Consider the following 121,896-nt stretch of genomic DNA (forward strand, 5'->3'; position numbering starts at 1 on the left):
GCCCATTTGGGCACTTTTTTTTTCCCTCTTCCTGCACTTCAATTCCCACTCTCATGTTTTAAGTTCAGCAATAAACAGAGAACCCAAGAAACTCTAGGACCCGCTCTTGACCCCCCAAAAGGAGAAACTCTCTCTCATTCCCCAAACCTCCTCTCCCTTGACCCACCCTCCCCCTCACTTTGTGGCCAATAACGTTACTATGGAAAGGCTGAGACCATACAAATACAGCCCAGCCAGAGAGGCTTTGGACCCAGAGACTCCGGGAATCTATATCCAACATGAATACCGGAGAACCTCAGACCAGCTCTGTTAAATGGGCTCATGTCTTTAGGCGTCTGCCATAAAAAACCCCTCATGTGTAAAGAAAGGCTTCTGTAAAAATTCCATTAAAACGTGGGAAGTAGTCAATGTCCATTACGCAAAATGATTTGCAGAAGGCTCGAATATTTTCATCTTCGCCAAACTGCCTTTATGAAAAAGAGCCATAGAAGGATAGACTTCAGCAACCTCCCAGGGGTTATGAACGCGGGGATATTGCAATCAGTGTTGCTCTTAGCCTCGGGCAACTCGATTTTCTTTGCTGTTAAAATTGCCTGCGATATTCTCCTTAGGTGTTCAAAATTCAGTCAGATGTGCATTCCTCCATACAAAGAAAAAGTAACAAATAAAAAAAATTAGAACGCCAGGCTGTGGGGAGTGAAATCAGGAGATAGCGGTTGTTGCTGTGAGAGGGTGCGCCGCTTACTTTCCCTCCTTCAGGGTCTGGGTTCCTCACCTGAAGAAACAGGGAACTGAAAAGCTAATGGTCTCTGAGCACCTGCCATCTGCACCTCCTACACACATGCACGCATGCCACACATGCACATGTGCACTCTCACACACATGCACGTGCGCACACATGTACACATGCACTCGTGTGCGCACTCGTGTGCGCACGCGCATGCACGCACGTGCACACATGCATAGCATATACATACAACCACATGCACACATGCACTTATGCACAGGTACACATGTGCACACCCACACTCACACATGCACTCACATGCACCCACATGCGCACATGCATGCACACATACATGTACCCACACACGTGTCCACACACACATGCACTCACATGCGTGCACTCATGTGCGCACATAAACGCACACATGCACGCACGCACACATGCAGTCTAACGGGACAAACCTGCTCCTTCCTCTCACTAGGTCCTCCCCAACCTCATCCCTAGGCGGAGGTGAGCCAGCTCAGTTACCCAGACTCCAAACTTGAGCCTCCTAAGCTCTTTATCTCCTTCATCACACACATCCAAGTATCATACCAAATCTTGCTGGCTCTCATGTTGTTATTTTCTTTGGCTTATTTATACAATGCCTATTACTGTCCAGAAAAAAAAATGGGTTCAGTGTACTACAAGCATTATATCCTTAAGTCCTTACAACCTAGGGGTGTCTGGGTGACTCAGTGGGTTAAGTGTCTGACTTTGGCTGGGGTCATGATCTCAAGATCCTGGGATCAAGCCCCGACTCTGGCTCCCCACTGGGTGAGGAGTCTCCTTCTCCCTCTGCCCCTTCCTCCGCTCACTCATACTGTCTCTCTCAAATAAATAAATAAATAAATCTTTAAAAAAAAAATCCTTGCAACCTCAGTAATTAGCAACTTTTATTTTGCCACCCAGCACCCAGTCCTTTTCTTCTGATAACAGTACCCTGCTTCCTTTTGGGACTGCACTTCCCCAACTCTCAATCCAAAAGGTTTGGGAAAGGCCAAGGCACACCCCCTTCCAAAGAGCAGTCACATGACTCAAGCCTGACCAATGAGCGTATTCCATCCCCCTGGCCATAATAATTGGCTCAACAATGGGCGTGTGACCAGTGGTAATCTAATTAAAACCAACGCCATCTTTTTTATAAGAACTCTTAGAGGAGAGGTAATCTCTCTTCTTAAGAGCTTGCTGAAGGGGTAGGAGTTGAGCCTGGAAATGTATTAGCAGCCATCTTGCCACTGTGAAAGAAAGTCAGTGTTGGCCTAAAAAAGCCAATGCTGACTCAAGAGACAAATCTTTAGTAACTTTTTTGGAGCTTCTGGGTGTAGCCATACCCAAAATTAGAGCTGTCTTTAATGACCCTACCACCCTAGTAGTTACCTCAGTAGAACAAAGGAAGAATGTTTCAGGTACAAGAATGGTGACACATACGCAAATGTTCTGAGGCAGAAGCATTTTTATCAAACAGAAAGAAAGCCATCGTGGCTGGGGCTCAGAGACTAATGCCAGGCAAGAGTGGAAGAAAATGAGGTCCAAGAGAAAGATAAGGACCAGACCATCCAAGGTAGATAATACACTAAGGATTTTTATCCAAAGAACAATAGGCAAAGTTTCAAGAAGGAGAGGGTTAGTGACCGGATTTGAATTTTGTAAGATGCACAGGAGGCTGCTTTAAGGAGAATGGAATGGGGTAAGGAAGCGAGCAAGGTAGATGTTGGAGGGACCATTAGGGGACTATTGTAATGGTCAGGTGAGAGAAATGGTGGCCTGGATCACAGTGGCACATGTCTGCATTGCTGCCCTTGGAAAGGCGATGTAGAGGAGGGGAGGCTGGCCACCGCCGGTCTTTGTAGCTACACAATTTGAAAACTAATGCAACCACCGAGGAAGATTTGCTGCACCCAGCAGCCCCCCTGAACCACCGAATCATGGAGAGTTAACACAATCAATAAATCTACAGTTGCTGAGTAAGCACGCTGCTTTGCATACATATAGCCAGGAAGCAAGGAGCCATAAGCTATTTCCGCCGCTGAATTCAGTCACCCTTAAGCTTGTAAGAACCTGGAAGCCAGAAGACTGCTCCTGTCAGACAGGTGCCTCTATCTGCCTGTCTTTTCCTGCTAACACCCTCCAATGGTTCTTCTCCTGGCTGGCATTTCCTTTGAGTTAAGAAATGGCAGATATTAACTGTGGAGGCAAAAGACTCCTTTGCAGGGGAAAAATTAGATCTATTACCTTGACCATGTGAACAAGGTTAACGTCATCATTGATGGGACACAAGACACGTTGCACCTCGGGTTGGTACCCACTGGGGACACAACATCACCCACATGGCATTTTTGCCAAAAAAGTTGAACCTGAAATTAATCATAAGAAGCAATCAAACAAATCCAAATTGACAGACATTGTACAAAACAAATGGCCTGTGGTTTTCAAATACAAATGCCATGAAAGACCAAAAGGCAAGGGAACTATTCTGAAATCCAAGAGACCGAATAAAAAAGAGAGCTAAGTGCCAAGTATGATCTTTGATCGGTTCCTGGTTCAAAAAAAAAGAAAAAAGAAAAAAAAAGGCCGTAAAAGACATTTTGGGGACCAGTGGGGAAATGAAAATATTGCCTGTATGGTAGACAAGAGTGTTGTATCAATGTTCAATTTCCTGAGTGTGAATATTGCATCGTGGTTATGAGAGAGGATGTCCATGCTCTGAGGATCTGCACACTGCCATACTGAAGGTAAAGGGTCATGGCGTCTGAACCTGGTTCTTAGATAAACAATGATAGATGACAGATCGACAGATCCATCGATCGATAGATAACAGAGAGGTAGAGAGATACATAGTATAAACAGTGCACAATGTCAGAAATGGCCCCGTCAGGGTGACCAGTAGATGACTACTGATTGCACTAATCTATTATTCTTGCAAGTCTTTTGCAGGTTTGAATGATTTCAAATTAAAAATTGTGGGGGAAACTCAGTAGCGGTTTAATATCCACACACAACCATGTGCGAATACAGACACACACAGGTCACTGACCTGCTGTCACGATGGTGCAGAACCATCTCCCCAGTGGGGAACATTGGGATAACCAAGCATCCCAGTTTGTCTAGGACAGACATTGTTAATAGAGCCCCCTAAAAAGTGCTCCCCCTAGTTATATCAGGGGCGGTTGCCAAAAATGGAAAGAAAACATCACCATCGTCTGACTTCTGTTGTATCAACTTCTATTCATTCATTTCTCAAACATGTACTGAGTCCCTAATGTTGTACCAGCAGCTCAGTCAGTATACAATACTGAGTAAAGTCAACAGGGTTCCTGCCCTCATGGAACTGATCATCAAAAAAGTCATGCCTGGCCAACTATAACCCACGAGCCAGATCCAGCCTGCTTTTTGATAACTCGTGGGCTAATAGAAAGAAAGGAAGAAAGAAAGAAGGAAAGAAAGAAAAAGAAAGAGGGAAAAAAGTTATATTTTTAAATGGTTGGAAAAAATCAAAAGGAAAATGTAATCCTGGGACTTATAAAAATCACACGAAATTCAAACTTCAGTGTCCATCAATAAAGTTTTATTGGCACACTGCAGGACTCATTCATACACTGTCTCTGGCTGCTGTCCTGCTCCAACAGCATAATTGAATGGTCATTAACAGACATCATATGGCCCACAAAGCCTAAGATATTTAGTATCTGGCCCTTTGCTGAAAAAGCTTGCCAACCCCTGGTGGAAAGCCGTGTTTTCAGTGTGGTGCCCCTGGTTGCTGGAAGATGAAATAAGGTGATATAAGCATAACGGCACCGGTGGTGCCTCGCACTTAACAACATGCTCCACCGATGTGTGTGGGCTATCTGCCTCAGTTCACTCATCTGTAAAATGAAGACAATAAGAGCACCTCCCTGGAGTGGTGGTTGTGTGGCTGTAATAAGAAAATGCAGGTCAAACACTTGGCACAGTACCTGCATATAGTAATCACTCAATAAACAGTAACAACTGGCTATTAATGGAGCTGATTGCATCACTGAACTTTCTACTGACAAGCTGATGGTCTCATTTATTATCTCAATTAACCTGCTTCGTGTTTCATGTGGAAATATTTCGAATGTTCAACAGAATACATGGAACATTTAATCTTACAAACATATGATCTTCTATAATCGGCTATAAAAATTAATAACATGGAAACATTTAATGAAAAGAGACATTTTTAAAGCCTCTGGCACCCCACTTGGCCCCTCTCTGACCCCATTATCCTCCTCCCTTCCTCAGGCCAAAGCGACAACTATCCAGAGACTGGGGCTTATCTTTCCCATATTTTCCTCTCTAGTTTCAGTACAAATAATTTTGTTTTCTCCACACATCACATTATTGCTTTCCTATGTTGCCAAAGAGGCAAAATGAATGGTCTCATTCTGCTCATGTTCTTCCATGATTTGCTTGTCCCTTGGTTTGTATGGTTGGTCCACCCTGATGTGATCTACCCTCTCTTCTGCTATTATCAGACACCAGCGTATGGGAAACCCCCTACTGAGTCCGTCATCCATTCTTCTGCCAAAGTGGCCATTTGGGGCATCTTCCATTGCTTCGCTCCTATAAATGAATGGCTGTTCTTGTTTGTGTATGTCTACTAACTCGCTGATTCTGCACAGCTGCATGGGAGGTACACTGTGATGGTCAGCCCCTTTCTCAGGGAGGCTCTGAAATCTTAAGTTACTTGTCGAAGTCACACAGTCAGGACTCAGGACTGGGTCTTTGTTCTCTGCCTTCCCCCAATCTCACCTTTCAAAACACCCTCTTAACAGATTGAAGCAATTTCCCTCTTTTCCAAAGCGGAGGACATGATCGACCCATTTCTGTTCCCAAGATTAAAAGCCATTAGCAGGGACGCCTGAGGGGCTCAGTCGGTTGAGCATCTGCCTTCGGCTCAGGTCATGATCCCAGGATCCTGGGATCAAGTCCCACATCAGGTTTCTTGCTTGGTAGGGAGCCTGCTTCTCCCTCTGCCTGTCTCTGTCTGTCTCTCTCTCTCTGACAAATAAATAAATAAAATCTTTCCAAAATATAAAAAATAAAAGCCATTAGCAAAAAAACAAAAGCATGTTGGCACTTCCAAGGTGTGTCTGAATTAAGTTTTGCATTCTGTGCCAAGGAGGAAGGCTAGTGAAGGATTTGCAGTACTAATTGACGATAAAAGTAAAAGATTTTTGCTCAACAATGACCTTTTCTAAGGGCTGTGTAAACCCAAATGTAACCCATGAATTTTATTCACATCTTCCCTGCTATGTGCCATCAACAGGTAAATCTGTATAACACAGGAACAGGCTATGTTAAGGGCTGGCAAGACCTTCCCAAGCCCTACAGGAAGATCACAGATGTTTACTGAGCATGTACTAAGTGCTAGGGAGAGCATTTATTGCCATAAAGTTCTCAACCGTCCTTCACAGGAACTACCGTGATTTCCATTTTCCTAAGGAGGAATCAGAATCAAAGCCTTAACTGACTTGTCCAACATCACACAGCTAGTTAAGTGGCAAAACCAGGAAATAAATTCAAGCCTGTGCTGTCCCAAAGCCCTGATTTTCCAAGAAAATCCACACACCTAGGACTGAAATGTCCTATCTCCACTGGACCCCAGGTGTATTTAGTATCTTAAACCAAAATGTTTATCCTAACTTACCCTTAGTGGAAACCTGATGACTTATTCTAAATATAAAGATAAGAATCATATGGTCCCAGCCAAGGATTTTAGTCCATTTTCAAATACAGAAAAGGAATTAAACACAATAAATCAGTTCTCAATAGGGCACGGCTAGAGGATCATTCGTGTGCTTGAAGTTCGGGGGTTTTTTCTGTCCGTAACTCAAACCCTTGTTAAGCATTTTCTAACAACTTCACACAAAGCAACCCTTGGGGGAATCAACCCTTTAAAAAGACAGAGATTGATTTTAATGTGAGGGGGGTGGGAAACACATGGTAATATGGAAATCAGCAATCAAACATGTATGAATGATGATGGGGAAAAAATTGCTTTTACAAGTCTAGAAATCTATCAGGACCCAGACATCTGTCACCTCCTGAACAGACTTTAATTTTAGAGTTTGCTTCCTTTAAAATTCTTCCCCTTCTCTTCCCATAGTTAGACGGATTTCACATATGCTTGGGATTTCACAAACTCGGTCTTGGTAGATGTGTTATCTAAGAATATCTGAAGCCGTTTCCAAGTTGCTGTGGGATAACGCTTGTCTTAGTCTCTGAAATCAAGCCTTTGGGTTTTTCTTACTCCTCGTGGCTACACTTGTGACGTCAGGTGATTCTCAACTGGATGTCTGCAGACACGAACTGACCCAAGCCTGAGTATCATTTCCAGTGGCATTTAGCGGCTCAAAAATCCTCCAGTGCATCACATTTCAAACTACAAATGTGCCTATGCATCCGCTGGTGATCTTGTAAAAATGCAGGTTGTGACTCAGTAGGGCTGAAGTCGGACCTGAGATGGCATTGCACCCCAGGTGATGATGGTGTCGGTTGCAGACTGCACCTTTTTACTCTCTTTTTATTCTTTTTATTCTCTCTTTACCCCCTTTCTTAAATTTTTTTTTTTTATTCTCTCTTTACTCTCTCACCCCACCCCAGATCCATTCTCTGCCCTACACACTCCAGCACCTGGACACCTTGGCTCTCTGGTTTACAGGTGAGTTGGCCAATGGAAGGTAAGGTCAATGGATTGAGCCAATGGGAAGCAACAACAGGAGATCAGAGTGCCAAGTACTTACCATGGAAGAGGACTATGTATGGTGATTAAATTAAGAATCTTGAGGTGGGGAGATTATCCTGGTTTATCTGGGTAGGCCCAATATAATCATTTGGGTCCTTATAAGTGAAATAAGGAGTCGGGAATGTCAGCATTAGATGTGACCAGCTGTTCTGGCTTTGAAGATGGAGGAAGGGGCCAGGAGGCAAAGAGTGTAGGAAGCCTCTAGAAGGTAGAAAAGGCAAGGGAGTGAATTTTCCTTTACAGTCTCCAGAAGAAATGCACCCCTCCAAAAACCTCAGCTGTACTCCAGTGAAACCCATTTCAGATTTCTGACCTCCAGAACCGTAAGATAGTAAGTTTGTGGTTTTTTAAGATTTTAAGTAATTTCTGCACCCAATGTGGGGCTCAAACTTGCAACCCTGAGATCAAGTGTCGCATGCTCTACCAACTGAACCAGCCAGGTGCCCCAAGTTCGTGTTGTTTTAAGCCACTATGTTTGTGTTAAATTGTTAATGCAGCAATCAGGGATCCGGCAAAGAACAAGACGAAGTCCCTGTCCTCTCGGAACTGACATCTAGTGGAGAAGACAATGAACCAACAAATAAACAGAGCAGGTAACTGGAGGTAGTGACATGTGCTGTGGCGAACACAAGACACAGGGACATAACAGAGAGTGTCTTGGGAGGTCTCCACTTTGCTTAGGGCGGCACAGAAGGGTATTTTTGGGAAGATGACATTTGAACTGAAATAGAAACGACTAGAAGTCAGCCATGTGAAGATCCGGAGGGAGAGCATTTCAGCAAAGAGGATCAGCACATGCAAATGTCCTGTTGCTGAAATCCACTTGGCGGATGTCGTGAGTACATGACTGTAGGGAGCTCCCAGCATGGACAGAGGCTAGAGAATCACACAGAGCTTCACAGCCAGGGGAGGTACTAAACCCCTCCAGGGGAATTTGGTAATGCATGGGGGTGCTTGTGATTGCCACAGGGACTGTGGGCACCACTGATATTTACCAGGTCAGGACCAGGGATGCAAAATACTCTAAAACATTGAGGAGAGGAGCAACTTGCGTGGCTCAGCCCTTAAGCGTCTGCCTTCAGCTCAAGTCATGATCCCAGGGTCCTGGGATGGAGCCCCACATCAGGTTCCCTGCTCGAGGCCCCAGAAGGAATCTGCTTCTCCCTCTCCCCCTGCTTGCACGCTCTTGCTCTCTCTCACTTGCTCACTCTCAAATAAAATCTTAAAAAATAAATAAATAAAATAAGATATGGAAGACAGTCCCAGGCAGGGAAGTTCTGTCCACTCCAGAAGCCCAGTAAGGAACTGGGATTTTATTCTGAGCATGATACAAAGCCACTGGAGAGCACAGGACTATTGGAATCCAAAGTGTGTGTTTAACAGACCCCTCTATGGGTCTGACTTGAGCTGAGGGGGTTAGAAAAAGAAAGAAAATCTGAAGCCATTCTCAACCCAGCTGCTGGGACAATTAAGACCAGTCCCATGTGGCGGCTGATGTAGAGACCCGATGCTAAGAACGCGCTTCCCGAGCTGGTCTCCTCTTTCCCCCACCCTGAGAATTATAATCACAGCAAGGCCAAAACCACAACTCCCAGCCCAGATGGGTTTTTCCCGCACACACCTACAGAAGAATAGTTAACAGAAAGGGATCCTGGTGACTCGGTAATTCCAGCCACCTCAGTCAGTTGTAGAGAATTCATTATCTTTATTCCCCTGGAGGCGGGGGGAAAATAAAATAAAATAAATTAGAAAAATAGAGCTTTATGCCTAAACTCAAAACAAGACAGATCCAGAACTAAATAGAAAAAATGTCGGGGCGCCTGGGTGGCTCAGTGGGTTAAGTCTCTGCCTTCAGCTCAGGTCATGGTCTCAAGGTCCTGGGATCGAGCCCCGAGTAGGGCTCTCTGCTCAGCGGGGAGCCTGCTTCCCCGCCTCTCTCTGCCTTTCTCTCTGCCTACCTGTGATCTCTACAAATAAAAAAATAAATAAAATCTTAAAAAAAAAAAAGTCAAGCAAAATGAAGAGTTCACAGAAAGGCATAAAAACGTTCAGCCTCATTTTCGTGAGAAACGCAAACAAAATTACATCGAGCTATGATTTTTTTACACACCGGGCAGACAAGGTGCAGGTCTGACAAATGCCAAGCAGATGAAAGTATGAGGCAACGGGCTGCTAGGGATAAAGCAGGTTCAGCCTCACTAGAGGACAATTCAGCATTACCTATCCTAGTAAGAAGTGTAAGACCCGCTGGAACCAGCACTTATATGGTGGGACATGTGTTCAAAGTTGCTCACAGTCCTTGGGGTATGATGGGAAACTCTCTGTGGGAGAAAGGTGTGGAGGGATTTTTTCCTGTGTGTTCTACGGAACCTTTCACGTTTTGTTCTAAGTGAATGTTATTACCGATTCAAAAAATACACAAAATTCCAAAATTCAGAAGAGCCCTAAGCCTCAGGAGGGGAACCCTATAAAAACAAAGCCATGTTGGTGAATGGGTGCAGAGTTTCGGTTGGGACAATGATATGCCTCTGGACATGGACGGTGGTCACTGTCATACAACAGTGTGAATGCATGTGAGGCCACTGCACTGTCCACTTAAAGATGGTTAAAATGGTCAATTTTATGTTTTGTATTTTACTACAATAGAATTAGTTTGTAAACAAAACAAGCACAGGAGACTGAATCATGAGGCCACATTCAAATGCCATCATTTCCAAGACTCAGCCACACTGATGAAACTCAGGGGCTCAGACCACCTGAATTCTCCATGAATAGTCCTGCTTGAATATAATGTTATCACTTTTTAAATATTTTATTTATTTGACAGAGAGAGAGATCACAAGTAGGCAGAGAGGCAGGCAGAGCAAGCAGGTGGCAGGGGAGGGGGGGAAGCAGGCTCCCCGCTGAGCAGAGAACCGATGCGGGGTTCGATCCCAGGACCCTGAAATCATGACCCGAGCCGAAGGCAGAGGCCTAACCCACTGAGCCACTCAGGTGCCCCTAATGTTATCATTCTTATTAAAGGAACTTTGTTTATTGTAAAGCTAAACTGCAATTTTTAAAAGTGTTTTATTTATTTAAGTAATCTCCACACCCAACATGGGGCTCAAGCTCACGACCCCGAAATCAAGAGTCACATGCTCCTTGGACTGAGCCAGCCAGGCGCCCTAACTAAATTACAATTTAACTTGGCTTTGTGAGAGTCTATGAAAACGCAATGCAGGAAAAAAAAAAAATCCTTTGCCCCTACGACATGAATTTGATTTCTCCCTTAAAAAAATGTGATGTTGGTGATGATTACAGAGTGAAATAGCTCATTCCAAACCATAACGTACACTCTCAATTATACGAGGAAGTCCCAGCAAAACTGGCCTAGATTACCAAAAATAGTGAATTTAGACAACAAGAACTGAACAGTTAAAAATGCGGTGGATAGATACGCAGAGAATGGAAACACTAAAACGTGTAAATATGTACTCCATTTTGTTGCAAAAATGTGTCCCAAAAGTGCTAGAAAGGCCATCCATATGGATCACAATACAGAGAATTATTCTCCTTTGTTCAGTGGAGATGCAAGAGTTGAACAGAGAAACAGCTATTGCTTGCAAGTTCATTTTTAGAAAGAGATACACACACACACACACACACACACAAACACAGGTTTCCCCACTGGTTAGGAGGAAGCTCAAGCGACCTCCACCCCTGAATTCTAATTCCCCTCTAATTCACTCCTCTGTAACTCACTTGACATTAACAACCTGAATACTGTCTACTCCAGTCCAATCAGAACTATCTGCCTCCCTCCAATTAAACCCAGCACCTCAAAAGCAGGAACAGTTCTGTTCATCCATTCCTCGGTGACTAGCCCCTTGGGGTGTGGATTTCATCTTTGCTGAATGGAAGAGAATCTGAAGCCCAAATCCCTGCCAGTCCAGTATAACCATACAGTCTTATCAGGTAGCGAGGACTTAAAGTCCGCAATCCCTTTGTGCATACGCTGCTGGCAGGCTTTATCGGGCAGTATCACTTTCTTACAACCTTCATTTTAGAAGCGGTATTTTATATCATGATGTCACTTCAGGATTTCAATTGTCTGACCTCAAATGACATGAGTATCAACTCGTCGGTAACTGCTGCTATTGACAAAACAGCAAATCTCTATTTCGGACTCATTATCATTTTGCAAATTCAGTTATTTGGAAGCATCGCCAGCTCCTGGGCGGGAAATGGCACCTGCAGTGAAGCCATTCACTGGAGGTCCTGACGGTCCCTTTGTGTGGCCTCTCCCAGAGCCAAAGCAAATGGCTGCATGCAAAGCATACATGCAGCGGGGCCCAACAAGTAGAGACTTTCTTCAGAAGCTTTTTCACTGACAAGATGACCGAGTCCATCCAACCCTCAGTTCTCCATCCACAATTGATTTGTTATGGGAATTCCCACTTTGTCTCTAATCTGCCATTTTCTTGGGGCTTTCCTTGTGCGTAGGAACGAAGAACGTTCCTTGTGCGTAGAACTGGAAGGCTCTTTCACAAAACGTAAAGACAAGATATTGCCGATGCCTTCTCAAGCATGTACGGCCCAGGATCTCAGGAAGGATTATGCAGAATGAGGCGTCTCCAGGCTGGCGGTGCACCCAGTACCGTCTCTGGAACCCCAGAAGGTCACCAGCACAGCAGCACAGAGGCCCTCCGTCTGTGGAAGGTTACGTGCCCCTGGGAGAGACAACGGAGCCCCTCCTCATAATCCTCATCGTTTGGAAGTGGTTATCTGATCTCTGCCTTTCCTGCTGTGTCTGAGCAGCACTTTCTGCATCCCAGTGGGAATCTCTGCCTTCTGACCTGTGAAAGGCCCAGCTCCCACTAGGACGTTACCCCTGGGAGGGTGGCCACCATGTCTGTGCCAGTCACCGCTCGGCCCGAGTCTAGCACAGGGGCAGCGTCTGGCATTGCCCAGGGGCTCCCTATTTTGAATGGCTAGAGGACTGGTCTCACGGGTGAAACCAGCTAAACCTGACAGATATGCGTTGAGTAACTCGGCTGAGACCGAGAGGACAATAATATTTCACAGTGTAAATAAGCAATATGAATCTCTTCTTAGATTTACAACAGAGAACTGAGAACTACCTGTTACATTACTTATAAAACGATTTCTTTCTGCCAATGTTCATGTGGCGCTGTCAGAAGCAGCAAATGACCTTGTTTGCTTGTGGCCTAAATCTAAAGGGACGAGACAGTGTCCTGTGGTACACAGTTTACTCCTACGAGCCTTCTCTATCATCGGCACTCCATAGCCCCATCGGGTACCATTTACATTGCTTGTATGTTTCCTGATCGTTTCCTGTATGTTTTATAGACATACTTTCTATTCGTTACTTACTCCTAAGTTCTTGCAAATAGCATCCCCTGCCTGTCTCCTGAAGCTAGTCAGAGTGGGCACTGAATGAATGCTTGAGGAACTGACTCATGTATTCCGTATTCCCAGTTACCTTCCAGATAAGAGCTGCTAAACGTCAGCATTTGGCTAGTGTAAGATGTTGAGTGACCTATCATCCCGGTTTTTCCTGGACATTTCCAATGAAGTAAATGACTAATACCATAAAATAAGAAAATGGTTTTATTCCTAATTTTTAGTTCCCATACAGTTTACAAATACATGTTTACTCTGATAATACGGCTTTGCAACTAGCAATGCAATTGAACTAACACCCATAAATACAGGTGGGGAGACAATTAACATCCACTAATGTTTCTCTACATAAACTATTCTTTTCATGTCTTTAAAAAAAAAAATTGCAAACAGACTACATAATACATGGGCAAAAAGGCAATTAAGTGAATCTCTCGAAACACTAAATGTATAATAAACAGTGCATATTATCAACATTTACATGATTCACATCAAAATGATGACATCCTAAAACGTATTCCTTTTAAAGGATAGATTTATCAATAAAATATTACATATCTTTTAATACTCTGGTACAATACTTCATATACTGCAGGAAAATTAAATGTAGGTCTAGTCATCAGCTTAATAAAGGATCCTTTTCCATTAGCTTTTATTAATAAAAGAATCACAATTATGTCATAAATAAACAGGCAAATTATTAATTACATGATTTGAGGTTTAGGATGAAAACTTGTAAAAATTAGTTTGATATACAGTAAAGTTATACAACACACTAAAACCAATTGTTTAATATTTTTGCCTTGTGTGAACTGCCCATAGTGAAAAAAGAACAAACTTTTCAATGATAGAAGAAACAATAAACTGTATTTTCAGGAGGAAGAGGGAGAAAGGTTTCAACAACATTAAGGGCTAATACAGATTCTAATAAAGGCATTCTGAAATCAGGGAGGCCATGTGCTTGCTATATAAAACTTTATTCCCCCAACAACATACAGAAAACAGAAACTGCACTGGGTGTGTCCTTATGTCTACAGTCTAAGTTCCCCTCATGGATTAATAAGCTACAACAAAACACTTCACAATTGCATACCTTTCCACATTCCCCCAAACTAGAAATAACCCAGGATGTTATATTAGTTCTTCAGATCCCCAGTAAAGGTACCCCTAAAAATAATCTTGATAAGCTTCTTGGCTGTTCCAAAGCAACTGGGCTCCATAAAGAATGTACACACACCAAGAAAGTCCGACAGCAATTTTCTCACGCCCATTCTGCCACCTCTGAAGAGTCACTGATTCAATGGGAGAGACGACCATGATTTTCAGGAGGGTCACCCACTGGAGGTGAGGTGTCTTTATATATATATATATTTTTTAAAAGCTCTTAGGACTCTGAAATTTGGCTTTTTTTAAAAAGAAACCCCAATACCATGTGTCAGATAATTTCTTCACCCCAAATATAAAACCCTATGCTTATCATTTTAAAATACTCAACCAGCTATGGGATATTGTGCAAATTTAATGTCTACCAGCAACCCAGGAGCAGACTTCATCCCTGTATCTATCACACCTACTTGCCAGGTAACCTGATCAACCTACTCAAGTTCTGACTGCGCGGGCCCCGCGCCCTGGGACCTCCTCACAAACCACCTCTTTGGAACTTCCATTTCTACAACTTTTTAACACCTGCACCTCCAGCTCCCCATATCCTCACCGCCCCTCTTCCGGATTCCATCTCGTGGAGAGTTATCTCATCTGAGAACCTGCAATCCCCTTTTCACCAGACACATGACAAACCTGAGCAACCTAGGGGCTACGACAATCTTGTCTTGGCAGAGGTTTACATAACATGATAGTTGGCTGACTTCGTGGAGGGAAATCTAAATGAAATCAATGTCGTGTAACAAGCAAAGCTAGCCCAGATCAGGCGATTCTGTTCCGAGCACGGAACAACTCCGTCTTAAGCTACAGGCGGAGACATTAATGTAGCAGATAAATTTGTACAATCGAACCCTTGTATGCTGGTGAAAGACTTTGCCCTCAAAGTCCAGAGTCTCAACTATAGCACAAAATCAAGGCAAAGGAGGAGAATTCAATGCGACAATGCAATAAAAGGAGCAGGATTCAAGACCCTTGTTGCAAATACTGAACTGGAATCTCTTGCTTTACAGGCTTGACAAGAAGACAGTAGTCACTGACATTCCCCTTAGAAGGTGATTACCTCTGGGCCACACCAGTGTTCTAAAGCCATTCTAGGTTCACTGGGTTGTGGGGGGGGTGTGGGGAGGGGGGGCGTCAGTGTGCATTTTGTCTGTGAAAATGGCGGCGGAGGCAGTTCCCAAACTACCTCAAGACTTCACGGGATGTAAAGACCTCAGAACCGAAGCACTTGCGGGGCTGGACCGGTCGGGAGCCAAAGCAAGAAGACTGCGCAGGGAGACCGTAACCTAATGGCCAAGCCGCCATGGCACTTTATCGTCTTTACAAAGTCAACCAGTGATTCTTTCACTGAAACACACTCACCGAAGGATGATTCCACATACGGGGCAAAGAGGATGTCTTTGGAGAAGGCACTTCAGGTAGAACGGTAGCAAATCCTACTGCTTGATTAGAACAAAAATGAGCCACTGCTAATTCAGTCAGAGCGGGGCCGGCGTTAGCACCGCCCCTTCCTGGCGGCGCCGGACTGAACCGGCGCGCACGGAGGAAGCGCCGCCTGCGCCGCCCTCCGCGCCGGAGCCGCGGGACGGGGTGGTTCTGCGTTCAGATGCTCTGCCCCTCAACACAGCCCTCCTTAGAGACCAGTTTCTCCAAGTGCTGGTTCAGAAAATGTGCTCAGAGCCAGCAGAAGTGGCTCAGGAAGCTTCTAGAAGGCCCTCTATTTGTCAGTTTGACTTCCAGCTTACACCAGCAATCGCAAACAGCTTCCACTTCCCAAGGTCACGAGCAGCTTCTACTTCTAACCATTGCTGTTCGCGTGTGGCACTGCTTCTGACAGCCCATTACTCTGGGGGCCCCCCGTGGATCACACCTCTCCGCTCCACGCCCTGGTGCCATCCCCCTTCCCGAATCTGGGCTGCCCCTGGGATGCTTTAATCACGAGAGGGCAGTGGAAGTTCTGGGTTTAAGTCTTAAGCAGGCCTGGCCATTACTGCTTAATACCCTTGGGAGCTCTGAGCGGCCGTAGGCGGTCCGGCTACGCTGCTGGCGGGGCCCCTTGGAGCCATCGCACGCAGAAGGAAAGGCCGGGGACCTGCAGAGAGAAGCCCACCCACCCCTGACCACACGGGCAACACCAGCGAGAAGACAGGAACAGCTCAGCGGAGCCCAGCCCGGACTGAACAGGGAGGAGGCAAACAAGACAAGTATTGTTTCAGCCGCTGCGTTTTGGGGTGGTTTGTCACCAACAATCGATAACCATGACACTGGTTGGTTATCCACACATGCGCTTTTTCCCCCCCTAAATACGAGACAATGACTCAAATGAAAAGAAAACGTGACATTTTCCCACCACATCCTTCTCAGCCTGGTCATCTGCTAAGAAGAAAACACATCTTTTCTCCCAAGTTTCCATGATTCTTTTTTCCCATGATTTTTTAATGGCAATGCAAAGGGAGAGAGTCGACTTCTGACAGTCTGGGGCCACTGGCTTAATTATCATTTAGCCAAAAAAAGAGGCCATCAAATAAATTATCCACTACTGGATAAGCAATGATAAATGAAACTGTTCTCACTCCCACGGGATGTTGTCACCCTTTCCAAAACGTTTTTCCTCTTATAAAAGCCCTGTCATCCCTCACAAAGAGAAAAATAATTGAATTTTTAAGGTCATAAAAAGAAAAGAAAATGCCAATAAGTAGAATTTGAATCACCATCATCATTAAAATATAGAGCACAATTAACTGCTTCCTCAATTTAAAATAAAATTCTATAAAATATAACACTGTCTACATTGTAGAGATGATTTCTTCTTATCTGAGGAAATGAGTAATTGGTAATCAGGTATTGTCGAGTTAGAATATAGTGGTCTTTAAATGGTTCTGAATTTTGCTTATCCAAAGGTAGTCAACCATAACACAAGCCTTCCAAATTCAAATTCATTCTTCACATGTACTTTCTTGCATCTGTTCTTGATCTTTTCAGGGAGAGGGTAAAGGTCCACATCTGGGGAAGAAATAAGCTAGAATTTTTAAGGAGCACACATCTAAAAGTTTCTCAAGGCATTAAACCATTTTCAAGTGTACTGAAATCTTTTAAACGTACTACCCATTGAGATGGGAATTTCAACTTGCAATATTGAAACTATGAGCTTCCAACATCCCTCACAACCTGGGTCACTGTCTATAGATGTGACTGAGGGAGAAGACGTACAAGGGAGAGGAGTTCCCAGAGACAGTGCTGGAAGGGATGTGGAGGTGAGAGGAGTGCAGGCCCGGGGAGGCCAAAGCCCGGTCACACAGCCAGTCAGGGGCCAAAGGGGATGAGAACTCAGGCATCCTGACGCCGACCCTCCAGAGCTGTCCCCCTGCTTCCCGGGCTGTCCCCCTGCTTCCCGGGCGCCCAAAGACTGTCTCCCCACACAGCTTGGGTCAACCAACTCTAATACAAATGGAAGGTACAGTGACCCCTGCCCTTCCTCACCCACATCAACCGTCTCTCCGTAGTAAGTACCAGCTCTGCCCCTCACAGAATTAATTCCGAATTTGGTTTCAATCCTTAATGAACCCGAAAATAAATCCAGCTTAGGAAAAAGGAGCTTAGGAAGAGAAAAAAGAGGCTGGTTTGTAAAACTTCGTTGTGGTGCCCCTCGCAAGAACACTCATAAATTATCTGCCTGTTAAAAACCCCACCAATGACATAAACCACTGGGAGCACGTCCATGTAAATACCTGTGTCTGTGCTGAAGTCTTGCTGGGTGTTCTCATCTGAAACTTTTCTGCTGCTGCATCAGACCCACATTTTCATAGACTCTAGCATTATCTTCTCTCATTCTGAAAAGAAAAAAAAAAAGAAAGAAAACATGAATAAAAGCACTGACTACGCTAAGCGCACACGTATTTATATAGCACATAATCCATTCTTTGGGGGATCCGAGACGGTACAGACACAGGCCCCAGGAGCTAACGCTCTAGGACAGGCTGTGAGACACGAACATACAGCAAAAGCAAACTAACAGTAGAGTAAGAGTCTTGAGCCCCTGTGCTCTCTGGGGTTGGAGGAAAGCGAGCCGTTTTTCTGGCAGGCAGAGCAAAGGAGGCCTATACGATGAGGTCTTTGAGTAAGGCCTTCAAGCAGGGTAAAATGTGAGCACACAGAAAGGACCGCTATTCATTTCAAGCACAGGGATCCTAACAGGCAAGAGGCCCAAGGAAGGAAAGAGCAGGGGCAGTGAGGCCCACAGACCCACGGAACCCTGAATCCAGCTACATAAAGGGAACAGTGAGGGTGAAGCTCATGGTGGTGTAGGGCCCTGGGATGGAGGGCCAATGCATCAGAAGCCAGACTCCATTCTGCTGAGCAGAATGGAGATCAGAGCAGTCCTTGGGGGACAGAGGACCCAGCAGCCATAGATGCCAACCTGAGAGGGACAAGAAGGGGCTTGGGGTCCGAGGTATCCTGGGTTACAGCCTATAAGGAACACAATGCGAGCAGAGAGGCAGAGAATGTGTCATGTGGAGAGGCCACTGGCAGTAAGGGAGTGGTCATAGTTCCTGCACTGTGCCAATATTCAGGGAAAGCTCTCTGGCCAGGACTCAGAGCCCAGATGAGCTTGGCGCCATGGCACATGACAGCAGACAGCAATTTAAAATATCAACTTTCCCGATCAGTCCACCGGGAAAGCAAAAAGCAGGCAGAAGGAAGAGGCAACTTGGAGGAGAGAATACTTTTGCTGTATAATTTCATTTCAATGTTAACTAGAAGCCAAATGTAAATACAAGCCTCATATTTGCTATCTAAAATGTGTATATAGAGTATTAAAGTCAGCAGGGGTTTAAAAATCCACATCAGAAGCAAACAGAGATAAGACTCTTGGGCAAAAATAAAAAGTAAATGTTATACCACAGACTACCTTAAAATATATAGAAAAATAATAATTTAAGACTGTCGTTCACATAATCGATTTAACAAATGTTTTCCTAACATATATTTTCACTTAAACAAGGGGTTGGCAAAGTTTTTCTGTCTCAGTCTCTGGCATATAATATTCTCTGTGCTGCCTTTTTTTTTTTTTTCTTTTTAAATATAACACCTTAAAAACCATTCGTGAGCTGTACAAAAACAGACATGGCCAGAATTTGGCCTGAGGCCTCCAGTTCGTGGACTCTTGGTTTAAAGGCTCAAAGCAGATTTCTGTTCTCTGCTGACAGGAAAATTAGCAGATCATGATGGTGTTGAGACATTAATGGTCAACTTACTTACTTGTATTTAGCAAAGAGTCTTAAAACAACCAAAGGGACGTTACCTACCTTTGTTGTCTATCATTAACAAGAGAAATCATCCCCACCCCGTAAAAAGGAAAACTAGATTCTTCTTAGAGAACCACCACTGCATAGACTGATAACCTCACATAATCACATAATCATAGTTAGTGTACCAATCAGCCTTTGGTTTAGGTAAATTAAAATTTAGTTTAGAAAGCCACTGACACACTTGTTAATCAGCAGGGTAACAATAATGACAGGCATGTGCTGCAAAGACCTGCTGGTTTTTAAGCTTTTCTATAGGACTGTGTTCAGATAGAAAGAATTTCCTTCATTACTACTTACTCTGCACAAGATGGTGTTGGGGTACAAGGCGGGAGGGGACTCTGATCTCCACTTGTCTGGTCCGTTAGAGAATACTTAATATTTGTATATTCATGCCCTTTCCTCTTGCTTTTCTGAAAGGTGAAGATTGCATACATGAGGAAATGGACTTTTTTAAAGGGAAAAAGAAGCAAAGAGGCATTGTACCAAAGACAGACAGACAGACAGGCAGACAGAAAGGTTGGACCCTGAATAATGACACATCGATCAAATGTTAGGGAATTCACCTCAATGTAAGTAACACCATACAAGTGAAAAGTACTTTTGAACCATATAATTCAAAAGCACAGAGTCATGCATTAACAACTTACTATATTAAACCAAATGCTTCTATTTCTGAGCTAAGAGAGAATTCTCACTTTCTTTGCCACATTAACATCTAATCATTTCATAGTTCACTTGCAACACATTTAATGATTCTCAGATAAACAGTTGGGAAAAGAGTTCCAGAAGTAAGTTCACCCCGTGTAAAAATGGCCTACAGGTACAGAAGATGGTAGCGCTTTACTGTATCCGCCCCACCTCCCACCTCCATCCCAGAAAAGACCCTAGCATCTTTAAAACTTCATTTTTGGCTCTAATGATACTCTTGGGGGAAAAAAAAATTGGCAAGGAAAACCAGTAGAATGTAATCTCATTACAGATGCAGAGTGAACTATATTTGGTAGGAGTCCTGGTTACACGATTTATCACTCTTCACTCCTAAGTTCACCTAAAAACAACCAATTCTGAAAACTGAACCCACCAATCATCATTATATAATGTTGCCTTCATTCAATGATTATTCAAGAAAACCAGCAAATATCAGAAAGGGTATCCACATCAGATACTGACACAGAGCAGGGACTTCCACTCGCCGCTGGAGAGAGGCTAAATTGGTGCACTATTGGTCCGAACTCGCGGGACTGACCAGTTGGTATCCAGTAATAACAAAACTATATTCGACAACCTTGAACATTTGCTTCTTGAGAAACTCATACACAGAAGCTTAAAAGGGCTATAAAAGGATGTCCAGTGACATGTTATTCTTCATAATGTCTACACCAAGAGAATAAATCGATGTGATGCATTCATACCATGAAATAATATGCAACAGTGAAGAGAAACAACAAAAAGAGAGACTGTGTGGGGCGCCTGGGTGGCTCAGTGGGTTAAGCCTCTGCCTTCGGCTCAAGTCATGATCTCAGGGTCCTGGGATCGAGCCCCGCATCAGGCTCTCTGCTCAGCAGGGAGCCTGCTTCCCCTCTCTCTCTGCCGGCTGCCCTGCCTACTTGTGATATCTCTCTGTCTGTGTCAAATAAAGTCTTTAAAAAAAAGAGAGAGAGAGAGACTGTGTTTATCAAAACAGTTTTCATAATCAATGTTAAGTGGAAAAACACAAATTACAAAACAATAAAACAGTATGATACCATCTGGCTGAACATTCTAAACATATAAAACAGTGTTATCTATTGTGTGTAGATTATTGGTATTTGTATTTTAAAAAGAGACTGGAAGCAGGGGTACCTGGGTGGCTCAGTTGGTTGAGCGTCTGACTGCAAACCTAGCTATTGCCCTGTATTTCCAGGGGTAGAAATGAGGGGTGCACTTGGGCTGACAGCTGTGCCTGCCACATTTGATTGCTGTTATAAAGGGAAAAAGAGGGGTACCTGGCTGGCTCACTCAGAAGTGTGTGTGACTCTTGATCTTGGGGTTGTGAGTTGGAGTCCCATGTGGGGTGTAGAGATTACTTTAATAATAAAAAACAAATGGGAAAAAACTTGGAAGAAATGTGACAAAACAAAATGTTCAATTACAGGTATAAGTACTATTATTTTAAGGTTTTTTTGTTTTTTTTTGTTTTTTTTTTTTCAAAATGAAACATAAGGGGTGCCGGGGTGGCTCAGTCGGCTAAGCATCTGTCTTTGGCTCAGGTCATGATCCCAGGATCCTGGGTTTGAGCCCTGAATCAGGCTCCCTGCTCAGCGGGGAATCTGTGTCTCCCTCTGCCTACCGGGCCTGCCGTTCCCCCTGCTTGTGCTCTCTCTCTCTCTGACAAATAAATAAATAAAATCCTCAAAAATAAAAAATAAAAATAAACAAATAAACAAAATGAAACATAAAACAAATTTAAATCCACTGGTGAAGGTTCTTCTTCCTCTCCTTCCTCAAAACTCACCCCAAAACATCAAATAAAAAGCAGAAAATCTTATTTTGCATACAACAAGAATTGTTACGACTCCAACCTATAAACTATAAAGCAACCATATGTGAACATGGGACCAAAATAAAAAGGAAGCCACACAGCCTAAGAGATTTGCTGTCTGACTCTTCACAGAAAAAGCTTGACATTAACAGGCCCCTAGCTGCTTGCTGTCTGTCCGCTCCCTCGTGCGGTCTGCAACTGTGTGGAAAAGGAAACGTCCTAAAGGACAACTGGGTGACAAGATGCAAAGTGCTGGGGACCTTGGATGACACTGTGGAGCTGAGATGCCCACTTCCTTCCCAAATGGACTGCCAACTTGGATTTTTATGTTAGAAGAGAAATGAGCTTCTGTCCTGTTGAAGCCACTATTAATTAGAATGTTAAAGCAGCCCAACCTGTTTGTTACCTGACCAAGCAGCCGTCACAGAACTTACAGTCTAGGAAAGAAGTTACAAAAAGAAATCCGAGGAGAAAATGTTTTGTTTACACGGTATTTTAATGTTTTGAAAAACTGAGGGTTGTTGGGGTTTTTTTTTAAGATTTTATTTATTTATTTATTTATTTATTTGATAAACAGAGATCACAGTTAGGCAGAGAGGCAGGCAGAGAGAGAGAGAGGAAGGGAAGCAGGCTCCCCGTTGAGCAGAGAGCCCGATGTGGGGCTCGATCCCAGGACCCTGTACATCAGATCTCTAGAACTTATTCATCTTAGATCACTGAAAGTCTATACCCACTGAACAGCAACCTCTGTTTCTCCCTCCCTACTAAATACTTTCTTGAAAAAAATCAGTATTTTTACATATAGTGATTACAAAAGAATTTTCTAATGGGGAATACTCAATACAAATGGGACAGGAATTATTTCAGTCAATTAAGTTGCTCAAGGAAAAGCATAAAAATACTGGAGTTTCTCTGCTTATTTAGAAAGAACAAGAAATAAAACTGATCCACATATCAGACTGTCCGTATAGAACAAGAAAAAATCTCAGGGGATAGAGATTGTTTTGATTTAGGGGAGGGCTGTAGAGGGAGATTTGTTACGGAGCCCTAAAAAAATGGTCTGAAATTGATCTATCCTTCCCCTGAATTCAAGGACATAGCAGAGTTACCAAACCTATTGTAATATTTATACTAAATCTTCCAGCCTTGCCAGCTGACACACAGTCAAGGTTGAGAGGAGGGTCCAACCACAAGTCTCGAAAATCATCTGGCATTAAATGTCTTGCCATGTGAAATTAACTGTAGTCCATTCTTACACTTTAATTTACAAAAAAAGCTTGAGGTGCCTGACTGGCTCCGTCAGTAGAGCATGCAACTCTTGATCTCAGGGTCATGAGTTCGAGCCCCATGTTGAGCAGAGAGATTACTTAAAAAAAAAAAAAATTAAGACTACAAAATAAAGCATATATTAATTTTTTTAAAAAGCCTAAAATCCAAGAGCAGGAGGAAAAGGGACAAATGAAAATCCTCTTGGGGCATCTGGGTGGCTCAATCTGTTAAGTGCCCAACTCTTGATTTTGGCTCAGGTCATGATCTCAGGGTTGTCAGATAGAGCCCCACATCAGGTTCCATGCCAGAGGCGGGGGGAGGCGGCGGGGGGGCAAGAAGCTGGCTTAAGATTCTCTCTCCCACTCCCTCTGCTCCTCCCTTCCCCTGCTTGTGTGCACGTTCACTCTCTCTCTCTCAAAAAAAAAAATATAAAGAAAGAAAGAAATGGGATAAATAAATAGAAGAGACAAATCTTCCTCACAAAGGAATTCTAAATAAGTTATATAGAAACTACCCATTCCATGGGGTGTCTGGGTGGCTCAGTGGGTTAAGGCCTCTGCCTTCGGCTCGGGTCATGATACCGGAGTCCTGGGATCGAGCCCCGCATCGGGCTCTCTGCTCAGCGGGGAGCCTGCTTCCTCCTCCCTCTCTCTCTGCCTACTTGTGATCTCTGTCTGTCAAATAAATAAAATAAAATCTTAAAAAAAAAAGAAAGAAAGAAAGAAACTACACATTCCAGAAGCTGGAGCTTGCTTCCTCCCCTTCCTTTGGGTATGGTTTGCACTAAATGACTCACTTCCAAAGAAAAGAGTAAGGACAAGGAAAAAGCATCATTGTTACAGTGAGAGAAATCTGGCAGACACCACCTAAGCCAAGTGATGAAGGTTAATATCCCCAGGCCGTGCTATTATCGGGTACCCCTTGAGCGATGAGAAGGGCACCTCGCAACTCACCTTGTTGGTACTCGGCCCCAAAATCCATTACTCCAATCAAATCACAAGAAAACATCAGACAAACCCACACTGAGGGCCATTCTATGAGACACCTGACTAGCACTCTTCAGAAGTATCACAGTCAAGAAAAACAAAGACTAAAAAAAAAAAAAAAAGAAAGAAAGAAAGAAAAACAAAGACTAAGAAACTAATATAGATCAGAGGGGCACTAAATTCAATGTGGGATCCTGGACAGGATCCTAGAACAAAAAGGAACACTCATGGGAAAACTGGTGAAATTCAAATTAATTGTAAAGCTTAGTTACTAGCAATATATTGGGGTTAATTATTTAGTTTTGATAAAGGTACGATGGTTATACAAGACGTTAACATTGCGGGAAACTGAATGACGCACATATATTATCTTTGCAACTTTTCTAGAAGTCTAAAGACTATTCCAAAATAAAAAGTCAATTTAAAAAAACTACTGGATGGAAAAGGAGAGTTATATATACAATAGAATATATAAACCCACATTAATATGAGGTTGTATAGCGAAAGTTCAACTGGAGCAGTAATTAATTAGCTAATTAGCAACACAACTACTGCTATACAGTACCAGTAAGCATAGCCAGATCTTGGCTTCAAAATACCACTCTACAATAAAGAGAATCAGGGCTCCTGGGAAAAATAGCTGGGAGAGTACAGGACACGTCTTCATATTCTGGTGTCAGAAAGTGTAAGGAAGCAAGATGGGGCACCTGTGTGGCTCAGGTCATGATCCCAGGGTCCTGGGATCAAGCCCCGCATCAGACTCGCTGTCTGCTCCTCCCCCTCCCCCTCTGACCCTTCAACCTGTTCTTGCTCTCGCTCATTCTCGCTCTCTCTCAAATAAATAAATTAAAAATCTAAGAAATATGTATAAGGAAGTAAGAAACTAAACAAATGAACAGGGGGGTGGGGGGGAAGTAGCAAACCAAGAAACAGACTCTTAACTACAGAGAACACACTGATGGTTACCAGAGAGGAGGGGGTAGGGGAATGGGTGAACTAGGTGAGGGGATTAAGGAGGGCGCTTGTGACGACCACAGGGTGTTGTACATAAGTGTTAAATTAATAAATTCTACACCTGGAACCAATATCACACTGTACGGTAGCTGGAATTTAAATAAAAACTTCAAGTGTAAGGGGGATGCCCGGGAGGTGCAGCGGGTTAAAGCCTCTGCCTTCGGATCAAGTCATGATCCCAGGGTCCTAGGATCGAGCCCCGCATAGGGCTCTCTGCTCAGCAGGGAGCCTGCTTCTCCCTCTCTCTCTCTCTGCCTGCCTCTCTGCCTACTTGTGATCTCTGTCTGTCAAATAAATAAATAAAATCTTTAAAAAAAAAAAAAAGGGTAAGGACGTACTCCATAATGGGAACTATCAAAAGGACAGAAGAACCAATTTGAACAAGTGTCCACTAGCCAAATTTGAGACAATCTAAGCAACAAAATAAATAGTAGTAATGGATTATCACCCATTCTGACATGAATGAATGAATGAATGAATGAATAAGAAGGGAAAGCTCTTCCTTAGAGAAGGCTCCCAACTAATAAATGAAAAGGGACTTATGGAAGTAGGAAACCACCACTGGGCAGATATCGCAGGAGTAATTTTTCCAGCCAATAGTGAGTACATGTAAAATTACTGGGCAAAAAGAATGATGGAAAGCAGGTTATTTATATCGTCTCAAACATCTTCCTATAAGATACTAAGTAAAAAGGGGGAAATCAGGGCACCTGGGTGGCTCAGTTGTTAAGCATCTGCCTTCAGCTCAGGTCATGATCCCAGAGTCCTGGGATCAAGCCCTGCATCGGGCTCTCTGTTCCGAGGGGAGCCTGCTTCTCCCTCTCCCCACAGCCTGCCACTCCCCTGCTTGCTGTCCATCAAGTAAATAAATCTTTAAAAAAATAAATAAATGAAATAAAGTAAAATAAAAAGGGGGAAATCGTCACTGTACAGTGGAGAAACCTGACAGACAACACCTTCAACAAGCTATCAAAGAGAACACCGCCAGCCGTGAAACACGTCCACAGAGATGCTCCTGACGGGAGGTATCAGGACGGAACACGGCTTCTATGACAGGCCTGTCAAAAACGCATGACCTGAATCTAATCAAGAGTGCACATCAGACAAATCCAAATTGAGGGGCATTCCATCAAATAACTGGCCTGAACTGTTCAAAAAAGGCAAGGTCGAGGAAGATGAAGACCGAGAAACTGTCCCAGAGGAAAGTAAAGCTATGTGACAAGCAAATGCACCAGGGGACCCTGGACCACAGAAAGACAGGAGGACGACAAACTGGAAAATTTGATATGGTCTGCAGACTAGAAAACAGTGCTGTGTCAATGCTAACTCCCTGGTTCTGATCACTTCACAATGGTTAGGTGGAAGAATGCCTTCATTTCCAGGACACACACATCAGAGCATTAAGAGGCAGGGGCGCAAAAAGGTTGACAGCTTAAGAGCATTTCATTTTTAAAAGTACACATTGTAGATATAGAGAGAAAATACAAATGAATGATAAAGTGTGTTGAAATGTTAACAGGGTGAAGGGAATTCCATGCACTGTTTTTGCAAATTAAAAAAAAAAAAAAAATTGAATACTGTAAGTGGAAGTTAATAAAGAAATCTACTTTCAAGTAAATGGCAGAGTGTGGGAAGAACCCTTTATAAAAACTTGAGAATTTTCTCAAACTCGCCTTACTTGCACCTTCCCTTGGACGCCCACCTGTTTCTGCTTCGCCTCCTCCCAGTGCTGGTGCTACTTCCTGCTTCCTTCCCCAGGCTCACCGCCCCTGATGCTGGTGGTTTTTCATCTACCCTCTTTCACAAATTCCTTCAGTCCCGAAGGTCCTTAACTCTTCAGAAATGGTGGTATTTAAAAGAATAATCAGTTTCATTCCTTTGTTTACTTTAAAACTCAGGCTGCCTCACTGTTTCTTAAGGCTACCGCTCAAGCTTTCTACCAGATGACGGTACCTCTTTACCAAAACGGCAGCGATAAAGATACTCTTAAAGGAGCTCCTAAATCCGAATTACAGCTTGAGATTTAGGGTCAGAGAGACTGTATATGGTAATGACAACACGTGAACTGCTATCAAGGAAGGGAGGAGTAGGCCCTTAAGTCACCAAAACAAGGATAAATGAAGCTTCTGAATGAAATAAAAGGAGCTTTTTTCAAATAAATAAATAAATAGATAAATAGATAAATAAATAAATAAATAAAAGAGCTTTTCCCCAGCTTTTCTAAACAAGATTACATAATATGCTTCAAGATATTCCTGAATTTGGGGCGCCCGGGTGGCTCAGTGGGTTAAAGCCTCTGCCTTCGGCTCAGGTCATAATCTCAGGGTCCTGGGATCGAGCCCTGAGTCGGGCTGTCTGCTTAGCGGGGAGCCTGCGTCCCTTCCTCTCTCTCTCTGCCTGCCTCTCTGCCTACTTGTGATCTCTGTCTGTCAAATAAATAAATAAAAATTTTAAAAACTTTGTTTAAAAAAAAGATATTCCTGAATTTGTATCAACTGTGTTTATACTATGTTTATAAATACTCTTTGTATTGATGAGGACCTAAGTCCTTCTCTTCAGGCAACTTTATGCTTTAACTATTCCTGGCCCAAATTCACTATAACCGGGAGACAAACAGAAAATACCCTATAGTGGGGCGCCTGGGTGGCTCAGTCATTGAGCATCTGCCTTCGGCTCAGGTCGTGATCCCAGGGTCCTGGAATCGAGTCCTGCATCAGGCTCCCTGCTCAGTGGGGAGTCTGCTTCTCCCTCTGCCCCTTCCCCTGCTTGTCCTCTCTCTCTCTCAAATAAATGAAATCTTTAAAAAAAAAGAGAGAGAGGGACGCCTGGGTGGCTCAGTTGGTTGGACGACTGCCTTCGGCTCAGGTCATGATCCTGGAGTCCCGGGATCGAGTCCCGCATCGGGCTGCCAGCTCCACAGGGAGTCTGCTTCTCCCTCTGACCTTCTCCTCGCTCATGCTCTCTCTCATTGCCTCTCTCTCAAATAAATAAATAAAATGTTTAAAAAAAAAAAAGAGAGAGAGAGAGAGAAAGAAAATAGCCTATAGTAGCCATCTAAATATTTCGCAAAACTTACAATGACACCAAGTCAGACTTAAGGTACTAAAGGTCAAAACCAGTACTTTGTTGATTATTTGACCTTACATATCTATACCAAACTGTTGTTGCTGAAGATGTTTTTGTACAATGAAGCAATCTAGTGTTTGGGGTTTAAGATTTTATTTATTTGAGAGAGAGCGTGTGGGGAAAGGAGCAGAGGGAGAGGGACAAGCAGACTCTGCACTGAGTGTGGAGCCCGACACCAGGGCTCGATCTCACAAACCTGAGAGCATGACCTGAGCCGAAATCAAGAGTCGGATGCTTAATCGACTGAGCCACCCAAGAGCCCCTCTAGTGTTTTGACGTGAACTGAGAACGTACTAAGCTAACTAACAGGTATCTTACTTTGGCTAGCCAAGCTCTGATAACGTGGCTGCTGTTCTGCTAGGCTGGAAGTCTCACAATTTGCCGACAGGTAGCATCCCGAGAAGCCGGGTCCTCTGGAAGGCAATACACAGGGTAAAGCAGGCAGGTATCAGTGCTGTTTAGACACTTCCCATCTGCAGCAGAGCGGCGGGGCTGAGAGGGGAGTGGGGGAGACGCCCAGATCCCCAAAGGAGCAGTCTCCTCATTTCCCTCCTCTCAGCGTCTTCCTAATTAACTCAGCTTTGTGTCTGTTATGAATAGCTTCAAATGGAAACACTCCAACTCCACATTCTTCTTCATTATGCATGGCTTATTAAAATGGAAATTTCACTGTTTCCAACTCAACCAAGTTGATGGTTCAAACTGCTGTGTGCTCTGAAGAGTGAAGCGTCCGTTTAAGAGATGAGATCCAGATAAAGACAGCCCGGATCTAAACCGGAACAGGCTGGAAACTTCGAGGCTTTCAGTTCCAAACTTGCCCTGTCAAGCTCCTGGGGTCTGTCTAAGAAAATCCCAACCTTTCCACGGGGCAGTTCCCCAAACTGCCAGGCCAGGACTATAGCAGCTAATCCCCTACGCTAACCCGTCCTGAAATATCAGAGTTATAAAGAGAGGCCCTTCCTAGGTGGGAATGAGATTCCCATTCCCAAACAGTGACAGGTATCTCTTAGAGGCCCATCCTGCTCAAAAGAAAAGCGCATCTGGCGAAGCCACCCAGAAAAGAAAATGAAAACCTGCCCACCAGCCCCTCCGGCACCGGTACCTGTTCTTCTTCAATCCTGCGCTGTAGTGTTTCGATGTAATGCTGGACAGCCATATAGATGAACCTATACTGTGCTTCTGTCTGGACCATCCCTGACCTCTGAGACCGCACCATCTGAATGGTTTTGGGAACATCAATGTCACAGTCAACGCCTGCAAAGCAAGCACCATGAGGCATTAGGAGAAACCGCAGGGCCGGGATGAAATGGTTTAAGGCACAACTTTCAGCAGACTCAGAGAGAGAGCAAATTTAGTCTTTAATGTTCTAACTGAACGTGTTCCAAGGGCTACACTGGCCTTCTGACTGATACAAATGATTCCAGAAAATTACCCGAGAAAGTGTTGGAGGTCGGGACCCCCTCGCTTTCCAACCCCATAACGTCAGCCTGGATGAGGTGGGTGGGCAGAGACCACCGCCACACCGTCAACAAAAGACCATGGCAGTGGGACCCACAGCTCCTAAGCTGCGTTTCATGTCAAAAGCTCAAATAGAATCACTTTTGTTCTCCCGCAAAGATAATGAAAGTCAAAGCCTTCATCCCAGGTTTTGTGAAAATGTTTTAACACTCAAATTCTCTCCCCCAGGCTATTTTCACTAGCACGTTCCTCCCATAAACTAAAAATGGGAACTATCGCTTCTTGCCGTCCAGATGACCTACCTTTCTCTCTGATGATGTCAATAAGGATATCAATCACAATGAACGTCCCTGTCCGGCCGATTCCAGCACTGTGGGCAGAAGGACAGAGAGCAGTGACAATGGAGTCGTTCATGGGGGTTTCAGACTCAAAACCAACTATTAATATTAACAGAAACAATGTCTGCTCTTGGGAGTACTTATAAGACTGTCTATTTGTATTTGAGAATAGATTAGCTAAGAGCACAGGGTTTTGGAGTTAGTCCAAACTGTACTTGGAGCCCAGCTTCTCCAGTACAATGTGCCTGAGCCAAGTCTCATACCTCTCTGACCCTCAGTTTCCTCGTCTGTGAAATGGGGATAATGGTACATACTTTACAAGGTTGTTGTGTGGATCAAACGTCAGTCATGTGTGGGAAGCACTAAGCTCAGAGGCTGGAACAGAACAAGTGCTCAATAAACAGCAGCTTTTAAAAAAGTGACGTTCCAGTCAGGTGGCTCAGTTGGATAAGCGTCTGCCTTTGGCTCAGGTTATGATCCCAAGGTCCTGGGACCGAGTCCCGCATCAGGATCCTTGCTAAATTGGGAGCCTGCTTCTCCCACTGCCTGCTGCTCCCTCTGCTTGTGCTCTCTCTCTCTGTGTGACAAATAAATAAAATCTTTAAAAGAAAAAAGAAAAGGGGAAGTTTCAAACACAGCTATTTGCCCAGTGTACGGATGAGCTTTGGGAAACTAAACTTTCCCCAGTATGACCATGAAGCCCAGCCTTAGGTGCCAGCAGGCTATAAACCGTGGTGAGGGGCCATGGGCGGGGCTTCCGGAGCCTGGGTGGGGAGTGGTCCAAATCTTTTGAAGCAAACAAGTGTCTTATGGGGACTGGGGGGGGGGTGGGGAATGTATCTTATTTCTGTGGCAGAAGAGAACAGGATCACAATCAAAGTGATGAATTCTAAATCACCGTGTTTTTTTTAAAAAGCAAAAAACACAAGCGGACATTACTAGACTACGTAAGGGCTCCCTGAGAATAAGGATTAAGTCCACCACCCTCTGCCCGGCCACCACCAATACCTGGCAGTCCCGCAGGACCTATGAGAAAAACACTCTGGGGTCAGTGTCCCTTAATGCAGTTTACGCATGCCTCAAACAGAGATTAGATTTTTCTCACAGTTCAAGAGCTGAGGTGGGTGGGTAAAAGCCAGCCCTAGTGGCACGGAGAGCAGCAGGGCCAGGCTGCAGCCCAGAGAGGGGGCAGGGGCCGGTCACCTGCAGTGAACTACCACAGGCCCTGCGTCCATAATGCTTTCTTGCTTATGGTGGACCTCCTCCAAGAAGTCCAGCACGCCCCCAGGGTCACTAGGCACTCCGTGGTCCGGCCAGGTCCGAAAGTGGTATTGCCACACGGTTCTCTCTGTATTCCCCTGGAGTAGAGCCAAGAAAAACCAGAAAAGAATTAAATAAATCAAGGGGTTGAGGAATCACCCAGTGCTGATCTTCCCCAGACCTGATGTGAGCCAACGGAACAGGCAGGCACCAAGTCTCCTCATGCTCCATGTAAAGGTCAGATGAGTTTCCCAATCACGTCTCCTTTTGGATCTAGCTGAGAAATCCTGAAGGCAACTCTTTGCCTCCGTCCTAAGAACCAAAATGTCCAAGACAGCAATTAGCTCCTCAGAAAGCTACAACCGGAGTCACCTTTCTGAATCCTCAGGGGCAAGCAATGTCCCCGTTCCTCCTCGTGCACGGGTAGCCCAACTCAGGAGGCAAATGAAGCTTCGGGGACCTGGGGCTCTCCTCCCAGCAGATGAGAAAACAGCTATCTTCTCAAGACATGTATTCCTCTTTGCCTTTTTACACCCAGCCCCCCTCCTCCCCTCTCCCAGAACAGCCACTTTTATTATTCCATTGTAGTATTCTAACCTTCTGTTTAATACAAAATAGGTAAGAAGTCAAGCTTTGTGATCAGAAGGCTGGGTTTAGGCCCGAACCCCACACTCATAATCACTGTGGTCTCCAGACCTCTCTAAGCCTCAATTTCTTCATGTGCAAAGAGGAATGATAATCTCCCTCACCATGCTACTGAGAGGGACTTAACAAGACCAAGTAAACACAAAGCCATTCCTTGGCAGCACCGTCACCAGTGCCCTTCTGAGGACAGGGGTTATTAACAAAGGTCAAGTCTAGAGAAGACCAAAAGCACCACATTCTGGGTCTACCCAGATGAGGCCACTGTAGCAGCCCTGCTGACTGCTCCCTCTCTGTCCTCTGTATCTGAAGGAAATCCAAGCTACTGATGTTTTTAAAGGAGATTTTAAAAAGAAAGAAAAATGAAGCCAGTGTCCGCCACCAGTGACCTTCAGAACATTCAAGTTAGCTGAACCACAATTAAGATCTTTTTGTGAATTACACACATTTAATTTACTGATGTCACGATAAAATTTTTCTTGATGATACGAGTCAGCTCAAACTCAGGGGCTACACAGGAACGACAGGGAAGGAACCCAGATGCCCGGCGTATCCCTATTCCTCCTCCTTGGTATATTTCTGTCCCAAAAGATCTCTGACCCAACTCCTCCCTGCTAGAAAATGTAATGAGATCATGTCACAGCACTTTAGAAAAAAATATAATGAGTTCTATAAAAAGCAGGGAACATGCAACCAGGAATTCTGGAGAAATCACCTGTCCTCTGATGGCACCTGAACCCATGGGTATAAAACACAAACCCAAATGCCAACATTTCCTGTACCTGCTGCTCAAAAATCTCTGTTAGCAAGAAGATGGATGGTTTATCACTAAAACTGAAGAAACGTCCACCTGCTACTCAGAAACACCTGATAACAAGAAGATGGGTGGTTGAGCCTAAAACTCAACGAACCTATATGGTATCTCTGGCCAGTGTCCTCTAAATCTCTTCCACTTCTGCTTGACAGCTATGTTTTTCCAGCTTCTCTCTCCGTTTCTGCAGCAGAGTAAACCTCCCCCACCCCACCATCAGCAGAACGGCAGCCCCACTAACATCAGAAGTCCCAGCATCCCATCCCAGACCACAACCGCCCAGGCTTCCAGCTCGCTTTGGTCCCCAACCACCTCATGGAGCTCAGGAGACCACTGAGCCCTCTTCCACTCTCCACCCGCCTCTCCTGCCCCCACTGTCCCCTTGTTGGGCTTGGGTTCTGCATACTACTTTTTTTTTTAAGGAGGCTCCATGCTGGGCATGGAGCCCCAACACGGGACTTGAGCTGAGATCAAGAGTGGGATGCTCGACCAACTGAGCCACCCTAGGTGCCCCCTACTCCGGTGTACTATTCTGACAATCCCCCTTTCACCCTCTCTCCACCTCTTTCCATTCACCGCACCCCTGGGCAAAGCCCCAGGCCTGGACAAAACCAACCGCCCACCTTCTCTGTTTTATACCGGTGGAGAAAAATCACACCAGGGGATTGGTGTCACTGAATATTCACGTTCACCAGCTCAACTGGGCATTCAGCGCTGCCTGAAAACTCAATGGATTCCTCACCGTCTCTACACATTATCACTGAATACTTTTCCCCACTTTCCAAAGATAATTCGTCTCTGATTCCCTTCGAATGACAGTTGATGGCCTTGCCTCATGGAGAACATAGAGAAATTGCATGTGGGCTCCTCTGTCTGCGTTGCAGTCACCTCCTCCTGCCACCCTGCCGCCATCCATCCACGAGGCTCTGGAACCCACCTCCCCCCATTGCCATCCTCCATTCCTGCCTCCCTGGCCTCTTTGCTTTGCCGTCTCCAAGGCATCTCACACTTTACCTGCCCCTCCTCCCATTCACCCTTCAGCCCCTTCACCAACCCAGCGCTCAAGCTAGAGAACTGGCAGTCCATCCTCAACACCGCCCTCGCCCCCCACCCACAATAACCAAACCCCTTCACATTGCCTCCTCTGTCACCTCCAGGTGGTCCTCCTCTGTCCACCACCCCGCACCACCTTTTCCCGGGACCATGCAAGCCCCGCCTTCCCGCACAGCCTCTGCCCGCTCTTCTGCCCTCACCACAGCATCACTGTCCCCTCACACTGCGTTTGATTCTTCCCCACGCCCTGCAGGTGCCGCCTCAATGCATCTGGCATGTCTGTCCATCCGTCCGTCGCTCCTCTTCCATTTATTCTGGCATTTTGCATAATATTCATTTCCAAAGGCGGGAATAAGGAAACAAGTGTCGGAGTCCCTGGGCTCTGACCTGGAAAGGAGGCCACCAGACCCAGAACACCCAACAGCCTCCTAGCAGTCCTGCTGGCCACTCGGTTCACCCAGCCTAGGTCTCCCCACCGGGGGCTGTAAGACACCTTCCTGGCACACGGCTCTGTGTCTGCGCTCGCTTAGCAGCAGCCTCGCCCACACCCAGCCTCCTAATAACACGGAGTTCACATTCTGAACATGACAGATGAGAATTTTCCCGACATGGTCCCCCCTCTCTTCGGCTTATTCTCTTGATTATCCACTTGCCTTCATTCCCCATAAATGCTAGTTCCCTTCAGTCTGCACATCAGGCCCGGGGTTCACAGTGACACCTCCACCTGGAGGCCCTCTCTCCATCATCTTCTCCAGTGGAAACCTGACCCAGACAAGCCCAGCGTCTTCTGAAACGGTCTCCCTAACGTCCCAGCCAGAAGGAAACCCAGCCTTTGTTACGTTTCATGGCACTTTGGACCTGTTGCAGCCCGTCTGCTCAGGAGCACGGCTGTTTGTGTGTGTGGCTGCTATGTGATTCCAATGCCTCAAAGACTTCACTCATCTCCGGGTCCCCAAACGACCTTGAAAAAATAAGCCCCCTCTAACCACGAAATTAAAATGAATTCAAATCTAACCCTGCTTTATAAAGTTAGTCACCCCAATGACAAACTTAAACTATGTGCAATTAAGATCAGATGTCACGGACTCTGATCACGAAACTGGCTTCAGGGGCTTTGCCACTGCTGTTCCCGCTGCCTGAAACACTCTTCCCTGGGCTCTCTGGATGCCTGGCTCCCCGACCTTGACCTCAAGTGATACGACCTCAGAGAGGCCCTCCCTGGCTACTCCATCTCAGGTACCCAGTCACTTCTAACATAACTTCCTGAAGCCTCCATAGACTCAGACCAACTGGAAAGCTTAACTGGTTGCTGAGTTTTTAACCTTCCATCTCCCTAGGCTCTGTGAGGGCAGGGATCACCCCCATTCTGTTTGCAATGTATCAGTACGCACTGGGCACCTGGTACTAGAAGGCACCCGATAAATCAGTGAGTGAACGGGGCCATGAATGCATGCAAATATGAGTAACCGCATGACCTCGGATTACTGCATGCCAAAACCAGTTACTAAAGTCTCTAAAATACGACAATATACTTACTTGTCCAACCTTTGAAAGTTTAAGTTCTCTTAATGTGTAGTCATGAGCAGCACTTTCTTTGACGTTCCTAACACGCATGACGCCATATTCTTTCAGAGCATACTCGTCGGGCCAGTATTTGACACATTTACTCTGAAAGGGATCAGAGAAAAGACAGTTAATCTCTGTGAATTCTGAAATTAAAGCCTAAACCAGAGGAAAATAAATACTCAGAAAAAAAAATATTCGAGTCTTGCTTAATGATCAATATTCAGAAAATGGCCTATCTAGCATCTGGTAGATTTTCAAAGAAAAGGAAAAATAAGTTCAAATAAGAAAAGCAGGTGCGTGGAAAACCAGGGAGAAGCCGAAAGACAGAGCAGCCTTTGCAGAGTTGTCTGATCTAAGACGCATGTCAAAGGACGGTCAAGGATTGTTCATTTATCTCCAAAGAACCAAAGATGCAGAGTGAGGGACTAACCGGTCTGAGGGTTCTGTCTAGCAATCACTGAAGTCTGAATTCCAGAGATCTGCCAGTCCGTCTGCTGGGAAGGCAAGCAAGCACTCTGGAGGTGGACGGGTTGCCCAAAGAGCCAGACTTGTCTGGTTCATTTCCGCACCCGTGTAGGAGGACTCCATGCCTTATCTAACCCACGTGTGAACAGCTCCAACACAGCAAGGCAGCCGATGGGGTTTTGAACCAGCTGCTTCTTCTATATCCAGATCCGTTTGCTACCTACTATACACGTCCCCTTCGCTTCCCTGGGTGCCTGGGAACACCGAGCCTGCAACAGCTGCTGGCGTCAGAGCAGACAGATTGAAAAATATGGCACCAACTACATCATTCTTGGTGCCAAAGAGGAAGATATTTAGCTCAATGAGAGATGAGCCTGTATATATCGGGTGACGTGTCCTGGGCAGAGAATGTTTTTGTGTTTTGTTTTTTTCTGGAAGCGGACTTCCCACAACCACCAAGAACTTTACCTTTTCTATTAGGAAGATAGAGAAATTCAGTCCTAAAATTATAATTAAGAGAGCAGCTGTAGGCATCTCCTCAGTCAATGATTAATTGAAAGAAAAAAAAAACACAGCAGAAGGAAAGTTGAACAGAAGAATTAATAGTGCAACTTTTTTGCCTGGCAATGGCTAATACGGTCTATTATTTATTAATATTCTGAATTCAGCTTTCTCCCTGCACTATTTGGTAGATCCCAAATACCTCTTCGACAGATTTGATACAACTTTTATTATCCCCAAATAAGCACTTTTAATATTAATTGTACTCAATGCTATTGCTGGCCAATCAATTCTGTGACTATTCGTTGCTCAAGAGACTCAACAGAGAACAAAAAATTAAATCACAACCCTGAAAACATTTCAGCAGACTTTAAACATCAGCAGAGTACCGCGGCTCTCCTATTTTCCAAACTCTGACGTAGACTTTGGCAAACAAATCCTAAAACGTGACAGCTAATACATTGAAAACCAAAGCCCAGGACTCAAAGGGAATCTAGAGTCTGAGACCAAGAGAGCACGTAATCAGAACTTCTGGGGGCGCCGGGGTGGCTCAGTGGGTTAAGCCTCTGCCTTTGGCCCAGGTCATGATCTCAGGGTCCTGGGATCGAGCCCCGCATTGGGCTCTCTGCTCAGCAGAAGCCTGCTTCCCCCCTCTCTCTCTGCCTGCCTCTCTGCCTACTTGTGATCTCTGTCAAATAAATAAATAAATAAAATCTTAAAAAAAAAAAAAAAAGAACTTCTGGACTGTGGAGAGAATGCATCCATCACGCTCTCCACCTGGGACTGAAGAGCATAAGCAGGCAGCAGGCACAGACTTGCAGGGTGGAGGCAAGCAGAGGGGCAGACTGATTTGGCCCAATGTCTGCCTGTTCTAGGAGCTTCCAGCAGGTCTTCTGAAGGGGACCAAAAATAATCCCCCTGAAGTGACACAAGAACCTTCTCTTCATGCCCCCAAGTCCTGTAGGGAGAGGTAGCCTCCTATGAACCAGACAACAGGCAGGACAGATGGCTCAGTTTTCCTTTCTATACTCAGGCAGGTGACACTTATCTGAAGCAGAAACTAGGAAGACGTTCTAACCGGTCCATTAAACATCTGATGTTACTGCAGGTAGCTGCTGGAGGAAGCCTCTGTTTCACAATGGCCAGATCTGGCCTCAAAGGTTTTCAGAAGCATGACGACTAGTTAGCACAACAATGAAAATCCTACAAAATCATGCTGCCCTTCAAAACTGATAGGAAAATTACATCAGGAGCACTAAAACCCAGAATCACTCATCTGTCTCAGGTTTAACTTCAAGGTATGGCTGCTATATTCCATGCAAATTTTATGTAAACCAATTAAAGTGTAACAACTACAAAGTAACTTTGACTAAAACACAAAAACACAGAACTTTTCCACATTAAAAACCCACATGGATGGGCTCACTCTGGGATAACACGGAGAAATGTCATTCAATGAGATCTGTCTGCTTCTCTGTAGGTGTAGGCTGTTACAATTTTTAAAACCTGAAGTGTCATGAAGAGTGTGGGGAGAGGAGTACTTGACATAGCAGCTGGGTTGGGGGCGGGGGGGGGGTCATGCTGGGACAACCACTCTGGGAGCAGTTTGGCGGAGTCTCTTCGAATTTACAACATGCCTACCCTGTGACCTAGCATTCCTTTTTTTGACATCTAACCTAGAGAAACACTTGCCACACACACACACACACACACACACACACACACAGAAATAAGAATAAGATTATTCACTTTAGCACTGTTTGTTAACAGCAAAAACGGAAACATTTAAGTGCCCGATTCATAATGGTGAAATAACTTATGGTACATCCTTACTACGGAACATCATGCAATTACTAAAAAGAAGGCAACAAGCCACTATGTACTAATAGTAGATGTTAGAACATTCATTTGGGCAGAGCCCAAGATGCATGACAAAGTTAGTATATGAAAATACTTTTGCATATTGTGTTTTTCAGAAAACACTGCTATATACCTCCACAGGCACACATGCGTATGTAAGCACACGCATACGTGTAAATGCGGGAATGTAATGCCTCTCATACATGTATGTATGTATGTAAATGCCAAGAAGAGAGCATGGAGGAATACACATCACACTGGTGACAGGGACTTTAAATAGGTGGACAAGGGACAGTGACAAAGGCAATTTTAACCATAACCATAATGTGTTTGGATATGTATATGACTATATTGCTTAAATAATTCAAATTAATGTTTACTTATTTTTTTTAAGATTTTTTTTTTAATTTATTTGACAGACAGAGATCACAAGTAGGCAGAGAGGCAGGCAGAGAGAGAGGAGGAAGCAGACTCCCCACGGAGCAGAGAGCCCGATGCGGGGCTCGATCCCAGGACCCTGGGATCATGACCCGAGCCGAAGGCAGAAGAGGCTTTAACCCACTGAGCCACCCAGGCGCTCCTCAAATTAATGTTTAAATGCTTACACGTCACGACAAGTATAATTTATATGACCAGTGAAATCACTAACAAGGACATTAAGACAGTTATTACAAATATACTCCATATGACAAAAAGGTATAAGTTAAAAAGAGAGACACATTAAAAAGGCATTAAAAAGAAACAACAACAATAATAAAACTTCTAGAGATGAAAAAAACGATGTCTGCTATGGAAAACACACTAATAGTAATAACAGCAGGTGACATACTGCAGAAGAAGAGATTAACTTAAAGACACACAGCAAAAGAAACTATCTAAAATGAAACAAGGGGGAGAAAAGACAACCGCACAAAATGAACAAAGCCTCAGTAGGCCTCAGGTCAATGCCGAGCAGCCCAATATATGTGTAATTGCTGTCCTGTGTATGCAGAAATAATAAAACATTTCCAAATGCAGAGAAAACTCTAAAGCCACAGATTCCAGAAGCTCAATGAACCCCAAGCAGAAGGAACATAAAGAAAACTACACCAAGGCATGTCACAACCAAATTTCTTCTACTCTTTTCTCCAGAGGGTCAGTTAGAATAAGCTTAATTTGTTTATTCAATTCACAATACTGTATCAGAAGAACTTGAGTATACCTTTCCTCTCTCCACTTCTTTCGTTGTCATGACAATCACTCGGGAGTTCTCTTGAAATACCATCCGCCAAAAGTCATTCACCGTGTTTTGCAAGCAGCCTTGCGTGGCAATGTAACTCTTTTTGGGCTTTGAATTGTTGCATTTGGTTTCAAACTCAGGCTAGAAATTTAGGAAGAAAATCCTTCAAACACTTGAATGTTGCTTTCAGGGTCACAAGAAATATAAAACATAAAATACAAACAATGGCTGGCAATATACGGTCAGAAAACACTGTGGAAAGCAAAGATTACCATGATAATATTTGCATTGATGTAATCTGAAACGGGCTCATTGGGATCGCCATCGTGTAGGACAACCCTGGTATGATCAACTGGAAGAAAAAGAGACCACAGTCATACTTCTTTAGAACACGTCATTTCTTTTCTTTTTTTTTTTAAATTTTATTTATTTATTTGACAGAGATCACAAGTAGGCAGAGAGACAGGCAGAGAGAGGGGAAGGGAAGCAGGCTCCTGGCCAAGCAGAGAGCCCGATGCGGGGCTCGATCCCAGGACCCCGGGATCACAACCCGAGCCGAAGGCAGAGGCTTTAACCCATTGAGCCACCCAGGCACCCCTGGGACACATCACTTCAAATCAGTTACTCTTCCACCCAGCCCAAGTTTTGTTCACTTAATGATAAAACCACATAAAAGATTAAATCCTAAATGAGCACAACAACGATCTAAACACCACATGATGCCTCATAATGCTATCTTTAAGAAGAAAAAAGTAGCAACAGAAACTTCCTGGTCTTGACAATTTACTATGGATCTACAGGATATTATCACTGGGAGAAGCTGGATAAAGAGTACACGGGAACCAGGTGCCTGGGTGGCTCAGTGGGTTAAGCCTCTGCCTTCGGCTCAGGTCGTGATCTCGGGGTCCTGGGATCGAGTCCCGCGTTGGGCTCTCTGCTCAGTGGGGAGCCTGCTTCCTCCTTTCTCTCTCTCTCTCTGCCTGCCTCTCTGCCTACTTGTAATCTCTCTCTGTCAAATAAATAAAATCTTTTAAAAAATGTTTTAAAAAAAGAGCACATGGGAACCTTCTGTCTATTTTTATAACTTCTTGTGAGTCTAAAAGTATTTCAAAACAAAAAGGTGGCTTTTTTTTAAAACAAAAGGAAGAGTAAAGTACAGATAAATAACATAATGTCTGAGATTCACTTCGACATAATTTGGGGAGAGAGGAAGAGTCGCTCAGAGTATAAATGAAACAAGACTGGGTATGAGTTGACAACACTGAGAGCACGGCAGCGGGTATGTATGTTTTTTGATACTATTCTGTCTACTTATGAATATATTTGAAACTTTCCATAATACAAATGGTGGGTTTTTTTTTTAATGAAGCAGAATGAAATACGGTATCTAGAAGGTAAGATTTTGATAGTATCAACTGACTGAATTCTGTACAAAAGTACATGATTGATACAGGAGTCTGAGTGCTCTACCTAAGCAACTTCTTTTACCATTGGGGGGTGGGGCACTCCCGAGCGACTCAGTTAAGTGTCCAACTCTTGATTTGGGTTGTGAGACGGAGCCCCGCATCAGGCTCCATGCTGGGTATGGAGCCTGCTTAAGATTCTCTCTTCCCTCTCTCTGTCCCCCTCCCCACCTTCCCGCTCTTAAAAAATTATTTTACAATGGGAATTAGTAATACAGCTGCATGTCTCAGACTCCCCATCTCTAAAGAAATAAGATGTTAATCAAGAGGAAGCATCTGACTGGGATTTTTAAGAGAGGAAAAGGCAATGATACTCTATTCAAATACTGCATACTATTGTTCCCGTCACCTTTTCCTACATCCCTGCATCTTACTAACGAGTTCCATTAGGTCTCCTGAGCAGAAAGGAAAACTTGGATATAAACAGGATGAGGATTCCCCAAGGTCATGAGGACCATGCTGTGACTCAGATTGATTCTCTGCAAAGTCCTATCGCCTCTTCTCACTATTATTAACGCCTCCACTTTCTCCCATTCTCACCTACACACAACTCAAATAACCATATCGATGCAATATACATATGTACCATGTACATGTACCTATGTACACGGAAAGACCATGTTACACACACACACACACAGGCATACACACGTACACTCACGCACGCAAGCACAATGGGTTTATGATACCTGACAAAATGGCTTGGATCTGATGAGACATTACTGCAATGCTCACCAAATTTGCTCATGCATTCCAATAAACTTTAATTGTGAAGTTTTTGAACACCGAAATATATACACATATATATACAAACAAGCCCTATTTTTAAGTTGGTAAATACATTATGCATGCACTGCTATCAATCTGTATGTCAGATTTAAATTTTTCTTTCTCTTTTTAGATAAAGGATATAAATCAAAAGAAGTTCTCAGTGTTCCTTCCCTTCCCTCCAGCGGACCGCCCTGCACAGCCCCCTCCGGAGATCCCTCCGAGAAAGAGCATGGTGCTAAGACCGTGGCTCTGGGGGCTCCGATGCCAGTTCTCCCTTGCTTGCAACCTTGCTGAAATGGTCTATAAAACTGGGAAAATCAGAACGTCTGCTTTCTATGCTGGGGTAAGAAGTAAGTGAGACCGGTGCAGAGCCTGGCACAGACAGGGTCAGCCCTCAGGAAAGAGGGGCTACGACAACTGCTTCGTGCCATCTCTGGGGTCCTCACCTAAGACCTCCATCCTTCCAGGCCCCTTGTTCTCTGTGGCTCGGCTTGGGCTCTACTAGGCAGCACTCGGGTGTTAAATGCCTTATGGATACCTCTGGGTCCTTTTCAAGCTAAGTGTAGGTATGTACCTATACCTCCTGTAACCCGAGCTCCAGAGGTCAGGGAGCAGAGCAGTTGAAGAGTCCTTGGAGGGGAGACTGCCTATTCCCCAGAAGAGGGAATGGAGTCCCAGCGAGGAGGCGCGCCTTCCCCAAGCCCCACAGGCTGAGTGCTGAATGAAGGGCAAAGACACAAACCTGGGCCCCCTGAGGGTCTTGGTGTGGCCTGACCCTGGGAGATGGCAAGCCTTGAGATTTTCACTCTTAGGCAGATAAAATTAATTAACAGAAGGAAACAACCCACTCAAGGATCACCTGGGTGGCAGTCTGACCCAGGACAGGCATCACAGGAACGCGGTGAACGTCAACCATCCCCCCATGTTTGACGATTCCGGAAACCACTCACAACTGAAAGGGGCTACGGCCTCGGATCTTCTGAGGAGGCACGTGGCGCACAAGAAAAGTTATAGGGACACTGAGGAAGCCAACACTCCAAGAGTCACTGTTACTGAACAGAATATTAATACTTACAGGGCAGGATGTTTTTATATCTATTTTTGTTCTTATTTTCTTGCCTCTGACCCTCTTTTCGGCTGTAGAGAAGTTTGCACTCCTGCTGTTGTAGTGTCTGGAGAGGAAAAAAAGTAAATATTATTGCACGTCGAAAGCTTTAAAAAAAAAATAAAATAAAGCATGGCTCAGCAGTTCTGCTGTAAGAATTTTATCCTAGGAAAGGTTCAGGGTTGCGACAGCTACAGGAATGCTCATCTTAAAACTGCATCAACAGTGCCAAAAACAATTTCCGGTAAGAAAGGGCTGCCTGTATAACACTACCATTAATTCATACAAACAAATGTTCTGCAGCCATTTAAAAAGACATTCTAGGAGAATTTTTAATGCCTTGAGAAAATGATCAGAGTAAGTGTTAAGTGAAAAGAAGGTCAGACTTCCAAAACAGTATTATTACATAAGCCATATGTTTGCATTCGCCTATATAACTAAGAAATGGCAGAAGACTATACATCAAAAAGGTAATGAGGATTGTTTTCTCAGGGTAGTGGGATTATGAAGGCCTTTTCTTCATTTTTTTGGCCTAAATTTTTTACAATGAGTTAATATTTATTAGTAGAGAAACCTTTTAAAGTAACAATTATTAAGAATGAAAGTCGGCAGGAGTGGTGCCTGGGTGGCTCGGTCAGTTAAGCATGTGCCTTTGATTTAGGTCATGGTCCCAGGGTCCTCGGATCAGGTCCAGGGTCAGGCTCCCTGCTCAGTGAGGAGCCGACATCTCCCTCTCCCCGTGCCCCACTCATGTTCTCTCTTACTATCTCTCTCTCAAGTAAATAAATAAAGTCTTTGGAAAAAAAAAAAAAAAGGCATGAAAGTCGGGGTGCCTGGCTGGTTCAGTCAGAAGAGCATGTGACTCTCGATCTCAGGGTTGTGGGTTCAAGCTCCACACTGGGTATAGAGATTACTTAAAAAAAAAAAAAAAAAAAAAACTTAAAACAAGAATGAAAGCCAATGAGCATCAGTGTAGAGCATATAAATAACAGTTGTGATCAGGCTCTTGACTTTATGACCTGCTGCCTACTTTTACCACTGTTGAATTCAGAGCTAGCTCCAACAGAAGAGGTATTGGGTACCGCTGGATCGGGGGCATGCAAGCTTTGTTCCTCCTATGCCAGAAACCCACGTTAGTGCGCGAGGCAGCCAGCCTGCGTCTACACAAACACCCACTCCCCAGGTTTCTCCCAGGAAGAGAATGAGGAAAGGAATGTTAGACTCCTGGAAGGGGTCAAGAGGGACACTAATGTAGGGGAAGGAGGTGGGGAGATCAGGGAGAGACTAAACAAGGCAGCCACAGTGGGACTAGCCCCAGTGGAAGAGGACACATGGGGAAGCAAAGAAGGATCAGCTGTAGAAACAGACAGCAAGGGGCGCCTGGATGGCTCAGTGGGTTGAAGCCTCTGCCTTCGGTTCGGGTCGTGATCCTGGGGTCCTGGGATCGAGCCCCGAGTCGGGCTCTCTGCTCAGCTGGGAGCCTGCTTCCCCCCCTCTCTCTCTCTGCCTGCCTCTCTGCCTACTTGCGATCTCTCTCTCTCTGTCAAATGAATAAATAAAATTAAAAAAAAAAAAAAGAAAAAGAAACAGACAGCAAGGCGGACAAGCCAGGCAGCAGCATGTTCAAGGGGTAGGTTTTATTTTCAAAATTACAAAAAGTACCTCTTTTTTTTTTTAAGACTTGGATTTATTTGAGAGAGAGAGAGAGAGAGCACATGAGCGAGGAGAGAGACAGAGGGAGATGGAGAAGCAGACTCCCTGACTGGCAGGGAGCCCGACACAGGACTCAATCCCACGACCCTGAGATCATGGCCTGAGCCAAAGGCAGACGCTTAACCAACTGAGCCACCCAGGTGCCCCCAAATGTACCTCTTTAAGGGACCATTAGTTTCCAAAAAGTCTAATTTGTGAGCAGAAATCACAAGTAGGCAAATCAAGAAAGTGGAAGGCAAACTAAAAAGAAGAAAATATATGTGTGCTGTATATGTATATATAAATTCCAGCTCGTAAAGGTTTCTACCAGGAGCGAGAGTCAATGTTTCATAACAAGCAGCCCACTGTATTTCCATTCCATTTAAGTGAATTTCACAGACAGGTATGAAAGTCAGGATTTTAAATTGCTATTTGACTCTTGGATTGAAAATGCAGCATTTGGCCTTCACACACGGCTCGTAGCACAGGCAGTTAGCTAGCTGACGCCTGGGCAGGAATAAAATACAATGGACACAGAACTCTGATGACGAGACGGTCAATCCAATTTTTAAAATGAGCCCAGATTAAGTAATAAAACCATTTGCCTTCTGCGGGCTGGCATTTCCTCTGAACTGTGAGCCAGTCTTCCCAAGCAATGTCGCCACGTGAGGAAAAAGGCTCAGTCGTGATTTTCAGACAGGCAGGTGAGGCTCAAAAAAGCAGCTCAAACACTGCAAACTGACTCAGCCACTTAAAAGTCAAACAAGTGAAGAGAAACAACGTCCACAAAAGCTACAAAGAGCGGCGGTGGGGGGGAGCTAGGAAATAATTAGCTGCTTGATTCAAAACCAGCCTGACAGTGAGGCGCTCAAGCAAGCACTTAGCCCAAGTCTCGGCTTCTCAGAACAAGGCACAGTCTTCTCTGAGCTCACGGAGACCCGCCTCTAACCTCAGCTTCTGCTTCGCTGTCTGTGCCTCAGCTTCCTCGAGTGTCACGTGGGAACAGTCCTAATTACCTACCCCGCAGGGTTGGCCTAAGAGTTAAGTGAGATTACCGTGGAAAGTGCAAAAACACGCATGTTGGCTGGACCCTCTCCCCAGGTCGACCAGGGGCTCCTCTCATCCTGCATCAAGTTACCAATCGCCTCTTTCATGCAGATTTGGGGTCTGAACAGCACACAGGCTGAGACAGGCCTAAGGGTCCCAGAGTCTTCCAGAAAGGACAAGCCCAGAGCACCTGCACCCCAGGCACCATCCGTGCTAACCGGCAGCGGCCGGCAGCTGTCACAGATTAATAATGACTAACTGTGTGTCTCCCCCCAGCTCTATCCTCGGTGCCCATTAGTCCATTCTCATCTGTGCCTGGGGCCCAAGTTGTCTGAACACATTTCATTTCCCGCAGAGGAAGGCTGCCATCCATCTAGAGTGCGGCTGAAAACAAAAAGAACTCAGAAGGGTGACTGGCCATGCTCTGCCCACCGAGGCTAACTGCCCCCGAGATAATCAGCTACCACCTGCTATGGGGTGCACCAGGCTGATGGCTGGAAGCAGCAGAAGAATATCCTTTAAGCCGGCCCCCGAAGGCTACAACCCTTCTGTGGTTTATCTTCCACAACCTCTCTCTCACCAGCAGTCCCTGGGGCACAAGAAGCTGCAAACAACCTGTCAAGCTAAATGTCACTGTGTCTCCATCCACATTCTCCACTGGGCAGTGGCAGGGATGGTAATGGTAATGACAGGCAGAAAAAGGGACAATGTAAAGCTGGGACAGAGGCTGCAAGATACCCCATTTGCCCAAGTATTACAAACAAAGAATTTGGATCAAATGATGAACCCTTAAAAACATGCCAGAGGCTAGTTATAGTCACCTGATTGCACGAGCCAAAACAGATCTAGAGCCAAACGGATTGTATCAGATTTTAAGCCTTAAGAAGCATCTAGAGAAAGCCGATCCCCTGCTCCACATTGTACATTCTGAAGCGTCCAGGAGCTCGGGCACCTGGTTGGCTCAGTTGGTGGAACATGTGACTCTTGATCTTGGGGTCGTGAGTTCCAGTCCCATCTTGGATGCAGAGATTACTTAAAAAATAAAATATTTTAAAAAAAAAGAAGAAGAAGAAGAAAAAGAAGTGCCCAGGAGTATGACCAACGGTGGATGGGACAAGTGCTCACGGTGCAGAAACATCCCCTGACATTTATGACGAATGAACACCCCTGCTTCCCATTCCCTGGGGCCCCTGCCAGCCTAAATGCCAGTAGCAGCCTTCCCCACTTACTGCAATGAACAAAACAGACCCCCACATGACTTCCAGAGCCCTGACTGAAACCACTGGACCTGACTCTTGACCAGAATGCCATGAATCCAAATGGAGGAGCAGGATCAAGGAGAGACAGACAGACAGCAAACAAAAATGGCGGAGCCTCCCATCGCCAAGCACCATGACAACAGCCCAGTGATCATTCTGCCTGCACTGCTCTGAGCAGTGAGGACAAATCAAAAAAATAATGCCACTAACCATTAAGGCCAGACCAAACTGTACAATTACTCTGCTTTTATTTTTTTTTAAAGATTTTATTTATTTATTTTGAGAGAAAAAGAATGAGCGCGACATGAGCGCCTGGGGCGGGGTGGGGGGAGCAGAAGCAGAAGGAGAAGGAGAAGCAAGTTCCCCACAGAGCAGGGAGCCCAATGCAGGGCTTGATCCCAGGACCCCCAGGCGTCCCAATTTACTTCACTTTTAAAACAAAACTACAGGGGTGCCTGGGTGGTTCAGTGGGTTAAGCCTCTGCCTTCGGCTCAGGTCATGATCTCAGCGTCCTGGGATCGAGCCCCACATCGGGCTCTCTGCTCAGCAGGGAGCCTGCTTCCCCCTCTCTCTCTGCCTGCCTCTCTGCCTACTTGTGATCTCTGTCTGTCAAATAAATAAAATAAAATCTTTAAAAATAAATAAATAAAAATTAAAAAATTTTTTAAAAACTACAAGGGTATATATATGATGGATGAGGTGGGGGAGGGGTGGAGATGGAGGAAAGAAGATTAGTAAAATGTTGTTAAGTGTCAAAGCTGGGTGTTGGGAAAAAGAAGGTCCATCACACTATTTTCTCTACTTTTGGGTGTTTGAAAACTTCAATAATACGGGAAGGGTTTTTATAAACAAAGTAGTAATAAATAAAAATGTAAAAGCTCCTATTAGCTCTTCCCCCCACATACACCCCACTGTTGGCCACGGCCTCCTGAAGGACAGAGAGGGAGCTGAGAAAGGCTGTCGGGCAGATGGTCTCCCTGGCTCTGACGCCGTGAATAATTATTAAGACAGCGGTAACCACCTGGGCAGGATCCAAAACCAGGCCTTCTACCCGGTCTGAATGAACTTCTGTTTTCCTTTGGCATCTGTCCTCTATGCAGAGGAACGCTGCAATTTCTCATCCCGCCCTCTCTACTGCAAACTCTGCAGTGTCACCAGGCACCATGGGCGGGTGAGAGCCCCCACTTCCTGACACCACGCTGCACGGCCTGTCACCACTTCTGTGCAGTGGACTTGGGGCAGCTTGTCCTCAACGCGTCCACAGCACCAGCTGGGAATGAAGGGGCAGCTGTAGACTCCCGTCACCAGAGAAGGCCCCATTTGATGGACAAGCACTTATGAAGATAACAGACAGAACTAACCCAAGATCTGGCCCCCGTCCAGCTGCCTGTCATAAGCCCATCCCCTTTCCACCAAGAAGGTGGAGAATCAGAAGAAAAATGAATTAAAAGGCATGGTCCCTGTAGAAGAACAGGTTCTGACACACGGAACTGCACCAAACAGTCAAGACAAATCCATAATTAAGTGTGGAATTAATTATGTGGTGTGGAATTTAGCAAATGAGATCCATGAAAACTAAGTGAAGCAGGTTTCTGGAAAGAGCTGAGGCCTGAAGCAGATGAAGTACTGAGACCAGTCCAAGGAAGAAAGGAAGACATCCCAGCAAGTTAGAGAAGGCAAGCAAATGTGGCCAAGAGGCCAGAGCTACTATAGGGTGAAGGAGGGGCGCCTGGGTGGCTCAGCTGATTAAAGCCTCTGCCTCCGACTCAGGTCATGATCCCAGGGTCCTGGATCAAGCCCCGCATTGGGCTCTCTGCTCAGCAGGGAGCCTGCTTCCCCTTCTTTCTCTGCCTGCCTCTCTGCCTACTTGTGATCTCTGCCTGCCAAATAAATAAATAAAATCTTAAAAAAAAAAAAGGGTGAAGGAGGATGGCAGATGAGTCTAGAAGCTGTGTGTTAGAAAGTGGTGGCAAATGGGGTCAGAGGCAGAGAGTCAGAAAAACAATGGTGGGCCTTGACAAGCAGGCAGAAGACTCTTCAACAGCTGACTGAAAAGAAGCATGGACTTGGAGTCAAGTCTACGTGGAAGTGCACCGTCAACCACGTGTCCCGTGGGGACAAGTTTCTCACTTTGTTTGGGCTTTAGTTTCTTCATCAAAATGTAAAAGTAATGTCTCGGGTAGGAAATGGGGACCCGCTAATGGTTTCTGAGCAAAGAGGGACAGGAGAAATGCTGAATGCAGAGTCGCATGAAGGGTGAATGAAGGTCAGACACGGGGGCAAAGAACAGCTTGTGTCTTCCGGGGTGATGAGAGCCTACACCCCCAGTGTCAGGGGACCTTGCTCCCTCAACGTGCCTATGGATGCAATGAGGTGTCTTCCCTAGCCCAATAGGCAGCACCAAGTAGATAATAAATGCTAGTTGCCTTCCATCCTCTAAGAGCAGAAAGACGTTAGGAAAGAAGATTCAACAGCACTTGGTGAATGGCAAGGTATGGGAGAAAGTGGACAAAGAGGAACGATGAGAGACTCTTCCTTCCGGCCCATGGAGCCAAAGGGTAAACAGCTTGAGCACCAGAGACAGTGAAATAAAGGGGGTTATTTGGTTTGTAGGGGGACTACTTGACTCCTATTTTGAATGCTCAAATTTGAAGACACAGGACAGCCAAGAAATGTAGAAGGCATAATTTAAAAGGCAAAACCAGAGCTCAGAAGCACGATAAACTTCGCGGAAACCAGCACAGGTTGAGAATGCTTGTGCTCCCCAGCGGAGAGCGCATTTCAAGCAAGATGAACAGAGGGCCCAGGCCGTGTCTTCGAGAACCAGCAGAGTTAACCGGTCAGGAGAAGAACAAGCAGCGAACAGCAAGAGGCACAAGGAGGGGAAGGAGGCAGAAACCAGGTGCATGCTGCCACAGGTCACAGAAACCAAGAAAAGCAAACCGTGGGAATGGGGAGCTGGACAGTGGTCTCCAAAGCAGCACCGGGACAGAGAGGCTAAAGCGAAGACTATTTATGACACAATAAGAAAGCCACTGGCGTCTGCCGCCAGTGTTCCCTCAGTACGTTGGAAGAAGTCACATCCCAAGGTGAGACGGGCAGGAGCTCAGAAGAAATGGAGGCCGTGGCACTGGGCCCCTCGATGCAGAAGACAGAGGACGATGGTGGCAGTGGAAAGAGGCAAGGTCATTTCAGGGCAAAAGGGAAACGTGAGGCAGAGATGGTGAAGCCCCTGAAAGCACCTGCAGTTCTTGTGCTCTGGGACGATGTCGAGCGGCTCCAGCAAAATGATCCAACTCCAAAGAGAAAAACCTGACACCGGAGGGGCAAAGAACAGAACAGAGAGAGGCACCGAAAGAGAAACAGTCCAAAGGAAACAGAAGAATTTCTCCAGAACGGATCGTTTAGCTTGCAGAATAAAGCCTCGAACCGCGCCAGTACTCTGCCCACAGGAAGGCAGCGGCTCTTCTATTAAGCAACTGGGAGCACAGGCCGACGTGGACAATCCTGGTTCTGGCTCCAGCCTGCCATCCGGGCACCTTCTTCAGCACAAGGCTGGAGCCCTAGTGGGGGGCTGTTTTTCAGGGCGGTGGGGTTCGGCCACCAAGGGGAAGGAAGATTTCTGCTAGAGATCGCCAGCCGGAATTAGGATTCTAGACACAGCGTTGGGGTGCAGTTAAAGTCTTGTTTCCATAAAACCAAAGCATCTCCAGGTAGAATTTATAGCTCCCCTGAGCAGGATGTAATCACTTTAAGGAAATCAAACCGGACTGTGGGTTTAAAGACAGGCATTAGCTCCTCCTGGAGACACATCGGTTGGCAGAGCTGCTGGCAGGATCCAGGACATCTGTGTAGCTGTCAGGGAAATGACTGCAATGCCCACAAACTGAAAACAGCTTCAGACCATGACAGAGAGACGCTTGCGTAAGAGGAGGAGGATGGGCTTTAAAAACAAAAATCAAATTACTAAGGAAAACGAGCTTTATGGCGCTGGGAAAAAATAACCCCAGTTGATATGATGTTGTGTGGTGTTTGTATGGGTGTGTGTTGTGGGTTTGGTTTTTCTGTTTTTTTTAAGTCCGAAACAGGAGGCTCAAAGCTAAAATTTTTCTGAAATTCATTCCTGCCACCCTGAATTAGATCTTCTTGGGCTAGTGTGTAGATGTAAGTGTATAGTCTCGAAGACTAAAATGTGCATTCACAATCCTCAAGCAGGGCCTCCCCATGAAAACTGCATGGGAGTAAGGAGGCACATCTCAAAGCAAAGCCTGAAAATTCCCTCATACTTTTTAAGCATTAGAAAGCTGTTCCCTATTGAATATACAGTCTGAATCCAATACCTCTCTCTCTCTCTCTCTCTCCTGAAAACAACTTCTATTCAACACTCAATACAAACACATCCTTTGCGTCTACCATGCACCAGGCTCTCCTGTAGTCTCTCCTGGGGGCTGTAGGAAATAAGACAGGACTACCTGTCCTTGTGCGGCCCACGGGCTGCTTTGGGTTCTTTCCTTAGGATAATATGCACACAGGAGACCTTAAATAGCAGGATTAACTCTCTCTCTTTTTCTGTTCACCTTTATGGTTTCATTTCAGCAAAACCTCTTGTTATTCCAACAGACCTAGTAACGTCGTCTGCTTCTGTGAATTCACGGTACAAGAGACAAGCATGAAAACTACAGCCCCAGAGAGTGCCCGTGAAGTCCAAGGGCAGCAAGGATTACCAAGGAAAGGGCTGCTACTAGGTGCACCTGTAATAAGAACCGATCCAGGCGTGCGGATAGGGATCCAGGAAGGTTTTCCTGAGAAAATGACCCTGAGGCTGGGAACTGAGGAATGGTGGTAAGGTGAAGTGAGAAAGGAACATTCTAGTACAAGCCCACCCATAACACCATAGGAACAATCATACTCCCATCAGATGTCTAACGGGCAGTTCAAACTTTAACAAGTCCAAAATGAAAGTTGACCACCTGCCCCCAAACCCATTCTCCCGGTCTCCCCATCTCAGTAAACTGTGATTCCATCCTACCAATGGCTCAGGCCAAAAACTTTCAACCAATCCTTGCCCCCACTCTGTCGTACCACACAATCCGTCAACTCGACCTTCAAAACATCTCGAGAACCCAACCACCTCTACTGCTGCTACCCTGAATCAAACCACTACCATTTCCCTGCTCGGATTACTGTGATTTGCCTCTTCGCTGGTCTCCCTGCTTCTGTCTGCCCCTTACAGAGGGTGTCCCACGTGGTAGCCAGCGTGATCACATCCCTCCTATGCTCAGAACCCTGCAGAGACTTTCTGTCTTTCACCAAGCAAAAGCCAATGACCTTACACTATAAGTATTACAATACCTGGAAGAGAGTGCACAGACCCTCTGAATGCGGCCATGCAGTATGCACGTCACCAAGACGCACAAGGGCTGAGTTCAGGTTTCAGGCAAGGCACATCGCAGGCACAGAATGCTAAGATCATAACCTGCCTTTTCATTTATGTAGTAAGTATCTCATTTCAGCAGAACTTTACTTCATTACAAACAAATCTAGAACTATTATCCGCCTCTTCCCACTTAAAAGCAGAGATATACCGGAGACACAAGATGTTTACACAGACCAAAAATAGGCAGTCTCTAGGAAAAAATCAGACTTGGGGTCACAACGTCTTCATCCTACAACATACCCTAGAAGATCAACAACCTGAATTTATTTTAAAAGCAAAAGAAAAAAAGACTCAAAGCGCTTCACAAGAGACTCTATTTAAGATGCATCCAACGTGGAAGTAATTTGTAAGTGTCTTCTGGGGTAACATACCTGAAAGGACACACAAGAGTTTTACGGATAACAAAGAGTCGGGCATAGAGACAAACAAAACACAGCTGTCAGAGTTAAGTTAGGAAAGGCATTGCAATTTAGAGCTCTGGTTCACTTTTAAAGACCATCAGAACACATGGTAAGAAGGAATTGATCCCAAATTTATCACCTCCCAGGAAACAACTAAAGAACGATCGCCAAAACAATAATGTCTTCCTGCCTTGCTGTTGGGATCAAACTTCAGTTTCAAAGGATTTATAGTGAGTCTCCAGTTCCAAACATCTAATTTTTTCCATAATGATTTGGTTCTGTTTTTAGCCATATTCCCCTGGCCACAACCCCAAAGGGCATTTTTTTTTAATTAACTAGATTTGAGCAGGAGGTACCTAAGAGATCCAGAAAGATCTAGCTTTGGTTATCAGAGTCAACGTTAGTAACTCTGATACAGTGAATAACAACTTAGCACAGCAGACTGACCTCTACAGAGAACAGACATGATCTTGTTTTTTTCATTTCTCCCAAAAGCCAACTCAATCTCCCCTGCCTTTGTTGTTAATGATGTATAAAAGAAGACATGAATTTGAAACGTCACAGCGTGAAACCATCAGGTTAGCATGCAGAATCATTCTTTTTCCAAGGCCAGAAAAGTCAGGCTAGGAGTTGTTCTGAGTTCACATCTTGACCCAACCAACAAGCTCATGAAAAAAACCCCTACTGCCACAAGCTCTCTGGGATGATTTGACTTTGTTTCCCTAAGCACTGCCTAAGTGAACTTAGTATTCAAAAACCCACCACTACGAGAGACACCCACCTCACTCCTCACTGCTGTCATTTTTCTGAAAGTTCATAGTCACTGTAAAGGAAAAGTGGTGTGTACGAATGATCGTCTCGGCTACCATTTTAAAAGAATGTGTAAGATGAACATGGATCTAGGTCATAAAGTAGCTCGCTATTTCTTATCTTTACCAAGAAGGTTTGATATCTTTCAATTTTAATTAAAATGGTATTTTTCAGACTTTAAATATACTAACCAAAATTGTGTACGATAACATAATAAAAATTAATGATGAGTAACAACCATTGTGTTTTTTAAAGTGAAACATTTAAAAATGTTAATATTAACAACAGTCGGCAAAAATAGGGAAAGATGCATGCACAAGACTACTCGTTGTATTCTCTCTGTGATACACTGAAATTATCCAAATGCCCATCAATAGGCAGAAAGAACGATGGTACATCCACATAATGGAGTCCTATGCAGTAAAACTGAATGAAGACTGTCTCTAGATAATACTGTGGATGATCTCCAGGATGGTGAAAACAGCAAGGCTGGGAAAAAACGTGTAAAGTTACGCTACTGTTTATCTGTGAAAGAGTGGGGATATGGAAATATATATATATTTGTTTGTATTTTAAAATGTAATGATAAACTACAACTTTTTGAAAAATGGCTATAAAGGGAGAAAAGGACAGGGGTATAAGGTAGATTTCTCCGAATACACTTTTTAGGTTTGACTTTAGGATCGAAGGCAACATTTCATATACTTACAAATAAAATTTCTAAAACCCAAATCTAAAATGAAACCCATAACCTAATTATATAGCCCATTAGTCTACAACCACACAGAAAGGACCATTACCAGTGAGTTTAAAGCCTAGGATTGGGGCTCTCCATCTCTGAAGGATCTACCCTAAGAGGTGCTGGGTTTATTCCTCTTTAATGGAAAAAAATATTAAACCATTTTTAGTAATCACAACTCAGCAAAATCCAGACCGTAAAGAACTTCCAGGACAACAAACCTGCTTTCTCTAACAACAACAACAATAAAGAGGGTGCTATGGTCTGAATGTTTGTGTTCCCCCAGAATTCATGTTGAATGAAATTCTAGCCCCCAAAGGTGATGATATTTAGAGGTGGGGTATCCTTATAAGAGACCCCCCCCAAGGTTGCCTGGGTAGTTCCGTCAGTTGAGCATCCAACTCTTGATTTTGGCTCAGGTCATGGTCTCGGGGTCATAGGATTAAGTTTGGGATTCTCTCTCTTCTCCCCCTCTGCTACTTTCCCTCTGCCCTCCTTCCCTGCTCACATGCATGCATGCACTCTTTCTATATAAAAAGAGAGGGAGAAACAGACCCCCCCCAGAGCTCCCTCATCCTTTCTGCCATGTGAGCATACAAGAAGTCTGCAACCCAGAAGAGGGCCCTCACCCGACCATGCTGGCACCCTGACCTCAGACCTCCAGGACCATGACAAATACATTACTATTCATTAACTACTCAGCCTGTAGCAGCCTGAACACACAAAGACGAGGGAGAGGGAGAAGAAAGGATGGAAGGGAGCCAAAATACAAGAAACAGAAGACTTTTAAAAGAGAAAGATGTGTGAGGGGCGCCTGGGTGGCTCAGTGGGTTAAGCCTCTGCCTTCGGCTCAGGTCATGATCTCAGGGTCCTGGGATCGAGTCTCACATCGGGCTCTCTGCCCGGCAGGGAGCCTGCTTCCCTCTCTCTCTCCGCTTACCTCTCTGCCTACTTGTAATCTCTCTCTGTGTGTCAAATAAATAAATAAAATCTTTAAAAAAAATTTTTTTAGGGGCACCTGGGTGGCTCAGGGGGTTAAAGCCTCTGCCTTCAGCTCAGGTCATGATCCCAAGGTCCTGGGATCAAGCCCCACGTCGGGCTCTCTGCTTGGCAGGGAGCTTGCTTCCCCTTCTCTCTCTCTGCCTGCCTCTCTGCCTACTTGTGATTTCTGTCAAATAAACAAATAAAATCTTTAAAAAAAAATTTTTTTTTAAAGAGAGAGATGTGTGAAGCTTATCTGACTCATAATCCAACAAACAAATTTTTTAAAATTATAAAACAACTAGCATGATATACTGGTATTTGATGAGCTTTTACTTTTTCTAGATGTTTAACAGTATTTTGATTAATTTTTAAGAATTCCATAAACACAGAGTATTTATTAATAAAATAATAATATTTGGCAAAGCTGATAATGATACAAGAGGGTTCTTTATACAAATCTGTTTTATATATTACATTAAAAAATATTTTTTAAGATTTTATTTATTCATTAGAGGGAGAGAGAGCACACAGCAGGGGGAGAGGCAGAGGGAGAGGGAGAAGCAGACTCCCCACTGGGATGGGAGCCTGACATGGGGCTCGATCCAAGGACCTAGAGATCATGACCTGAGCCAAATGCAGACAATTAACCATCTGAGCCACCCAGGCGCCCCTCAAAATTTTTTCTTAATCAAACAGGAAAAAGCAGTTCTTGATTGACACAAACTGTGTGTATGTGCACACATGCACACATGGCAATCAGGAAAATGCGAACAGTGAATGACATCCATTAATGTTAAGAAATTATTGTTAATAGTTTTAGGTGTGAGAATGATATTCTGGTTAAAATCTTTTGAAATGAAATAGTTATAGATGAAAAAACACATGGAATTGGCGTCAAGATAAGCCAAGGATGGAGCACCTGGGTGGCTCAGTTGTTAAATGTTTGCCTTTGGCTTAGGTCATGATCCCAGGGTCCTGGGATTGAGCCCCACATCGGGCTCCCTGCTCAGTGGGAAGCCTGCTTCTCCCTCTCCCACTCCCCCTGCTTCTGTTCCCTCTCTCACTGTGTCTCTGTGTCAAATAAACAATAAAATCTTTAAAAAATATATAAATTAGCCAAGGCTGGGGGCACCTGGGTGGCTCAGTCAGCTGAACATCCAACTCCTTGTTTTGGCTCAGGTCATGATCTCGAGGTTGTGGGATCAGGCCCCATGTAGGGCTCCATGCTCAGTGAGCAATCTGCTTGAGATTCTCTCTCTCCCTCTCTCTTTGCCCCTCCCCTCACTCTCGCTTACACTCTCTCTCTCTCTCTCTCTAAAAATGAATAAATAAACTCTTTAAAAAAAAAAAAAAGATAAGCCAAGGCTCAGGGAATCAGTGAGGAGTAATTAAAGTCTGGCCACCTGGTGGCTCAGTCAGTTAAGCGTCAGCCTTTGGCTTCAGGTCATGATCCCAGGGTCCTGGGATGTATTCCTGCATCGGGCTCCTTGCTCAGCGAGAAGCCTGTTTCTCCCTCCGCCTGGTGGTCCCCCTGCTTGTGCTCTCTCTAAAAAATAAATAAAATCTTTTAAATAAATAAATACATATATAAATAAAATTTTAAAAGACTGGCCATATATCAACTATTGTTAATGCTCAGTGATAGACACATTGTTAGGATTATGCTCTTCTCTCCACTTTTGTATATATTTGAAATTTTGTGTAATAAAAAGTTTTGAAAAACAGCTTCTCCGTTCAAATTTTAATGTAAGGTTTGTAAAATTTCTGTACATATCCATCTTACCTCATAAGGCTTTATGAAGACTACATGAAATGAATGAAATAAAGTGAATGCAATTAAAATGAATAGAAATGCTGCCCTTTATTTTCTCCTCTGGGGGGACAGAATGAAAAGAGCACTGAGCTTGAGGTTTAAAAATCCTGACTCACTATGTTGATCATCACTTTCTTGGTGATGCCCTTCCTCACTGTCTTCCCTCTCTCAACTAGAGAGGGAAGCTCCTTAAAGACAGAAACCCTGTCTGTCTTGTTTGCCACAATGTCCTTGGTGATTAACCCCATGCCTGGGATGAAGGAATAAACCTGAGCTCAAGTTCCTGTTCAGCAACGTGGAGCGAGGACGAGGACCGCTCTATTGTGCACCCAACCTCAATGCCGCAGTACAATTGGTATTTGTGGTGTAGACCCTGGACAATTTACTTCACAGCTCCTCCTCTGTAAAAAGGAAATGATGTCTATCTCAACAAGTTGATCTGCCCTACTGTGGTTTCAAAGACCTCATGTGGCCATTCATTCACTCATCCCACAAATATTTATGAAGTCTAAAGTCCTATAGAAAGTATGGCATAGTCTACTGTTCCCATAAACAGAAGAGTAATAATAAATTGACACAAATATTAGCTAAATATAAACACCCATTCAACGACTATTTATGGAATTTCTACCATGTACTAGGCACTGTGCCACATGCTAGGAGGAACTATGAAGGTAAGTATGGTACAACTCTTGTTTTTGAGGAAGTTTGCAATCCAGTGGATGAGAAGAGAGAGAATGACGTTACAATACAAACTGGCAAGTGACATACCAGAATGGAACAGGAACACAGCACATTCCCTCTGGACACATTCTCCTACCCAAGTTGGTTTCAGGAAAAAAATCAGTTCACTTAACTTCCCAAAGTTATAAATGTCAACTCCCAAATTAAAACTGCCATGAGGTATTTCACTTTTACTTATTCACTGCAATAAGGCTATAGATTCTTTCTAAAGAAGCCAGCCCATGCTGGAAATCTTCCAAAGGAATTAGATCCTTTTGTTTTTCTGGGTGTTTGCCAGCAGTCCAAACCAAAAGAGGCAAATGGAGCTATTGGCTCATTCATTTAATATTAACTGCCAACTCCCTTCTCCCAGAACACAATGCCCTTCTATTTCAAAGAAGCCCCCTCAGCAACTTGTTCCATGTCAATCAATGGCTGAATTAAGAAAGAACACAGATTCAGGTCTTTTAGATCCAATTCCAAATACAGGGCCAACTTCTCTCTCATTAAAAATAGGATTTAATAACTCACGTAAAAAAAAAATTTTTAATAACTTACCTCAAATTCTTCCCAAAAGCCTTGTTTGACTTTATCTGTGGTCTCAGCTAATTTGCTTAGCTCTCGAACCCGGCTCTCTATTTCGGCAGCATTGATACGTGTTGTGTTGAGGGGCTAATCAAATTCAGCAGTTGGTGTGAAATGAAGAAAGTATTACAAAGTGTTAATGCAAAAAAAAACAAAAAAAACAAAAAAAAACAAAAGAGTTCCATGTTGATCATTTGTAAGGCAAGGACAGGAAATTCAAAGGACACAGTAATTCACAATAAACGTTTTCAGATACAGTTTCACTTTCTTTTCTGTTTTGTGAGGAAATACGTCTTTCTTCAATCTCCACACACACTTTACTCTGCTAACATATATTCAAACCTATTTTTCTTTATAAATAGACTACAATATTACTTAGAGCGATGATATAATCTGCCACTAGGTTTAACTTCAAGATAGCAATTACTCCAAAGTGAGTTAAGTATAATAACCCTAAGGTAACCAAAGGTTGATCTAGATGCAAACTTGGTAAAAGCTTGTTTTAAAAACTCTATGAGGCCTTTTAGAGATACACCTGGAGATAATCACGGAAATGATATAATATCTAGAATTTGTTTCCAAATGCCACAGGAGGAGGGCAGTGAGCACAGGAACAATGAAACAAGCCTTGGTTAGCTGATCACAGTTGAAGCTGGGTGATGAGTGTGGGAAGGTTCATGAGATTACTACTCTCTATTTGAAATATTCTATGTTGGGATTTTTTGTAACTTTACAAGGAGATGGGGCTTTAGCTTTCCATATGCTCACCTGCTTGAGTTGTAGTACTGTGCCCAGTGTTTCCACCATGGGATTCTTCTTGTAATGCTCCACAAGATCTGTCAAAGAGTCAAACCGTTCTCCTCCACCAACATCATATTTCAGTTCCTTTCAAGACAAGGAAAAAATCCTGCTTATTACCTTTATGTTAAATTACTGCTTTTCCCAACTGAAGTACAGAGACTGACTCTCCCCCTCGAGATCAAAGAGCTGGAGGAGTACAAAGGAGAGGAAGCAAGGATAATGGAACTGGAGAGGCCGAGCCAGAGTGAAAGAGCTGACCGGGAGGTGTGAGCAGCTCTAAGTATCGCTCAGCAACTAGGGTACAAAAAATTGTCCCCTTCCTAAGTTAACTAAGAAGTTAAAAGAAAGGTGAAACAGTATTCTTTACTATTTATTTACATATATGGGCTAAGAAACTATACAGTAGTCTTCTGAAGAAAAGGTAAATAACTACTTCTCTCTGAAACACAACAAACTCCAAGGCTGGGTAGGCAGCACTAAAAAGACCAGCATACATGTCTCTACTTTCCTCTTCCAATGAAAATTTAAAAGGGAAATTATGAACAGAGGCCAGGAAATTTTTTCTGACAAAAAGATCAAAATAGGCTATTTAAGGGAAACAACAGGAAAAGATGTTATTATTATTAAGAAAATACAATATCCTAGAAATTGTATAAGAAGATATTTGGGTATGATCTTTTATTTAAAAGTAAAATTGTGGGGGCACCTGTGTGGCTCAGTGGATTAAAGCCTCTGCCTTTGGCTCAGGTCATGATCTCAGGGTCGTGGGATCAAGCCCCACATCAGGCTCTCTGCTTGGCGAGGAGCCTGCTTCCCCCTCTCTCTGCCTGTCTGTCTGCTTATCTCTCTGTCAAATAAATATATTTTTTAAAAATCTTTAAAAAAATAAAAATAAAGGAGTAAAATTGTGATGGGAGAGTGGGGAAGAAGCACTTTCAGAATGACAAAGGAAAGACCTCTGAAAATCCTTTCTTCACTAAAAACAACAAAAACACTAGTAAAAGGATGCTTGGGTGGCTCAGTCGGTTAAGCATCTCCCTTTGGCTCAGGTCATGATCCCAGGGTCTTGGTATCAAGTCCCACATCGGACTCCCTCTGCTTCTTCCTCTCCCTCTGCCACTGCCCCGCTTGTGTGCTCTCTCTCTCCCTCTGACAAATAAACACATTAAAATTCTTAAACAAACAAACAAAAAAAACACTAGTAAAAATTGTCATCAAATTTTTCAGAACTCTGGAAATTAACCAAGAACTTGCAACACTCCAAGGAACATTTATTCAAGAAAAATGATTGCATCTTGGTAAGGAGCAAACAATGACATTTTAACTTGCCCTATATTCCCATGTATCTCTCTCTAGCTCTTCTATAGCCTTGAAAACCAACAGCCTCATAATCACGGTAGCTGTGAAAGCCAGCAACCTCGCACAGCTCGAGGAGAAGAGAATGAATTTGGAGCTCTCTCAAGAGACCGATCCCCAGAGAATAATCCCTACAGGCAAACCTCGTTTCATTGCACTTTACAAATAAATATTTTTTACACATTAAAGGTTCGTGGAAACCCTGCATCAAGCAAGTCTATTAACAGCCATTTTCCTGACAGTATTTCCTCACTTTGTGTCTCTGTGTCGCATTTTGGTAATTCTTTCAGTATTTTAAACTTTTTTATTATTATTATATTTGTTTGTTATGGTGATCTGTGATCAGTGATTATGACTTGCTGAAAGCTCAGATGATGGTTAGCACTTTTTAGCAATAAGGTATTTTTTAATTAAGGTATGTTGTCCAAAAGAAAAGTACACTGTCTACTGTTTTTCAGGCACAATGCTTCTGCACACTTAATAAACTACAGTATAGTACAGCATAAACATAACTTCTATATGTACTAGAAAACCAAAAAATTAATTTGACTTGCTTTACTGCAACATTCATTTTACTGCAACGGTCTGAAATCGAATCCATAATATCTCTGAGATATTGGGCCTATTTAGCATCTCCTTGGAAAAATCCTGTTTTCAGAGCCTATGTTTATTTGACCTGACTTAGAGCTCATTCAGCCCTGTCTTCAGGGGCTCTGCCCAAAACAATCAGCAGCAACTGTTTAATATCACAGCAGCCTGCACTGGCAATTCCAGTTAAGCCAAATAAAACACTGACCAAAATGAAAAAAGGAAAATCTAAGTAATGTCCACAGAGGGCTTGGAAAACCTCTGATATAGACAAACCAAGAAACAGACTCTTAATTATAAAGAACAAACTGATGGTTACCAGAGAGGAGGCAGGTGGAAAGATGGGGGAAATAGGTGACAGGATCAAAGAGTACACTTGTGATGGGCTTTTGAAGGAACAAGCTGAATCACAATATTGTACACCTGAAACTAAATTACACTGTATCAGGGCACCTGGGTGGCTCAGTGGGTTAAGCCTCTGCCTTCGGCTCAGGTCATGATCTCAGGGTCCTGGGATCGAGCCCCACATTGGGCGCTCTGCTCGGCAGGGAGCCTGCTTCCTCCTCTCTCTCTGCCTGCCTCTCTGCCTACTTGTGATCTCTGTCTGTCAAATGAATAAATAAAATCTTTAAAAAAAAAAACAAAATAAATTACACTGTATGTTAACTAACTGGAATTTAAATAAACAGTTTAAAAAAAAACACTAACATATTCTTAAGAATTAGAAGGCTATGTGTATGTGCAGGGCTGTGTGAAGTTCAGGGAAGATCCAAGAAAACCCTAATCTTCCCCTCTAAGTGACCTTGAGGTTCTGTACAAACAGAAAGTGAAGGCTAAGGCAGAGTTGTAATCTGCCAGAACACTGAAACTGTGCCCTAACACACACACACACACACACACACACACACACAGAGCACCCGTGGCAAAGGCTGGGAGACTTAATGGTTCACGGCATTTAAGGAAATCTCTGTTCAATCATTAACTGACCACTAAGTTAAACAAAGCAAAGACTTCAGTGGCTACGCAGAGCAAAGAATAAAGGAAAATCACAAAACACAGAAAGAGCAACAATAACTACAGAAACAATAAAAAGTAGCAACAACAAACCCTGGAAAAGACGGCATCTGATTTCCAGAATCACCACATTATGTTACTTAAAATGTCTAGTTTCCAACCAAAAAAATTAGGAAACATGCAAAGAAACAGGAAAGTATGGACCAAACATAGGGAGGGAAAGCACTCAATAGAAACTATCCTTGAGAAAGCCCAGATAAAAACTTGAAATCAGCTAGTATAAATATGTTCAGGGGCGCCTGGGTGGCTCAGTGGGTTAAAGCCTCTGCCTTCGGCTCAGGTCATGATCCCAGGGTCCTGGGATCTAGCCCTTCGTCGGGCTCTCTGCTCAGCAGGGAGCCTGCCTCCCTTCCTCTCTCTCTGCCTGCCTCTCTGCCTGCTTGTCATCTCTGTCAAATAAATAAATAAAATCTTTAAAAAAAAAATATGTTCAAAGAACTAAAGGAAACTGTACTTTATAAATTAAAAGAAAACATGAGGATGTTGTCTCACCAAATAGAGTATCACAAAAATCTATACATAAATGTTCATAGCAGCATTCATAATAGCCAAACGCCCATAAATTTTTTAATGGATAAACAAAATGTACTCTAGCCATACAATGGAATATTTTGACAATAAAGAGTTGGTTGACACTCACCACAATATGGATAAACCTTGAAGGCATTATGCAAAGTAAAAGAAACCAGAGGCAAAAACCACATATTACATGATTCCATCTATATTAAACATCCAAAAGTGGCAAATCCATAAAAATAGAAAATAGATTAGTGGATGCTGAGAGCTGAAGGGAGGGGAAATAATGGGGAGTGACTGGTAATAGATACAGGGTTTCTTTCTGGGGTGCTGAAAATGTTCTGGAATTAGTGTTGGTAGTTGGATAATATGTGCATATACCAAAAACCTGCCCACTCTAAAAGGGTGAATTGAATGGTCTGTGAATCATACCTCAATAAAGCTGGGGTTTTTAAATACATATTTAATTTAATTTAAAAACTGAAGCAATAAGTAAATAGTTTCTTTTTAGGAAAGTTTGACATAGTTGACCAAGAATCAACTTCCTTAGCCCTTAGTCCTGTCACCACATTAAAAACAAGAAATAGTGAGGGATGCCTGGGTGACTCAGTCAGTTAGGTGTCTGCATTCAGCTCAGGTCATGATCTCAGGGTCCTGGGACTGAGTCTAGCATTGGGCTCCCTGCTCAGCGGGGAGCCTGCTTCTCCCTCTGCCTGCTGCTCCCCCTGCTTGTGTGCTTTACTCTCGTACTCTTTCTCTGACAAATAAATAAGTAAAATCTTTAAAAAAAAAAAAAAAAAGAAAAAAAAGAAAGAAAGAAAGAAATAGAGAGTTCAGGGGTGCCTGGCTGGTTCAGTTGATGGAGCTTGTGACTCTTCACCTCAGGGTTGTAAGTCTGAGCCCCATACTATGTGTAAAGATTACTCAAAAATAAAATCTAGGGAGGGAAAAAGGAAGGAAAGAAAAGAAGGAAAGAAGGAAGGAAGGAAGAAAGAGAGAAAGAGTTCAATTCTCCTATCCTTGATGCAGGAACTCCAAAAAGAAGGCAAGTACAGTATCAGGCCAGACTGTGACAACCCCAAGGAGGAGCCAAGACCATCACTTCAGAAACAGGGAGACTGAGGTCAACCCCAGCCAAAACAGATCAGGTGGTACAGGGCAAAAGGTGATACTCTGAGGCATGACTTAATCTGCCAGCAATAGACTGGAAAGAAATAATTTAATAAAGTTCTGAAATGATGAAACAATTGTAATAAATATTGTTCTGAAAGCATATAAGCCTGTGCCTGAACAAAGAAAATCTGACTTCGGAAGTGATGTCTGTCTTCCTCCAGCAGAAGAATCACCCAAAGAGGACATTTTGCCAGACCTGTGATTCAAGCGGGACTTTACCTGACAGCGGATCATGACGTGGGTCACTTTCGACTTGCCATCATTGCTCTCCCCTTTGTCGTCACCAGTTCGGACAGAAAGAACAAAATCTCCGGGGTGACTCTGGCTCTCTCGTACCAGAAAGCTACCGTGTTTTCCTTTCTCCGTTAGTAATTTCTCTGCTTCTTTCCCAGAGAGGTGTCCGTGAAACCACCTAAATTTTTTCAAATGAAAATCAATTGAGTTCTGCCACAGTTCACAGTATTCTTTCACAAAACTGCCATATATAGCCAGCTTTCCTAAACACAATTAAAAAACAGACCCATTCCTCCAAGAGACTGGCCAATCCCATGCGGGACAATTTGCATCCCGAGCAGGCAGGAAAAATGAGAAAGATGTTAAGAATAACCATTAAATTTCAAATGAGCCCACAGTCATTTGTAAACAAATGCCCTCAATCTTTCCTATTTTCTTTTAAATCTCCCATTTTTTAAAAAATGTACTTTGTGGGGCACCTGGATGGCTCAGAGGGTTGAACCTCTGCCTTCGGCTTGGGTCATGGTCTCAGGGTCCTGAGATTGAGCCCCGCATCAGGCTCTCTGCTCAGCAGGGAGCCTGCTTCCGGCCCCCACTGTGTGCCTGTCTGCCTACTTGTGATCTCTCTCTCTGTGTCAGATAAATAAATAAAATCTTTTTTTAAAAAAGTACTTTGTGTTTTCTCCATGCCCTACTCCAAAAGGACCAATTATTTAATCATAGCCATTTAAAGAACTTAAGATGGGGGTGCCTGGGTGACACAGTCAGTTAAGCATCTGCCTTCAGCTTGGGTCATGATCTGGGGATCCTGGGACTGGGCCCCACATTGGGCTCCCTGCTCAGTGGGGAGTCTGCTTCTGCCCCTCCCGACTCCCCCAACCCTCCCACCCTCACTCATGCTCTCTCTCTCTCAAGGAAATAAATAAAATCTTTTTAAAAAATTAAAATAGAAAGTCATGATAGAGACAAAAAAATCATTTGAATGTTTGCCCTTGCTTTAGTATGTGAACACTACATAAAAAAGGATTTTCACTATAAATTAATTTAAGCATTCCAAATTTCTTAAACATTTCCAACCAATACTTCAATAGCCTCCAAGATTGTTGTCAATATCTTTGGACTATATACTGGGTTATCATTCCAAGCTCTAAAGCATGTAACATCTAGAGAAAGGGTGAGGGAATTTGCTAAAAATGTGAATTCCCATGCCTCCTAACCAGAGATAGCAATACACTAGTTTGAAAGGAGCCCAGCAATCAGCATTTTTACCCAGTACTCCAGAGTCCTGATGTGGGCCATGAGAGGACAGACTCTGAGACGACATTACTCTAACATACCAATAAAAACATTCTGGGGCACCTGGGTGGTTCAGACTTTAAGCTTCTGCCTTCGGCTCAGGTCATGATCCCAGCGTCCTGGGATCGAGCCCCACATCGGGCTCCCTGCTTGGTGGGAAGCCTGCTTCTCCCTCTCCCGCTTCCCCTGCTTGTGTTCCCTCTCTCACTATCTCTCTCTCTCTCTTACTCTGTCAAATAAATAAATAAAATCTTTAAAAAAAAAAAAAAAAGGTACTATAAAAAACATTTTAGCGGGGCACCTGGCTGGCTCAGTCGGAAGAACCTGAGACTCTTGAACTCGGGGTCATGAGTTCGAGCCCCATGCTGGGGTTGGGGTAGAATTTAATAAATAAACAAACAACAAACTTTTTTTAAAAATCTTAACATAGTTGTATGACTAATGTGGCTTTTCCCCCCAGGACCTTGGTGAGAGAGCAAGCACAATCATGGCAGATAGCACTAATGGCTCATCGCTAGAAGAATATACTTTGAGTTATTTTTCATCTACACTCAACTGAACAAAGTAAAATTTAGAAATAAACTGAGTTGGCCAACAGCCTTTTGCTTGAAGCTGGGGAAACAAAAGATCTGCCTAGAACAGCACTGACATAAAGGGGCACGCTGAAGAAAGCTGTCTGGAGATATAAAATACACAAACCTAACAAAGAGACCCTGAATGTGTACTGAGTCAGACAGGAGACTGGGAATGTCGAAAACCAATAAAATCAATAAAAATAAGTCAAGTCCTGGCTTTCATCAGCTTGGTTCCTATAAAAGGGGAAGAAGCCCTCCGAAATCATTTAGCTCCCTCTAGGCAAGGTCATTCTCCCACATTTGTGGACACAACAGAACAGAACTGGTGAAAAACCCTCTGAGCTCTGCTTTTCGGCTGCTGAGCTTAAGCTGACATCTGTTGGTGGCACCGCTGCATAGCTGGCAGGGAGCGAGCACAGGCACTGCGGCTGTTTTGGCACCTCCCTTAGCAGCTGTTTTGCTCTCAGAGCTCTCAGAGATGATCAGCTCAAGTTCAGTCATCTTAAAATGACGGCACGCACCAAGTATATACAGGAATTGTCTGAGAGCCCTGCGAAACTAATAAGGAACACTGATCGAAGCTTTTACAGAAAGGGGCACTCAGAAAATAATCTGATCCTGTGGTTCTTGCTTCAGTAAAACTGAACTTTAGTTACAAAGATGACTGCTTGGGAAACAGATAAAGCCAAGGCCCCACAATGCATTTGTAGAACACCTACGGCATCGAAGAGATGCACCACAGTCACTGACCTTTCAGAGGTAGGATCTGCACAGTTCAGAGGATATTTAAGCTCAATAACGTCTCCATTCTTCTCTTTTAATTGCCCGTGATGTTCCATATAATACTGGACCAACTCAGCCAAAGTGGCAAACTTCTCTCCTCCGTACAGGTCATAGTAGTCACCAGTGTTCTGAATCTTGATGTGGGTGACGGCGCCATTTCTTCTACAAGAGTCCATTAGGGGGAAAACAAAAACCAATAAAGAGCCATACTAGTATAAATGGATGTCATATTCAGTATCAGATTCCGCCTAAACCTTGAAACATACCCAAGAAGCCAGTTTATACTTTTCCTCTAATAAATGTGGTGAGTGAAAACCACACGGTCAACCATTTCAACACCAAGGGGCTTTGTTTCTTGGCTCCTTTCCCTTCTACAACTTCTATTTTGGAAGTCTAACCTATCAAATTGCATATATTAAGTGACAATAATTTTCTCATCAGTAATTAATAGAGACACATATATTAAACATCAATCTATCTTCTAATCCAATAAATCCACTATAAGTATTTTGCCCCCCCACCAATGAAACTGTATAGTTACCCAAGGACTGGTATGAGAATATTCATTGCAGCTTTATGTGGAATAGAAAAATCCTGGAAACTCAAACATTTATCACCAAAATGGATAAATAGTTGCATACTCACACCAAAAAACATTATACAGCAATTAAAGAAAAAAAAACACTAAAACATACAACTACAGGGATAAATCTCAAAAAACATTACATTAAGAGAAAGAAGCCAAGGGGTGCCTAGGTGGCTCAGTGGGTTAAAGCCTCTGCCTTCGGCTCGGGTCGTGGTCTCGGGGTCCTGGGATCGAGCCCCACACCGGGCTCTCTGCTCAGCAGGGAGCCTGCTTCCTCCTCTCTCTCTGTCTGCCTCTCTGCCTACTTGTGATCGCTCTCTCTGTCAAATAAATAAATAAAATCTTTTAAAATGAAAAAAAAAAAAAAGAGAGAGAGAGAGAGAAAGAAGCCAAGGGTGGCTAACTGGCACAGTCAGGGGAGCATGTGACTCTTGGTCCTGGGGTTGTGAGTTCAAGGCCCACATTGGGTGTAAAGATTACTTAAAAATAATATCTTTAAAAGAGAGAGAGAGAGAAAGAAGACAGGCACAAATGAATACGTGCTGTATGACTTCATTTGTCAATGAACTTGCAGAATAAGCAAAACTAGTCTATAGGGTTAGAGAATAGTGGTAGCTACTTAGAAGGAGGGAAATTAGAAAGGGGAACAAAGGAATCTTCTAGGGTGATGAAAATATTCTGACTATGGTGTTGGTTACATAAATAAATACATTTGTCAAAATTCATGTCACTGTACACTTAAGATACTGTATATAATCGTACCTTAAATCGCACCTTAAATAATCAGACTTTAATCGTACCTTAAAAACACAGACAACTGACAGTTTCCAGCACGAGATGGCTAAAATGTTTTCCCATTGAGGTGACAAAACATTGATCAAAAGTTTCTAAAACTTGGTATTTTAGGGGCACGTGGGTAGCTCAGTCATTAAGCATCTACCTTTAGGTCGGGTCACGGTCCCATGGTTCTGGGATTGAGCCCCGCATCGGGGTCTCTGCTCAGAGGGAAGCCTGCTTCTCCCTCTTCCACTTCCCTAGATTGTGTTCCCTCTCTGTCTCTCCGTCAAATAAATAAATAAAATCTTAAAAGAAAACTTAAATAAATAAAACTTGGTATTTTAGTTAGCCTAGGCAGCTTGTGATTTCTATTCAGTTTTCTGAACAAATGAATACATCACAAGGACACTCATTATTACCAAGGGGCCAGGCACTTCCAAAATGATAACCATTGACCTTATGAGCTTTTAGTCTGATCCTGAAGCATTACTGATGAAGCCTCTGGAAAATATAAACACATTTCTACCAAATAAAAAAAGAACATGGGGGGGGCACCTGGGTGGCTCAGTGGGTTAAAGCCTCTGCTTTTGGCTCGGGTCGTGATCACAGGGTCCTGGGATCGAGCCCCACATCAGGCTCTCTGCTCTGCAGGGAGCCTGCTTCCTCCTTTCTCTGCCTGCCTCTCTGCCTACTTGTGATCTTTGTCTGTTGAATAAATAAATAAAATCTTTAAAAAAAAAAAAAAAAAGAACATGGGAACTAAAGAAAATAAGGAAAACCATCCCAAAATGTTCCTGACAATACCTACTTCCAATTATTGGTGACAGCCTTCTCCAGTGGGTAAAAAGGGTCCTTCCGGTCACCCTCACCTTCGGGTCAACTATATCTGACTCTACTTTAACATCTGAACTTCCCATTTCTAGCCTTTACTTGACGCCATAACACAAAGAAAGATATTTCAGGTATGAACGACATTAATACACAGCCACACAGATGGAGCTCAAAAACATAATCGTGCATGAAAGAAGCACAGCATAGAATGATATGCTCAGGATGTACCATTTATGAAAATTTAAGCACAACACACAGTAATACTATATATTATTTAAGATACAGACATACCCACACACATATATATGTGTTATATTTTATTATTGTGAAGATACTATTTCCAGGTAATGTTACTTATTATATTACAAACATACATACATACATATATATATATATTTTTTTTTAAATGAAGTATAATAAACTCATGAGACTAGCTGCCAATGGCACAAAAGGAAGAACAGGATCAAGGATGGTGAGTAAAGGGAAATTCTGTTTTATTTTATATTCTATAGAATATTTTCTATATATTCTATAGAATATTTAAAATATTCTATTTTATATTCTATTTTGAAGGGAAAATGGCCATAAATACAACATGAGTGATTATACCTAACTTTATGTATTTTTCTGTATTTTTTTCCTCAAGATTATAAAGGAAGAGTGGGAGGAGGAGAAAAAGAGGGAGGGGGAATCTTCCTTGATGAACTGAATATAAGGTAACATAATGATCAATTTTTAAGCATGGGCACATAACATAAAGGTTAGATTGCACAGAACCACAACAATAAACACATCATACACGCACGCATACATGCATGCATACACGCACTCACGGAGGCACGCAGACATCTGTAACAGCGGCTACACACAGACAAAGAAACAGAAAAAGTGAAAGTCGGCCGCGTTGCACAACTGTCAAAAGCAGTGGTTCTAAGTTCACAAAAAAGATATACAAATGGTCTTTAAATGCATTAAAGGATGCTCACCTTCAATCCTGAGAGAAATAAAAATTAAAATTCGCAAAGACACCATTTCTCATCTATCAAGCTAATGAAAAGGAAAAACCTGACCACACTCAAATGGTGACGCTGTGGAGAAATGGGGCCCCCCGTGTATGACTGGTGGGAGTGCAAGACGGTGCAATCACTACAGAGAAGAATCTGAAAAAGCAATGCTGCCTGTGCATTTACTGTCTCCCCCAATCACCTCCCTCCCAGGAATTCACTCCAAAGGCAGCTTTTCAAAAGCACAGAACATACGCAAAATGTGATCCCATTCCCTGTAGCCGTATTGGTCGCTGTTAAATATTAGAAAAAACTAAACTCCCATCTGTAGGGAAATTGTATACCTTTATACACTATTCAGTTGACTATGAAGATGAGAAAGATTACTAAAAGATTTCTGTAAGTGAAAAAAGTAAACTATAGGGAAAGATAGTATTCTACTTCATGTGTACAAAGAAACAAAAGGATAAACTAGAAATTAAGGGAAATGATGATCTACAGGGATGGATGGAAATGGTGCAAGGCATAGATAAGAGTGGGATTTCTCAAAAAAAAATGGGATTTCTCAGAAAATACCTTTTTATACAGTTTTATTTTTAAATCTTGTAAATGTTTCACATATTCAAAACATACAATTTAATCCACAAAGATCAGAAAAAAATGAATACCTGAAAAACACTGAATACAAATAGAAATCTCGCTTTGTAATTAACTCACAACTACACAGAAAACTAATTCCAGGGGTGCCTGGGTGGCTCAGTGGGTTAAGCCTCTGCCTACTTGTGATCTCTCTCTCTCTCTGTCAAATGGATGAATAAAATCTTAAAAAAAAAAAAAAACAAAAAACCTAATTCCAGTACCTTTAGAGCAGTGCTATTCGTTTTAGTGGGATATATTCTAAGAACAAGAAAGACTCTGACAAAATCATGAAATTCACTTAACAGGTTCATAGTTAGAAATGACAGGGGCGCCTGGGTGGCTCAGTAGGTTAACGCCTCTGCCTTCGGCTCAGGTCATGATCCCAGGGTCCTGGGATTGAGTCCCATCGGGCTCTCTGCTCAACAGGGAGTCTGCTTCCCCTCTCTCTCTGCCTGCCTCTGTGCCGCCTTGTGATCTCTGTCAAATTAAAAAAAAAAAAAAATCTTAAAAAAAAAAAAAAGAAATGGGGCACCTGGGTGGCTCAGGGTTGGTTAAGCCTCTGCCTTCAGCTCAGGTCATGATCTCAGGGTCCTGGGACCGAGCCCTCCATCGGGCTCTCTGTTCAGCAGGGGGCCTGCTTCCCCCCCGCCCTTCTCTGCCTGCCTCTCTGCCTACTTGTGATCTCTGTCTGTGTGTCTAATAAATAAATAAAATCTTTTTTAAAAAAAAGAAATGACAAAAAAAAAAAGAAATGACAGTGGTATAGTAATTCTGGAACAATTTTTGTATTATAGAATGGCCAAGTGAGTTTGCTGCATCTGGAAGCAGGGTTCCCCATACAAGAGAAGGGAAACACAAATATGGAATAGGAAAAGGTGAGAAAGTTGCATTGAACTGGAACTATCAGTAAGAACACTTGGTCTGAAATATATAAATATTTATTTCCCAGCTCTGTCTACTGTGAGGGCTGAGAAGCAATAAACACACCTAGCTTCTAAATCTTGGTTCCTGAACACCATTTCCCACTGAAAGACTCAAGGCTCTTGAGAGAAACAAAATGATTCCAGGCTTGGGGCGGCGGGGGGGGAAACTACAAAAATAGCCTGAAACATCTCACAGAACCAGAAGGCAAGGATGTACTCAAAGATCACTGGAGAAATGTCAAAAGGATACAGGAACCATGCCACCCAAATGTGGGGCAACTAGAACATCAAATTAATAATGAGGGGCGCCTGGGTGTGTCAGTAGTTAAGCATCTGCCTTTGGCTCAGGTCATGATCTCGTGATCTCAAGGTCCTGGGATCCAGTGTCCACTGGCTCCTTGCTCAGCAGGGAGTCTGCTTCTCCTTCTTTCTCTCCCCACCTGACCCCCTCTCCTGCTCGTGTTCTCTCTTTCAAATAAATAAATAAAATCTTTAAAAAAAAAAAAAAGAAAGAAAGAAAGAAAAAAAAGAAATAACAGAATTAGAAAAATAATTTTTCAGGTGCCATAAAATGATTTATTCAGACAAACTTCATCAAAGAATGCTAAAAACACGAAGTGGAAAAATGCTGGGGAAGAAGATACAAACTATCATCCATCAGACCACTTAATAATTACAAAAAGAAAAAGGCGCCTTTGTAATGAAAAAATCTGGCAAGCACCTGAATCCAGCGGTTAAACCGAATACCATCAAAGGATGGGCCAAACAGGCACCCTGTGCTTCCTCCTGTGAAAATAACAGGGTGGTCCGGCATCACCTCTGGAGTGTGCTTGCCCAAAATGTTTCATATGAATGTGAAAATGAGGAAACAATCAGCGAATTGAGATTGGAGGACAACCCAAGAAATGACCGGCCTGACTCCCCAAAAAGCTAAAAGATGGGGATAAGAAGAAAAGGTCAGGAGAGAGACAGAGACTAGAAACATAAAAATTAAATGCAATGAATGATCTTTGACGAGATTCTCCTGAATCTAGTCTGGGGGCAGGGGAGGGGTGAAGGGTAGAGAGACTCAACTGCTTCTAAAGCCATAATTGAAATAATAAGGGAAGTCTGAATACAGATGGTATATTATATATTTGACAATATTATTAAAGCAAGGTTAAAATGTATTACTCTTAATGATTCTGTAGCTGTCCAGAATGCCCTTGTTTCTCCGCCGTACACACTTTAGTATTTAAAGGTGCAAAAAAGGGCACCTGGTGGGCTTAGTCAGTAGAGCATGCAGACTCTTGATCTCGGTGTTGTGAGTTCGAGCCCCACGCTGGGTGTGGAGAGTACTTAAAAATAAAATCTCTAAAAAAGCTTTTTTAATAAAATAAAATAAAGATAAAAATAAATATCCTGATTATCTGCAATTTATTTTCAAAAGGTTCAGGGGGGAAAAATATACACACAAACATACTCAGAAAGAGCAAACATGACAAAACGCTGGCCGGTGAAGAGAATGTGCGTGTCCACTATATTCACCTTTCAACTTTTCTGCAGGTCAGACATTTTTCAAAAAAAAAAAAAAAGTTGAGGAAAAAGGGGGAAAAAAAATCACACCAATTCTCTAGCCCTGGTTCTGCCACTGACAAGCTGTGAGAGTAGCTAACTAACTTAACCTCTGTGCCTCGGCTTACTCATCTGCAAAATGAAGGTAATTGTGGAACTTATTCCCAAGCTGTCGGGAAAATTAAATACAATGATATGTGCCGAGTGCGTGGTGCAATGGCCTGGTACATATGTCAAGTCCTCAGTCACATCTGCTATCAGCAGCAGCATCATTATCATATGCTCTCCAACCAAACTCTTACAGCTCAAATATCACACAGCTTTAAGTTAGAAGCCTGTGCTGAGGTAAATCCTTAGGACTGAAAGATCCATTCCTTGTACTGAAACACAAGGGTGCCTGGGTAGCTCAGCTGGTTAAGCCTCTGCCTTCGGCTCAGGTCATGATCCCGGGGTCCTGGGATCGAGCCCCGCATCAGGCTCCCTGCTCAGCAAGAAGTCTGCTTCTTCCTCTCCCCCTCCCCCTTGCTCATGCTCTCACACGCATGCGCTCTCTCAAATAAATAAGTAAAATCTTAAAAAAGAAGAAGAACACAAGTAAAAGCCAAGGACAGGGGTTCCTCAAAAAACTAACCTAACCCAAAAAGATATTTCCCAAGTCCCGAAGGGGATCCTAAATAAACCGACCAGTTTATCCATCCCTCTATTGTGGGACACTGAGTTGTTTTTAGTTTGTTTTAAAGTTTTTTGAACAGTATGACCAGCATCCTGTTACATGTCTCTAAGAGCAAGTGTGACAGAATTTTTCTAGAGACTGACCTTCTCTTATGTACTTATTCCCTTTCCTCTAGATTATTCGAGGAGCTGTAACTCTACTGCTTTATGAATCTGCTTTTATTATTTTTTCTAATTAAGAAGTAAGTAAATTATGTTGGCCATTAAAAGGAATAATTAGATCTATATGTACCAGCAGAGAACTCAAAAACTTTAAAAAGGAAGTTGCAGAATAGCAGATATATTACAAGACCATGTATGTGAATTCTAAAAACACACAAACCAACTTTATATTGTTCACAATAGCGCCAAGACAGTACAACTATAAAAACACATTCAGGAAGGATATATGCCAACCTCTCGATGGTGGTTTCCTCTGGGGAAAGAGGGAGGAGAACGGGACTGGGCAGGGGAACAAAAGGGACCACAACTTCCTCAGTGATGTTAATTACTTGAAAAAGAAAACTGATCTGAAGTAACTCTTAGAAAGCAATTTTCCCAAAAAGAAATCAACAGAAGGAAAAGGAAAAATGCAGGCCAGCAGGTTCAGGACGACTAGAACCAGGATGGAGCACTGTGTGGCTTAAGGACTTGCAACACTCTGTCCACCTCACCCTCAGGGGTTTCCTCAAGGGAGAAGAAATGCCCACGATGACACCCCTTTTGCCGCATTCCCACGTGCCCACTCTCAGGAGGCCACGCCTGAGCCTCGCAAGTGGGCTTGAGACGCATCTGACACGTAGACCAGGCCTCACCACAGGCCCGCAGGCAGGCCTTCAAACTCTCAATGAGGAAAGCAAGTTGTCCTGGGGGGGTTCAACATTTCCCACCGGAAAAACCCTTGCAGCGCCCTCTTTTTCTTCCAACTTACCTGACAGAAAGGGTGAAGTCTCCAGGGTTGCTTTTACTGGGCCTCGCCAAAAAACTGCCATCAACGCCTCTTGTCAACAGCAGGTTTTCGGCCTCCACGCCAGTGATGTTTGGGTGAAACCATCTTGAGTGAGAGAAAAATAGAGCAATGAAAACCAAAATTCTCCGGAAAGCACTACTTTCCACACCATGACAGCTAAAATGCCCATGAGTAGAGCAGCTAATAAAAATATAAAATAGGACCTTCCCTTCCTCTTACCCCTCTTCTCCTTAATCACCGCCCCCCCGCCTTGACTTCCTCTTGGAAGGAGCCTGGGATCCTGCTAGCGTAGTCAGTGGGGCCAGGGGCATGGTCAGTGGGACTGGGGATGGGGGTATGGGTATGAAGCCGAGCCCAACGCCCTGAAAAATAGTCCATATGGTCAGGAGATTGAACACATGGAGTAGAATTAAACAAGTAAAGAAAGAAACTAGTGAATAAATAAACATATTAAGGATAATGAGAGCCAGGTTTCTCACTATTAGAGAGAGGATGCAAATATGGAAAGGGGAAAACCAGAATAAACCAGATTAGAATTGGAGGCAATGTAAACTCTAGTTTTTAATACACATATAGAGATGGCTACAGAAATACAGATGTATGGTTCTGTGTACGTCTATGTGCTTTTGTGCAGGCAGATGCATACGTATCTTCCTAGTTCTCTCTTCCAAAAGGGCTTGGAAGCAATGATACCCCAGAAGCCATCAGCATAACCAGCCCCGTTATCATGATTTCTAAATACCATTCTCCAACAAAAGGAACTGGGTTCCTTGGAGAAAGAGCTGATTCCAGGTCTGGGGCACTAAAAAAGTAAGATGAGCTTGGCATACCTTACCATGCCACAGTGCCCTGCTCAGCGGGGAGCCTGCTTCTCCCTCCCCCTCTGCCACTCCCCCTGCTAGAGCTCTGGCTCTCTCTCTCTCAAATAAACAAATAAAATCTTAAACAAAAAATACATGGGAACAAAGGGAAAGCTCTTTGCAATAGAATCACAAAGAATAACATATAAGCAGTATAGAATATATAATATTCTATATATATATATAATATAATATATAAGCAGTATAGAAGGTATAGAAGGATTAGAAAATCACCATTTGGTAACCAGCACACGAATGATTCAGGCAAGAATCATCAGAGAACACTAAAACTGGTGGGTGAACATTTCAGGAAGGATGGTATTTACAACAACTCAAAGAACCTCCCTACAAAATGCTTATTAATTAACAAATAATGAATATTCATGAAGCTCACAATGGAGAAGTTTGACAGACTCTATCTTAACCAGTTGATGAAAGTTAACACCACCGGTTATGGATTAAACTGGCATCATGTGCCTCCTGACAACACACACTGAGAAGAACACGTGCCATTTCTGTGCTATTCCTGCCAAAAATGCATTACCTAATCGAATTAGGAGGAACATCGGACAAACCCCAAGTGCATGACATTCTACAAACTCACTGGCACATACTCCTCAAAAATGTCAAAACTGTGAAGGGGGAGGGGACAGACAAGAAAGAACTTTCCAGATTACAGGCCAGAAATAGGACACAAGAATACACTGCATGGTTCTTTCTGGGCGTATCACTGACCAGGGGGAGGCAGAAATTTGATGATAATACTATTATAATGTAAATTTCCTGATTTGACAAGCATACTGTTAACTATGTCTGTGTCTCTGTTTTTAGGAAATACATACTGAAGTATTTTAGAATAACAAGACATCTTATCTGGTACTTACTCTCAAATGGTTCAGAGTGAAGTTATAGATACAGTGTGTGTATATATATATATATATGGGGGGAGGCAAATGTGGTACAATGTTAGCTGCTAAATCTGGGTTAAAAGTGCACTGAAGTTGTATTATTCTTACAACATTTGTATAAATTTGAAATTATTTCAAAACAAAAAGTGGGGTTTTTTTTTATTTTTTTAATGTTTTTTATTTATTTATTTGACAGAGCGAGATCACAAGTAGGAAGAGAGGCAGGCAGAGAGAGAGAGGAGGAAGCAGGCTCCCTGCCGAGCAGAGAGCCCGATGCGGGGCTCGATCCCAGGACCCTGAGATAATGATCTGAGCCGAAGGCAGAGGCTTAACCCACTGAGCCACCCAGGCGCCCCAGAATAAAAAGTTTTTAAAAACACACAAATAGGGACGCCTGGATGGCTCAGTGGGTTAAAGCCTCTGCCTTCAGCTCAGGTCATGATCCCAGGGTTCTGGGATCGAGCCCGGCATCGGGCTCTCTGCTCAGTAGGGAGCCTGCTTCCCCCTCTCTCTCTGCTTCCCTCTCTGCCTGCTTGTGATCTCTGTCAAATAAATAAATAAAATCTTTTTTTTTTTTTAAAGATTTTATTTATTTATTTGACAGACAGAGATCACAAGCAGGCAGAGAGGCAGGCAGAGAGAGAGAGGAGGCAGCAGGCTCCCCGCTGAGCAGAGAGCCCGATGCGGGGCTCGATCCCAGGACCCTGGGATCATGACCCGAACCGAAGGCAGAGGCTTTAACCCACTGAGCCATCCAGGCGCCCCAAATAAATAAAATCTTAAAAGAAAAAAAAAAAAAAAAAAACCAGGGTGCCTGGGTGGCTCGGTCAGTTGAGCCGCTGCCTTTAGCTCAGGTCATGGTCCCGGGGTCCTGGGATCGAGTTCCGCATCGGGCTCTCTGGCGGCGGGAAGCCTGCTTCTCTCTCTCTCTGCCTGCCTCTGCCTACTTGTGACCTCTGTCTGTCAAATAAATAAATAAATCTTTAAAAAAAAAAACCCACAAATAACGAAGTCCACCATGAATGCCATCCACTTCAGAGAATTCCTCTCTAGTTCCCAGCAAGATTTCCTTCATGGATTCCGAAAGTCACCAAGATTTGTGGTAAAAAGAGTAATTTCTGAAGTCAAATTATCTGACCTTTATAGGCTAATTCAATACTCCAGGGAACGTACATCATTATTAAACGTAGAGTCCTGGCACTGATAATCAAATGAACTTTCAAGAGACTTCTCTACAAATATTGGCCCAATTACAGTGTGTTAGGACAGTGAAGGAGAAAGAAGGGAAGAGGGAAAAGCTGTCGTAAATCATGCATTAAGGGCACTGAGAGTTCTGCAGCCTTGTGGTTAGGGCTCCACTCACCCAGACCCAGGTGCACATCTGAGCTCTACCGCTTACTAGCTCATGACCTGGGCAAGTTCTTTCCTCCTTGGACTCAGCATCCTCAAAAAGCCAAGGATTGATCTTTTTTTTTTTTTTTTGCAATGGTAATTCTTATGTTCCATTCAAGAATAAACTGAGAATCCATACAGTATGATATCATTCAGCCATCATAAGTAACAAATTACTGGGGGCACCTGGATGGCTCAGTTGGTTGAACAATAGACTCTTGGTTTTGGATCGGGTCAGAATCTTGGGGTCGTGGGATCGAGCCCCACATTGGGCTCCATACTCAACGCAGTGTCTGCCTGAGCGATTCTCTCTCTCCCTCTCCTTCTGCCCGTCCCCTTGCTTGTATTTTTTCTCTCTCAAATAAATAAATAAGCAAAATAGTTTTAAAACAAAAAGGTAATGAAGTACTGATAAATGCTACAATTTGGATAAACCTCAGAAATATTAGGCTAAAGGAAAGAAACCAGACACAAGAGGCCACATGTTCTGATTCCACTGATGTGAAGTCCAGAATAAGCAAATTCATAGATAGAAAATAGATTAGTGCTTGCTTTGAGAAGGTGGATAGCTAATAGGTACAGGGTTTCTTTTGGAGGTGATGGGAATGTCCTAAGATTATAGTGCAGTATGTGAATATACTAAAAACCACTGAGCTGTGTCCTTTAAATACATATGGTATATGAATTATATCTCATGAAAGCTATTTTAAAAAAAAGAATAGGGGCTGGGCAAAAAATAAAATAAATAAAAAATGAAAATTAAAAAAGAATAAACTGGGATAATAAAAAAGAGGGCTTACTAAATTCACTCATGCCACAAACAGCGGATACCCAACACAGGCTATGAGGACCACATGCCAGTTATCAGAATAACCCTGCCCTCAAGAAGGTTTCTTTGCAATGGAGAGATTTAAAAAAAAAAAAAAAAAGGTAACTAAATAAAATGTCACATGATGATAACTGCTACAAGAGGAATAAAGTAATGGGGCACCTTGGTGTCTCAGTCAGTTGAGCACCCAACCCTTGACTCTTGGTTTCAGCTCAGGTCATGATGTCAGAGTCGTAAGATCAAGATCAGAAACCAGGCTACCTGCTCGGTGGGGAAACTGCTAGAGATTCTCTCTTTCTCCCTCTCTGCCCCTCTGCTCCTCCCCCAACTCATGCACACTCACTAACAAATTAATAAATTAAATCCTAAAAAAAAAAAAAAAAAGTGTGGCACCTGGGTGGCTCAGTCACTTGGGCATCTGCCTTCATCTTGGGTTGTGATCCCGGAGTCCTGGGATCAAGCCCGTATCAGGCTCCCAACTTGGCAAGGAATCTGCTTCCTCTGCCCTCTGCCCCTCTCCCCTGCTCATGCTCTCTCACACACTCTCTCTGTCAAATAAAATAAATAAAATCTTTTTAAAAATTAAAAAAAAAAAAAAAGAGGGATAAAGCAGCGAGAGAGGCTGCTTAATACAGGCTACATGGAGGGAAGGCGGGGCTCAGTGATAGGGTAACATCTAACAAGACGTCAAAGAAGCAAGACAGCAACATGCCTGTTTATAGGAGAGGGACATACCAGGCAGTGAGCAGACAGTATATGACATGTATGCGAGAGGCCAGTGTGGTTGGGGCAAAATGGGCAAGGGATAGAAAGGCAGAGGAGGCCAGTGAGGTAATGAAAAGCTAGAAGATGTAGGGCCTTGGAGACACTATAAAAACTTCAACCTTTATTTTTTGTGAAATGGTTAAGGACTGGAAGGTTTAGGCAGAGGAGCAACACAATCTGACTTACATTTTTAAATCACCTTTCAAACTACTGCACAGGGGAAACACACAAGTCAGTTAAGAAAGCCACTGTGATAAACAATCCAGATAAGAAATGATGGTAAAAGGACCAAGGTGGCAGCTGTGGGAGGAGTGATCAAAGTCCAACTAGGAATATCTTCAGGGTAGCCAAGAGGATTTCCTAAAGGATTATACAGGGAATGGGAAAGAAAGAAAGAAGAACACTCCTAGGTTTGGAGTCTAGTCAACTAGAAGGTTGGAAACATGGAAAGGGGGGCACCTGGGTGGCTCAGCGGGTTAAGCCTCTGCCTTCAGCTCAGGTCATGATCTCGGGGTCCTGGGATCGAGCCCCACATCAGGCTCTCTGCTCAGCGGGGAGCCTGCTTCCCCCTCTCTCTCTGCCTGCCTCTCTGCCTACTTGTGATCTCTGTCTGTCAAATAAATAAATAAAACCTTTAAAAAAAAAAAAAAAACTCTAGCAGCTAAAAAAAAAAAAAAAACATGGAATGGGTAGGGGGAGCAAAATCAAGGGTTAGATTTGGTATGTGTTAAGTTCGAGATGCTTAGTTGTCCAAGTGTTGGTGCACACTAAGCACTAAATGTTAGGTACTATTATTGACAATCATAAAAATAAACGTAAGGTTGTTCTGACAAGGAATAATCTATCAACATTCCTGCTGTTTACATTAACTGAAATTCATTTTATTTTTACTTTTTCCTATACCATCTCACTAGTGTTTTAGGGGGAATCTAAACATCATTCTGATTGGCCTTGAGAAAAATCTCAAGGGCTACAGCTAGACAGCCCTCGTTCATATCCCAGCTATGTGAACATGGACTAGTGATTTCACTTCCCTGTTAACTCAACCAGAAAACGGACATAGTAACAAACGCATGGGTGCAAACTCACTATTGCTTCCATGAGCACACACAAGTGGAATCCTCCTGATCTGTACACCCCAATATTTTTCACTTACTACAACTTGAAGATCCTTCTGTAGCAGTACATTCTTTTTAATGGCTACACAATATTCCATCGTATGAATATACTCCCAAGAATTTAATCCCCATTATAGGACATTTATAGTTTGCCTAGGTTTTATTATTGCAAATAATGCAGCAGAGGGGCACAGCAGAGTGGCTCAGTCGGTTAAGCATCCGACTCTTGGTTTTGGCTCAGGTCATGATCTCAGGGTTGTAAGACTGCGCCTCACACTGGGCTCTGTGATCAGTGGGGAGTGGGCTTGGATTCCTGCCCTCTGCCTCTCCCCCAGTGCGTTCGCTTTCTCTAAAATAAATAAATCTTTAAAAAAAAAAAAAAAAGACAAGGGGAGCAGGTGCTGGACCCGAGCAGAGCTGGTGCAGGAGGCACAGGCTGGCTTGGCAAGCAGAAACCATGTCACCGTTCGGGAAACTGTTTGGAGCAGGAGCGGGTAAGACCAGCAAGGGCGGCCTGACCCCTTGGGATGCCATCCAGCGGCTGTGGGACATGTTGGAGATGCCAAGTAAGAGGCAGGAGTTTCTGGAGATGAAGTTGGAGCAGGAGCTGACCGCCACCAAGAAGCCCGGCACAGAAAGAAGCCCTCGGGGCCTCCAGGCACCGAAGCGAAGGAAGAGGTATGGAAAGCAGCTGGCACAGATCGATGGCACACTATCCACCATCGAGTTTCAGCAGGAGGCCCTGGAGAACGCCAGAACCAACAACGAGGTGCTCAAGAACATGGGCTCTGCTGCTAAGGCCATGAAGGCTGCCCACAACAACACGGCCATCAACAAAATTGATGAGTTAAGGCAGGACATTGCTGACCAGCAAGAACTTGCACAGGAGCTTTCAACAGCTATTTCAAAACCTGTAGGATTTGGAGAAGAGTTTGATGAGGATGAGCTCATGGCAGAATTAGAAGAATTAGAACAGGAAGAACTAGACAAAAGAATTTGCTGGAAATCAGTGGACCCGCAACAGTCCCTCTATCAAATGTTCCCTCTATAACCTTACCATCAAAACCCAGCAAGAAGAAGGAAGAGTAAGAGGATGACATGAAGGAATTGGAGAACTGGGCTGGATCCATTTAACTGGTCCAGTGTAGTCCAGACAGACTCTGGTGGGCTGTGCAGTGGAGAGGTGCGTGGGGGCAGGGAGTGGGGGCAGGACATGTGCAGGCAGGTTCCATCACTCCTGAAACTCCCTCCAAAGCAGTAGGGCTGCATCACTGCTCACTCCCCGCATAGCATGCTCTGCACCCAGCGGGACGGGGAGGGGGGCAGGGGTGGAGGGTGGGGTGGGAGGTGCCTGCTGTTTATAATGTTGAATTTCTGCAAAATAAACTGTATTTGCAAATCCAAAAAAAAAAAAAAATCAATACAGCAGAAGACATCCTTTACAATCATTATTATACACTTTTTCAAGTACATCCGTAAATTAGATTTTCAGAAAATTGCTTTGGCAAGTTTGCCTTTCACTTTGACAAATCTCCCCAGCGGCACTCAAAAGAAGGTACCAGTTTCGACTCCCATAAATTGAGTGTGAAAGCCCCTGTTTTCTCTCACTTTTGCCAATACTGCATATATTACCAAATTTTTTCATCTTGGTCGATCTGATTCATGGAAAAAAGTACCATTCTAGTTTGCATTTCTGTGTGACACTAAGCACTTTTTTATGTTTTCAGAGCCCCTTTTTCTTCCTTTTCTGTGAGTTGTCAGTTTCTCATTGTTCGCTTTCTCTTGCATTTTTTTTTCTTCTTACTGATTTACAGGAGCCCTTGGTATAACCAGAAAATGATTCTTTATTATATGCAAATTCTTTATTATATGGCAAATATTCATCTTAGCTTTTTGCACTTTTCACTGTCGGTGGTATTCTTTTTCCACAGAAATTCACCTTGGCATGGTTAAATTTATCGGGTTTTTTTCCTTTATGATTTTGGGGTTTCTCACTATGCTTAGAAAAACTTAATTCATAGCACTGTTGTGAGACACAAATAAGTTAATACACATAAAATGCTTAGCACAGAACCAGCCCTTAAGAGTTTCACCTTTGGAACTAGGAATTTAGTTTTTAGGCAGAAAAAAATACTTACAATAAAGGCACAGATTTTCACAGGACCCTGCAAGGTGTGGCCCCAACCTGATTCTCTCTCTCTCTCTCTCTCTTTTTTGTTTAAGATTTATTTATTTATGAGAGAGAGAGAGAGAGAAAGAGATTGAGCATGAGAGGGGAGAGGGAGAGGGAGAAGTAGAGAGAATCTTAAGCAGACTCCCAAATGACCACATAGCCACAACCCCGAGATCATGATCTCAACCAAAATCAAGAGTCAGATGCTTAACGGACTGAGCCACCCAAGTGCCCTCCAACCTGACTCTCTTATTCTGGTGACTTCTCTGTTTTCTTCAAATATGCCCCATGTGGCCTTTGCACGTGCTTTTCTTCAGACGCTCCCATCTCACCTTTTCACAGTACCCTGAGGGTCCCCTCAGTGATATCAACACGAAATCTAATCACACATTCCTCCAAATACCAGGTTAAAGACTTGACTGGCAGCTCCCAAGAGAGAGAACCTGTCTGCTACCGTACCTTGTGTACCTCCAGCTCCACACAAAGGGGTTAACACATGATTCCTTAAATATTTGTGGTTAGAAAGGAAGGACAAAAGCAGCCGTTGTGGGAAAGTAGGGACGCCTGTCAGGACTCTCCCACATCCACAGTTCCCCATTGATATAGGTCATAGGTGGTGTCACAAGAGGCTGTCAGAAGAGAAGTGTCAGCTGGCAAAGGCTCTCTTCAGACCTGCCCCACTAGCTCTTCAAAAAAAAAAAAAAAAATTATTTCTAGTACACAATTTTTATCTAATTTGTAGCGCTAAGGTGGTTATCTTCCCTTATCTGTATGCTGTTACAATTTTAATAGAATTTCCAAAGCAGAGGCACTTGGGTAGCTCAGTCGGTTGAGTGTCTGCCTTCAGCTCAGGTCATGATCTCAGGGTCCTGGGATCTGAGCCCTTGGGTCAGGGTCTCTGCTCAGCAGAGAGTGTGTTCCTCCCTCTCCCTCTGGCCCTCCCTCCTCTCCTGTGTGTGTGTGCACACATGCTCTCTAAAATAAATAAATAACATCTTAAGAAAAAAAAGAATTTCCTTAGGCACAGGTCCAGGACACCTTGTGTATAAGGCAAAAACATGTCCCAAAGCCTCCCAAAGCATTTGAAAACCCTAAATTTGATATCTTAACCATACCAGGAGGGAAAGAACTCTTGGTCTGCTTCTCTTTATCTCTGTGTCTCTGTTACCACTCTTGTACCTTTACAGTACTTCACCCAGCTTTGTTGTGTGCCCCTCATCTGTAAATGTGCAGGTGTTCATAACCATGGTAACAAATACATATTAAAAAACAAATGAGATGCTTGGGTGGCTCAGTCGGTTAAGCACTTGACTCCTGATTGCATCTCAGGTCATGATCTCCGTGTCGTGAGATCCAGCCCCATAATGGGCTCCGCACTGGGTGCGGAACCTGCTTAAGACTCTCTCTCCCTTGGGGCACCTGGGTGGCTCAGTCTTTAAGCGTCTGTCTTCAGCTCAGGTCATGATCCCAAGATCCTGGGATCGAGCCCCACATCAGGCTCCCTGCTCCATGGGAAGTCTGCTTCTCCCTCTCCCACTTCCCCTGTTTGTGTTTCCTCTCTTGCTGTCTCTCTCTCTGTCAAATAAATAAATAAATAAATAAACATCTCTGTCAAATAAATAAATAAAATCTTAATTAAAAAAAAAAAAGAGGCGCCTGGGTGGCTCAGTGGGTTAAAACCTCTGCCTTCAGCTCAGGTCATGATATCAGGGTTCTGGGATCGAGCCCCACATCGGGCTCTCTGCTCAGTGGGGAGCCTGCTACCTCCTCTCTCTGCCTGCTTCTCTGCCTGCTTGTGATCTCTGTCTGTCAAATAAATAAAATCTTGAAAAAAAAAGAAAAGAAAAAGATCCTCTCTCCCTCTCTCCCTGCCCCTCCCCCACCTTGCACTATCTCTAAAACAAAACAGGGGCTCAGGGTTCTTTCTATAGGACAAGCTAAATAAAGTAGACCAAATTGTGCACCCCCATAAACAAATCCCATTTAAAGCAATGAAATTTTATATTTAATCGAGACATTGGAAGAAAAGAACCAAAGTCATAAACATCGCTACAAAGTTTGGCAACCATTCTACCAGGGTTCTGGTAGATAGAATATAAACTGTTTAGTTTTAGGCTTTAATTTATGAGTCAGAAGAAAATATAATTTTCTATTAAGTGCATTTTTAAAAAATCACACCTATATTCTGGATTTGTTTTTCCCTTCAACAAAGCCAGTAAGCAAACATATTTGAAAGAAATATATGTATTTTCATTTACTAATATGAGTTGCATTTTTATAAACATATTAAATTTTTTCCCCTTCCTAATTATTTGGATTGGAAAAGGTCAGGATAAGGCACAGGTTTATGTTTTTGCATCTTGCAATTTAATTCGGAAAGAAATATTTCAAAGCACGTAAAAAAAAATTTCTGTATCTGTTTTTAAAAAGCTACTGCTGTATAAAACTGAGGTATAACTTTATTTTTTTAAAGATTTTATTTATTTTATTTATTTTATTTATTTGAAAGAGAAAGACACAGCGAGAGCGGGAACACGAGCAAGAGAAGTAGAAGAGGGGGAAACGGGCTCTGCACTGAGCAGGGAGCCCGACACGGGACTCGATCCCAGGACCCAGGGATCGTGACCTGAGCCGAAGGCAGACGCTTAAAGACTGAGCCACCCAGGTGCCCCTGAAGTATAACTTTAAATGTCCCTTTATGCAATTAGCAAGCATCACAGTAAAGACTGGATATGGCAAGAACCATCAATGGGTGCTAAGTCTAGGGAGAAACTGGGGGGGGAGGGGGCGGGGGCAGGATGGTCTTATACTGTGTCTTCATCAATCACTGCTTAGTTACAAGGGAGAAAATATGGGGTGCCTGGGTGTCTCAATTGGTTAAGCATCTGCCTTTGGCTTAGGTCATGATCCCAGAGTCCTGGGATCAAGGTCCGCATCTGTTTCCTAGCACAATGGGGAGCCTGCTTCTTCCTCTGCCTGCTGCTCCCCCTGTTTGTGCAAGCTCACTCTCTCTCTCTCTCTCTCTCTGACAAATAAATAAATAAAATCTTCACCAAGAAAGAAAAAAAGAGAGAAAATATTATACAAAGGAGAAAGTGGACAAACCCTTAACCAGGTAGTTACTGATAATTAACATCACCAGCTTACATCATGCATCTCGAGATAGGATACTCCAAGAAGGATACAATATCGCCTACATAGTACTCTGGCTGAAATCTAGTAATGATGAAACAGACAAACTCAAAATGAGAAATATTTTATTTTAAAAGCGGAAGGGGGAGAGATCGCTAGCATAAAAGACAAAAGGTTGTAGAAGTACTCCGGATTAAAGAGATCTAACAACTAAATACAACTGAATCCCGTACTAGAAGAGGGGAAAAAATGCTATAAAGGACATGATTGGCTCAATTGGCACAGCTGGAATACAACAGGTTAGATAAAAGGATTATTACCAGGGTGCCTGGGTGGCTCAGTGGGTTAAAGCCTCTGCCTTTGGCTCAGGTCATGATCTCAGGGTCCTGGGATGGAGCCCCGCATTGGGCTCTCTGCTCAGCAGGGAGCCTGCTTCCCTCTCTCTCTGCCTGCTTCTCTGCCTACTTGTGATCTCTGCCTGTCAAATAAATAAGTAAAATCCTTTAAAAGAAAAAAGGATTATTACCAATGGTAAAATTACTAGTGAAAAATTTTAAAAGATGGGGTGCCTGGGTGGCTCAGGCAGGTAAGTGTCTGCCGTCAGCTCAGGTCATGATCCCAGGGTCCTGGGATCGAGCCCCATGTCAGGCTCCCTGCTCAGTGGGGAGCCTGTTTCTCCCTCTCCCTCTGCCTACTTGTTTTCTCTCTCTCTTTCTCTCTCTCTCTGTTAAATAAATAAAAATCTTTTTTAAAAAAGATAACTTTATTCTTAGAAAATAAACACTGAAGTATTTAGGAGCAAAGGGCTACAATCTATGTAATTTATCTTCAAATTTTGAAGAAAAAAAGTATACAATGTTATATATGTGTATTTACACACACACACACACACACACACACAATGTGAAGCAAATGGGATGGGAAGTTAACAGTTGTGAATCTGGGTAAATGGTATTCCATCCATATGCATGTTCTTTGCATTATTCTTATTCTTGTAATTTTTCTCAAAGTTTAAAACAAATTCCAAGTAAAGTTAAAAATTATTTTTAAATTTTCTGAAAAATCCATTTGCTCAAGACACCAGCATGATTCCCATCATCAGTAAGTTATCCATCCTTATCCCTGAAGCTGGCTATACTAGGTCCCAAAAAGGGATGGCAGGGAGAAGACAGAGATGAGAACTTACATGGAGAGAGAGTATGGGGACAGAAAGAAGACAGATTTACAGTTTTACTACCAATAATATTATATATTTAAATAAGAACTTACAAATTATGAAATCAAGAAGATCTCTCCACGCTTATTACAAAGGCTTTTTTTCAGCAATTGCGAACCAGTTCCGATAGCAAGACCAAAATAATTTTGTATTGGCTATCATACTTTAAGGCTGGTTAAAATTACGGCAACATTTACTGAATGCCATGTGCCAATGTAACCATTACATTCTCCTATTTACTTCTAAAAGTTTCTAAAGCAGGATCTAAACCCACAGCTTGTCTTATTGTAACCACATGTTCTCACCTTTGCATGTTTCACAGAAATAACGCTTACATAGAGTATCCTGCTGGTGCTGAGGGTGCAAAAGATATTATAAATTGACTTCCACTGCGGAACGTGTATGTAAACACCACTCTACCCATCACGTAGATTGGCAAGAGATAAGGCCAACGGTTGTCTCTTTACCCCTTTATTAAATAAACTCTATTATCTCCTTTACAACTTACAATTATACCGATCATGTTATTAAGAATGAACAGAGGAGGGTGATGTTTACAAGGGAAACTGTAACCAGCATTTAACACAAAGACCGGACAGAGCAAGGGCTTAATAAACATTGGCTATCACCTTTGTTATCATTATTATTACTGGTGGAAGACAGCAGGAAAGATACTTCTCAGGCGTAATTATGTCAGTATCACACAGGCCATTCTGACATATGTATCATTTACGTTACACTGCCTTTTAATAAGCTTAACTTCAGGGTTCAGGGGCTATCCCTACACTACTTCAAATAGCATATAATTAGAAATTAAGAAGTTCTAGTCCATAACCTACCTACTTGAGAGCTTTTATTTTAAATTCTTCTTCCTTAGCAATTTTTTCAAAAAGCACTGGTAATCACCAAAAACTTGTTCCCACTTACATTTAATATTTGTGTTCAGTCACTGAGAATTCTGTGATGTGTAGCATGCTTATTACTACTAAGGAGAAGTTGGAGTTCACTCCATCCCTTAGAATTAGGGAGGGTAAAGACAAACAGTAGAATTAATATTATGAGGCTGGCCTCAAGGATTATGAACAATTGTAATATTAGGTACTGAGGCCACACATCTCGAAGTCTGGCCCCATTTCCCACCTGGTGTGAATGTAAGCAGTAGAGGTTAGTCTAACCCCCCCCAAAAAAAGCAGCAAAAATGCATCTACATTACCTGAAAAGATGGGAAAATGCAAATTAGCAGAACTCCATTTGAATTTATCAACAAAGTGATTAATACCAGGGGTCCAAGGGTATCAGATGAGAAGAAACAGATACATTTCCAGTCCTCCCATGTACATACTAGGCATTTAATTAATGGCTGTTGACGGAATGAAACTGGGGGGGCTGGATAAAAAAAAAAACAGGTAGGATAAGACATCGGGAGGAGGGAAGTAGAGAAAAAGTCACATGGGGAAGGAAGAGGGAAGGAAAAGTGTCCCCCTTCTGCTCATTCTAACATATGCAAACCTGCTGCCCCTGACAACCCCTTCTAACTGGCCACCTTCTGGCGTTATTACTTAATAAGGGTCTCAGGTCACACATGGCCTAGGCAGGTACCACCCATCTCTTCCAAGGAGTTGAAAGCATGTGTGCACACGCGCACACACATATACACCACCACTTGTGAGAAAGAGCCACAAATCCATGTCCAAAACAAAATGCCTAAAACACAGGAGCCTGAGAGAGCTTGAAGAACCAAAAGACAGAATCCCTGCCTGCAGGGGAGTTTACAAATCCAAACAATTTGCTAGGAAATCACACCAGGAATCTAGATAACCACCCACCTCCCTACCCCCAACCCTCCCTGTCCGGTGAAGGCAGATTCTGCAAAGCCTTAGCTCTCTGAGGATAGGAACTTATTTATGTCAAGTGAGTCTTAAAAAAAAAAATGCTGATGAACCAAAAAGAAAATACAATGATGCTGAATATTTTGTTTTATCTATGCACCCTCTTCCCCCAGTGGTGTGGGGAAACAGTCAAGCAGGCCAATAATTTCAGGAACTTATTCTTATTCAAGGCTGCCATGCTAAGAAGAGAATTTAAACCAGGGATCCAAAGTCTAATTTCGGTTTCTTGACTAAATATAAAGTGACACTGGGTATATCTTTCTTACCAGCTGCTCTGAAAAAATCATTATCTTCATCCTTGGGGAGAAAGTTTATAGTTTGGTACTTGCTGCAGATTATAAGAATATTCCTCTTTTCTAATTAAATTTTAATATCCTATAGGAAAAGGGTACGTCACGAAGAAAGGGCAGTCAATGGGGATAAGCAGTCTAAGTAACAGAAGCTAGAAAAAAGTTGTTGAGGCAGCTTTTTAATGGTAGCGGATAGCTCTGTCTTTATGACACCTTCTCATGGAGCTTCAGTGCTTAGCACCACGGCTCTGACCACAAGGCAACAAAAGCAAACTGCCTCTGAAAGTCTTTCTACAAACGGCTTCTACCTTAGTTCAAAGCCTCTCTCTCACTTGTCTGCTCTCCCTGAGTCCACTCGTGTCTCCTACAATCCTTCCTTCCCAGTAGCCAGAGGGATATTTTTAAACTGACCAGCTCATGCCACTCCCCTGATCACATCCTTCTATGGCTTTACGCCGCTCTTAAAATACAATCCAAGCTCCTCGCCATGGTCCACATGACCCTCGAAGACCTCATAAGGTCCTGTGTGGTCCAGTCCCCACCTACCTCCCCAGCGTCCTCAGTATGCTCCCTTCTGCTCTAAAGTGCTCCAAGAACTTCCCCCACCTCAGCCCTTCCACACTCACTGTTTCCCAACACCTGAACACCGAGGGCCTAGCACAGCACCTGGCACACAGTAATCCCACAAGAATAGTTCTTGAGTGAGTGGATCAATGTTTCATTAGAATGGTTCCATGGGGAGGGCCTGGGTGGCTCAGATGGTTAAGCATCTGCCTTCAGCTCAGGCCATGATCTCCAGTTCGTGGGATCAAGCCCCATGTCGGGCTCCCAGCTCAGCAGGGAGTCTGCTTCTATCCCTCCCTCTGCCTCTCTCCCTGCTTGTGCTCTCTCTCTCAAAGGAATAAATAAGATATTTTAAAAAGAAGAAGAAGAAGAATGGTTCCATGGGAGGATAAAGACTTGCATCTAGAATCCACTACCTTTCCAAGCAACATATCATATGTCTGTATATATTTATGTGTGTATATACAGACTTATACAGTGTATATATATGTATACATGTACATATGTATTCTAAACAGAATATCCTCTCCTGATAAATTTCTATTTCAGTTTGGTACTAGCTTTACCAAACTCATTTGATGCTGGCACACAAGTCTGTCTCCCTCTCCGAATTCAATGCTCCTTGCAACCATGAATAACATCTTCCACATTTCAACGTTGTCAAGGCCCACGGCACATATAAGTTTGCAAAATGCACACAACCCTCCGAATCGCAATAGTGAACTGAGATCCCATTTAGGGAGTTTGAATCCAGTTCAGGGTATTAAAGCCTTGGCCGCAGTCCACAACTCCCACAGAGCGTGAGCATTTGCCTTGTCTTAAAGGTAAGGCAGTATCTGCCTAGTCTTAGAAATGTCAGCATCGGATGGCAAGTGCTGTCTGTTTCCCAGAGGGAAAGAGGAATAAGGACAGTATCCTATTGTTCTATAGCTACCTAACAAAGTACACTAAGGCCCACTAGTAACAATCACAAACTTGAGCTGGCTCTGCTTTTTCAGGATCTTGTGTGTTCTCCAAGTCTCTGCACTGACCATGCGCAAGAAGGGTAAGAAATCTTAGCAGTAGCCCCTGCCTTTGAGCAGTTCTGGCCAAAACCCGGAGCTGACATCGGGACACAACATTAATAAAGTCATCCCAGTCGCAACTGGGAAGGCGAAGGCCTGTTAATTTTCAGCAAGGCAAGTTTCCTTACTTCCCCAGGAGAGAAACCAACATGGCCACCAGGGAGAGCCTGGGACAAAACGTACTTGACCAGCAACAGATAAACCAAAAAGCCTGGAGTCTGAGAACAAGCTAAACGTTCCTCTCCTCTCGGCTCAAGTCACCGTACATCATCTTTCAGAAGAACAAAAGCAAATGTAGGGGCGCCTGGGTGGCTCAGTCAGTTAAGCGTCTGCCTTCGGCTCTGGTCATGATCCCAGGATCCTGGCATCGAGTCCCATGTTGGGCTCCCTGCTCGGCGGGAAGCCTGCTTCTCCCTCTCTCTCCCTCTGCTGCTATCCCTGCTTGTACTCTCTAATAAATAAACAATCCTAAAAAGAAAAAAAGGGAGGGGAGAATGTAAAGGACCTGCCATATGCTGAAAGAGCACCTGGAGAATGCAGGCAATTTTGTCAGCTGAACAAGGCAGAGTGGTGCACACGAGCAACCTCAAAAATCTAAATTCGGTACTGCCACCGCTAAATCACCTGTAGGGGGGTGGGTGGGGAGTCATTTCATTGTTCACTGCCTTCATTTCCCTATTTACGATGTTGAGAAATAGCAGTATACTGAATATGCTGACATTTTAATTACTGAATGCATATAAAATCTAATCTTAAACACACCAAAAGGAATTATTTTGATAATTAGGCAAAACGAAACTGAGAATAATATTGGTCACTCAGGAGTCAACTCCTATGGTCACCTCCTCAGACAGATCATTCCTAAACTCATCAAACTAACATTATCCCCACTTGTTTTGTTTTTTGCCCTCCCAGCAGTTACTACTACCTGAAATTGTAATCTTCATTCGCAGGTTTTTCTTTTCTCTCCCTCTCTCAACCAAATGAATAGCATCTTTGCCAATCTTACTGCTTTATCCTGCCTGGTTCAATAACTATTTGATTGAATTAATACCAAGGTTAAAAATAATTTGAAAAAGAAAAACAAAGCTGGAAGACTAACATTGATCTCAAGCCTTATAATAAAACTACAATAATCAAGACCATGTGAATTGGCATATGGACAGATAAACAGATCAATGAAACAGCATGGATTCCAGAAACAGACCCACATACAAATGGACAACAGATTTTCTACGAAGATACAAATTCAAAAGAAACAGTCTTTTCAACAAACAGTGCTAAAACTGGATATCTATACGCAAAACATATATATGTACGGGTGCACATACATACAAATCTTCACACCTCACCATATACAAAAATTAACTCAAAGTGGATCATAAACCTATTAGAAAACATTTGGGACCTTGGGTTAATTAAGCAAAGATTCCTTAGCATGATCCATTAAAAAAGAAAAAAAACTGAGGGGCACCTGGCTGGCTCAGCCAACAGAGCATGTGACTCTCGATCTCTGGATTGTAAATTCAAGCCCCATGTGGGGTGTAGAGATTACTTAAAAATAAAATCTTTTTAAATTAATTAATTAATCAATTAATTTAATAAAAATAAAAATTGATAAACTGGACTTCATCAAAATTAAAAACCTCTGTTCTTTCTAAAGGGACTATTAAAAAAAAAAAAAAAGAAAAGACAATGGGGCTCAGTCAGTTAAGCATCCAACTCTCGGTTTCGGTTTAGGTCATGATCTCAAAGTTCTGGGATCCAGCCCTGCATCAGGCTCTGCACTCAGAGGGGAGTCTGAGGAATCTGCTTGAAGATTCTCTTCCTCTCCCTCTCCCCACTCATGGGTGTATGGGTGTGTGTGTGTGTGTGTGTGTGTATGTGTGTGTGTGTGAAATACATAAATAAATATTTAAAAAGTGGGGGGGGGCACCTGGGTGGCTCAGTTGGTTAAGCATCTGTCTGCCTTTGGCTCAGGTCATAACTTCAGGGTCCTGGGATGGAGTCCTGAGCCCTGTTCCCTGCTTAGAAAAGAGTCTGCTTCTCCCTCACTCTCTTGCCCACCACCCCCACTTATGCGTGTGCACTCTCTCTCTCAAATAAATAAAATCTTAAAAAAAAAAAAAAAAACAAAGATGAAAGACAAACCACAGACTAAGAGAAAATATTTGCAATTCCGATAAAGGACTTGTTTCCAGAATAAAGAATTCTTTTTTTTTTTTTAAGATTTTATTTATTTATTTGACAGAGAGAGCAAGAGAGGGCAGAAGCACGGAGGGAGAGGAAGAAGCGGGCTCCCTGCTGAGCAGAGTCTGACCCAAGGGTTCAGATCCCAGGACTTTGAGATCATGACCTGAGCCAAAGACAGATCCTTAACTGACTGAGCCACCCGGGTGCCCCTGGAATAAAGAATTCTTGAATCTCAATTAAAAAAAAAAAAACCAAAAACTGAATAAAAATGGGGGAAAATATTTGATCAAATAGACATGTCACCAAAGAAGATATACAGATGGCAAATAAGCACATGAAAAGATGATCAACATCATTAGTCACCAAGGAAAATATGAATTAAAACTACAATGAGGGGGTGCCTGAGTGGCTCTGTCAGTTAAGCATCTGCCTTCAGCTCAGATCATGATCCCAGCGTCCTGGCACCAAGCCCCACATCAGGCTACCTGCTCAAGGGGAGTCTGCTTCTCCCTCTCCTCCCCACTTGTGCTCTCTGTTGCCATCTCTCCCTTTTTGTCAAATAAATAAGTAAAATCTTTTAAAAAAAATAAAAAATGAAAACGACAATGAGGGATGCCTGGGTGGCTCAGTCAGTTAAGTGTCTGTCTTCAGCTCAGGTCATGATCTCAGGGTCTTTACATCTGGCCCTCTGCTCAGCAGGGAGTTTGCTTCTCCCCTGCCCCTGCCCCCATCGCTCATACACATGAGCACTTGCTCTCTCTCAAATAAATTTTAAAAATCTTTAAAAAAGAAAACTACAATGAGATACCATGACAGATCCACTAGAATGGCTAAAATTTAGAAATTGACCATACCAAGTATTGTTAAAGGTGTGGAGTAACTAGAACTCTTATATGCTACTAGTAGGAACATAAATGGTATAACTACTTTGGAAAAGTTTGGCAATTTCTGAAGAAGTTAAATATGCATTAACTGGATGAGCCAGCCATTCCCCCAAGAGGTATTCTGGTAAATACCTCTTGTGCACAAACATTCACAGCAGCTCTATTTGTGATAGCCAAACTCCAGAACATTCCAAATGTTTCCATCAACAGGTAGATGGATAAACAAATGGCAGTACACCCATATGATGGGATATTACCAAGCAATAAAAAGAAATGAACTTTTTGATACATAATACAACATGATGAATCTCAACGTAACTATGCTGAGTATAAGACACCAGACATAAAATTCCATTTATATAAAATTCTAAGATTTGTAAACTAAGGTGTAGTGACAGAAAGCAGAACAGTGGTCCCCTGACAAGGAAGGGATTTAAAAAATCACAAGGAAACATCATACAGGATGATGGACATGTTCATTATCTTCACAATGATGATGGTTTCATGAGTATGTGCATGTGTCCAAACATCAAATTGTATGCTTAAATATATGTAATCTAATGCGTGTCATACCTCAATAAAGCTGGTTAAAGGGGCGCCTGGGTGACTCAGTGGGTTAAGCCTCTGCCTTCGGCTCAGGTCATGATCTCAGGGTCCTGGGATTGAGCCCCACATCAGGCTCTTTGCTTAGTAGGGAGCCTGCTTCCCCCTCTCTCTCTGCCTGCCTTGCTGCCTACTTGTGATCTCTCTGTCAAATAAGTAAATAAAATCTTTAAAAAAAAAAAAAGCTGGTTAAAAATAATAAAACAGACCTGCAATCTGAAAATATAATAAATAATTTCCAGTTACATGTGTTATGTTCACAAGCTGACTTTTTAGGTGGCACGCATTTCTTTTCAATAACATAAGAGGGCCAGAGAAACGGAATGATCTTTGCCACTTGCAGCTTTGGCCATACCCCCAACTTCTCCAATTCTACACTAACAAGCTGGACAATGTAGGGTCTATTACTACCCGGCCCCTTCCCCACTCCCAACCCCCAGTCTTTTTGTCTCCTAAAGAAGCAGATCCTTACTTGTCTGGAAGAGCAGACACAAGGAACAAAAGGTTCAATGACTATTTGACAGATTAAAGAATAGACAACTGTTTTATTTAAAAGCTCCCTAAAGAATTAGAACATTTGAGGCTATACACTGTTCCACTGAAATGCAGTTCTATATTACCCAGATCTGTAAGCACTTGGCCAGGAGACCTGTCCAAATCACTCACTTCCTAAGAGGTTTTGGTTTTGTTTTCTCTCCCTCTTTTCATTCCACAAATAAATAATTTGCAGGTGTATTTTGAGAAGACATTCCCAGGATTTTGAAAATTCTCTCAAATAACCCCAACAGCTTGAAACGGTTTTTCAAATGTCTAAGACAGTGACCACAGCAAGCCAATAAAGGAAAAGACCAAACAATGGGTCTTATGTGTGAATCCTATATAGAGTGGCAATACAAAATAACAGGATCATTTTCTGAAAACAATAGGTCACACTGCAGTTCAACAACAAAATAAGGCTTACAAATGATTAACGATAGTTATAAAATAATAGCAACATGGTGTTTAAACAGTGGGAATTCTGGCTCCACCACTTATTGGTTCAGTGACTTCAGGCAAGCTGCCTAACTTCTGAAAATCAGTTTACTCATCTTTAGAACCAGGATAATAGAAAGAAGAAGAATTCCTCTTCTCATAGGGTTATAGTGAGAATTAAATGTGTTTGACTTACAGTAAGAGCTAAATAAACGTTAGCTATTAGAAGTATTATTACCTTGAACCTGCAAAGGATCTCATTAATTCACTAATCCTCCTTTGACTCTTAGGTGCAAAATCCTGTCATTTATTAGCATGAAACTTCTGAGCCTCAGTTTCCACATCCGTAAAACGGGGGCGATTAATGTTACCTGACTTTCAAGGCTGTGGTTGAGGATTAACTAACAAGAGATAGGGCTCCCTTCCCTCCCATCTCCCAAAGCGAAGACCGCGGAGGAAGGAAATACTTCTAATAGCAGCAGATACAGTCAGTTTTTCCATTTCTGGCACGTGAGAGGTGGGGGGGAACGGAGGTGCAAAGAGCCACATAAAGGGGTCAAGTTCCCGAGTGAAGCCCCCAAACGCACGCGGGAGGCAGAGTGACCCAGAGCGGCTCGACTGTCGGGGGCCCGGCCCCGCGCAACTCCCTCCTCTCCCCTCCCGCGTCCCGAGCCGAGGAGCCTCCCCAAGTGAGCGGGGTTATTTCGGAATCACCATGAGGCAATTCTCATGAGGCAATGGGTCAGGAATGCGGCGCCGAGCCGGGCCGCTGGCGTCCGCGGTTCCCTGGGCGGCTCTACCTGCCCGCGTCCTGACGGGCATCCCCAGGGCTGCGGGAGCCGGAACTCGGGGAGGCAGGAAATGAATGGGGACCCGAGAGGTGGGGGCGCGGTGGCGCCGGGCCCCCGGGCCCGGGAGAACGAGAAGTTGGGAGGGAGACTGCCCCCCGCGACCCTGAGCGGGAGTCCGAAGCCCGGCCGGGGCGCCCCCTCCCGGGCGGGGCTGATCGAACGCGGCGGGGGCCGGGCCGAGGCCCGGGCCGGGCCCTCGGGGCTCCTCACCTCCGCGATGTCATGTTCCTCCCGCCCTCCGGCTCCGCGACGGACCCGCTCCTTGCTCAGGCTCTGCTGGGCCCGGTCACATCGGGCTGGCCCGAGGGAGGCCCGCTCGGGACCGGACAGGGAGGCAGAGCCAGCCGGCCGCGCGCAGACCCCCCTCCAGGCCTGGGGATCCCGGAGACTGTGCAGCCGCCCCCCAAGCCCGGTTCGCTCCTCCTCCTCCCCCGCCTATCCCCACCGGCGCTACCGTGACGTCACCCCGCGCGACGCCCGCCGCCACTTCCTGCTCCCACTCCGCCCGAGACTGAGCGGCGGCTGGTAATGGCAGTTCATAGTCTCCGTGGAGCCGCCGCGACGCAGTTAGGAAAGCACTTGCACCCTCCTTTAGACCTGGGCTGCAAGGCGCGCGCGCGGCGCCCTCACTACTGACCGCATTCCCACGAAGCGATTGCATTCGCTCCCACCGTGTCAATTTTCATCCCTGCCCTGAGGGCCAATTCGAATTTCATTCATTTTATTCCACCATCTCCGCTCCACTTTTCAGCTGTGTAACCTTAGGAAAGTTCCTGAGCGTCAGTTGCTGAGTCTCTGAGCTTCAGTGTTCTCCATTTCTTCACTTGTAAAGCGAAGATGGTAATTGTATTCTCTTCATAGGATTATTATGGGGATTAAATATGCAAAATGCTTAGAACTCGGCCTGACCTATTTAATAAGTCCTTTGTGATTGTTACCTGGATTATCATGATAATTAAACATCTGTTGAATGTTTTCTTTCTGGTAGGCACTGTTTAAAACTATGGGGATACAAAAAAAAAACACAATGGGGATATGGTAGTGAACTAAAGACAAAAATCCCTGCTAAAACACTCAAGAAAATACTGTATTTCCGTCTTCCTTTCTTTTCCCCATACCCCTTTATATTTTCACTTTTTAAAGATTTTTATTTATTTATTTTAGAGAGAGAGAATACCAAGTAGACTCCTCGCTGAGCCCATCAAGGGGCTGGATCCCACAACCATGAGATCATGGCCTGAGCAGAAACCAAGAGTTGGGCACTCCACCAAGAGTGGATGCTCCACTGACTGCCCTACCACCAGGTATCCCTTATCTTTTTTTTAAGATTTATTTATTTATTTATTTATTTATTTGAGAGAGAGAGAGAGAATCTCAAGCAGACTCCATGCTGAGTGGTGGGCTCCACTGGAGAGTCAGTCTCCCAACCCTAGCCTAAGCCAGGAATTGGATCTTAATCCACTGCACCATCCAGGCACCCCTATATTCCATCTTCAATAGAGTAGTTAGGTAAGTCTTCACTGAGGATCACAATCTGAGTACAGATCTGATCCTAGAATAGTCAGTGGAAATGACTCTGGCAAATAGCATTTCAAGCATAGGGAGAGGCAAGTTCAAAAGCCCTGCCTCCTGTATTCCAGAAACTATGACAAGCTCTTTGACTGGAGGGGCAAAGGGAGACCAGTAGGAGATGGGGTGAGAACAGAATAGAGATCATCTGGGGTCCTATAGGCTATTTAAAAGAACGGTAAAATAGAGGGCCATTGAAAGATTTTTAGCAAAGAAGGAATATATTCTGCGTTTTGAAATTAAAAATAATAAAGTAAGGGTACTCTGGGAGAATCAGATCAAGAGAGCAAGTCTGAAAACAGACTAGTTCAGAATACTGTAATATTCCAGACTAGAGATGATGGTGGCTCAGACCAGAATGAGAAGCTAGAGCCTTTACCTGATGAATGTCCTTGTGATTCATTAAAGGCCACAGATCTAGTAAGTGGCAGAGTCAGAATTCGAACCCACATCTATGTAGCTCCAGAATCTTTATTTTTATTTCCTCCCAATGCTCCCCACCTCATTCCTAAAAAGAGAACTCCAGTCCTCTAATATAAGGTGCTGACTCCCTAAGCCTTGGTGATACCAAAAAAAAAAAAAAAAAATCCTGACAAAACTTATCGTTAATATATGTCAGTTTAATTTAGATAATAGACCTTCAACAAGCAGTTGCCCACCCTATTTCTTTCCAGACCCCCTAAAAGTCCTGGCCCTCTAGATGACTCAAACAGCACTGACTGAGGTTAGGCCTGCAGGCTTGCCCTTTCTAACCCATTCTCCACCAGATAAAAAGAGTAATCTAAAATGCAAAAGTAGTCACCCCCTGCATTGAATACTTCAATGGCTACTTATTGCTCTTAGGATGAAATCACAAAAAAAAATTTAACAATTCAGTCTGGTCCCTCACTTACCTCACCAGCCCCTCTTCCCAGGACTCTGTGACCCAGACATGCTGAATGACCTTCAGTTCCCCTCAATATATGAAGCTTTCTTGCCGCTCAGTATCTTTACACAATCTACTCCCTCTCCCTGGAGGTTTATTTCTCACCTCCTTCCTCATGAACTCTAATCTATGTCTCAGATCTCAGACTAGAAGTCATCTCCTCTGGGACAGGAAGACTTACCTGATCCTCCCAGTCCAGGTTAGATGGTCCCCAAGACACCTATCCTAGCTTAGAACTGAACACAGTCCACTATAAATCTAAGAAACAGTACTATGTGGGGGTTAAGTTCTTGATCTCCAAAGCTCAGCCTGCCTACTTGGCTATCCAGAGGCAAATCACTTGACTTCTCTGCGTCTCAGTTTCCTTCTTGAAAAAAATGGAGGGGTCCGTGTTACCGCAGGTAGGTGGTGAAGCATGAAATATATTCCCCTGGGGGCGCCTGGGTGGCTCAGTTTGTTCAGTGTCTAACTTCGGCTCAGGTCATGATCCCAGGGTCCACCTGCTTGTGCACTTGCTCTCTCTCTGTCAAATAAATAAATAAAATCTTTTAAAAAGAGAGGGAGAGATTTGCTATTTATGAAGTACTTAGCGCTGGCCACATAAGTAGTTGCTAAATGCTGGTTATCATTTGTCTCTTTTCCAAAATAAACTGTGATCTCTTTGAATGCAGAAACCATTGCTTCCCCACTCTTTCCTATATTCTATACAGGCTGCACCAAGAATGATCTTTTGAGAGTACAAATCTAATCATGTCATTCTCCTGTTCTATGAGGGAGTTCAAAACCTGTAGCATTAAATGAAAACCTTGCATTAGCACATCAGGCCCTTCTAAATATGAACAGTGCCTACCTGTTCAACTTCATTTACTCCCACTCCCTCACATAATCTCAGAGTTTCCAAAGCCCTCTTGTTGTTTCTTGCATCTCTGTCTTCCTAAATTGAGTTCTTTCTGTCTGGAACACCCTTTAAGCCCATCTCCAACTGGAAAACTAAGCATCAGGCAAGATTCAGCTCTAACTCAATCAGCTCCTCCAGGAAACATTTCTCCGCACACACCCCTCAAACACTTCCTGAGAATAAAATAGAGGCACCCTGCCTATGCTTTGGGGGCTGCCTAGTCATCCCTCTAAAGCCCCTAACAGTTTAACATCACTGTTGGTCAATTCTTCTGTCTCTTCCCCTAGATCATGAGTTCCTTTTAGAACAAAGTCATTGTCTTTTTTTTTTTTTTCAATATTTTATTTATTTACTTGAGAGAGAGAGCATGAGAGAGGAGAAGGTCAGAGGGAGAAGCAGACTCCCCATGGAGCTGGGAGCCCAATGCGGGACTCGATCCCGGGACTCTGGGATCATGACCTGAGCCGAAGGCAGTCACTTAACCAACCGAGCCACCCAGGTGCCCCAAAGTCATTGTCTTCTTCTACTTTATTTTATATATATATATTTTTAAACAGGCTCCATGCCCAATGTGTGGCTTGAACTCATGACCCTGAGATCAAGAGTTACATGATCCACTGACTGAGCCAGCAAGGCACCCCCTTCTTCATCTTTATATGCCCAGAGTCTAGTACAGTGCCTGGTTTAGAACAGGCTTACGAAATGTTCATTTAGGAAAAAAAAAAAGAGGTATTCATTGAGACATATTTTTATTTTATTTCTTTCTCAACCACAAAAGCAATACAAATTCCTTGCAACAAACTTTATAAAAACAGTAATTTTCCCGGCTTCTCATGTATACATATTGTCAACTCAAACCCCCACCAGTGTTAATGGTTTGATATGTATTCTTTCACTTTTCTCTATACCTATAGAAATACACACACATGTATACCTCACACACACTCATATAAATAACATATATACAGATTTTGTCTTTTTTTACCTTTTTAATTAAAATTCAACTAATTAATATAATGTATTATTGGTTTCAGAGGTGGAGGTCAGTGATTCATCAGTCTTATATAATACTCATTGCTCATTATATCACATGCCCTCCTTAATGACCATCACCCAGTTACCCCATCACTCCACCACCATCCCATCCAGCAACCCTCAGTTTGTTTCCTATGATTCAGAGTCTCTTACAGTTTCTCTCCCTCTCTGATTTCATCATGTTTTATTTTTCCCTCCCTTCCTCTATGATCTTCTGTTTTATTTCTTAAATTCCACACATCAGTGAGATCATATGATAATTGTCTTTCTCTATTGACTTATTTCACTAGCACAATACCCTCTAGTTCCAAACACACACTTGCAAATGGCAAGATTTCTTTTTTATTATACCTGAGTAGTATTCTCATATACACATATTTATATATATCTCACATCTTACTGATCCATTCATCTGTCATTGGACATCTGGACTCTTTCCGTAGTTTGACTATTGTGGACATCGCTGCTATAAACCTTGGGGTGCAGGTGCCACTTCAGATCACTACATTTGTATCTTTGGGGTAGATACCAAGTAGTGCAATTGCCAGGTCGTAGGGTAGCTCTATTTTCAACTTTTTGAGGAACCTCCATACTGTTTTGCAGAGTGGCTACACCAGCTTACATTCCCACCAACAGTGTAGGAGGGTTCCCCTTTCTCCACATCCTTGCCAACATCTGTCCTTTCCTGACTTCCTAATTTTAGCCCTTCTGACTGGTGTAAGATGGTATCTCATTGTGGTTTTGATTTGTATTTCACTGATGCTGAGTGATGTGGATGCAGACTTTTTCATGGGTCTGTTGGCCATCTGGATGTCTTCTTTGGAGAAATGTCTGTTCGTGTCTTCCGCCCATTTCTTGATTGGATTATTTGTTCTTTGGGTGTTGAGCTGGAGAAGTTCTTCATAGATTTTGGATCCTAGCCCTCCAACGGATATGTCATTTGCAAATATCTTCTCCCATCCAATTGGTATTCTTTTGGTTTTGTCGACTGTTTCCTTTGCTGTGCCAAAGCTTTCTATCTTGATGAGGTCCCAATACTTCATATTTGCCTTTGTTTCCCTTGCCTTTGGAGATGTGTCTAGCAAGAATTTGCTGTGGCCAAAGTCACAGAGGTTGCTGTCTCTATTCTCCCCTAAGATTTTGATGGATTCCCGTCTCACATTAAGGTCTCTCATCCATTTTAAGTCTGTTTTTGTGTATGGTATAAGAAAGTGGTCGTTTCCTTCCTCTGCATGTGGCCGTCCAATTTTCCCAACACCATTTGTTGAAGAGACTGTCTTTTTTCCGTTGGATATTCTTCTCCTGCCTTAGTTGCAGATTAGTTGACCATAGAGTTGAAGGTCCATATCTGGATTCTCTATTCTGTTCCATTGATCTGTGTGTCTGTTTTTGTGCCAGTACCATACTGTCTTGATGATGACAGCTTTGTAATAGAGCTTGAAGTCTGGAATTGTGACGCCACCAGCTTTGCTTTTCTTTTTCAACATTCCTTTAGCTACTCGGGGTCTTTTCTGGTTCTATACAAATTTCAGGATTATTTGTCCCAGCTCTGTGAAAAAAGTTGATGGTATTTTGATAGGGATTGCATTGAATATGTGATCGCTCTAGGTAGCATAGACATTTTTAACAATATTTGTTCTTCCAATCCATGAGCATGGAATGTTTTTCCATTTCTTTGTATCTTCTCAATTTCTTTCATGACTGTTCTATAGTTATAGATCTGAGTACAGATCTTTTGCCTCTTTGGTTAGGTTTATTTCTAGGTTTCTTCTGGTTTTGGGTGCCATTGTAAATGGGATCAACTTCTTAATTTCTCTTTCTTTTGTCTCATGGTTATAGAAATGCAACTGATTTCTGTGCATTGATTTTATATCCTGCCACTTAGCTGAATTCCTGTATGAATTTTATCAATTTTAGGGTGGAGTCTTTTGGGTTTTCTACATAGAGCATGAGTCATCTGCAGAGAGTGAGAGTTTGACTTCTTCTTTATGGATTCAGGTGCCTTTTATTTCTTTTTGTTGTCTGATTGCTGAGGCTAGGCCTTCTAGTACTATGTTGAACAGCAGTAGTGATAGTGGACATCCCTGCTGTGTTCCTGACCTTAGGGGAAAAGCTCTCAGCTTTTCCCTACTGAGGATGATATTGGCTGTGGGCTTTTTGTGTATGGCTTTTATGATATTGAGTCCTCTATCCCTACACTGTGAAGAGTTTTAACCAAGGAAAGATGCTGTCACATGCTTTGTCCAGTGCTTTTTCTGCATCTATTGAGAGGATCCTATATTTCTTGTCCTTTCTTTTATTTTGCTTAAAGATTTTATTTATTTAGGGGTGCTTGGGTGGCTTAGTCAGTTATGATCCCAGGTCATGATCCCAGGGTCCTGGGATTGAACCTCACATCAGGCTCCTTGCTCAGCAGCGAGCCTGTTTCTCCCTCTCCCGCCTCTCCTGCTTGTGTTCCCTCTCTCGCTGTGTCTCTCTCTGTCAAATAAATAAATAAAATATTTTTTTAAAAAAGATTTTATTTATTTATTTAGCAGAGAGATAGAGAGCACAAGTAGATAGAGTGACAGTCAGAGTGAGAGGGAGAAGCAGGTTCTCTGCTAAACAGAGACCCCGACGCAGGGCTCGATCCCAGGACCCTGGGATCATGACCTGAACCAAAAACACCCACTTAACCAAATGAGCCACCCAGGCACTCTTTGTCCTTTCTTTTATTAATGTGTTGTAGATTGGTGGATGTTGAACCATCCTTGCAGTCCAGGAGTAAATCCCTCTTGGTCATGGTGAATAATCCTTTTAATGAACTATTGGATCCTAATGGCTTCTATCTTGATGAGAATGTTTACATCCATGTTCATCAGGGATCTTTGTCTGTAATTCTCTTTTTTGCTGGGGTCTTTATCTGATTTTGGGATCAAGGTAATGCTGGCCTCGTAGAAAGAGTTTGGAAGTTTTCTTTCCATTACCATTTTTTGGAACAGCTTCATAACTATAGATACTAGTTCTTTAAATGTTTGGTAGAATTCCCCTGGGAAGCCATCTGACCTTGGGCTCTTGTTTGTTGGGAGATTTTTGATGACTGCTTCAGTTTCCTTGCTGGCTATCAGTCTGTTCAGGTTTTCTTTTTTTTTTTTAAGATTTTATTTATTTATTTGACAGAGAGAGTGAGAGACACAAGCAGGCAGAGCAGTAGAGGGAGAGGGAGAAGCAGGCTCCACACTGAGCAGGGAGCCCGATGTGGGGCTCAGTCCCAGGACCCTGGGATCATGACCCGAGCCGAAGGCAGTCTCTTAACCAACTGAGCCACCCGGGTGCCCCTGTTCAGGTTTTCTCTTTCTTCCTGTTTCAGGTTTGGTAGTTCATATATCTCTAGGAATGCATCCATTTCTGCCAGATCACCTGATTTATTGGCAAACAGTTGCTCATAATATGTTCTTGTATTGTTTGTATTTCTCTGGTGTTGGTTCTGATCCCTCCTCTTTCATTTATGATTTTATTTATTCAGGTCCTTTCTCTTCTCTTTTTGATAAGTTCTGCCAGGCATTTATCGATCTTATTAATCATCCAAAGAACCAGCTCCTAGTTTCATTGATCTGTTCTATTGTCCTTTTGGTTTCTATTTCATTGATTTCTGCTCTAATCTTTATTAATTATCTTCTCCTGCTGAGTTTAGGCTTTATTTGCTCTTTTTTCTCCAGCTCCTTTACATGTAAATTTAAGTTGTGTGTTTGAGATCTTTCTTGTTTCTTGAGAAAGGCTTGTATTGCTATATACTACCGTCTTAGGACCGCCTTTGCTATACCCCAAAGGTTTTGAACAGTTATGTTTTCATTTTCATTTGTTTCCATGAATTTTTTAATTCTTCTTTAATTCCCAGCTGGCCCATTCATTCTTTAGTAGGATGCTCTTTAACCTCCATGTATTTGAGTTCTTTCCAAATTTATTCTTGTGATTGAGTTCCAGTTTCAAAGCATTGTGCTCTGAAAATATGCAAGAGAATGATCCCAATTTTTCATACTGGTTGAGACCTGATTTGTGACCTAGTATGTGATCTATTCTGGAGAATGTTCCATGTGCACTTGAGAAGAATGTGTATTCTGCTGCTTTAAGATGGAGTTTTCTGAATACATCTCTGAAGTCCTTCTGGCCCAGTGTGTCATTCAAAGCCCTTGTTTCTTTGTTGATCTTCTGCTTAGATGATCTGTCCATTGCAGTGGGAGGCGGGTGTTAAAGCCCGCCTACTATAATTGTATTATTATTAATGTGTTTCTTTAATTTTATTATTAATTGGCTTATATAATTGGCTGCTCCCATGTTAGGGGCATAAATATTTACAATTGTTAGATCTTCTTGTTGGATATACCCTTTAATTATGATATAGTGTCCTTCCTCATCTCTTATTACAATATTTGGTTTAAAATCTAATTTGTCTAATATAAGAATTGCCACCCCAGCTTTCCTTTGATGTCTATTAGCATGATGAATGGCTTTCCATCCCCTCACTTTCAATGTCTTTGGGTATAAAATGAATCTCTTGCAGATAGCATGTCAATGGGTCTTGCTTCTTTATCCAATCTGATACCATGTGTCTTTTGATTGGAACATCTAGCCCATTTATATTCAGAATAACTATTGAGAGTTATGAATTTGGTGTCATTGTATTACCTGTAAAGTCCCTGTTTCTGTATATTGTCTCTGTTCCTTTCTGGTCTGTGTTACTTTTGGGTTCTCTCTTCACTTAAGGGATCCCTTTTAATATTTCTTGTGGGGCTGGTTAGGTGATCACAGATTCTTTTAGTTTCTGTTTGTCCTGGAAGCTTTTTATCTCTCCTTCTGTTTTAAACAACATCCTAGCTGGATAAAGTATTCTTGGCTGCATACGGTTCTCATTTAGCACCATGAATATATCATGCCAGTCCTTTCTGGCCTATCAGGTCTCTGTGGATAGGTCTCCTGCCAGTCTAATGTTTCTAACCTTGTAGCTAATGGACCTCTTGTCCCGAGTTGCTTTCGGGATTTTCTCTTTATTGGTGAGATTTGCAAGTTTCAGGATTATATGTTGGGGTGTTGACCTATTTTTATTGATTTTGAGGAGGCTTCTCTGTGCCTCCTGGAGTTGAATGCCTGTTTCCTTCCCTGAATTAGGGAAGTTCTCCATTATAATTTGCTCCAATTTATCTTCTGCCCCTCTCTCCCCCCTCTCTTTCCTCTTCTTCTGGGATCCCAATTAGTCTAATATTGTTTTGTTTTATGGTTTCACTTATCTCTCAAATTCTCCCCTCATGATCCCTTAGTTGTTTATTTCTCTTTTTCTCAGCTTCTTCATTCTCCATCATTTGGTCTTCTATATCATTTATTCTTTCTTCTGCCTCATCTATCCTAGCAGTTAGGCCTCCATTTTTTATTGCATCTCATTAATAGCCTTTTTTTTTACTTGATTAGATTATAATTAGATTTTTTTAAATCTTTTATTTAATTTTAATTTTAATTAGATTTTAATCTTTAATAAGATTTTAATCTTTTATTTCTCTAGAAAGGGATTCTCTAGTGTCTTCTCTGCTTTTACCAAGCCCAGCTAATATCTTTATAATCGTTATTCTGAATTCTAGTTCCGACATCTTACTTATGACCATACTGATTAGGTCCCTGGCAGTCAGTACTAACTCTTGTTCTCTTTTTTGAGATGAGTTTTTCCATCTTGTCATATTTGCAGAAAGTGTACGCTTTTGCAGCAATTCTTTTCTTAGATCTCTGGTTGAGTTTGCAGGTGGTCAGAATGATGTGATAGCTATCTAGCTGAATTCCTGGGACCAAACAAGACTAAGGTCTCCTCCTCCTTGACCATCCTGGACTCCTCCAGGATTTTTTTTTCCTATTCTGTTTTTTAAACAAGCTCATAATATGTGTCTGTATTTATGGATTAATAATATGTATGAATCCATTATTTTTATTATAATAAAAGTTTAAAAATTAAGTTTGTATATTTATATGCATATATAATCACAATAATAATAATAATATTATTTATTATTTAATATTATTAAATAATATATTATTCAATATATTATTATTTATTATATATTATATATTATTATATAATATATAATATATATAATATATATATTATTATATATTAATATAATAATATATTATTTAATATATTATTTTATTATTAAATAATATATTATTTAATATATTATTATATTAAATAATAAAATATTAATTATTTAATATAATTATTTGATTATAATAATAAAATAATAATAAATAATAATAATAATAAAATAAATAATAATAAAATTAAAAAGTTTAAAAATTAAGTTTGTATATTTATATGCATATATAATCACAAAGACTGTATACTTTTGTGACTTCATTTTTCCTCTTAATATGTAGTAAATATCCCTAAACCAGCATTTTTGTCCAATGTAAATGTAATATGAGCCATATATGCAATATTAAATGTTACAGTATTTAGAGGCACCTGGGTGGCTCAGTGGGTGAGGCCTCTGCCTTTGGCTCAGGTCATGATCTCAGGGTCCTGGAACTGAGCCCTGCATCAGGCTCTCTGCTCAGCAGGGAGCCTGCTTCCTCTCTCTCTCTGCCTGCCTCTCTGCCTTCCTGTGCTCTCTCTCTCTGTCAAATAAACAAATAAAATCCTCAAAAAATAAATAAACAAATAAATAATTTTATTTGATTTTATATTTTATTTAATTTTATTTAGTTAAATTAATAAAATAATTTTAATTTAATAGTTTAAATAAAATATTTTTATTGAATTTTAATTTATTAATAAATAAATGTTATAGTATTCACACTTTAAAAAGTAAAAAGGGGTATAATCAGTGAAATATGTTTATCTCAATATATCAAGATATTATCATTCAACACAAATCAATAAGTATAAAAATTAATGGGGTACCTTAAATTCTTGTTTTCTTATTAAGCTTTCAAAGTCCAGTGTGTATTTTACCCTTACAGCACATCTCAGTGTGAATGGGCTACATTTCCAATGCTCCATAACCACCTTTGGCTAATGCTACTGTATAGACAACACACTTATATGGAAGTCATTCTTTCCCATTGCTGCATAATATTCTGTAGAATGGATATACATTTTTAGTCCACTTCTGTTAATGGAAATTCAGATTATTTCTAGAGTTTGGGGGTGGGGAGTTTCACTGAAAATAGTGTTTCCTTGAGTTCTCTTTTATTTTTTAAAGATTTTATTTTTGAGTAACTCTGCACCCAATGTGGGGCTCAGCCTCACAACCCCAACATCAAGAGTTGCATGCTCTACTGACTGAGCCAGCCAGGCACCCCTTCATCAACTTTCTTTCTTTTCATTTTTTAAAAGATTTTATTTATTTATTTGAGAGGGAGAGAGAGAGAGAGAACGAAGGGGGGGTGGGGCAGAGAGAGAGGGAGAAGCAGACTCCCTACTGAGCAAGGAGACAGACATGGGGCTCAATCCCAGGACCCTGGGATCATGACCTGAACAGAAGGCAAAGGCTTAGCCACCTGAGCCAGGTGCCCCTTTCCCTCTTTTTTTTTTTTTTTTTAAGATTTATTCATTTTAGAGAGAGGAGGGGCAGAGGAAGAGAATCTTCAAGCAGACTCCCCGCTGAGTGCAGAGCCTGACACAGGGCTCAATTTCATGATCCATAAGCTCATAACCTGAGCCAAAACTGAGATTGAATGCTTAGCCAACTGAGCCATCCAGGCACCTTCCCTGAACTTTTTTATGAGAAAATTCAGTGAATGAGTGAATCACTATGTTGATCTTAACTTAGGGAGGTATTATCAATGTTGTCAATATTGTTCCAATCCTGTGTGTACATATTTTAAAGATTTTATTTATTTATTTGTGAGTGAGCAAGAGAAAGCACAATGGGAAGGGGAGAGGGAGAAACAGAAGCTGACTCCCGCTGAGCAGGGGAGCCTGATGTGGGGACACCAAGATCATGACCTGAGCCAAAATCAGATGCTTAACTGGCTAAGCCACCCAGGAGCCCCCATCCCCATTTTAAAAACAAGAAAACTCATGTGCAGAAGCTTGTCATAAGATCATGTATCAAGTGAGCTCCAGGTTACAAGGTCAGTACCCTCTCTGTGGCATAACTGCCTGCTGATTTTGTCTTTCTATGGCACCAAGAGGTAGGATTCAATGTACCTGTGTGACATTGGGTAAATCATTTATTATAAATGAGTTTCAGTTCTTTCATCTTAAATCCCTTCTTCAGGGGCACCTGGGTGGCTCAGTCGGTTGAGGGTCTGACTCCTGATGTTGGCTCAGATCATAATCTCAGGGTCATGGAATAGAGCCCTGCTTAGAGCCCCACATGGGGCTTCGTGCTCAGAGGGGAGTCTGCTGGTCCCTCTCCCTCCCTCTCTGCCCCTCCTGTAGTCTAAAATAATAAATAAAATCTTCAAAAAGGTTGCCCTGAGGCTTAAAATGATTTAGCCTCTGCAAAAATGTCTGCTTTGTAATTAATGAAGCACTGGACAAATTTAAGAGCATTTTATATATGGCAAAACTAGATGCTTGATAATAATGTTTACTTTGTAACTAATACATTGACAATATTTTGTCCAAGTAATTTTGCAGTACCACAACGAAACACAAGAGGGGGTTCGTTTATGTTTTTATTTCAGTGGCAGATCATTTAACATATTGGTGCATTTACTACATGAAAGTTTATGAAATTCTAATTTTTTAGGGACTTAAGTGAGCAACTCTGCACTTCATTCATTCCAATACACTTTCGGTTTTTTTTCCGAAGTGACTGTTTTCTGAAGTGACTGTTTTTAGGAGGTGTTTTGCTCAGGAAGCTGAACAAGTAAAGCTGCTGACATTCCCATTCTTTTTTTTTTTTTTTAACAGTTTTTTTATTTATTTATTTTTTAAAAAAGATTTTATTTATTCATTTGTCAGAGAGAGTGAGCACAGGCAGACAGAGAGGCAGGCAGAGGCAGAGGGAGAAGCAGGCTCCCCGCTGAGCAAGGAGCCCGATGTGGGACTCAATCCCAAGACCCTGGGATCATGACTTGAGCTGAAGGCAGCTGCCCAACCAACTGAGCCACCCAGGCATCCCTTTTTTTTTTTTTAGATGTTTATTTACTTATTTGACAGACAGAGATTACAAGTAGGCAGAGAGGCAGGCAGAGAGAGAGGAAGGGAAGCAGGCTCCCCACTGACCAGAGAGCCCAACGCGGGGCTCGATCCCAGAACCCTGGGATCATGACCTGAGCCGAAGGCAGAGGCTTTAACCCACTGAGCCACCCAGGTGCCCTGACATTCCTATTCTTAAGAAAGAGCAGTCCCCAAGCTTTTCCTTGGAACTATTACAGGCCCAGACAATGAATAATCCTACACTGGCATCACATACAGCCTCCTTAATTTGCTTGGAAGGAAGACAGACTCGTTTAGAAGCCACATGTTTCAGCAGGCATAGCCAGTCTGCATTCACTGTAGTCTGAAAGGTTCCACGGAAATCTCTGAGGCCTTCTGAGACATTTGATCACTACATTTGTATCTGCAGTCATCCAGAATGGGAAACGGCTACATGATTCCCAGGGGACACAGCCACAAAGCCAGTGATTTGGATCTGAAGAAAATCAAGGTGAAAAGCTCTCACCACCGGCAACAAGCAAATGAAAGAGAATGGAAAATTCAGGCCAAAAGGTGTCACATATGTGGACATGTTGCCTTAAGGGCTTGGATGCAGTAAAAAATGATAAGATATAGTATTTTGTTTGTTTTGCAAAAGTAATAAGTATACTTCTTCTTAATTCTAATATGAGCAAAGAACTCTCTTTTTCATCTTCATTGGTCATTGTTTTAATCTTTATATATGGATGGTTAAAAGTGCAACCCCTGAAATCAGATCCCTGTTATGAATAAGTTACTTGACCTCTTTGAGCTGCAGATTCCTCTTAATAATATCCTTCGTATGTTGTTGAGAGGATTGAATGAAATAAAGCAAGGCATATAACACGGGTTCTAACCACATAGCATACAGTACTGTTTTTATTATCCCTGCTACATAAACATTAGCAGAATATTTGGCACCTGGTAGGATCTCACCAACAACTATGATGTTGATGTTGATGACAGTGGTGTCATGCAGGGGTTGGGGGGCAGGTGATGATAACAAGAACTAACATTTATTTAGCACTTACCATGCATCAAATACTGTTCTTCGTGATTTTGTGTATAGTGACTCATTAACCTTCCCAACAACCCTGTGGAGCAGGTAATATTGTTTTTTTTTTTTCTTTTCTAAGATCTTATTTATTTATTTGCGAGAGAGAGAGAGCGTGCACAAGCAGGGGGAGGGGCAGAGGGAGAGGGAGAAGCAGACTCACCACTGAGCAGGGAGCCCCACATTAGGCTGGATCTCAGAACCCTGAGATCATGTCCCTAGTCCAAGGCAGATGCTTAACCGAATGAGCCACCCAGGCACACTGGCAGGTCATATTGTTATCCTCACTTTAGAAATGAAGAAACTGGGGGTGCCTGAATGCCTTAGTTGGTTAAGCATCTGATTCTTGATTTCAGCTGAAGTCAGCTCCTCCCCCTCACTCATGCTCGCTCTTTCTCAAGCAAATAAATTCAATTGAATCTTTTTCTTTAAAAAGGAAATGAAGAAAGCAGTACAACACCTGAAACTAATGTAACATTGTGTGTCAACTATACTTTGATAAATAAAATAAAGTAAAACAAAATTTCCAAAAGAAAAGAAAAGAAATGAAGTACAAAGTAACCAGAAATGCTTGTAGAAGGGATGAACAAGCATGCTCTTATATGTTTCCAGGCCTCTTGCATTTATTTTTCCAGTTACCACTTTCACCTGCCAAATTTGTATTTACTCTTCCAAATCCAACACAAAACCCAACTCTTTTGCAAAACTTCCAAAATCTCCCAGAAGAAATAGCTTATAATTATTCATTTTTTTCTGTTTGTTTTTCCTTTGAATGTGTGTTCTTTGAGAACAGGAATATATTTTATTCATTTAATTTTTTAACTTTTTTTTGAGATTTTATTTATTTATTTGACAGAGAGATCACAAGTAGGCAGAGAAGCAGGCAGAGGGGAAAGGGGGAAGTAGGCTCCCTGCTCAGCAGAGAGCCTGATGTGGGGCTCGATCTCAGGACCCTGGGTTCATGACCTGAGCTGAAGGCAGACGCTTAACCCACTGAGCCACACAGGAGCCCCTTATTTTTTAACTTTTTAAAAAGAATTTGTTTTAAGTAATCTCTACACCCAATGTGGGGCTTGACCTCAACAACCCCAGGATCAAGAGTTACATGATCTACCAATTCTGTCCTTTCTGACTCTCGGCCATTGATCATAGGCTATAGTCTGAATAAGGGATGTAGGTATTAGGTCAATTGCAGAGAAAACGTCCATGAAAGGTTCCCAACTAGCCTTTAATAGGAAAGATGTCGCTTTTTTTTGGAATTTGGTCTTTCATCTCTCTCTCCCCTCTTTTTTTTTTCTTCTAAAATTTATTTATTTGACAGAGAGAGAGATTACAAGTAGGCAGAGAGGCAGGCAGAGAGAGAGGGAGAAGCAGGCTCCCCGCTGATCAGAGAGCCCGACGTGGGGCTCGATTCCAGGACCCTGAGATCATGACCTGAGCCCAAGGCAGAGGCTTAATCCACTGAGCCACCCAGGTGCCCCTCTCTCTCCCCTCTTATATTGAAATGTCAGTCCTTTCTAATGCCCTTAGTAAACAAAATAAAAAATTGTAATTTATGTCGGATTCCAAAAGTATTTTGAGAATTTTATTGGTCTATAAAGTGAAATTTGTTAAAAATGTTCTTGGCTATCTCCTCTTTAAAGAAGAAATTGCTCTTCCTACGTCTGGCAAAGGAGGGAGAACTACATTTCCCATAATGCCTCGTATCCGGAAGGAAGTGAGACTCAACACTTCCCGTGATTCCTTTATAGACCGGAAGCCGGGACCTTAGTTCTCTTTCCCATCTTGCAAGGTAAGAATGGCGGGGTCTCTCTGCAAGACTCGATATCTGGATCCCCCATCCTTCGCCATCCGAATCAGGAGGGTATCAAGTGGACATCTGCAGGAGTCGGACATGCTCGGGGCCAACTGAGAGGCCTCCCAGACGCTTCATTTGTCTCGCCTGGGTTTGCGCGGGGGCACGAAGTGGGTGAGGTGGGGTGCCAAAGAGGATCCGGAGCTCCCGGCTGCTTGCCACTCTTCTGGGCTGGGGTTACAGGACCCTTCTGGAGATCCGTAGCGGGGTAGGGGGGCGGTAGGGACCAGGATGGTGGTGCGTGCTCCGGAATTCTGGGTTCGGGTTCCAGAAAACGCCTCTGAGCTCGTCGGAGCCACGTTAAGTTTTGGAGCTGAGGCCAAATGCTACTTTCCCTTCTTAACACGTCCGCGACCGGAAGTCGCCTCTTGGCTCTGCGCGTTTCAGTCTGGCCTGAGTTTGGGCTGGTGTGTGTTCTCTCCTAAGCCGGATTTCTTAAGTGAGACAGCAGTCTGAAAAGCTCAGAAAACCTGGAAGCAAAGGGTTTCAGGGTCCAGCGTCGCTGCTTCATAAGCTGTGGCGGTTCGTGAGATTTCGAATTCGCAGAACAGGAATAAAGATCGAATGGAACAGGGACTTTTAGCCACTAAATATTTAGCAAACAGTTGTAAGATGTCTTCAAATTCTTAAAAACTAACCACTGTGAGGGTATTGCAGGTGTGTGTGGTTTGGGGTTTTTCAGGGAAGGGGTGAAAGGATGTCACGGCTACTTGGGAAGAGGGTGAGGGTTCGAGGGTTCCTCGTCTCGGAAGCCTGTCAGTGTACTGTGTAGACATGTTTTGTCATGAGATAACTGGAGAAATGCCTTTCTTTTTAAATGTGTGTCCTGGTAGATGGCGGGCGAAAAAGCTGAGAAGCCGGATACTAAGGAGAAGAAACCTGAAGCCAAGAAGGCTGATGGCGGTGGCAAGGCTAAGAAGGGTAGCCAGAAGGCTAAAACCCCGAAGAAGGGGAAGCCCCACTGCAGCCGAAACCCTGTCCTAGTCAGAGGAATTGGCAGATACTCCCGATCAGCTATGTATTCCCGAAAGGCCATGTACAAGAGGAAGTATTCGGCAGCTAAATCTAGGGTAAGGGGTGAGGAGGATCACTGACCTTGACCTTTGTCTTCACCTTAGAAATTTTTGTCTGCCTGACTTTGATGCATTTCTGTGACAGGTTGAAAAGAAAAAGAAGGAGAAGGTTCTTGCTACCGTCACAAAACCAGTTGGTGGTGACAAGAACGGTGGTACCCGAGTGGTTAAACTTCGCAAAATGGTAAGATTTGGAAGAGACTGTAAACGGGAGGCTTGAATACCGTGAGGGGTTTTTTGTGTTCTCAGGTTTTAGAAGTTTGTGTTGGCCAGAAAATGACTAATGGAGGATTCTGGGTTTACCACCAGGCCTCTTAAACGTTTGTTGTTTGATCTTAAGCAGAGTTGCTTTTCTTCGCCGGTAGAGCAGGAATAAAGGTCTGCCTCACAGTGTTGGGAGAATTGCGTGGGGCACGAACTCTCCATGTTGCCAGGCCTATAGAACAGTTACGTACCAGAGGACTGTTGCTTGGCTCCTCTACCTATGCACAAGACCCAACACTTCATCAATGTTTGCTCTGTAATTTCCATTATGAAAATATTCCTAGGTGTATTACAGTCATCACAGTTGAAAATTACTGCTCCAGAGGGAAAGGTGCTTCGATTCCTTGTTACTGCTTTTGTGGGCTAGTTTTCTGTTAGGTAGTAATGTTTGTGGTCAGAGTAGGAGGTTATTGTGTGTTATTTGTCATACACTTAATAGTCTGTGTAGGGTCTTGTTTTTACAATAAATGAACCGGCGGTCCTGATCTGAACTGTGGGGTTTTGTTTCCTTTTGTGCATAACCTGGGAGTGATGCACATTAACGTGGAGGATGTGAACACAATGAAAAAACAAGCCATGTGTCCTTCATAACCTCCGAAATGTGTGTCAGATGTGTTTCTGGAGAAATACAGTTTAGGTTAAAGTCAGGGACTCCAGGAAAGCTTGAGTCACCGCTGTGCCACAGTGTGTGATGATAGGACAGAGTATGAGAGCTTGCCATGTAATCCCAAGTCTACAGAGGTAACTTGCTTGATGCTTTGTCTTTGCCTGAACACTCAGCTCCTTTAGTTAAATGGATTCCAATCCTCTTGTGTTTTGCATAGGAAAGGATAAGCAGCATTTACCTTTTCCAAATTTACTATGGCTTTGGAGAAGTGAAAATGAAATGCAGCAGTGTAAATCATTTAAAATGGGCGAAAAGGGTGTAGCAACCATTCTGCTGTCACAACCAACTCTGCTAATCTGATTAGCTTGTTTAAGTAAGTTGGACCTATGGATTCCTTACAGCCTAGGTATTATCCTACTGAAGACGTGCCTCGAAAGCTGTTGAGCCACGGCAAAAAACCTTTCAGTCAGCACGTGAGAAAACTGCGAGCTAGCATCACCCCTGGGACCATTTTGATCATCCTCACTGGGCGCCACAGAGGCAAGGTGAGCAGAGCAGACGCTTCATTCAGCTCAGGGGCTTGAGGTGCTTGGTAGTCATGTGTTGACACTCTGGGTAGAGTTTCTGCATTTGCCTGTGGTAGCTGTCATTCACAGAGGGGGAGTGGGGGCGGCAATACCAGCAGCCCAGGCACTAGCATGACGTGTTTAGTCCATAATGTACAATAAATTACTATCATTTCCTGCTGTTGGGAATACGTATTACAGATGATTTAGTTGTCCCTGTACCCAAAAGTATTTATATATTTCAGTTACTTAGGATAGCTTTGCAGGGATAGAATTACTGAGTTAAAGAATGTTAATTTTTTTATTGTTAGAGGTAATAGTTGCTCATTATAAACAAGCGTGCAGAAGTATTGCTCATATCCAAGTGTCGCCCCTGTTGGTTAATTTGGTATGTTTGATTCTAGAGTTGCTGAGTGAATACATACTTAGAAATTTCCTTTACCAAATTTAGAAGCATAAGAGTTGATTAATTCAGAAATCTGGTTTTAATCACAGAAATGTCTGATGTGTCTGTCTGATTTACAGAGGGTAGTTTTCCTGAAGCAGCTGAGCAGTGGCTTGCTACTTGTGACCGGTAAGAAGAACCTTGGATTTTATATTCTCTGAAATCTGGCATTTTTTTTTTAAGATTTTATTTATTTATTTGACAGACAGAGATCACAAGTAGGCAGAGAGGGTGGGGGAGAAGCAGGCTCCCCGCTGAGCAGAGAGTCTGATGCAGGGCTCGATCCCAGAACCCTGGGATCATGACCGGAGCCAAAGGCAGAGGCTTTAACCCACTGAGCTGTGCAGGCGCCCCTGAAATTTGGCACTTTTAAATGTACTTTCGCTCCCACCTACGTGGAAGTTCCAGTGTTGAGCTTATGTGCCCTATTTCATTGTCTTGCATACACCTGAGTTCTAAGGAAGCAGGTATTTAAATTTTACGTGGCAACATAGCACCAGGTAACTGCCACCTGAAGAATGGTTGGCTGTTAACCCTCCGGGAATGGTCCTGCGTGAGACTCGTAAGTGGTCTGCCGCTTACGAGTACAGTTGCCAAACAGGTAAAAAGCGAACTGTTCACTCTGGAAAGCAGTGCTTGGTTTAAATTTGTCAGGGACCTGTGGCTTTGGCCAGCATGTGTGAGGGACTGTGCTGTCTCCCCACTCAGGTGACTTAAGATTCAAAGAAGAAACCGTAGACAAACTGAGATCTTGAGAAAGTCTGGATGCTGGCTGTAAAAAGGGCAGTTTGAGAGTTCTTCAAACTGAGTAGAAAATTCAGTACACCAGGTTTCTTTAAATTCAAAGTCTGTTCTTAAGTCTTTGCTTTCTCTTTTCCTCAGTATATTGATTTTTTTTTTCCTTAGGACCTCTGTCCCTCAATCGAGTTCCTCTGCGTAGAACACACCAAAAATTCGTCATTGCCACTTCTACCAAAATTGATATCAGCAGCGTGAAAATCCCCAAACATCTCACTGATGCTTATTTCAAGAAGAAGAAGTTGCGTAAGCCCAGACACCAGGAGGGTGAGATCTTTGACACCGAGAAAGAGGTAAGCTTCTCATTCTGTCTTGGCCTCTGATAGCTCCACTTCCCTAGGTGGGAGTGAAAAAAGTTTTCACAAGGAGTTGACAAAGAGAAGTTGTTAATAATGAGGAATATCTGGGGAATGACATCATTCCAGATGGTGCTGCCTTCAGTGATTCTTAATGGTGTTTGAGGGCTCAGCTTAGACTATTTTTTAAGATTTTATTTATTTGACAGAGCACAAACAAGGGGAGCAGCACAGGGAGAGGAAGAAGCAGGCTGTCCACTGAGCAGGGAGCCCGATGCAGGCCCCATCCCAGAAACCTGGGTCATGACTTGAGCTCAAGGCAGGCTCTTAACCAACTGAGCCACCCAGGCACCCCAACTGCTACTGTTCTACTGGGAGTTCACACTTGTTTATCCTTTTTTGGGCGGGGGGGGGTGGGGAGAGAATCTTAAGCAGGCTCCATGCCCAGCTCAGAGCCCCACATGGGGCTTGATCTCACAACCCAGTGATCATGACCTGAACCAAAGTCAAGAGTCAGACGCTTTACTGACTGAGCCACCGAGATGCCCCTACCCTTGTTTATCCTCGATGTGTATTAAAGTAGACAAAAGGAAAAGAGCTACTGTTTTTGGTATATTAAAAACAAGGTTATACTACACTATTTCACAGCCCTCCGAGGGAAAGATGATCAAAATTGCTTTCTAAATAACCCTGGGATTGAGTACTTATGAGATAGGATTCCTGAGTCAAATGGAGTCTGGTACTTATGCCCTACTTTTAAATGATCTTCTTGTCTTTCTCTCCCCTAGAAATACGAGATTACAGAGCAGCGCAAGGTTGATCAGAAAGCTGTGGACTCGCAAATTCTCCCAAAAATCAAGGCTGTTCCTCAGCTGCAGGGCTACCTCCGCTCTGTGTTTTCTCTCACAAATGGAGTTTACCCTCACAAACTGGTGTTCTAAATTTCTTACAAAGAACCTAATTAAATAACTGATCCAGTTCCTTTGTGTCTTTTTTAAAATGTTTATCTACCTGGAGGTGTGGCTTGACTCCTGGCCAGCTTGTAGGGTCTTAGCCTCTGCTGAGAGGAGGGGGAATTGGGAGGGCGGCACCAGCTGCAAGGGAGCCGCCTCTTCGGCTTGGCGTCAGCATTTTAGCTTCTGAAGTGTCTGGCTTGTCACCCAGCACCCACCCTATGAAATAGCACCATTTCCCTGGGCACCACAGAACAGGTCAGTACTGGAGCAGGAGGACAAACTGCCCTTCAGGCCACAGATTTTCCTTCCTTTGACGATGATACATTTCTCCCCTATTGGCCCAACTCAATCATTGCTGTTAGTCTTCTGTATCTAGTTTTGTCTTTTGGTTTCTTTTTTTTTTTTTTTTTCCTAAAGATTTTATTTATTTGACAGAGTATATGTGCTGCCGAAGCGAGCACTATTTATTTGACAGAGATCACAAGCAGGCAGAGAGGAAGGGAAGCAAGCACCCCACTGAGCCACCCAGGTGCCCCGAGTATCTAGTTTTTTAAAAGTACATACGTCAAATGAATATGATATATCGTCCTTTTTTTTTTTTTTTTTTTTAAGTCAAAGCTTCGTATGCTATACATACTATTACACAGTTAGCAACGTGTTTTGGACGTTCTGTAAAGTCCATCTTCACTGATGCAGAAGATAGTGTACCATTATATGGATTTTTTAAAATATCATTTGTAATTGTGTACAAGGTAGTAAAACAAATACAAGTGTGCACACAGATGAGTATCAGGTAAGAAATATTTTTGGCTGGGGAAAGATTTACGCATTTGAATTTTAGCAGATTGTGCTAAACTGCCCTCCGTGGAGTTTGGGCCAGATGTTCTGTACAAGAGTGTCTGTTTCTCCACGGGCTCGCTTACACAACGGGTCCTCAGATTTGGGGTTTTGGCAGTAGATAAGTGAAAGATGACCCTGGTGGGTTTTTTGAAGTTGCTTTTATTGATAGTTTACATTAGGTGAGATTCATGATTTTGAGTGTGTAGTTCTGTGACACCTGTGCAATTGGGTAAGCATCGTGACTAGGAAAGTTCCCTCACCACTCCGGGTAGTCCCTGATCAAACTTCTGTTCCTGTAGTTCTGCCTTTGCAGAATGTCCTCCTGTACACTACTTAGCATAATGTTACTGAGATTTATTCATAGCCGTGGCTCGGTAGTTCATGTCCATTCTGGTAGATCCATAGGTCACTGTCCTAAAACTCACCCACCGAAAGATACTTGGGTTGTTCACAGTTCCTGGAGATGATGAATAAAGCCACCCTCAACATTCACATACAGGTTTTTGTGTGGGTATGTTTTCTGTTCAGTGAAAATGCAGGATTGCTGGGTTATATGGTGAATGCACGTTTAGCTGTGTAAGAAACTGGCAGACCTTCCCGTTTTGCATCCCACCTGCATGTGTAACAGTTCCAGTTACTCCACTTTCTTCTCAGCGCTTGGTATTTCTGATTTTTTTTTTGTAATTGAGATGTAATTGACAACTATCAGTTGGTGTACAGTTCAGGGGTACAAAAGTAATGGTCACTACCATTAGTCTAGTTAACATCCATCACCGTGTGTAGTTAGAAAATCCTGTGAGACTTAAATCTAGCAATTTTTTTTTTAATATTTTAATTTATTTGACAGTGAGAGGAGGAGAAGCAGGCTCTGCTGAGCAGGGAGCCCAGTGCAGGGCTCAATCTCAGGACACTGGGATCATAACAGTGAGGCACCCAGGCATCTGAAATACAGCACACTTCAAACAATGATAACGGTATTACTGATAGTAGTCCCATGCTGTGTGTTACATCCCCATCCCCATGATTGTCTTTTTTTAACTAGTCTCTCCACTAGGTATGTAGCATGTGCTCTTGACACATTTTTGAAACAAAACCAAACGTCACTTCTGGCTGTGGTCTCTAGTGGTTCTTTATAGCTCAGGTTCAGTTCCAAAAGTCATTTTTGGCCACAAGGCCGGCTGATTGGCCCATTTGTTAAGCCTGCTCTTCCTCTCTGCCCTTCAGACACCAATTAGGAAGTAGGTACCACAGGTTACCCCATTTCTGTCTGACCTGGTTTACCTTAAACTGTGTTATGATGACTGAACAGAACTCAGAAACACCTGATTGCATCTATTTGTTACTGAAAGATAAACTCAGAAGAGCCAAATGGAAGACCTCTATGGCACAAGGGGAAGGGTAGTGGGGGAAGCATGGATTTTGCATGTCCTCTTCAGTTAAAGGAGGTAAACCCCTCCTGGCTCCTCTGTATTCACTAACCCAGAAGCCCATCAAACATTGTTCAGATTTTTTTGTTATTTTCTCAGAGTGTTTACAGATGTTAATCTCCAGCTTCTTCCCCACCCCAATCCCAGGCCCAAAACCACACCCCTGCCCCACCTTCCCTTAAGCCTAGGGAGGGCTGTAAATTTCAACCTTATAATCTAATGGGCTTCGTGGTGACCAGCCCCATTTTGAGGCTGGGGTCCTATTCTAAGTCACTGTATTAGCATAAACTCAGTATGATCTAAAGGAGCTTCTTAACAGTAACAGTAACAGACCCCTCTATCACTGGGGAAATCCTGTGGGTTTTAGGAGCTCTGTGCAAGGACCAGGAGCAAAGACCAAGTACATTTTCGTGTTAATCACATTCCCCATCTCAAGATCTTCAGCTTAATCACATGGGCCAAGTCATTTTTGCAATATGAAGTAACATACACAGCAGTCCAGGGATAAGGGCATGGACACATTGGGGCCATTATTCAGCCTGTGGGGCCCCCCAAGCTGTCATGACCAGGGTCTAAAGCCCTGTTTGCAACTTTAGGGACTCTCAAACTTTGAACAGAGCTTGGTGCTGCTCTGCAATGCACAATGCAGAAAAACAAAATACGTGTGAGGAAAGGCAACAATGTTCTGAATTTCCCCATACCTTATACAAGTATAAAAGTATAAAACTGGAATTTGTTCAGGAAAAGGAATAATCCATTCAAAAGATACCCATCGAGTGCAGTCAATTGAAAATAGTGCAGAGGTTAGTGTTAGAGCTTTGGGAATGGAGAAGACTTGGATTTGAATCCTGGCTTTGCTGCTTATTCATTTACCTTTTAGATAATCAATATAATAATGGGAAATACTATGGTTCTGAGTATGCACTAAGCAGTTAAAGTATATACTTTTTTCTGTGTAATTGTGATAACATATAACAAAATTTTTAAGTGTAAATTTTTTAACATTTTTAACATTTCTAAGTGTGCAGTTCCTGTTGTGCAACCATTACCACCAGCCATCTCCAGAACTTTTGTCATTCCAAACTGAAGCCCTGTACCCATTTACCACTGACAACCCATTCCCCCTCTCCCCAGCCTCTGGTATCCTAGTCTGCTTGGTCTCTAGAATTAAACTATTTCATGTACCTCACATACACTATTTGCTTAATGCACTTCGCATGATGTCTTCAAGGTTCATTCGTGTTGTAGCACGTGTCAGTACTTTTACTCCTTAAATGACTGAATCATATTTCATTGGGGGGATATATTACATTTTGTTAACTTTCACCCATGAATTCAGGTTTGGGTTGTTGAACCCTTTTGACAACGGTGAATAAAGCTGCTATGAACATTGATACAGATATTTATTCAAGTCCCTGCTTTCAATGATGTTTGGTATATATTAGAAGTGGAATTGCTTGGGGGTGCCTGGCTGGCTCAGTCCGTAGAACATGCAACTCTTGATCTTGGGGTTGTGAGTTCAAGCCATGCTGCGTGGAGAGATTGCTTTTTTTTTTTTTTAAGAATTTATTTATTTATTTGACAGAGATCACAAGTAGGCAGAGAGGCAGGCAGAGAGAGAGAGAGGAGGAAGCAGGCTCCCTGCCGAGCAGAGAGCCCAATGCGGGACTTGATCCCAGGACCGTGAGATCATGACCTGAGATGAAGGCAG

At 43.0% G+C, this 121,896-nt stretch overlaps 2 protein-coding genes, 1 long non-coding RNA gene and 1 pseudogene across 8 annotated transcripts; 3 read left to right on the forward strand and 1 right to left on the reverse strand.

The window, feature by feature from the left end:
* Nucleotides 1-16,318: 16,318 nt before the first annotated feature.
* On the reverse strand, nucleotides 16,319-96,878 carry PTPN11 (protein tyrosine phosphatase non-receptor type 11). The gene is made up of 16 exons (XM_080821919.1): nucleotides 96,637-96,878; nucleotides 74,685-74,807; nucleotides 66,696-66,890; nucleotides 64,060-64,252; nucleotides 59,101-59,217; nucleotides 58,306-58,419; nucleotides 42,813-42,909; nucleotides 39,776-39,855; nucleotides 39,486-39,644; nucleotides 35,429-35,560; nucleotides 31,330-31,484; nucleotides 30,091-30,158; nucleotides 29,433-29,584; nucleotides 19,712-19,824; nucleotides 17,834-17,935; nucleotides 16,319-17,108 (listed from the first exon to the last, which is right to left on the reverse strand). Exons 1-15 carry the CDS (start codon nucleotides 96,648-96,650, stop codon nucleotides 17,866-17,868), a joined length of 1,782 nt encoding a protein of 593 aa, XP_080678045.1. The 5' UTR covers nucleotides 96,651-96,878; the 3' UTR covers nucleotides 16,319-17,108; nucleotides 17,834-17,865.
* Nucleotides 81,053-81,729, forward strand: LOC308354158 (charged multivesicular body protein 4b-like; annotated as a pseudogene). Its single transcript has one exon. The product of its transcript is annotated as a charged multivesicular body protein 4b-like (transcript).
* Nucleotides 96,879-96,923: 45 nt separating the features above from the next.
* Nucleotides 96,924-111,558, forward strand: LOC308354182. The gene is made up of 3 exons (XR_013967850.1): nucleotides 96,924-97,266; nucleotides 97,591-97,730; nucleotides 110,396-111,558. It is a non-coding gene; the product is annotated as an uncharacterized lncRNA (long non-coding RNA).
* Nucleotides 111,559-112,810: 1,252 nt separating this feature from the next.
* Nucleotides 112,811-117,941, forward strand: RPL6 (ribosomal protein L6). Of its 5 annotated transcripts, none has more exons than XM_080822282.1 (7): nucleotides 112,811-112,850; nucleotides 113,747-113,983; nucleotides 114,072-114,170; nucleotides 115,259-115,402; nucleotides 115,949-115,997; nucleotides 116,775-116,959; nucleotides 117,751-117,941. In XM_080822282.1, exons 2-7 carry the CDS (start codon nucleotides 113,747-113,749, stop codon nucleotides 117,901-117,903), a joined length of 867 nt encoding a protein of 288 aa, XP_080678408.1. In that variant the 5' UTR covers nucleotides 112,811-112,850; the 3' UTR covers nucleotides 117,904-117,941. The 5 variants fall into 5 exon arrangements, with proteins under 5 accessions (XP_080678408.1, XP_080678409.1, XP_080678411.1 ...); XM_080822283.1 differs by having other exon boundaries at nucleotides 112,834-113,027; XM_080822285.1 differs by having other exon boundaries at nucleotides 112,841-113,004.
* The last annotated feature ends 3,955 nt before the right edge of the window (nucleotides 117,942-121,896 follow it).

This window comes from Martes martes (assembly GCF_963455335.1).
Source record: "Martes martes genome assembly, chromosome: 13".
Taxonomy (NCBI): domain Eukaryota; kingdom Metazoa; phylum Chordata; class Mammalia; order Carnivora; family Mustelidae; genus Martes; species Martes martes.

Coding starts and splice junctions, on each gene's coding strand:
- PTPN11 (XM_080821919.1), bottom strand. Junction 30,159..31,329: donor CCTGTGGTAGTTCACTGCAG/GTGACCGGCCCC, acceptor TTCTGCCCACAG/TGCTGGAATCGGCCGGACAG. Junction 17,936..19,711: donor CCAACACCATCTTGTGCAGA/GTAAGTAGTAAT, acceptor TTTTCTTTTCAG/AATGAGAGAAGATAATGCTA.
- RPL6 (XM_080822282.1), top strand. CDS start 113,747: ATGGCGGGCGAAAAAGCTGAGAAGCCGGATACTAAGGAGAAGAAACCT. Junction 113,984..114,071: donor ATTCGGCAGCTAAATCTAGG/GTAAGGGGTGAG, acceptor TTTCTGTGACAG/GTTGAAAAGAAAAAGAAGGA. Junction 116,960..117,750: donor TCTTTGACACCGAGAAAGAG/GTAAGCTTCTCA, acceptor TCTCTCCCCTAG/AAATACGAGATTACAGAGCA.